The 144,179-nt window shown below is 40.5% G+C and overlaps 2 protein-coding genes across 2 annotated transcripts; one reads left to right on the top strand and one right to left on the bottom strand.

Annotated features, from left to right (window-relative positions):
* Window positions 1-94,234: 94,234 nt before the first annotated feature.
* On the top strand, window positions 94,235-101,515 carry mmadhcb (metabolism of cobalamin associated Db). Its single transcript, XM_036545399.1, has 8 exons — window positions 94,235-94,310; window positions 95,490-95,524; window positions 95,620-95,764; window positions 96,147-96,364; window positions 97,371-97,479; window positions 98,246-98,376; window positions 100,397-100,483; window positions 100,748-101,515. Exons 2-8 carry the CDS (start codon window positions 95,516-95,518, stop codon window positions 100,940-100,942), a joined length of 894 nt encoding a protein of 297 aa, XP_036401292.1. The 5' UTR covers window positions 94,235-94,310; window positions 95,490-95,515; the 3' UTR covers window positions 100,943-101,515.
* Window positions 101,516-113,299: 11,784 nt separating this feature from the next.
* Window positions 113,300-140,491, bottom strand: LOC118789371 (ly6/PLAUR domain-containing protein 6-like). The gene is made up of 5 exons (XM_036545761.1): window positions 140,336-140,491; window positions 119,660-119,849; window positions 116,540-116,638; window positions 115,895-116,025; window positions 113,300-113,584 (listed from the first exon to the last, which is right to left on the bottom strand). The coding sequence occupies exons 2-5, from the start codon at window positions 119,775-119,777 to the stop codon at window positions 113,408-113,410; spliced, it is 525 nt and encodes a 174-aa protein (XP_036401654.1). The 5' UTR covers window positions 119,778-119,849; window positions 140,336-140,491; the 3' UTR covers window positions 113,300-113,407.
* Between the last annotated feature and the right edge of the window lie 3,688 nt (window positions 140,492-144,179).

Below are 144,179 nucleotides of genomic sequence, written 5' to 3'. Positions count from 1 at the left end.
ATTTATTGTATGAAGGGAGAATTGAAAAACCTTTGAGTGAATAAAGTCAATATACAGTAGGCAAATTCTGAAAGGAAAGGAAAAATGTAAAAGGAAACATGGACGCCCTTGCAGTCTCATTTGAGTAATGTGCTCTATTTCAGCCCTGCCTGGTCCTCAAATAGGAAATGAGTTCGCAGGTCAAAGTCCTTCAAAGACAAATCTGCCTTTAATTAATTGTGCAGGGCACAGGAACACTAGAGGAATTCCGCTAAAACATGGCCCTGTTTTCAGAAAGTGCAGTTCCCAGCTTTTCAGTTCTGCCTGTGTCAACACAAATGCAGTTGACCTTTTGGAGCAATGGGTATCTTGGCTCAAGATGGCAAATTTGTGAAGGGTAGTATATCCATTTTCAGAGTTATGAACATAAAAAATATGAATGAAAAATGCTGTTTAATTTGCTGTCTTCCTAATTTACAAGTCCTACTGGCATCCTGCTATCTTAAAAAATAGCCCTCTAATATTACATGAACAGCACAGTTTTGGAGGGGCCCGAAAGTGGGCTACACAGCATCCTTTATCGACCAGATGCGTTACGTAAGATGGGGAATGAGATAGCGAGTCAGCCGCAGCTGTGGAGTGGCATTTGGGTGGCCAGGCTGCCCTGAGGCCTGTAGGGAAGGGATAATATCTCCTCATTTGCAGACAGCTGCTGAGCTGGGGAGTATTCATGCCGTAAACCTTAAATTGCAGGTGTGCTGCATGGAAAAGAGGGACTGAATATAAATGTCCTAAGGGACAAGCTAATTTACTAAAGCATTTGCACTAGTCCTATAGGATGGTAAGGTAGAATGTGGACAGGCATAAGATCCTCTGCTGTGTCCAGTTGGCTTTTTTGAACCCTTGGTTATGTGTAGGATCCACACATGGTGGATTCAGCTGCTGTGATTGTGGATCCCCATAGTTTGTGAATTGACCAGTGCTCCCAAGTGTTGACCTTTGGTGGATCTGAATGCTTTTTTGAAATTTTGCCTGATGATGGGATGCAAAAAAGGATTCCAAAAAATTACGTGTATTCTGCCAAAGCAGAGACTTGTTGATTTTTGTGGCCAAAAACGTGTGCGCTCCAACTGTGACGCAAAATGATTCCATATTTGGCAGGCCCTTGTTCCAGAGATACATGCACAGCCTACAACATCTTGGTTTGTTGACATTTTACAGATATGTCAGGCCCAATTGTGATTTAAAATTGTTGCGCTCAGCCGGTTTCCAGGCTTTAGCTTATGCCAACTGTGTTGGGAACAATCACTGCTCTCCTCAACCATAGACCCTAAGGGCAGCTTGTAACGCCAATTATATGGATGCCTCTCAGTGACAGCCAAAGCTGTAAAGAGAGCAGAAAGGTCTACGGTGGGCAGGATAATAGTAACAAGTGATTGAAGCTGAGATTTCAGCTTGAAGCAGTAGGGATGTGTAGAGGCTACCAGATGGTTGTCATGTGGGGCACTGATGTTGTACCCTTGAGCAAGGGCCTTTCTCTGATTCGCTTCAGTAAATATCCAGCTGTATAAATGTATAATATCTAAGATATGAGCCAACAACCTGCATGTTACCCTGAATAATTAAAGCATATAGTAAGCGCTGTTAAAGCCAGACATAAATTCATCAGGACTATTTTCATCGTCATTATTATCTTTTTAAACAGAATTTTGTCAAATGCAGGAAAAGTGGTAACCCAGGAAATTCCCAACATATTTCCAATAAATATATGTACAAAACATTTATTTCCTAAATCTACATACATTTCAGAGATCGAAAAAAACATCTTGCTTCATTTTTTCTCTGGAAAACTTCATGTGCTTGTTTGAATGCTGCAAAATTAACAAAATTGTTTTCACCACGGAGTAGGAGAATGTACTCTTAATTTGTTGGATAAAAAAGACACAAATCTTGAGTGAGTGAGCTTAAATTGTAATGTAATGTAAAATTGGCTGTAGTAATATGTTTTACATTTTTCATAAACGTCAGTCATTTTCAGCATATTAGTTTGATTGTCTGTTTATGGTTATTGGGCACATGTTTGAACAAGTATTTTTCTCACACCTACATCATCATCATCACTGGCTGACTGCCTCTATTTGATATGTGTGAGGTAAGTTTCACTACAGCAATATCGCACATCTTGCTCAATCAGTGCTCAGGCAGCAGAGTTGTTTGCAAAAAGAATGCATGTGAACCAAGTGAGAAAGCTGTCCTACATTTAAAGGCTTACATCTCTGCTAAAGCTGCCTTATATCATTTGCAGGAAAGAACAGACGGGCTTGTATGCTGCAGGAAACCAATGAAATGTACAGATTTAGGAAGGCCTATTACACAGTTATAAATGAGGAGAGTAAGTCCATGAAATACCTGTGCCTGTAATGAAGGAAAGCGTACCGCACACAGTCAACATGGTTTGTATTCTGGTTGCACATGATAATTCCATGGTAGATAAAGTTTAATGACAGTAGGTGTTAAGCATGCTGGTCATAGCTTGCTAAGCCATTTACATGTTTCACACTTGGGATACAAATGAGTGCTCTGTGTGTGTGTGCGCGTATGCGCGTGCGTTTGTGTAAGATGTATGCATTTTTTACTTAGTGTTGTGTTCATATGGAAATCATACACTTATCTTCCCCTGGCCAAAAATATGAAAGAATTACCCCACCAGTTACCATTTCCTGTAATACTGGCTCCTCTCTCACAGCTCAGGCATGCTCTTTCAAAGAGTCTGATATTCTTTCAGGGAGTTTATTTTATTTCCTGATGTCTGGTATGTATTTACCTTGTTGGATTCCTGTCAGCAGTGATGGCATACTGTAATTTCCCCTGTGTCTTCAGCTCTCCTTGTGCTCCTGCCTTTGAGTGGAGAGGTGTATTTTTTCTGTTTAGGATCAGTACAGTGTTCATGCTTTTGAAAGTGCTGTACCTGGGATACTAATCAGAGGGTAATGCTAATTCATAATGCATAACTTCCTGTTCTTAATGTCCCTCATGTGACGCCAGTAATATGGATCCTTCCAAGTGTTTGAGGTGGGCACTCAAATGGTGTAGATTTGACAGCGCATGTCATCAGCCTTGCCATGCCTATCATGTTAACAACAGCTGCTACATCATACAGAATCTTGAATGAGGGTTAAGGATCAAGTGGCGGATGTGCGTGAGGATGTGCTGGCATCATGTCTGAATACCTTCAGAAGAATGTTTCTCTGCATGATATCATCTGGGCTTCTGATGCTGGATTTTTCTATCAGCAATATCATCTTGGGTTCCAATGCTGAATATCTCCATAGGTGATGTGGACAGCAGTGTAGCATAGTGGTAAGGAATAGGACTCATAAATTAAAAGGTTGCTGGTTCAATTCCCTGCTGTAGCCTTTGGACTAGTTACTTAAACCCAAATTGCCTCAGTAAATATCCAGCTGTATATATAAAATATAAAACTGTAACCTATGTAAATCACTCTGTATAAGAGCGTCTGCTAAATGACAATAATGTAATGCAAAGTAATGATGTAATCTGGGGTTTCAGTGCTAAATGTCTCTGTTTCCTTCCACTGCCGCTACTTGGAGCCCCAGCATGTGGGGTGCTTTCATTACTCTCCAGAGGACAATGGATCAGCCCATTGCAGAGATGGCAGCCCATAATGCGTTGCTGATTGTCCGGGATGGGGGAGTTAATAGCCACCCTGACGTGACACTGAATCACTTTCCCACTGCCCTGTACCGTTTCCGTTGTCTCAAAGCTCCATCACGGCTAACCCCAGCAACGGACAAAGATGTCTGTGCTGGACTGCATGGATGTAAGTAATACTGTCTCTCTCTCTGTTTTGTGTCCAAAGTGGCATGCCATGCCACTGAGCACTCAGAAGATATGGGGCGTTAATAAGGAGTCAAAAGAACAATGAGAGACCGACCCTTTAAATTAACCCTAATCTCCTTAGAACAGGCCTCCATGCTGCCCCTCCCCATACAGAGCATTGTGTCATTAAATCCAGGTGATCAACAAAGAGTCAGTGATCTTTCCCATTGCCCTGGGGCCTTGAGGACATCGCCCCCACAGAGAATGAGCTGCCTCTGTAAGCATCCCTTGGGGACAATGCCCCCACAGGGAATGAACTGCCTTTATAAGCTTCCCCCGACAATCGATCATTTCAAAGGGGAGCAAGTTGGCCAGTTTTAACTCAGCGCAAAGGTAGGATTCATTCTGATAACCATTCATTCTGATAGGCAATGGAAAGTAAAAGACCCCCCCCCCACAAAATCAAGGAATCAAGGGTTCAAATCTGGCCATCTGTGACAGAGGGACCAATGATATGATGTTTTGAGTCTTTTAGGTGTTTTTTTTTATGGGGTGAGCCTCTCTTTACATACAATGAGCCACAGTGTCATCCCAAACCAAAGCATACTCTCTGAACTACAATCTAAAATTTACTTTACAACTTTAAATGTTTCCCATCTCATTGACATTTCAACTATGTCGTGTCTTTTTGGAATAAATGATCATTTTTCAATGAGTGCCAGGTTGGATGTTGACTGGGCGTTGCAAACGCATGCCTGGCGCTTGTAATTAAGATTTTATTTTTCCTCTGAATCCCATTCGGCTTCCCTCTGAGAACTGTGTCTCTGGCATGCGCATGTTTATTGCTAATCTCTCCATCACTAACATATCCTCAGTGGTAATGCTGATCCCATTTTTCTCACGTATCGACCGAGATGAAATGCAATCGGCAATCCTGGGAAGACTTATTTTATTATTACAATCAGTGTGTGCAAGAGACAAAGTTTTATATAAAACAAACCTTTGTCTCAGAAAATATATTCAGCAACAAGGGACTGGGACAAGTAAACATGGTCTGCATAATGTAATGTGGCCGACTAAATATTTATAAACCAAAGTGGATGCTTGCATGTTGTATACTTTTATTTTGGTTAATTAGTTTGGTATGAAAACTGTCATACAATAGTAGCATGGGCACTGTGAAAACAGCCAGCCTTTGTCTGAACCATATGGTAGTAATGTGTACAAAGATGGGCTTATTACTTCATTTCTTTTAAATAATGTTTCCAGATAAATGCCATTCATGTGAAACAGGGGGGAAAAGCAAACAAAAGAAATAACTGCATTTCCTCAAATTATTTAAAAATGCTCACTTCACAACTATTATATCAAAGACTCATTTAAAATGCAAACTATTTTCTTTTTGTGGTATCTCATCTATAATACATTAGGTATTAAAAATGCACAAATGGCTAAACTATATATAAACTTTAGAAGATGGCCTAGATGACAATCCCTAAGCTTACAGGAGCTCAGAGGAAATATAGGATGGGTGTTATGAAAGGAACTAAATAAAAATTGAGGATTAATCACAGCACATATAACTCATTCAACATGGCTCATTTACCCTGGATCAAAAAAATAAAGATTATTAGATGATAACCCCTGTTATATTGCATTTAGTCCACTGTTTATCATGAATCACACATAAAATGGCTGTCAATATCGTGATGCAAAATTATGCTTAGGGAGAGAGTTCAGAACATTGGTAATTACTGGTCTAACCTATATACAGTATGTTCTTTTGTAGAAATGGAAATAACACATTAACCATTCAGTGATATGAGTTTCTGCACATTGTTGCCATGGGAAACTACCTCTAATTGCATACATTTTCATGGCTCACCTACAGAACCTTGTTAATGCGCAGACCTGTCCAATGGCATTATTCACAAAAAGAGATTAGACCTGAGACTGCTGCAGTCATTTGAAGGCTGGAATAATAATCATTACAAGTTTTATCTTATAATATTATTAACCCCTTTACACCTGGATCCTCTGGTGTTTTACTTTTTTACTATGAAGATACTGATACCAGATAAATGGCCAACCACCCCTTTGAGTCTATGGCACTACAATAACACATTCCTCTATCTATTTACTTAAGACACACCCTTATTCAGGGAGTCTTATCTTACATTACATTGAACACATTACCCACTTATACAGCTGGGTGTTTGACCGAGGTAACTCTGGCTAAGCATCTCGCTCTAAAACACAACAGTAATGCAACACTTACGATTTGAATCTAAAACTCTCTTGGGTACAAGCCTAGTTCCCTGATGACCATCAGAGTGTGGAAAAACGCCACTCCACTATGCTCACTCTGCACCTACTCCAGCCTGTAAGGATGAAGAGCTCAGACGCCTCAGTGTACAAACAAAAGACAAAGTTCACTCATTGGGTGGATTACTCCACATAATGAGAGAGCGGGAGACCTTTTGTCCACCTGTCAAAGTAAGTTTGCGGAGTTGCAACAGCAAGTTGCCGCAGGCTGCGCTACCTGTCTGCCTGCCACCCCTGTTTGGAACGGTTGGCTGACAGTCTGTGAGTGGCGCCTGACATATTGAAAGTAATGCATACCGTTTCTGTGCCTGCAAAAGCAAGACTCTTTGTTCTTGTGCGTACGCTTTGTTTTAGAGTGCCTCATGTCTTAAATAATGTCAACATTCCTTGTCTACATATTACACATTGCCCATACGGTTGGATATTTGGCTGTCTTGTTCAAGTTGAACAACTGCAGTACTGTATATATACTTTGAAGCAGTCTAATTTTGACAATCGGGTCACTATCGACTGTGTTTGGGCTCCGAAACATACCTGTGATACAGTGGAAGTGTATTGTAGAGGTGGGCATGAGACACGTGGTGAATCAGGTCAACACTATATTTACCCTGACCCTGATCACAAATAAGGCTGTGTGCTAGCAAGGTGAATGGACAAATTAATCTCAGCACATCTAGTGGGAATAATGTCTAATGATATGGTATATTTTATTGATGCTCAGTACTTTTAACCTGTAAAGTTATTGGGTTAGTGAGAAGAGGATGCATGAAGACCACTCAGTCTTGAGGTATTGGGAAATGGGATATTTAATTACCTAGGGTGCCTGCTTGTTGGGGGATAGAGTATTGAATTCCAGGGAAAGGTGACTTAGGTCCCTGGGAACATGGGTACTGTTCCTAAGGCCATAGTGTAGAATTACATTTAGGATCATTACCCTCAGCCACTCTTCTAGAAAGGCTTCCCAGCAATCAAGTTGATTTACGATCAGAGAACTGTACTTTAAAGGGAAAACTTACTGGATACTAAATTCTTGCTGTCACTAGGTTCCTGGTGTTCATTATGTGCACCAGGTTCTTGCTTCTCGCAGAGTACATCTCTGGCCTTGGGCTCATTACTCCTCAGCTTTTAATGCTCTTCCAAGTCTCTGTGAGTACTGTGTGTGGGAAAAGCTCTGAAGTCCATGAGAGATGCTTAGGGACGGCGAGTGACTCAGTAAATATTAAACATTTCTGCCTCATGTCTAATTGCAGGTGACAGCTGTACATGTTGCCGGTGCAGCCAGCTTGGAGGTGGCGGCAGGCAGGGTGGGAGGCAGAGTGGAACTCGTGTTCACCAAACTGCATATTAGATCTGGCTGTTTACACAATTTACAGCTTTACAGGCCTTTGGTGAATACTGCTGTGTTCGCACATGTCGCAGCGGTGAAATTCTCTTGCTGTTTATGCAGCACAAACAAGTGATAAAACGCGGTGTGTTTTGTTGATTGAGCTCCATTACCAAGAAAATAACGAAGCTGGGAGCTCAGCGCTCTTGGCAGATGCTCTACAATCTGTTCCTTGGAGCTGAGGATATTTTGCTGAAAATGCTGTAAGATTGTAATCTTTCAGCGCATTCAGAAATGTTTGACAATGCATGTAATCATTACAAAGGTTGCACAATGTTGCATTTCCTTAAATGCAATGCAATATTATGACCTTCCATCATATCATAATGGTTTATTTATTTGTATAATATTTACTATATTTAGTATTTTCAGAAATAAGCAAGGCGTTGGGCTTAAAGCCATTATATGATTGTACAAGAAAAATCATAATTTATTGACATCCTTATGCAACATCACATTTCTCCAAAGGCATATATTTTGTTGTGCAGTAACTTTTTAAAATATTCATTGAAAATCTGAAACCAGGACAAACAAATCTTGAACTGCAGGCATTCTCTTCCAATCTTTGGGGGGATCTGAAAACAGTTATTACTTAGAGACTTTGTTGCAGTGATGTTGCTCCTGGCTGCAATTTCATGGCCTTTGAGAAGTTAATGTGTGGGGATTTTTTTTTTTTTTTTTACTAAGAGTTTGCATATTTTAGATACTGGTTTACAGAGGACACAACTATTTCCTTTGGCGAATCAGTTGACTATCATGGTAAAGACACCATCTGTTCCCATAATATAGTCATCAGTCAATTATATGAAAAAAAAAATTCCGAGTATAGGGATATTAACAAAATCTTGGTACAATATTTACCTTGATATCAATAATTAGGATTTCAAAAGAGTAAACTAAAGTCTTGCTTGATCCTCTTATGCTTTGTTTTGCTCAAGCTTTCCTCTAAATTTATGCCATCAATAATTGTTTGCAGAAGAGCCATACAGTAATTCATACCACATACTCCCTTTGATTTAAGCAGAACAGTGTATGCTCAGGGAAGTCGCTTTATTTTTATGAACAATTGCATGTGAATGCCCAACTTCACGTCTTTCGGTCACATTGGTGGCCGTATGCATATTCAGATGACAGAATAATAACTAAACATCACATTTAAATGGTTTTCCTCAATCCTGCTGAATAAACTGTTTACCTGTCAGAGTGATGACTGGCAGGCTTGTTTCCATCTAATGTCATACAGGTGCTCTCTCATGCTGTTGCTACATGACTGACTCATATGATACTTAGTCTGATACTAATACACTGATATAGATCCATTGCTTTGCATTAAGACAGATTAGTATTTGATAGAGTGAATCAAGACGGTGGTCTCAAGGTGGTCTCTAGGAGGAATCCAGCTAGCCAGCAGAGCCATTGGTTAGGACTGCAGAATATCCATAGAAGGCCTCTGGCACTCAGGTAAATCAGGGTATATATTTGGAATGACAGGTACATTAGCCCATCACATTTTGGTTTGTAATGGGTGGGACCATTTAGAAAAATGTATATAACAAATTTCCACTGTCTGGAATCCGTAGTGAGCTGACCAGTAGGGTAGTGTTTCCACATTGTAGGTAGTTAGTCCTTTAGCAGTTAAAGGTTTAAAGTTTAGGTCCAAATCTGTCATGTCACATAACTCTCGTTCTGATGAAAGAGAGATGTTCTTTTACACACTTATTTAAATGTTTTTTTAATGTTTTTTTTTTTCCAAAGCTTCCTCACAGTTGTTCTCAAGTGAGCGTACTCCTTTTTAACAGGCTGTCAGCACAGATAGTGAAGCACAGATAACGGAGGAAAGTGAGGTCCTTGTCTGAAGTCAAGTTTTTTGGCCTGTGCTCCCCATTAGGAAGGTGCTTGGTTGTAGGAAGGAAGTTGTATGGTTCTGTATGGCTTATAGATTGGAGCATAGGTCCATAGTTTTTATGTACATCTTCAATGAATAAAAAGGCTGTTTAGATGCTGTGACAACCACTGGTTTAGTTCTCCCATGCTCTGAGATTGCGTCACTTCTGTGCTTGTTTCTGGGATGGTTTCCATGGCAAACCCCTCTGTGTTTCACCCACTATCTGCTCATTACATCACACAGAACATGACCGGCTTTATTGTGAGATCTCAGCAAAACATTACTCAGCCTCGGTCCTCGGGACCTTCTGTGTATGCTGTTTTTTGTTCTGTCCATCCACTTAGAATGTTAACTGAATGCCAAGCTTGATGTGACATCACTGGGCCATTTCTATAAGCAAATTATCAATGAATGTGTTTTGTTGAAGATGTCCCATGGAAATTGTCCCATGGAAAAATGTGAAGAGCAAAGACGGGCTGAAAGAAATCTGCAGTACTGATTAGTGTTCCACCTTAGCAATTAAGGGATTAGCCGGAACAAAGACCAATCAACACAGTGGGTTACCTAGGGTAGAGAAATAATGAATGACAATATAAAATAGAGGTTACAAATCAGAAGTAGTTGAAGATGAACTGAATAACAAAGACCTCTATTATAAAAGAAAAAAATAAAAAAGCTGGTGAAAAAGAATGCATTGAATTGTTATCAGTTGACTTTTTTTTCTTGGGTTCATCCCTGCCTGCTTTTTAGTCATAGGCTGTTTTGCTTGCAAAGAATTGTTGTTGGTTCACAAGGAGTGCAAGTGTCTTTGCCAAGATTGGGTCTCGTCTTATTCTTGTTTTGAGACACAGGCATGTGCCGAATATGAATTGAAGCAGCGGCAGTTGGATAAAATGCTGCACGTCTTTCCAGAGATCTGCAAGCATGAACAGATAAGGCTAATGAAAAAAAAGCTGTATTCCTGGGTTTGGTAATTTGTTTGAATGGGTTTAAGTGCGATCTGATTGGCGAGTTAATGTTTAAATGGCACGCTTTTGTTTCACGCGTCACCAACGCTAAAGAGCTCAGAGCAGAGCCGAATTGATCTTTGACCGCAGTTAATTGCCGTTGCATACACTTTTAATTAAGAAACCGCGTTAGCTGGGTATCTTTTTGAAGGCAAGGAAATTAAACTGCAATGCTGATTATTAGCAGCGCCATTCAGTGGGGCGCCTTTAAAGACCAAGACCACGTTTTGACTGCACACAAAGCAACCCTTCTCTGCACAATTTCATTCTGCAAGTCAAGCAGCTTGATCAAATGAATGATTTCATGCAGAGGATATTCATTTGTGTGTGTGTGTGTGTGTGTGTGTGTGTGTGTGTGTGTGTATGGAGCTATAATCTATATATATGGAGCTATAATCCAGACATGGTCACAGAGTCTGTCTGTCCACCTTGCAATTTTTCTCCTGTCATTTTTGATGTATTAGTTAGCATGAGACACCCTTATCCAACTAAAGTAATGCAGGTTAAGTACATTCCTTGGAGTTACAAAAGCAATGCTCCAACTGAGAATCATACCGTCTACCTTTCTGGTAGAAATCACACCAATTAAACATGCCATGCCACAATAAATCTGCTCCGAGACCTCCTGCTACCCTCTGATTCACTTTGTCAGGGAACAGCATCCCTGCGTGACCATCTTGTATCATTCCAAATTAGTCCTCTGAGTTCAGCAGGGTTTGCTTCTAAGCTCAAGTTCCAGTAAATGGGGACAGTTGGGGGCTACTCCTGACATCACCAGTAGTCACTCTGAAACAGTCAGCGGACACTTGTCATAAAGCAGATGGAGAGTCTGAGATGTCATCCCTTAGTCCTGTGTGCACACCGCTGTGATACTGATAGAATCCCCAGTGTTTGAACCCTCATGTGTGGTGACTGTGATAAGCAAGAGACGGAGGAGACACAGGGCCTGGCTTTAAACTGATAACTATCCTGAATGTGATTTCTGTCATGAACTGGTTTGCCATTACATGTCACCTACCAACAACCCCTATTTACACAAGGTCTGTTAGACTTACAGCACTACTTCATATCGTTAGAGTTAATAGGTTTCATTGAAATTGTGTTCTACCAGAGAGGTCAGATCAGTGTATTTTGCTATAACCAAATGATTTAATGCTAAACACAAAATGGTAATTGTATCACATTAAATGCAATCCAGTCAACTGTCAAGATGATAGGTGATTTGTATATAAATTGACATACTTGTTAATCAAGCAAAACAATGGGGGTAAGGGTGGGGTCACAGGTTTTGTATGAGTTCCTTGGCTCACCGTGAACCATGCTGGCACTTTGAAAAGATTTGCTCCACTCAAGATAGACTCTAAACCTGATTCCCAGCTTCCATCCTGTTCTTCCATGTTTGATCACAGTGTTCCAGTGAAACAGAGACACAAGAGTAGCAGGACATTGATTGACTTGCTGATTGATGACAGCATTACTGTGATATTTGCTGTTAGTCAGCTTTTACCATCAGCGGCTGGCTTGATTCAATCATGTGTGTCATTATGAAGTAATACTTTGTTTTCTTGCATCTTGCAGCCTTTCAAAAACTTGACTTTTTTTGCAATGTGAACTTTTCAACTGAACAGTGTTTCAAGACAACAACAGTGTCTCTCCCAATACAGCTCTGTGTAAACCATATGAATACTATCTGTATCATCTTTAATTCATGAGGATGCTTCAAAGAGCAGGCAGTGTTATACAATCCTAGGTAAGAACAGAGTTTATCTGCCAATCTGACTGAGCACCACAGAGGCGTGACTGTGAATAACACATAATTTCTGTCTGAAACGCTGTGTGATTTCTCCAGTCTTAATGGGTGTCTGGGTGTTAAATAAACTCATCATCCGTCATTTATCAATCACTCAAGAATAAATCAGTTCATTTAAACAATGCTCTGTCCAGATAAAGCATGTTTGATTGTCCAAGTTCTCATTACAATGTAAATGTGCAGGGTGAGATCCAATCCTTCCCTCTCTGACACAATCAAAAAGCTTTGATATCTGTCTCTGTGATTCCCGGCCAATCAGAGCATGACAGTGATGACCCATCAGAAGTGATAGGATAATCTGAATTTTTTTGTATGCATGGAATTCCATTGCTAACATCTTCCCTTTCACGTGCATTAGAGAGGACTACAATGTATAACGGTGGTTATATTTGTCTAAGAAGTTCCTAATTTTGAAGGATTGCAAACTGCCCTTCCTGGTTTAATTTCAGAGCTGATGAGGCCATTATGGAGGACCGTGAAACATTAGAGTTAATCTACAGTATGATCCTGAAAGTGAAAGCAATCAAACAGATAAATTGGCCTGACTTCTCATGCCAGGCTCAAAATGTGCACAATCATGAAACTTTCCTGACAGTAGGAGGTATTTGCATATGTGAGTGGGAAATATTAAATCATATTTTCCCAACAGGCATTATTATGAGAAAAAGACAAACAGTCCAGTAAATATTCTTCATTTTAATGAATTGTGGAATTATTACACAAATAAGTAATTGGTTTTCCATTTGTTCTGACCACTTCTTTAGTGAATTATCTGCATGGGTCCAGATCAGAGTAGTTTACCAGTCAATACACGTGTTTGATAAATCGAGTAAATCAGACACTTTTGTAAATACTGGTAATTATGGTGTAATGGTCTAGTCCCCTTAGCTACTTAGTTACCAAGGAAATGTCCTACTTTTTCACTGTAAAAGATGCATAGCTATTTGGTCATGTTTTCAAAAGTAAATGGAAAAAGCTGAGGTTTTAAGAAGCCTCTAGACATGAAAAAGTTACTTTTAATTGAGTGTTGAGCTGGCTGAATGCTAAATCTGAAAATGCAATTACACATCAGAGATTGGCCACCGCTCCAAGCAATGGAAGCATTGCAGGCAGACAAAGAGACTGTCACACTGTTACAGATCAGATATCTCAGACTCTGAGGCTTACCTGTGAGACATGAAGCGTGCCAACATGTGGGACTTGAGTTACAATTATGGACAGATGTGAAACGAATGTTATTGCTAATAAAGCACAACAGACTGTTTTTTTTAAACGATATCTCTCTGCAAATGGATCTTTCCTCTATTTTGTCATCCTAGTAGAAGGGGCTGTGTCGTATCTCCAGATTGAAACTACTGTAAATTAATGATACCTGTCAGGCTGGATCATCATATTTTCTGGTCCACTCATAGGGGTGCCATTACAGAAACTGATGGCATTTATTCTCCTGGGAGGACAGGGAAAATCTGCTTTCCAGCATCTCCCAGGCCCCCAGCTGGTACTCTCCATGGAAACAGTATCTTCAACACTAGGCTCCACTCCCATCGCCTACCCCACCCCACCTCCTGCCCAAAATTCCCTCGCTGTCAACCTTGTGAATTGGAAAACTAAACGGACAACTGTGATAACACCACCTGAGCTAAGACGGCTAAATGATGTTAACCAGTCAGGTAGGAACTTAGCTATTTATATTTCATTTCCCGTATTGTAGCTGGCTGTAAACAATACGATCTAACCTTGACATTAAATTTCAGACTTGTCAGCAAAATCCCCTGAGGTATGGAGAAAAAACTGCACAAAAAAGGGCACATCATTTGGTTGCAGGATGCTTGATTCATATGATGTCTTACATCCCTCTCATTTTGGATTTTCCTGTAGTCACGTGATGTCGCCACAGGTGGCCTCGGTCTACTCCATGTGACACACTGGGTGGTGTCACCTTAATTACCGTCATTACCGCCCAAAACAAACAAGAGGCAAGGAGTGTAAATGCTGTCTCTCCTCACACCTTAAATTCCCTCTGACGGGGAAAGAGCTGTAAATTCCGCCTGTCATTCGCATGTGACTCTGACGCTGAGTGGCCTGCTAATATGCGCTGCCGTCTGAGCATATTTCACTCCTAGGCACGGGTGACAGGCAAGCTGCGTGCGATGGCTCCGTAATCATACCACATCTGATGAATGTGCAAAGAATCAGGGATGGGAGAACTGTCACTAATTGTTTCCCTGTAATGAATTCCTTTGGGAAGCTTCAGATGTCGTGCGGTGTTTTAGAGGGTACAGTTTATGTGCGTATTATTCATCTCATCATTAGATGTAATTACAAGAACATCAGGACTTTGTTTTTGTTGCTTTTGACAGCAGCAGAGAGGAAATACAAGAGTGAAGAACAGTGTTGATAGCATGGGAATGATGGCAAAACGCTGTAATATAGCGCAGTGGTAAGGAGCAGGGCTTGTAACCAAAAGGTTACTGGTTCGATTCCCTGCTGGGACACTGCCGCTGTACCCTTGGGCAAGGTACCCAGAACTGCCTCAGTATATATCCAGCTGTATAAATGGATAACATGTAAAAATGGAAACCTATGTAAGTCACTCTGGATAACAGCGTCTACTAAATGACAGTAATGTATTGTAATAATGTAATGCAAAACATACAGCTACGGAGGAGGTTTTAACAGTCCCCACTCTGAGAACTGTTTCAGTGAGTCAGCTGTAGCCCAGCAGCCCAAGTCCCTCTCCTCCAGTTCAGTGGATATCTTTCACAGCGGGCAACAGTCCCTCATGGTCTGCTTACTCTCAGTGACCCTCAGTGATTTGTGGGTGGCCTGTGGGTTACTGCTGGCCTGCCTGGACTTCTGTGCCTTCCTGCCATGTAATGTCTGAAGGCAGTGTGTTTCCATGGAGAGAGAATTTGGATTGTAAGCAACCAGCAGGTTTAAGGTTCAGTTCCTTGTTGGGTTGTTGTTTTTTTAACCCTTGAAAGAGGAATAAATTTAATAAATTTAATAAATTTTTTAAAAAATTATATATATGTATGTATGAATATGTAGGGAAGGTAATGTTTGTCCTTTGTTCAGTCTCTTGACCATGAATTCAGTAAGCCTCTAAATGATGTGAGAGGATCCAATGTGTTAATAACTTGCTTTCTTTTCAAATGGAGTTTATGCACTGAGATTTTTAGTGTTGTGCAAGATAATTAAGATTCTGTATTTCTCTACCCTAGCTTCAAAACAAACTGCATATAATACCTTGGAGTAAAAAAAAAAAAATCTTCATTGGAAGAAAATGGAAATGGAAGTGAACTACGGACTGTTGAAGTCTCTGAGTATAAAAACTGTAATGTGAACAAATACAGCTAATCCTGCTGCTTTCTCTCACTTGAGAAGAGAAAGGTTTTCTTTAGAACCTGCCTGATGAGGACAGTCTGAATAAAACCTCCCCTGAGCGGCAAAGGAAATTTCCAGACAGCGAGCGTCTGGATCAACGGCAGCTGCCGGAGGGCCATTGTCCCTCTAAATCATCTCGCTGGAGGGGAACAGTCATGCACGCCTGTACTTTGAGACGGGGGGAAACCGAAACAATGGCTATTTTGGAAGAGATCTTAAGTCCATTTGCTGAAAAATAAATCTCCAGAAATCTGTCATGAGCTCTTCTGTGGTTTAATCGTGGTATTTGAGTGCCCGGGTTTACAGGCAGCTGTGGAACATGGATATGAATGCCCTCTGACCCTTGAGTAACTCCATATCAAGAGTGGTGTAAATACGCTGCATGGCGTGTCTCGCATGTCTCTGCTATGCTAAAATTGGATTTTGTGTAAAATAGTAACACTGAGGAAAGCATATAGCGAAGCGTGGGTAAAACTTGACACAACGTAATCCATATCTGTGCCTGAAGGGATATAACAAATGCTGCTTTGTGGTAAAGTAGGCAGATAATTCTTTGCAGGGACTATGTGACATGAGGCTGGCTGTTTGCGTATTATAGTGATGTGAATAAGGGTGGAGAGGCATAACGTTGCGGATGCTGATGCATTACACCAGGTAGCCAAAACACACACACACACACACACACACACACACACAAAATTGTCCACAGCTGTAAAACAAGAAGACATCTTTCCTCTGCATCAGGAGTCATTGCATACTGGAGACACCTGCTTTGCAGCTAAAGGTGTAGCAAAATGAATGGTGACACTGTGTGTTATGCAGAGAAGTGCATGATGGGTATGAATTCCCTGAGTGCAGCTGGCAGACCCGAACATCAAAGCATGCTAGACATGTTATTCTTTCCATTGTTGAGTTTATACATGATTGAACTGGACAGCTATATGAAGACCAATTAGGTTTTTTAAGGTATGATGTATGATGTTCTGGTGTATAGACAGGAGGGTTGCATGTAACAGTACCTGAATGAGACATGTTTGAGACATGTTCTGTGACGTGTTCTGTGTGGCAAAGTTCTGTCGAACACTAATACAAGCATGATTGGAGAGCGGTATTTAGGTGACACTGGGATATGAAGTGGATCTTCCTTTTTCTTATGAACTATGTAAGGAAAAGTATTACCTATAAAGACAGGCTAAGATGTCATAGCAGGGTTGTCTGGAATGTGTAGTAAATGCTTCCATATTGAATAATAAATCTTTGGTAACTGCAGTTAGGAAAGGATAAGAGCTGAGATTGGTAATCTACATCAATGATGTAGCCCACAATTCACAGCAGGCCCGTCCGTACGACTCGCGCCAGTCTCACTCGCGGCCCACCCTGTCCCGCCATATGCTGCACGCTCACACTGGCTCACGACCTCACCTCTGGGTCTGCCCCTCTCCCTGGCCATCTGGTCCCCAGATTCGCCCCTCTGGTGACTGTCCAAATGGTAAACTGTCCCAACACCTGTTCTGGCATCCTGCAGCATCTCCAGCAGCCCCTCTGGCATTGGCTGGGCGCTGCAAATCTGAGCCAATCAAAACTCTGGAGCCCCTGTGTGCCCTTTTAATGGCCGTCTGGTTGGTTAAGTGGGTTGGTTTTGCTCATTGGGGTGGGCCTGGTTTGTCAGTTCCAGGTCCTGCCGGGGAATGCTGTAGATCTCAAAGCTCTGGTTTCCGTTTATCACAAGAGCTGATGAAAGGGCAGTAAACCATGACTGTTTTAATTGCATAAGAGCCTCTCTCCCACCCGCCTGCGGTAGTGATGTAGACTCAGCTGGTAAAATCCTGAGGATGCGTATCAGTGTTCAGTGCCAGCTGTGTCTGTAAATGGGATCCCCTATGCTCTCTCCTAATGTGGGATTAAATGTCACAGTTTTACTGATCACTTCAAAATGCTGCTTGTTACAGTCATACGTTTGGACCCACCTGATAAAGATAATGGACAACATGCATTCAAAGACATTTTGATCTAAAGACTTATGCTTAAATGCTTGAAGTTTGTTTCTTAGGCACCAGCTTCACTTTTTTCTCTATGCATGAATTTCTTTAAAAAAAATTACATTTAAAATTATTTTTTGGCTACTTTGAAGAATGTAGAATATAAGAGTTTTGATTTTTTGTTCATAGTTTTATGTATTTAATATTATTCTAGAATGTGGAAAATGGTAAAAATAAAGAATAAAAGTTGTGTCCAAACTTTTGACTGGTACTGCAGATCTTCAACTTCAGTAGGTAAACCACCTTCATGCCATTGATTTTCATTCCTTAATCTCTGCTGTACTCCAACAAGTACTGTATAGGTGTCAGTGTGGAATAATGGGTAGGGATTTGTGGCAAGAAGCTTGTGGGTTTTGATCCAGGATAGCCGCTGCTGTGGTCCATTCATGGCAGATACTTGAATTGACTGAGCTAACGTTTCTCTGCTTTGGATAAAATGTTGAATTTGAGCTATGCGAGTCACCCTGCATCATGTAAACAAACAGATAATATAATGTATCCTCTGTGTGTGTGTGTGGTTTTTGTGTGTGTGTGTTTGATGGAGCAAAAGATTGGAGAAAAGCCCATCAGTTGATAAATTCCATGCTGTTGCTGGGATGTTATTATCTGCCTGTGTTTGTTTTCACAAATGCACTCCCCAGTCTCCGCTCTTGGTTTCCATTGTTGGTAGCCTGGTAATTTATTTAGATTTATTTGGAGGACAAATGATGCCTGAACCCCTGCAGTCTCTCTGAGCTCCGGCGTGAGGGTGAAAAGCTATTATTACAGGGAGAAGCCCCAGCAGGGTGCGGGCGGGAATTATGCAGAGAGTTTGCGAGCCGCATGACTGACAGTGAAGTCTCCCCTTCTCCTGCAACCTGTCGGGGGAGCACAGAGAGAGGGAGAGTGGCCACGTGCATTTAAATCTCCAGCAATGGTGCTCCAAGTGTATTGTGCAAACAGCCATTTCTCTTATTTAATGACCAGCCCCTGCCAGTGTAATGGGGTTATTTATAAATCATTTACATTGCTGTTTGGGGGCCATTATCTGCAACCCTTTTGAAAATGATCACCTGACCGTTAGGAATTTTAATACTATTCCTTATCTGAAAAATAGAATAACATAATCTATAGATGCAAAAAGTTTGATGAGCAAAACAGTCAAAAACAGAACAAACAGATAAATAGAAAAATACTTTTATTAGGTCCCAGAACAGAAGGCATGTGATGTTAAAATGACATTTGTAGGCCTGTTGCTAAAAGCTATAATGGCATTCTCTCATTGACCCTTGTATTCAGTTAACATTTGAGTTCATTGATCTCCAAAATCAATAGAATACAGTAGATATGTATTGAAAAAATTGACGCTTGCATTTATTTTGTAAGCCAACGATAGGAACATAGTGTAATGTTAATACTACAGAATCAATGTGATCTATTCTCACTACATTTATTCTTTCTTCCTCCATTTTATTTAGATTACATTGCAACTGCCTCTGCTCTAGACAAATCAAACAGTATTCATTTTATTTATATTTATTATTTATAAAAAAAACTTAAAATTAATAAGTAACCACAAGAGACAAAATCTGTCATTTGGGTTATATTTTCCATATAAATGACTCTAATATATATGATAATGGCATATAATGGTATATAAGAGCTAGAGCCCATTCTTTCAAATAGTCATTTGCAATGAGGCTTAGTAAGAACTTTTTCATTTCATCACATACTGCCTTTTTTTCATGCCGTTCCAAACAGCTTCACAGAAATACATTTGAATATCAGTAAAAACCATTAGAATTTAATCAAAGGGTTCTCTTGACTTCACATCAGAGTTTCAATGTGTTCCAGTCTGCCATCTGCAGAGTAATATGGAGTTCTTCAGTTCTCCTACAGGGCCATGTTAGATTTGTTCTCTTGGCATTGTTGAAGTGCTGTGTTTTCCATTAATTATTAAACAAGAACATTCCCAGACAACAAAACCAGTCATTTTAACAGGTCCTGTCACCAAGACAAGTACCATGTTTTATCATAAGCTCCATGCTGAGGTGTCAGACCAGCTGGGAGTTGGGGAAGGGGTTTCAGTCGTTGGTGAAATACTGAAGATGATTCTCCTGTTGTCAGAGAGAATACTCAAGGGACAACTGAGAGAAGACTTTTGAAACACAACAGAAAAAGCTCTGGCACGTTAGACTTCTGCTGCCAATTAACCTTATTAGCATGATCCATGAGGAACTGATGCATTCTGGGATCTTCCAGATTGCAGAGATAGAGTTAATGATAATTCGCTTAGATTAAAAATGCAAAATGTGTTTGTTTACGTCAGCATGTGTTGTATGGTGCTGAGTTTTGCTTTTACATGGAAACAGGTAGACCTGTGATCACAGCCTGGAAGGTCTGGATACGGTGTGGAAATGAACATTTGTTCAGGGGACACATGATTCATGTAAAAAATTTACTCCAGACAACTCACAGTGAGTAAATCAGATTGTTTGCTGGTTGGTTTAGTTAAAGTATTAGACTTGAAAGGTTGCGGGTTTAAATCTTGGTTGGCACCACTGTTTTACTGTTATACAGACTGCTGAGGCCAACTTGCTTTAGTAAAATACCTGGCTGTATAAATGAATAATATGTAAATGCTATGCAAGTTTCCCGTGGAAAAAGGCGTCTGCAATATTCTGCTGCACAACCCTGCAATGACAAAGTGGCTTTAGCTGAGCAGACATTTCTTGAATATTTATGACTGCACGCATTTCATTTCTTAAGTGGAGGTGTCCTATTTTAAAGTACACCCTGGCCTTAATAAAGGACATTTTGCAGGTGTGTACCTTGCGTATATTCATGCTTGTAGAATTCCACAGAGCCACAGTGGCACAGTGTCTACCGTCTGTGGGTATGTGGCAGGGTCGGGAAGTGATCAAATCCATACAGTATAGGAGGATGAGCGATTGTGAACAACAAGCCTCTCCTTCTTATCCTGATAAATTGCATGAGTGTGGAGGGAAAAAATCCAAAGGCCTTCTCCTCCCTGTACCTACTGTTTCTTCCCTTCCACCACTGACCAACTTCCCACCTATTGGCTGCAAGCCAAATAAAGTGGCCAAATAGTAAAATAAGTACCTCTCTCTAATCCCCTGTTAACATTGCATATTTGCATAGAAAATAAAGGGAAACTTGCATGATACATGTCATCCATTTACTTAACCTGCATTTAAATACCAAGCTGAGTCCCTTGCTTAAGTGATGCTGTGACTGGGAATTAATCTTGCAACACTCTGGTTACATGTCCAGTTCCTTTGTCACAATGTCTTCCAAGATTCTATTCAGATTAAACCGATTCAGCGCAGTGACTCTCTTGAGAACGGGAAGAGAAAATGTATCCTGATTGGAATAGGCTCATTTAAATGACTTACAGTTACAGAGTATAATCTGTGTCACCACCACGTTGGGGGACATAAATTGTAGAGAGAGATGAAAAGCCATGTCTGTCATCTTCAGAGATTTAAAAAGTATTTATCAGCCCCTCTGCAGACCCCATGTGTCCCAGACTACAAATGATTTGATGGCAAGCGGACCGTGTGCAGCTTGCATGCCAGCTAATTACAGAGCACACATCTAAAAACCAAAATCTCCCAGCTGTGACGGATGCAAATTTGCACACATTTCTCCATTATGTGCCGGGCCATGCGAAAATATTCATGACGTAATGTCCATGTCTGATGGGTGGAGGTTTGTGCAGGGCACAGAGACAAGCCTGCTAACTAACAAAAATGCTAATAAAAAAGAATGGTTTGGATGGAAGTGGTCTGAATGCACCGACATACAGTGGCCACAATGCCCAGATGTCCTGTGCTTGATGTTCGATTCGTTCAAAAGAATAACCACATGATAATGACAGCTTGCGGTGGTTTCCACTCACGCCTTGAGGACAAGGCGTTTCTGAAAAACATCTCCTCTTAGGAATCTGCTATGGCAGCCATATTTGTCCCCTGGGGCCTCCAGAGCCAGACTTCATGAGCTGTTATGAAGGGAAGGGTCAGGGTGGGAGGAAATTGACCTCATCTCAAATTGAATTAGAACTGGGCAAGGCTGCGCTTGTTAATTGTTTTGAATGCTTTAAGTCGTAAAGGTTAGTGGTAGTCTGACCTTTTGAAAATGTTGATATCGTAAAGTCATATTCCTGTTCTATAGACAGGAGTCTGCACAGTACCGTCAGTTCTTTATTCTGTGTTTAAGCTGCTGTGGGTGCTGTGCTTCCTCTCATCTGGACTAGGCCCAACAGTTAAAGTGCACTTGTGATGAATCACTCCACACAAAGTTGAAAGCGGTTAAGATCAGAATATTAATGACTTCCCATAACAAGAGTGATCATAAGATAGTCATAATCTTATTTTTATTGTATTGGGTGGAGTATAGGAAAGTACACTGGCTTCAGTCTAAACTGAGTTTATTGGTTATTGGCACTACACAATGGTTTGTTGTTAAAGCTGTGACATGATAAATGTGTTGCTGTACCAAATTAATGCAATACAGAATTTGTACATTTAACCCTGGACATACTTCGCTTTAATATTTTTTAACCTTTATAAATATACAGTCCAACAGTATCATAGATGAGTAATGTCTCCACTCTCCTCTTCTTCCAGAATCCTTATGCTGAAAAGATATTTTTCCAGGGGTCCTATTCAATGACATTGCCTCTTCATTATGAAACCATTTACATCTCTTATCAGTCCCGGTCTTGAGTAGCATACTGGTTAATTATAAATAACCAGTGAATATAAGAGGAGTGTCTGTTACTGCAAAGGCAAATAAAGTGGAGATACATCTGTGGAAAAAGGGAAGGTGTAGATATTATTACCTCCCAGAGCATTTTGTTCTTGAGCATACCAAATGCACCTTAATTTGGTAGGCCTAACAAGGATGATTTATTATTTGTACATCCAACCCGAGGAACCTTTTAACCCGTGTGCTATTCTCTCTGTGTCAGTGATAGAAATGGTCAAATCCTGTGGGACCCACATTCATTCATAGACCACTCCCTGCCCTGTCTTTTCTAAGTGTCTGTCCTCCTTTGTTGAAAAGTGGAACATCCTGATGATGTCTGTCTTTTACCAGCCCCTTCCATTATAAGCCAGAGGTAATGAGAACAAATGCATTCCTGAGAGAAATCAAACACAAGACCTCCACCCCTCCCTAGTGCCAACCCCCACCCAGCCTCCCTTCCCAGAACACTATTGTGTGTCAGGTATTCTCCGGAAGCCATCAAGCATCTCGCATCTCTTAGGCCCAAAAAGAGGTACATTAAACTCTACCCTAAGGCGCTGAATACCATTACAGAGAAGTTGTTTATCAATTCCGTCAATGACACAATCACCGCGGACCCCCACAGGGGGCTACTCCTGACAATAGTGGCAGTGGAAGGAGCAACCCATCATCTCTTAATGGAGCGCCGCGGTGGTCCTCCTTGGCGATCGCAGTTCAGTTCTGCTGCCCCGGGGCCAGTTCAGATGGTCTTTTCACCACACTTTGACATGCTTTTTTGGCAGCCGGTTTCCCACGTGGTGGTGTTTTTTGGTGCGGTTGATCATAGGTACAATGCACTTCTGACAGAGCACGCCTCAGCACCGCTACGTCTGGGCCGGGGAACAACTGTCACTTACAATTACATCCAGCCAGTGGAGTTTGTTTTTTCCACCCTAGTTGGTTATAGAACTTTTGATATTGAGCATGAAAGTTATCTGTGCGCAAAATATCTTTCAGGATGTCATCCGCCGCAAGCTGAAAGCTGAATTTCCTACTGGAATACATTTTCAACGCTCCTGGTAACTTAAACAGTGTTTGTGTATGTTTCTTTGGGGGTACTGAGCTGCAGATTAACAATGAAGTATTGCCCTGTTCCCAGCCTGTTCCAATCAAAATAATGTCAGACAACAAGAACGTTTTAACGGGATTTCAGGATTTTCTGGCCCCCTTGACCTATGTGTTGATTCTGCCCTTCGGTGCAAAAGAAAAAAAACTTGCAAAATCCCCACCAACTGGGTCTCCAACAATTGACATAAACAATTGACATGAACAGTGGAAATGGAAGGCGGTGGAAATAGTCTCAAATATCCTTGTATTCAGACATTTACACTGACCCAGTTAGGCCGAGTCCAAAAGAGGCTTGCAATGAACATGTCACAGTATTGATATTTATGTTTCCTGTGAGATGGGTGGCTTCCATGCGGAAGAAATATTTTTCTTTCAAGTAACGTGGATGTCATCATGCATTGCGTTGTATCCACAGTAAATTTCAGTGAAGCTCCTTGCGTGAAGAGTGGTTTGTGTCAGCCGCCATAAACTCATTTGCAATAAATGGTATTCTCTGTTCCTTTGCTGTTGTTCTCACTCTTCTCTCTGACAAAAGGGCACATAAAACATGGCTAGAGAGAGAGAAAAGTCACAAAAGGGAAATGCAGCTGGTAAGGCAACCATAACCAGAGAACACCTCACCACCCAAAGAAGTCTCATGCCATGGAAAATGCAGTCATTTATTTAATGCATGGAAGTCATTTATTTAATGAGACCATAGCTTTATTTGGCCTGACCCCTTATCTCTGGGGGCGTACAAAATTAACATATCTTTTTCTGTATTATCCATTGACACAGAAATATTTACTAAAGCAATTCAGGCTGCCTCGATTGAGGGTGCCTCAGCAGTGCTCCACATGGGAATCAAACTTGCAACCATCTGGTTCCAAGTGTAATTCTGAAATGACTGTGATACACTTCAACATATGAATTTGTTTTTTTCACTTAGTCTTCCCAGTTGCATCACATTACTGTAATGAATTATAAATCTGCTTGGGACATTTTAACATACAATTTTAATCGCACAGTTGCACAACCAGATCACATGAAGCCATTATGATTGGAGGGAGTGACATAATTCTGTATATAGTTCATTGTATTGACATGAGTTTTTTATTGGTTAATATATAATATTGGTGATAAAATACATAATTCAGTGCCATTGCATTGACTGTTACAGTCACTGTTAATTAGACTTCCATTTTCAGTTAATCAAGGAAAAATAAACCCTACACGTGTTAGTGAATCTCTGAGTCATGATGCAAATAAAATGAAAATATTCTTGCAGATGTTGCGTAGCCCTTACAAAAGGTGATGTACATTAATGTCAGCTTCCATGTTGTTAAAATGTCATCATTCAGAGACAGTCACCTTTTATGTCAGTGATATCAGAAATCTGAAATGTTATTCATGTTTTATTTATATCCATGTTATCTCATTGCCAAACATGTCAAGGGCTTACCATCTCTAGCTATCCCCGATGTTTACTGTGTACATATATGCAGTTATATAATTGGTGAATAAAACATGTTGTTCACATGTTGTTCATGTTTTATTCATATTATTTATGATCTCATTGCCAAGCATGTCAAGAGATTGCCATCCGTATTTTCCCCCCATGTGTACATAACAAACCTATTCATCATAAGTGAACAAAATGGCATTGAATAGGTTTTATTTGAAAACAGCTGTGTAACTGTAGGGATCAAAACTACTGCAATGGGAAACATCAGCAACATTTTGTATTTTTTCCTTTTATCCATCCTTTGAATACGCATCTGATTTTTTTCCCCCTGTAAGCATGTAATGGAAAACCAATGCAGAGGTCTGAACCAGAGTCAGAGTCAAGTTTTCTACCTGTCTGACGAGAGAAGGAACTGCAGAGTCTGTTTCCAGGCTTGCTGTCTCTGTTCCTTTATTTTTCAGAACTCTACTCCTGACACTGGCATTTCTTTGAAAGGGATTACAGTAGGTGACACAAATGTGTTCTCGATAGATATGTGGCTTTTTTGTCAAAAATGAAAAAGACAAAACAAAAACAAGATTACAATGTTGTGGCATCATTTTCTGTTTATGCAAAATGACTTATTTGAATACCATCATGGATAAAAAAAAAAAAAAAACATAAGAGGATTTTCAAAGTTTTTGCATCTCATTGTGTTTATGAGAGAAAGGTGTGAAGGCAGATGTGAGTCAGCCTGCTTGTGCTAATATTCTCAGAGAGTGTCAAACAGGATATTGGAAATTTAAGATGATATGGGGGGGGGGGGGGGGGGGTGGCACGGCACTAAGGGAAAGGTCAGGAAGTTGGAACATAGGCCCTGGGGAAAAGAATAAGTGGTGTGGCCTGGAGACGGTTGTTTGTGTATTTTAATCAGTAATTACTGTAACCATGAATAATGCAATAATGCAAATAATGCAATGATCTGTGGGTGGGGGGGAGGCTTAGTTTTATACCCTTTAAGCCCTTTAAGCTTTAAACCAATGTCACAGAATGCAATATTGTTTTCAGGTGATTAAACAGGAGAATTTCAAAGAATGCATGTGAAACTCAAATGGTGGATTATTATTATTATTATTATTATTATTATTATTATTATTATTATTAATTGTCTCAGAAAAAACTACAGGGTGGTTCCCTCTCAAAGGTATCATAAGTGACAGCTATTGCTTGGTTTTCTGGAAAGGCACCAGCTGATGGTAATGAGATGCATACTGTTTGGAAGACAAGTGTTCACCATCACAACACTAATTCAAAGGAAACTGACCGCAGCACCAAATCAACAAAAGAAAGATCCACCATGACACACCACCACACACCATGATACACAAAAAGGAATCTTAGTTGCTCTTGTTTGCTAGCTCTAGGTCCAGTATGTTTACCATGGGCTTAGACATAACAAGTAAAGGCTGTTTTCCTCCTGCATATTTTATTCATTTATGTACAAAATACTCCTGCAGAACCACATCTAAGCTGGCAAGCAAATTAAACAATAGAATTTTGGTAGTGTGAAACCAAAGAAAAGAGACAAACAGACAAAAAAAAAACAATTTTGTTTGCAAACAAGCTTTGACCTGGATTTAAGCAAGTGAATTAAAGTTGCAGCAAAAACCTTTGGGCATGGTAATGTAACCTCCTCCAGGCTGGGAGATACAGTCCTACCCTCCTCACTGCTTATTAGTCTTGTCACCTGGAATATGCTGTGACCTCTCTGTCTGTTTCTTAAATTCTTTCTTACCTTAATACCTTCCTGGCATAACACCCTTATCTGCAAGGGTTTAAGGGAGAGGTCAAAAGGATTGTAACACCTTCCTGATCTGATATATACTGTCCACATCCAGCCAATATAATTGCCTCACTTTTCTGGGTGCAGGGTTATCAGATCAGAATATTCTTAGGTCTGTGTCAGCTAGAGACAAGTGGATTCACTGCACCTCGGGAATTGAAACCTTGAATAACACTTTTTTTTCTTAGACTTGCAAGACCTGCATTGGTCACAAGACCGTGTTAATTTATAATTAAACATTTCACAAAGAATCACAGCCTATAATCAGAACAGGACACACAGTGCATTCAGATATAATATGTTTGTGAACTCCTGCGGTTGTTTTCTCTCTTTCAGTAGCTACCTATCACGGTTGAACAGTGAGAACATAATGGTTTCCACTGAAGTGCAAATGTGCTTGCAATGGCCCAGGGGTTTGATCTAATGAGTTTGATTTTGCTGACCCTGGAATAACCCTGGGAAGACATCCAGGGCTTAATGAACGGCACTGCACTGTCCCTGTGACGTACGTCTCGTGTGAGCCGAGGGTCAGATCGTCCGTGGCCCGTGCCTTCCCTCGTTCTCCGAGGCGTCTCGCTAATCAACGGCAAATGAGAGCACTGGGGTGAACGAACCCTGGCAATGAGGATGGGCCATTTTTTCCTTTCTTTCTTCCTTTCTTTTTTTTTTTTGTTGCTGCTGCTTTTGTCCCAAATAGGCTGGAGCTGAAGTTATGCCTGTGACTAAATAAACTTCCATTACAGAGTTAGGAAGGTAAACCATGGCCTGAACAGCTGTGATTCAACAGCACTGCACCCCTCCCTTATGAAGATGTCATGCAAACAGGGTAAAAGTGAGGACATGGCTGTGTGATCAGACCTGACAGCTCAAGTAAACCCCACAACTGTCTTCTTTGTTCTGATCTGAATAAGACTTTTTTTTAAATTCCAAGGAAGCAATGCTTTTCCTGCTGAACACTTCTGATGTGCAATCTAAAGGCAGCCCCTTCAAGAAGCGTGCTGTACGCAGGAGGGTGAAATGAGAATGAGCACAGGCTGTCAGAGTGCTGGTGGAGATACATCATGGCTCCCACCTGAGGTTTGTAATACAACCTCCAGTGCATGGAAACAGTTGTGCTGTCATGGGTTTTCACATTTGATTTGCTATTTCAGAATGTAAATTTGGCATTGTTTTATGAAAATACATGGCAAAATATGAAGCAGTTGATGCCTAGTCACTAGGATATCGTCTAGCAAGAACAACTGTAATATGTTTTCAGCTCTCAATTTATATTAGACAAAAAGGCAAAGATATATTGCGCTATAACTTTTCTCATGGGTCTAGTATGAAAACGTATACATCCATTTATATAGTGTTTATTTTCTCTGTGCTGTTTCAGAATCCCTTGTTTAGTATCTCTGTTTAGAATGAGGACTTTCCTGTCATCCCTATGATATAAGATGCAATATTAGTCCTCTGCCACATGAAGCTTTCCACATAGTGAAGTATAATGCTAGCATCTCTCCTCAGTCAACCCGGTTTCTGTAACTACTCTATTTCAGGCCTTGTTTGATTTTGCATCGTTGCCAAATTGGAAGCTTCCTTTAGATTTGGGGAGTATGGGGGTAATTGGGAGTCAGGCTTGTCAAAGGTTCAAGAATACTGATCCACCCTTCTCCTGAGTTCTGCACTGGTTGTTCAATTGATGTTTTGGATTTTTGACTTTTTTTTTTGCATATACAGAGATAAAAAAAACATTCCTGGGGGCTTATTTGTTTTATTTGATAGTTTATGTAAAGACTAAACCTGTCCACTCTCTTGTGAGTATTTGAGTGCCAGTTTTTCAATTAACTGTGGACATAGGGAAAAATATATTAGTCTGAAATACTGAAAATGTCCTGAGTGCCAAAGGCACACAAAATTGTCCTGTCCATCCTGTAAAAAGGTGAATAGTGATTATGAGAAATACATTTTAAAGCAATACCTCAGCTTCATTAATAATGGATTAATGAATAACTCAGAGCTGGACAATATACTTTGTCAGCGATGTAACCAGCTGGAAATCACTTCTGCCAGCATAGCAACTGTCGCTGCAGTAAGCCATTTCTCACATTCTCATTTTTTTTCCTGAAAGCAAGTACAGGTAAATCAAACCAGGATCAGTTTGGAAACTCTGTAAACTGAAGAGGCTCACAAAGTTGATTTCAGAGCAAAACGCAGCTGCAACTGTGTATCGCGGATTTAACTAGAGGAAAAGTGAGAGAGGTGAATACAGAAGTCAGGTTACACAATGACGCTATGATGTTGATGGGTAATGGTTTTGCAGCATTCATACCCCATGATCTTGCAACTTTCAGCAGCAGATCAAGGTTCTCAGATGAGCCCATGAAAAAGGTTATCTGTTTGTGAAATATCTAATGAGACACACACGATCTACAGAATCCCACAATAGCCATCCTGCGCATGCCCATAAAATTTAGACTGGATGACAGCGAGAGCTTGAAATGAGCTGAGGACGGCTGTCGTCAGCGCAGAGTTTTGCCTCTGTTGTCTTTAGCCCAGCAGGCACACATTTGGGCCCTGCACTTCATCACAGGAGTAACAAAGCGGAACCACTTTCAGCTCGGGCAGAACCACTCTGAGTGCAGAAACGGCCTCCCGAGGTTGTAGGGTGATGAAGGCCTGCCTCGGCGGCCGGCTCGCCTCTGCACATCTTTCAGAGTTCATTCTCATTCACTGCAGAAAGGTTTAACGACCTCACATCGGGCTTCAAAAGCCCAGAGTGGAGTGCAGGAAATGGTCAAATTAAGACACATTAATGGTCGGTGCTGGCTCCCTTGGTTGCCTCATGTTCTCAGGTTTTCGCCCATTAATCATTCTCACTGTTTCCTGAAACTCTGAACCAGAGACATTTTTTGTGTGGCTTTGTTAAGAAATGAACTGTTTTACCACCTGCACCTGATTTCACCATTAAGTTTGTTTCATTCATTTGCAGATTTATAACTCACACAAACTCTTACCATTGTTTACAGTGAACACATCTGCTGCCTCGCAGCCTCATGGAATGTCTCCAGACACCACAGTAATGGACTGATGTTGCTGAGTGGATGTGGAATCACCCCCAAGGGAAATGATGTTTCTGCATTGGACTAATTCTCATTCTTGTTTCTATTACGTCCTCACACTTACCCCTCATCTTGTGCTGTTCAGTAAAATATATGTCCTATTTAGTCTTACTCAATCAGCACGGTGATAAGCTCATAATGGTTTGCCTCTCTCTGGCTCCAGAAAGTCACTTTAAGTTCTAAAAGAAGATGCCAGAGGAGAATTTTCAGACAGTGCCTTTACAATTAACCAAGCCTAGACAAACCGGTCCCATTCACAACTACAAAACACCGAACACTTCCTTTCTGCATCCGCTGTTCATGGCATCCCTCCTCCACACCCCTTTTCCCTGTTTATGATGTCCAAATGGAGGATCACTAGCCTTGGCCTGTGGCCAGGTGTAATGCTTGTCAGCCTCAAAAATAACTACCAGTATACCCAAATCAATCGCAACCTTTACACTTGATTGTGTTGAAATTCATATCTACTGAAATTATGATTAATCCGGGAAGGTTTATTTCTGTTTGACTGGAAAGTGCTTCACTTGGAGACGAGTTTGTGGTTTTGAATGAATCCAGAGGTTAGTGTTTATATCCCTTGTGTTCCAGGAAATTGCATAACAAAGGACAAGGCCTTGACTTTCTACCACACAGTGGAGGAAATGCCCCTAGTGTTGTCTTGACTCCAGGAACTAGAATATCTGAACTTGGATGTAGCATTTCCTCTGCAGCGACTCCCACAGCAGCAAGGAAGTGACCTGCCGCATTTCATTTCCTGTCTCTCCAGTCAATGACCCCAGTAGCTGGGAAATGTCTTCAGGTTTATTCATTTGAGTCTCTATCACTGTTATTGCTGCTGTTCACACCTTCCTTTGTATTCAGCCTAGATTCTCATTTTGTCCTCCTCAGACCAGCTAAAGCATTTTTGTGCAGCACGTCTCTCCTTGCTTATTTGCATTTAATCCAATTTGTTGCATAACAACGCGATATGGTTCAGAAAGAAATCAGTAATGTGTTTCAGGCAACCGTTGTGTACAATTAAAGGAATTACTTTTTTAATTGAGTTATTAAGTTTCCCAAGCTTTAATGGTTATTTGTAGGTGGCTGTTCATTTTGACATGGAACAGCATGCTCCCGGTGCTGTTTGCTGTAGACGTCTTATTTGTTTTGCATCAAATGTTCTGTTCAGCGATCTCTGGGGAACCTGAGAAATGTCCCCCAGGTTGACTCTCACGCACAAACGTGTAAAATTGGTCCACAGCATAAATCTGAGTGCAATACTAATTTTATTTTAATTTCCTCGTTCAAACACAGACAAGAGTGCGCACCAGGACAGCAGATCAGGTTGACATTGTAATCAAAAGGGAGTTAAAGTAATTGAGAGTTGATTGGCCTCTGTGGTTTAGACTGGAACCTAGAGGGCACCCTCATGAGTTTTTCCTTTATTTATGCGCCTGTTTATTTACATCGCTTGGTATTTTCTATTGTTTGAGTACCTCAGATTTAAAAGGGATTGGAAAATGTTGTTTTAGAGGGGAAAAAAATTCCATTGTGTCTGTAACCTGACCTCAGTTGTGACAGGAACTGTTAAAGAGCAGCTCCTTTCCTCGCCTTGGGATTGTTGTCAGGGAGGAAGGGACCAACTCCCAGCCAATCACCTGCTCCACAGAGCGGAAATGGTATTATCTTCAGATGCCAAGGAAAGGACACATTTCCTTTACCCCAGTGACTGTAGAGGGCCTTCATTCTGGCAGTGGCCCAGTGCTCTAGACCACATCAGTGTGACAGCATGGTAATATTTGCATAAAGCCTTTTCTGAGAGAAACTCAACATGTAAATAGAGTTGATGAGCCATGCAGAGTGTGTTTTGTGTTGAAATGTTTTCAATCTGTTTGCCTAGACTCCTTCCAGGTTCTGGTGCCATACCTATTTTGGAATTTTTTTTTTGAATCTCTAAAAACATTTATTTCACATGACATGATAAAACGGGCCATGTATCATGCACAATGTGTTATGAATGCTTAATGCAGCTGTTGTGCCATGGTCATGTCGGCTTCCTGCAGTTGCACTTAATGTGAATGTGAATCCTCTGATCTGTTGTATGCGTGTGCAAGTGAGGAAAGGGGGTGTCGTTTCCTGAAACCGGACGTATGTTAGAGGTCTCTGGAGAAGTCACTCATCCTTCTCCCATTTTTCTGGAGCCAGTATCTAAATAAATGAATAAATAAATGAAACCTACAATGGGGAGATGTTTGCCAGCTGTCTTTCTCCAGTGGCAGTTACCTATTGTGCATAAATCCAAATGTAGCATTTTGCAAGTAGCTGTGCCTTTGCAAAACTAGAAGAATTTTGAAAATTAAATTTCAGCTTTTGGCTTGCTGTGGTCCATGTTGTCATTGTTACTGTTATTATGAGTATTATTATTCATTTGTCTTTATCCAGGGTGATTCACATAGTTTATCATTTCCATATGATCCATTTTCATTTGAGGCATTGCTTATTAACTATGCATACATACAGAATTAATTGTGAATTGGGCATAAGATGATTTTTTTTTTACAGATGGTGGGCTATTCACCACAAAAAAAGATGTCCTGATAAGTTTCTTGCCATGATGCAAATTTCATAAGAGGAACATTTTCTTGTAGCTAAGTGATTGTATTACAAGGGAGAAGTACTTCTAATAATTTAGAAAGATATGGACAGGCATGTGAATGACAGAGGACTGTATTTGCAGCAACAATTTAAGAGAAGCAGAACTATCAGGGAAAAGTCCTTGAAACGACTTAAAACAAATAACATGGAATTTTGCATTAACAATTTAGATAGTTGTTAGGATTTGAAAAAGATGCCGGTTTAAATTACATAACATTGTCATTTAGCAGACACTGTTATCCGCAGTGACTTACATAGGTTACAGTTTTTACACATTGCCCATGTTTACAGCTGGATATTTACTGAGGCTGTTCTGGGTTAAGTACCCTGTCCAAAAGTACCACAGCACTCCCCCAGCAGGGACTCAAACCAGCAACCCTTTATTTACGAGCCCTGTTCCTCACCACTGCGCTACACTGCTGCTTTGTTACTGTGTCAGTCCTGCAGCTGTCCTCTCAGCTTCTCCTTTTTTGTTTTTTTCTTCTATGTGCAGGCCATTGGGATGAATGTTTATTCCTTGTTTTGGAGTGTGGTTTGGTACTGGGTGGGGCTGAAGTCATTTGATAGGATGACTGCATTTTTGTTCATCTCCCTGTTTATTTTTGCTTGGGCTTGTGGTTGCTTACTAGTTTCAATATTGCGTCCAATGGCTCAGGGTTCCAGTGGCCATGTTGTCTGTCCAGTATATGTTGCCGCTTGTTTTGAATTCCCCTTTCTCCAGGTTTGTGTGGTGTAGTGGTTCTGGTATGAGTGAAAGGGCTGAATGGCGATAATAAACACACATGAAAAACAGTTTATGAGATCAGTTATATGTTGGTAAGACCTTAGAGTGCACATGGGAAAACAAGCTAACAATGACACAGAAAATACCAGTGTTTATTCAAGGTTCAGTAGTGTGTTCATGCAGCATGTTTCTAATATGATCACCATAGTCTGACCCTCATTCATCACTGTCAGTGGACCTCTCATTCAAGTCATCCTGGTGTTTGAAAAACTTTCTAACAACCTCTGCTGCACCTGATCTGGCTGGTTTTGATCTGTTATCCATTGTTACCAAAAAAGAAGCATTAATGGGTCACCCAGATTTAAGACACTTAGAAGAACTTTGTCATGAAATGTGGATTCATTCATGTAAACTGGAAAAGGTTTCAGTGGCAGTAATTTAGCCACATGGGGAGCTCTGTGTCTGGCTCTCTTGAACTGCCGGTCTTGTCAAAGGTCACTGAGACACAGGACCTACCCCATCCTCCTACGTCCTTAAGTCTGATACCACAGGGTAGCCATAGCCTATCGCACACTGGGGGAAAAATGAGATACTGGGCGGTACCAAGAGGACATTGGGGGGTTAATGTTGCATTGTCTCCCTTTATAAACGTCCTTCCTTTAACGTTCCCTTTAACTCCTGAAGGAGATGAAATACAGGCTGCACAGTGACATTCATTTCACCTAACCCTGTGCAAGTCCCCCTAAGCTTGCTTGTCATCTTACATACAGATCCTGCATTCACAGCACTGGCAATTTGCTACCAAACAGTATTTTATTTGTTTGACACACCAAACAACATTTAATTTTTATTAGTACCTCTATCTGTAGCACTTCACTGTAAGGCAATTTCAGAGTTGTAGTGTATCAGATAATCATGCACATGCATACCAGAGAATTTCAAACATTTGGACATTATTAATCATATTACCGAAATGTGTGTGTGTGTACATGATTGGGATATATTATTATATATCAGCTGTAAGCACATTCCACTTTATGTGCACAGGCACAAATTTAGTAGTAGTTGTATGTGCAGCTGGATAAATGAGGCTGCTAGATATTGGCTAAAGCCATTTAGGTTATGTATTACTTGAAAGCACAAAGGCACTGGCCTACATGAGGATTGAATTTGCAGCCTTCTTGTTACAAACTCATATCTTCAACCATTAGGTCACCATTTCTCCTATTAATGTTGATCCTGTGTTAGTGTTGATCCTGGGTGGTGTTTGGATGTGATTGTTTATGGACATAGAGACACTGCACATTGTAAATACTAATTAACTTCAAGTGCGTGCTTAATCTTGGAGACATGTAAAAATCGACTCAGGAAAAAAGAATAACAGTCTTTGCTTTATTTGGAGACCACACCCTCCAATTTCTCAGACCCCTCTACATTCCTCCGAGTGCATGAGAAAGCTATGCATTCCGGAACATAAACCCGCCTCTATTGGAAAATAATGGAAAATAAACCAACACTCCCATTTTCTGCCTCACTGCCTCCAGATGTTTACATAAAAGAACTGCTGACCAAGGCTTCTAAAAAAACTGAGAGGAAAAGGATCATTCCTCAAGCCACTCACAGGGCGTATCAACGCCCAGAACCTTGAGACAATATTTTTATTTGCATTTTTCCCCAGATTAAAATGTTGATTTAAACATTTCATGGCCCACACTACCCTTGGACCTACCTTTGATTTCATTTTTTAAAATCCTCGTTTTAAAGCACATCAAAGATCAATGAAGCACAGATACAGAAAGTTCAGATGTTCTAATACTGAGAACGAGGTGGGGGGGGGGGGGTTATTGAAGGGAACACAAAGAAGATTCATCATAGCAATAGCAACAGAGCGATGCTCTGAATCCTACATTCCACTACAAATAATAAATGGCTTCACATTTTTCCTTGAAAAAGAATGATCTAAGGCTGCTTGATTAGTTTATTCTCAGCCACTTGATGTGGGATTTGCATAGCTCTCCTTTGATTTAAAAAAAAAAAATTCAACCACTTTCATGTAAAAACATTTCAAGTGACAAAAATCAACTACAATGATCCTGCACTACAAAGCAAGGATAGCGAGATGAAATATGTGCCCTTCAAACCATATAAATGTTTAATTAAACAAAGCGCAATATTGAATTTCTCATGAGTGATTTAGATATATATTTTTAAACTCTAAAATTTATTTTTGCGTGCAGAACACAATCTTAATGGTCAAGGATTTGTTGGAACAGGAGCTCCAATCGGGGTAAGTAAACAAGCTGAGATACAGTATGTGCCCATGTGTCATCTCTAAAAATGGTTTGGTTTGCTTCAGAGAAAGCACAGAGGCCATCTCTCATCCTGAAGACAGAAATCCTGAACGCAGACTTATGAAATTTGAAACACATCTTTGCAGAGTTTTACACATGGGATCGCTGCTTGGTTGCACATCAAAACAACCAGTCAAAAGCTGACTCTTACCCACTCCCACTTGTCTCTGTCACATTATTATTGCCTGCAAGTTACCACAGCTTCACAAATTAAAGTCTGCAAATGTAATACCAAGCTTCTCGCAAGGGGCAGTGGACCCAGAAACAACACTGTAATATTTGCTGTATTATGTAACTTCCTCACAACAGTTGCTGTGATGTTATTGCCAAACAATAGGAGAAAGGTATTTGTTTGTGCAGTTCCCCTCCCCTCAACTGCAAAAGCATTTCTGTTAAACAGTCAGCTGTCAAGTTCCACCAGTCCTGCAAGCAAAGGGCTTAATACAGAAGTGAGCTAATCCTCTTAGCTCCTTCCTAAATGTCTACCTTTGCTCTCTGGGTCAGTCCAAGGTCACAGCTTGAAGCCATGCAAATATAGGTGCAAAGTATGTACATGATCTTGAATATGATATGCTATATAAATGTTAGGTCATTAATATTGATGAATAGATAAATGACTACCAATATTAATTTAAGCTGTTGATGCATTCCCTCTGTGTGTGTAAATGAGTTGATGTTATGAGTCGCTTTTATACTGCCTTTTGGTGGGACTGGATGCAGAGAAGGTCTCTGAACACATTAGTTCATTACAGGTAATTCAGGTTAATCATGGGCGGCAGTGTAGCATAGTGGTTAAGGAGCAGGACTCGTAACTAAAAGGTTGCCGGTTCAATCCCTGCTGGGACACTGCTGCTGTACCCTTGGGCAAGGTACTTAACCCACAACTGCTTTAGTAAATATCCAGCTGTATAAGTGGATAACAACATTGTAAAGAACTGTAACCTATGTAAGTCGCTTTGGATAAAAGCGTCTGCCAAATGAATAAATGTAAATGTAAAATCACTTTCAAAATGGATAAAAACCAACAATCAAGAAAAGGAAGTCAAATTCTCCTGAATACTTTTGCTGAGCAAACCTGCAAATATGAAGAGGAACAAGGCCTAGCACAGCCTGTTATACAGGCAGTGCAAGGGGCTGTGTCAAAGCTGAGATGTCTGTGGAAGAGGAATCAATGAAGCTCAAAACTGAAGTTGAAATCAGATTAGTGTCAATGTCTTTCTCACTTATGTTGATTTACCAATGTGTAGTCCTTTTGAGAGTTAGGCCTAGTTCTTGATATAAGGATGTTTTGCACCAATGGCAAAATGATATCTGAGGCCTGTCCTGAACCATACTATCTATTTAACAAGCATTAAAATACATATTCAGTCAGTGTCACTGTAGAATTGTTTTTGTATAATTTTATTTGTATAATTTAATTCAGCATTTTGAAAGTCTTACTTGTTTTGCATGGAACAACAAGATCTTATCCCTTGAATATACTGGAGGGATCATTTTTTAGTCTTTGAGGTTGCCATCCATATGGAACATGAACATATAGAGATCCTGGGACAAGAACTGCATTTCTTGCACATAGTGATTGTGCTAAACAGGTGTTTAGTTGTTTTCTCTTACAGTAAGATAAGCTTGCTTCTCTTCTTCACATTATGATAGCCAACTAACAAGTGTGTATCATTCCTAAACCAGGAATTTAAATACATAATTCATACGCTGAGTTAAAGTAAATGACAATTTACAAACTCTGCACCGAGTAGGTTAAACTTTTGGAGAACAATTTCTGCTGTCTCAGGGGCATCGATTTTTTCCTAGGAGTGTCTGAGTCCATAGAATTTTCTGCAATTTTTTGATCCACAAATAGCTTACCTTGGCTGTGGACACAGATCAATTCACTTTTTTTTAAATCAACAAAGAAAATGAGTGCTGCCAGAACTCAAAAAGACTGCAGTGTGACTAAATAGAATGGGCCTTTACCCTGACCTTATTAACAAAGTGGGATTTGCCAAGACAACTACTTATATTGAAATAGGACATAATTCAAAGATTTTCGTCTGAATTTTGGAGGGGTAAAACAATTTATCTGCACATATTCTCATACCAGGCCAAACCAGCTGGATCCACTTTGACACTCCTGATCCTACCTAAGCATGATCTTTCTGAGGGTGCCCACATATGTTTCTAGAGCAATATCATCCCCCAGGATTCAACAACCAGGAAAATGCTGGTGCATTAGCTCAGCTAGCAAGAGGTGGAACCCTGTGAAAACAGTATAAACATAGCTTGTGGGTCCCTTTTTACATTACCTTGCTTGTATACTCTGATTTAGAGTATTCTCTTGTGTTGTGTTTCTTGTATTTGTTTTAAATGTAAACGCAAACCTCGCTGAAAAAAAGAGTAGAACGTTTTGCAGTAACACTTTAGGAGTAAGTCTCTGTTAAACGTTTGTTCTGAATTCCTGTTAAAGCCGACAGGCCCCAGCCTTTCAGTTGTAGCTGGTTCTTATTTCCTTTCCCTTGTTGGACTGTGAAACCTTTCCTTGTCAGCTCTTTTCCCTTTGATCGGTATGCAGGTCTGACACATGCATATTATCTCTTGGTGCATTTCAGAGACTTCCTCAACACTCGTAGGCTGATCGGCTCAATGGGAAATTAAAAGGAGGGGCAGGGAAAGGCCTATCTGTAGCTTATGAATCTGCAGAAAGCTAAGCACTGTCACAGACGCCGCTTAAGCTATGGCATCTGAGGAGTTGCTCAGTGATACTCTTAAGTTGCTGACAAGTGCTTCTATTTTGCAGAAACTTCTCTCTGTATTTTGTGTCAGCAAGTGGGGCTGGGCAGGGCTATCTGAAGCCGTTTTTTGTGAGCTTTTTTGGTGCTTGTCAGCATTCCAGTCCATCTGAAACCTGAGCATCTAAAAAAAAAAAAAAAAAAACCACATGTAGCATCCAGCAAACTCAAACCAACAAATAGAGGCCATTGAAAATACAGATCAAGTGATTGCATAGTTCTATGTAAAAAACAAAAATCTTTTGACTATTTGCTGAATAGGTTATATAAGCTGCTCAATGTGATTCTTCGTGTTCTGTGCAGTCAGCCATAGGCAATGGTGTCAATGCCAATGTGTTTGACTTTCACGTTGGTCCAGTCTGCTGACCACCCCCTGTCCTGCCTATGATAAAGGCTGACCTCAATATATCACAGAGGTAGGGAGGTGGCAGTGGTGACCGCATGAATACAAGGATGCAAGACATCATCATCAACAAATCACCAATGCCCCACCAGAGCGTCAACACTCTCTCATGCTACAGTGACATTTCTGGCCCTTTCCCAGAAAACTGCCATTTTCACACTGTGTTATGGGGAAAATTTACTGCGTGGCTCTCCCCTTCATGTTTACACAATGTGACAAGCAAATTTATAGAGGACTAACGTGGAAGAAATGTTTAGTCACTGGGGTGGAATTCTGCTGCCTCCGAATCGAAAAATAATCTTTTCTTCATCGTATCACCAATGCATGACATATCTAGGCCTCCACCTTGGAAAAAAGTCAAAATCCCCAGCCTTGGGGAAATTGCAAATCTACATTGTGAAAACAGCTTCAGATCATCACCACTGCTATGTACTGTGATCCTATTAAAGCATTGCTGTATTTTTTTAATTTATTTATTTATTTACCAAAGTCGCCCTGTTGGTCACATTTTTCAGATGCCTGGGTGGCATTTTGAATTTATTTGATGATCCTAGATATGACTTTAAAAATAAAGTTAAAAGAAGAGAGAGTATTCTGAAAAGAAATTGTAATAATGTTTTGTGGTTTATTTTTAACCTGAATTACACTCTGATGTTCCACTTCACTGCTTTGTCAAAGTGGTTCCTTGTTCCACCTTTGTTTTGAAGTGAACGGACTGTATGGACTGAAGCCAAGCTGTGCTTTATCTCGTTTTTCTTGAGCACTAAACACATTAAGGGAAACCTCCAAATAGTGCCTCAAATCACTTTACTCTCAGGCAGCTTCTTTCATTAAGTTAGTTTAATGGATAAATAAAAAAAACATTGAAGATGTATTTTTCCCATTAAAATAACAGATGCTATTTTTCTCAGCAACTGGAAAAAACAAAACTCACATATGTCTATTTTTGAAGTTGAAGCTCTAGCGGAATTGATTCTTCATACATGGGCTTTCGCTTCTTAGTCTCTGCTTCTTTGTTTTGTCAAATGTATCTCTGAATCTGAGCTTGTGTTTTCCATGTTCCTGCTCCTGAGCTTGCAGGGATGTAAGCAGGCTGTGTCTGGCCCATAGCTGTGCATTTTAGAAAAGGAGGTGTCTTTAGGCACACTGCCCTTGTCATATTCTCCATCTGCACGCAAAAGCGTGCATCTCCATCCATGCTGAAGGGCTCTGCTGTGGAGGCTTGCGGTCTCCATAGCGTGCGTTTTCCCAGAGGAAGGAGAGCAGAAGCATCAACCCCCCTGCCCCCGTAACAACAACCACCACCTCCCCACATAGTGGGGGGCACAGAAGCAGGCTGGCAAAGCTGCTCTTCACGCACTAATAGGTGGCAGTTGTTATATGCGTTTCCCCCCTTCTCAGCTCTGCCTTCATCTTGTCAGCGGGAGTCCTGTTTTTTTTTCCTCAATGGGCTATAAGGAAAGAAATCAGAGCTGTATTCTTCTGCGCAGCTTGGTTACGGTTTCAAAGGGAATGATTGCCTCTTGTTTCTTGAAGAACGACTCATTATTTTGATAAACATGCTGCTGCTTATGGATGTTTTTAATATGTGCATATTGGGTTGTAGAAAGATATTAGGTAACTTCAGATAGCTGTGGGAAAGATCATGAGGTCTGATTCATAAACAAATAATAGCTGTGGCATGAAATGGTGGTGTGGTTCAGTGCTGCATCTCAAAACCGTCTCCCAAACTCAGACAAGGTCACTTCCCCTGATAGAGAGAACCCCCAAACCAGACAGTGAATCTACTTCTATGCAAACATTTACATTGTACCTAGTTCCATTTCCTAACAATTTGCAGCAGAGTGGGGAGGAAGTTTATGCTGGGTGGCACTCAGTCAGGCTTCCAGTGATGTGTTTTGGCTCAAACTTTACAAGCCTATCTGCTTGTAAAATGGAGAGGGACATTTTATCATGGGTTACTTTGTCATTTGCTATGTCATAATCTTATGACTTGTCAGGAAACGGGAATTTCTAGTTGAGAAATAAATCCATACCCCTTGTTTCTACAGAGGCTAGTGCCATCGTGTTGACATTCCCTCTGGACATTCCTCTACTTCAGCGGAAAAAAAATGGTGCGGTGTGAGTCGTTGCGTTATTAAACGGTACGTGTTTGAAGGAATATGGGTACACACAAAGCAGATCAGAGTGTAAACAGGATACCCTAGTGTTGACAAGCTTCAGAGGGCTGGCACACAGCCAGCACACAGGACACACACAACCTTAAAGGATGAGTAGGAACAGGGATGCAAAGCTGTCACCTTTTGGAAGAAACTGACGTTTTGAAAACATTTTGAATAATTCAGTTGAATTGCGTGGAGCTGATGAGGTTTGCTTCGTGCATTAAATGTGCACTTTTAATGGGTGCGCTTCACCAAATTTACAAATCCATATTTATACACTGATTTATATTAATCAGTTATTATTATTACAGTCTCCCCCCTGCCCCCTTACACCCCCATTGGACAGCTGTCACCTTTTTTACCTATCATGTGTTTGCATCCCAACAGACAGGGGGAGGAGATCCAGTTCATCTAATGGATGTTACAGTATCACATTTTTACAGAATATTTTGGATTTAGATGTTACTCCTGTCTCCATGCAGATAGATGCATCTTTTCTCCAGAGGAACATTATCCAGACAACCCTCTTGTTTGACATTGTCAGACAGTACACATGGCTCTCTGGGAATTATCAACAAAGATGGCAATCTTTAGGTCATACACAGATTCTTTTGCATGCTGGGACGAGCAACAAACAAACAGTCTCCCATGGTGTGTGTATGCTTCTTACAAATGCTAATTAAGAACAACATAGCTTAGGAACATGTGCATAACAGATTTGTTTGTCGGTTCATATGTTTTATTTTGCATTAATAATGTCGGATTAAACTTTTCATTGTATTTTTCCCCAGGACAGCATTGGCAGCGAATTTTCTGTGTTCTTGACAGGATGAGAAATAGAGGAACTATATGAAATGTGCCACTAACACAAGGAAACAATTCATGGCTGGAAGCAAAACTTTTCTTTTCATTTCCCAAAATATGTTGTGTGCACCCGCTAAAAACTGAGACATTTCGGGAATTTGATTTTTTTTTTTTTTCTTTTTTTACAGTGGACGTACATGTGTGCATGTAACAGCAATGATAGCCCTCGCAACACTAAATACTGCTGAAACAAAGTCTCCTTTTCAGCTCCAACTTTTATAGGCCATTGAGACCTTATTAAGTCCCCTCTCATCACCTTGTGTGGCCAAATCGACGATGTAGAATTCTTCTATCCTCTTAAAAATACTCAGCAAGCCTAGTAAACAGAGACGTTGGATCAAAGTCAAAGGCGATTAAGACGGGGGGAAAAAAAAGAAAAAAATAGCACACACATGAGGGTAGTGTAGCTATTACTGACTTCACAGGGCATTTTCCATGTGCCTTGGAACATTCCTGTGGTAGTCAGCAAAGGCTTGTGAGGATGTACAATATGGCGGTCACCTAGCCATGGCTTTGTCGCCTTCGCGGCTGTGGATCACAGGGGTTTTGATGCTGGCCACATGTGAGCCAGGAGCAGGTAATCCCTTTATCCCTTTGTCTGTCAGTGGGGAAGAGTAGGATGCCAACAAAAGCCTTTCTTACATAAACAGGGCTCCATGGGCAGTTTGTTGTGCTAACTACAGGGCTAGAGGTTTGATTCTCAGGTAGGGCACTGCTTTTCTCTGGAACAAGGTACTTATCATGAATTGTTTGTGCGAGTTTCCAGCATGCAAATTTATCATAGCTCTGAATCTATGCAACCTTTTTATGGAATCATCAAAAGAGGAGCTTCTGTCTTTAATCAGATTCTAATCATAATCAATGGAATTTATTCAAATTGTCAGGTAAGCCCTTGTGCCTTGAGACTGCATTGTATGTTGAGTTAGTAATGGCTGTTCCCTGTTCTAGTAATATTATTCCATAACTTGCATTGTACATTCAGTATTATCTTTTATGCAGCTGGATATTTACTGAAGAAATTCATATTAAGTACCTTGTGGTAACAATGGCTGCCCTGGGAATCGAACCTGGAAACTTCAACATACAGGCCCAGTTCCTTCACTGCGATCTCTGTAGTGTCATAAAGACGTGAAGTAAAAGGCCATGTGCTGAGCTTGACAAAAAATTGTGCCGATGGAGGTGGGGTGTGCTTAATACACTTCTCCCATGAAACCATGCCAGTAGAGGGCTGGGTCGAGTCTCCCACGTCTCCAGCACCATGCGTGTGAGGAAGTGCTTAGGCAAGAAAGAACCAGCAGTCCTGATGCCCTCGTGCTCAGCAGACAACGGTGGATCAAAAGCGTCACGATAAGTGTGACTTTGAGTGCCGAGCCGGGCTGTTGCTGCACGCCTGTCTGATACACAGTTGCGGTTGTTTGCCTGCGGTGGGTGCATTGAGCGTAGGAGGCTTCTAATGCACAGCGAGATTTTGCTCAGGAGAAGCTGTACTCTTTAAAGAGAAAGAACCGCTGTCGTGCAAAAACTTAGCTGTTCGCGTGTGGCAGAAAAAGGACTCAGAATATATTGTATCCATTTGAAAAGCAAAACAGGGAAAACAGGAAAATCCTGCTCAATCTTCTTAGGAGGAAGAAGAACAGACAGAAGTAATGGAAGAGGAAGAAACAGGGCAAGACTGATACACTACTGTAGATCTCTGCCTAGCTTTTTTCACAAATTTGGTTTAAGACCTCAATTAAGTGAATCTGAGGCATGAGACAGAACACGTGATCCAATATTCAACAAAGGGATTGTCAGCTTGGATCAGTGATTAATTAACAAAAATGGCAGAACAATCCAGTTTTATTCTTTCTCATCAATATTCATAATGAAGCCCAAGGCACCTGCATAAAATAACATAAAATAATACATAGCTGCTTGGGGTGTAAGAACAGGTCTCTCCACAGCGAATCATTATTTACACAGAATTAGACCTTCATACAGTGCTTGTAGAAAAAAGTGGGGTTTGAGCATTCAATCTTGTGAGCCGTAGAATATTCAAATATCAATTTAATTAAAATGCATATCCCTTGAGGTTCTGAGGAACTCATCACCTTGTACCTCTGAAGTAGCCTACCTGACATTTAAAGATCTTTAGGACAGCGTATTCATCTAGTGTATTTTTGCTCCTTTGAAAACCCTAAATTGACTCTCCCCATTTGGAAATAACTCACAATTTTTCAAAAGCAACTATCTCACTGCGGCAGCTATGTCAGTAGAATCCCCAAAGTCTCTGACTGCAAACACCCTCAGCTTCACAGAGCAGAGAGGGAAATCCTAATCCGGATTAAGATTTTGATTTTCTTACTGCGGAAGCGAAGCATTTCTGCAACTTTGTGCCCCGCTAAAGACATCCTGTATTTCTGCTGGAATGTAAGATCACTCAGCGGTAGTGGCAACTCAGTAGGACAGAAAGAGCTGCCGAAGATGTGGCATTATAATGAAATGTAAATATAGATGTGCTATTGCCACTTATCCATATTATAACAGCTCATCAGGCATGGGTTTAAAATAGGACAACTTTATTTTTAAAAATTCAGTGATGAACTGTCATATTTAGAGTGACTGGTTTCAGCTGTATTCCTTTAGTGTCAAACACAGGGGACATGAGTGACAGTGGCAAAGACAAAAAGTTCTGGCAATTGAAAGTTGAAACAAAAAGTTATGGCATGAAAGCTTGAGCTAAACCTGTATTTCAGAAATAATGCAGTTACAGTGTAGTTTAGCACAAATTACCTATGGAATTAGTATTAAAATCATCATTATTATGAAAAAATAATAAAATAAGACAGCGCCTTTTATATTTTTGTGATCCCAAACATACTATATGTGCAAATTTGGGGTCTTTTGTACTCTGACATATTTTGTGTTCCACATATTTCAGAAATTTCACAATAACTACTACAATAAATGTGCAAATGGTACTGTATGTCCACAGCCTGCCACCTCTTGTGACAGCTGTTTGCATTTAAATGGCTTTATATCCTCTTACTGTTGACATTTACAGCTATGGCACAGCAAGACAGATAAAAGCATTGTACAAATGGACTTTACCAGAGGCCACATACAAAATAAAAATTCATGATATGTTTTTTTTTTTTTGCAGTTGGTAATGAATGTCTCGAGGCCTTCGAACGTATCTACTACCTTGGCCACCGTCCAAATAAAACACAGTCCCCCTGTTTATTTTTCAGCACTCCCTCTGCATCGAAAGGTCACAGGCATTTTCAGCAAATGCTCTGAGCATATTCCTATTCCAAGAACACTTTTTAGCAGTGTCAAAACACTGCTGTCGTCCAAAAGTGCCTGTGATTAATTAGATCCATTCCTTTATGTTCGGGGTGAGTGTTGGCTTGTGCGCGCGCAGTGCCTCTGAGCACTGAGATTTCCGTTCAGAGCATTCATTTTGCCCGAATCCTCACGGGCATTCAGTTCAGCTCAGGGCGTCCTCTTTAACCCCCGTGCTGAACAGAGACGTACAGCGTATTTGGACACTTGTGTGCTATTGGTCCTTAGAGACGGGCTCTACCGACCCTCCCCCCCCCCCCCCCCCCCGAAAGGAGAAACCGGCTGCAAGTGTTTCTCAATGTCTGGCTGGCTGTAGCAGTGTAAATTGCAGGTGACTGAGACTGGAGACAGAGCCTCTGCAGTGAAAAGCTGAGGGTCAGAGCTCACAGTGCAGGTGCGGCTTATGAGTCATAGACTGGGATGTTTTCAAAGCTTGAGAGGCCCTAGCTTGCACTGGTTATTAGCAAAGATGTAGGCTGTGTCAGAATACAGACATAAGGCAGCGTTTAGTTTTGTGCATTTTAATGCATTCCTCTTTGGAATGGCCATGCATATGAGTCATGTACATTAGAGTGCACTTGGGTATTGAGGTGGCTGTCATATAGTTGGGGTGTGGTAAAATATGGACATGCCATGACAATGAGGTAGAACAGAACACATCAGTGGTGGTTTGGTTTGCATACTGACAAACCAGGTTAGCAAGACAGAACCTAAAACCAGATACTAGATGAAAAAGAAAACTGCTATTCCACTGACCATCTCCTGCAGTGGTAATATTGCTGGTGTGCCATTGGCTCTCTCTGTCTTACATTTTCTGACCCTGCATTTTAAGTAGGAGTTGCTTGCAATGCTTGGGGGTACCAAAGCTAAGTGGTCTGACCCAAAAAATCAGTGTCTGGCTGTGGTTAGAGCAGCCCCACCATGTAAGAGGCTCAGAGATGTCTCAGACCAGAAACTTGCGATATGACCCCTTGAAGTAAACAGGCTCCCCATTCTACTGCACCTCCCATTCAGACATATTGGCATGAAGAGGCAATCAGTAAGAGGCATAAAATGTGAATAAAACCACTTATTCCCACATCCCCTCACCACCATATCTCTCTCTTTCTCTCTCTCTCTCTCTTTCTCTCTCTCTCTCTTTGGCTCCGGGCGATGGAAGAGCGCAGCATTTCATATTTAATGCATCGGAGGATTCGAGCAAAGGGATGCGACATGCTCGGATGACAGTCGGTATCTGTCATACAGAGAGGAGACACTGCACCCGAACCCGGGGGTTGGCTGTGCTATGAAAAAAGCAAAAAAAAAAAAAAAAAGCCAAATCTAAATGCAAATGTATGAATGCGGATTGATGCAGCCGTCAAGGCAAATGTCACAGCAGGCAAACAGTTCCGCAGCCAAACACAAAGATTATATCTGAGGGTGGGTGCCATTCCAGACAGATTCTCTGTCAGTTTTTTTTGGGGGGGTGGCTGCATTTAGAAACATTAATCCGCACATTAGGAGAACACTGAGCGCTGCATTCCAGTGGCCTCCACCCTGGGACCATTAAGAAAACATTACACATCCACCGTGTTCAGCTGTGTGGACACTGCTGGTCCCTGCTCTCCTCCCTACAGGCAACGTGCACGTTAGTGACCGTGGTCTCCCTTTACTGCTCCCAGCGCCCCATATGCACCGGTGGCAACCCCTACCCAGACCGCCCATTCGCCACCTGCTGTCCTCCATCTGTTCTGATCGCTTAATCAAAATATTTAATTTCCGATGCTGTGCAGGTTCATAACGTGCACTGAAGGGCATCCATGTGGAATTGATAAGTATGTAGGTTGACTCAGGGACAGTGTATTTATATATTGACCCTTTGCCTTTATTTAATGTACGTGGTGGTTGTGCTCATTAAAAATTGCAAGCAGAAATCAAGGGTACCAAGGGTCTCTGGGGAAAATGGGGTTTTAGGTTCCAGGTTTGTGAAATGACCTCCTTCTTTCAGATCAGTAAGCACTTAAGGACAACATGACACCTATGAGACAAATATCCCATCATGCACATCTGAAAATGTGAGAAGAAACATGGTGTAAACAGACACCTGACTCTACTGGCTAGATACCAAGTGTTTGGGCAATGGAGAGGAGCAGAGAGCTTTTTCCCTTGTTCCAGTACTGTTGTTATAGTTGCTCAGCAGATGCAACAGCAGCTTAAATTTGTACATATTATCCATTTGCACAGCTGGACATCTGCTGGACTGATCCAGGTTAAGCACTGTGCTCAAGGGTACCTCAGAACATAAGTGAAAAATCAGACTTTTTTTCCCAGAAAGTATTTCCTTAAAATGACAACGCCTCCTCTGCAGATGAGAGAAAATACTGTGCCTGAGATACGAAGCAGAACTGTAGTATTGGCTGCCAGTTGCTATTGCTGTACATGATTTACAGTGGGCCCCCATGGAAACTGTCCATGCTTAAACATGGCCGTGGGTCATTTGCCTGTCTTACAGTAATGGGTGAACCCCCATTATGTTGCTTATACTTATTAAAATAATAATAATAATAATAATAATAATAATAATAATGCTATCCAAATGAGGAATATATGCTAATGGGCAGCTTTATGCAAATCATCCCTAAGGGATTTCTATGAATATGTATGTATATTAATGGTTTGTAGAAGTGTTTGTGTGTGTGTTTTTGTATGGTGAGGATGCCAATAATTGTGTGTCTGTGTGTGAGTGTGTGTGTGAGTGTGTGTGTGTGTCTGTGTCTGTGTCTGTGTATGTGTGAGAGAGCAGAGCAGTTACATTCGTATCATGATCCAGCATTACCTTTGCTGTCTGTATTAGTTCACTCGAGGTTGTTGCCAGGTAGTTGTAAGAATACGCCTTGTATTTGGCGAGCCTCGCTTTCTAGAGACAAACACCGGCCAGATGCATTTAATTTGAAACAAAGCACTGTGTTGATGGTTATTCCAAACTTAATAACCATTTGCAGAGTTCAGTGTTCCTTCCAAAATGGAAAAAAATAATAAAAACTGTGTTTGTAATTACTGGTACTTCTGACAAATTTCCAGCTCGAGCAGTGAACATCAGAAAACCGTTGTACAGTGCTTTGAATGCAAATAGCCTCCACATTTTGTACATTGGTCCATTAAAGAGGCATGGCAGTACGGTGTCATGTTTTGGGCAACACGCTCTCTCTAGTACTGATTGGCAGAAAGTGGTTAGTTCAGATCCAGAATTGTAATGACCTGTTCCTTTTTCCTTGTAGTACTGTGTTTACTCATCCTAAGGAAATATGAGAATATTTATGAGTGAAACTTTTTTTTGTTCTGTTTTCCCTTGCAGGGTCACAGACTCAATGATATTCTACATAAAAGTATTGCTTAGCCTAGCTTCCTATCACCAATCATAGAAAGTGTACAGCTTGTCCTAAATGTATATTTGATGGAGCACTTTGGATGCATCATCTAAAAGTACAAAGAATGCAGTTGTAAAAGGAATGCAGGAGACCAGGCTGTCAATGTAATAATGGTGATTCATACTGCGGTATATCAGTTTTTATAGAACTGCTGCCCCCTTTGCCTGTGTTTAAAGCACTATTTTTCCACTCTCAATGGACAGTTTCTGTTCTTATATGCTTGGTCACATTTATCAAAGGAGCACTCTACAAGTTATCAAGCAATAAAGGCTCTACAAGCAATGAAGGGTCTCATGTTTCTGTTCAAGTTTTCTTTCTCTGTGCTTATCAAATGCTCTAGAGAAAATATAGACAAATGTACCACTATAGTTTGAGAGACATGGAAAAACCACAGAGTTTCTCATGACTGTGATAATGCCTTGATCTGTAAATATTGTAGTGTGTTCATATATTAACGTGTTAATTTTTGATTGATTGGGAGGTTCATTTAAGAATCAGTAATATTTACTTTCAAACATTATATCTTCATTCATGTTTATATTAATATTTATTCATGTGTTATTTTCTGTTGTAAAATTCTTTGGCAGCACAATTCCTTTTATTACCATGCCGAAGCTCATTTGATCTGAACTGAATTGATAAGAAGCAGATGTGAGCCTTTTGAACTATTACTTTTGCTTTGTTTTTACAACAGTGTCCTATGATGATATCACCCCACATAATGCACCAGCCAATTCTTTTCACCCTGCTCCCTGGAGCACATCTAAAAGTGCTTGAAGTGCCCCCCTTTCGATGTGGGCGTTTGTGTGTTTGTGAGAGGGCGTCTAGACCAGCGTTAACGGCACGGTTCAGTAAGGATGCCCGGTGAAAGTCCCAGCTCGTGACAGCCACAGGGGCTTGCTCAGCCAGAAACATGTGTGGTGGGGAGTAAGAGGTGTCACTGTAAAGGACAAAATCCCTTTCGATGGCATTGGTTTCACACCTCAATATGAGATTGTCGGCTCTGCCTGTGTATCACGAATACAGCGCGGGCCGCTGCCCTAGATTCTGTACTGCTACAGAAAAAGGAAAAGGGGGAGTGAGAAAGGGAGGGAAAGGCATGAGAGAGGTAGAGGGGGAAGAAGAGGGGCAGAGAGAGAAATATACGTGACAATATTGAGAAATGAGGGAGGGAGGACGGGGAGAAAGGCAGAGAAAGAAAGATAAAAACAGAGCGGATAGGCACTGGAAGAAGGGGAGAAATTGTAGAAGAGGTGAGAATAGAAGGAGAGGGGAAACGAGAAAAAAAGAGGGGTGATGAGAAATGCAAGATCTGGAATTTTTTTGAGTACCTTCATGAGAAATGACATTTCTTATTTGTGTTCTAAAAGTGGCCCCATTCTCTTCCAGAGCACCAGGGCCAGCAGCTCTTGTTCTGCTCAGCTGATTCACAGCGATCCAGTACTAAATGTGTAATTGCACCAAAGACACAGTTTGTGTTTAACACTCAAGCAAATCCAGCCATGTCTAATCACGGTCTTTACTGCTTAAACCCTCCATAAATAAAGTGGCAGAGGCTGGCTGGCCCGTTTCCCTGATGTTCAAGACCATTAATCCTCATCCAGCCACTCCGACTCGTACCTTCTGCAAGAAAGCCTTCTGACTTTTAATATCTTTGCTACCCACTGCCTCTCTGCAGCTGAGTGCAAACCACGATCTTCATCATTCATCACAGACACTCTCTGTAGACACAGTACAGCTCGCCATTAAATAGATATGAGTTCGGTCTGCTTTTTGATCTTCCCGATTTGTCCTAGATAGAGAGGTCTCACAAAGAGTTATTTCAGTGAAGTATTCATGATGCTTGCTCTCCCCTCCCTGACCTCATTTGCAATATATAAGTAAACATCACTGAGGTCAGCATGGAGTTGTACAGTGATGGCTAATGTTGGATATCTCAGCAGAGGGTTCTGATCAGAATCCATATTATCAACAGTTTAGACCACAAGAAGAGTAGCAGAAAGTTTAAAGAATTTGAGAGGTATACATAAATACTGATAGCTATTTTTTTAATTATTTAATTATTAGTTTTGCACATCTATGTACCATTCTGAGGGAGCTCTATCTTAGGATGTTAGACAGAAAAGGAGGAGACAAGGGGGTAACCTGTGAAAACTGGAACCAAGTAACCATTGCACTGTTGAGTTTTTATGGTGAGTGAATTCTGTGAGGTCATTTAGCCTTAACTATTATGAGTATTGATTTGTATATCATCACAAGTCCAACCAATGGAATTAACATATATTGTGCAAAGGGTATGCTTTAATTTAAGTTGAATTATACCTGTACAGTTACACTCTAACAATTACAATGTGGTTACTGTGAGATGGCATGCAATTACACTGTTGTTACATAACTCTATACACTGAATAATTAATTTGTTAAATCCTATTAATAGCAATTACAGTGTAGTTAATGTGTAATAACATGCAGTAACAAAATTCATTGCAGGGTAACTAAAACAGCTCCACTCAAAAACAGAACCACTTTTTTCTTGTTATGCACTTGATCTTCCTCTTAGCACCATTATGTAGTTTTAACAGTTTGCAGTGCTGTGCTTGAGAAGTGGGTTAAAGTTAAATAGTCATGCCGATGCTGCTAACCCTCCCTCTGTCAAAGATAACAAGTTTGTCCATCCTGTGGATGTAAGACTTGAACTCATCCCCACAAAGCTTCTCTGTCTCTCTGTGACAGGTCCATCCTATCCAATAGCAGTGACTACTGATGACTTATTATCCAACAGATCCTTTTATAGGACCATACCACGCTTAAACCTTTAAGCATCATATGATTTAGTTTAGAGTGCTATTAAGAAGTATTCTTACAAAACAAATTTATTAATCTCAGGAGACATAACTTGAGTCAGATATATCGAATTTGAACTGCTTGTAATAGTATTCCTATATCTTTAGTATGTGCAGAGGGAGCCATTAAGGTACGGATCATTTGTGAGCAAGTTTATGGACAGGACGGCAAGGAAGCCCAGTTTATGTATGCCTTCAAGATGTGGTATACATTATATTATAGCAGAGAGATAAAGAGATTCCTAGAAATGATTTGTCTTCACAGTTAATTAAGTGTGTAAATCATCAGTTTGCAAGTTGAACTGTATTCTATATACATTGTCATTTTACCATAAAGAGGGGCCCATGGGAGAAGTGGTTAATGTGGAAGTAATACTGTCAATGCCCTGGCCAATTTGTCAGTTTAATTGCCATGTTGCCTCAAAGCCATGTCCTTACCAAAGCCTAAGATTCATTCATTTCCCCTGGGTCAGATGTAGCGTGAAATCGCTGCTTCACACAGAGGTTGAATACTAGCAGAGCTGGCTAAATGAGGTAAAGACATTTGACGGCAATGCCATGTTGGACTGGTCTAAGGCCGGGAGAGATGTGACCACTGGTTCCAATCTACTGGCCCCAGACATGTCCTCTTCTCCCATCTGTTTCCCTCATTTGTAACATCCTTTCATGATTTGAAATCAGGGGAAAAACATTTTATTTTCCACACCGCAAAACATGTTAACATAGGTACAACAGGTATGTAGGTACAGTAACAATTTTTTTCACAGGATTTTTGAAGACACCACCTACTCTTTATTTTTTTATTCACAAACTCTTTCCTATTGGTTATTTTGCCGTCTAAAATCCCCTTTTTTAGAGGAATAGAATAGCATATTCTTACAAAAGGTTTCACTTGTCTTACTCTCATATTAATGTGGAATTTTTCAAAGAATACCAGCTGAATTCATCGCAAAATGCTTATTAAACCACTCATTTGACATTCTTTTGATACTGCTGTACCCATTTATGGCAGAGATATCCATACAAGCTTTGACATTGCAATTAAAAAACACATTTCCAGGGCTGCTTACAACTGTTTGTATATCTTCACACATGTGGCCATGTATAATACTGTAGCATCAGGGGTATTTTACCAGTAGAGGATGGTAATGGTATCAATGACACCCCTCTCAAAAACAGTAACCATGCTCTAGTGTCACAAATTTAGTTAGAATTGTGTCATCCCTTTAGTTCCACCCTGTATAGCCAGGTGTGTGACAGTAGAAAAAAACAGCTAATTAAGCTAGTCCTGTTCCTTGTGCTGTGATTCTGAATGATTTGACACGTTGGGAGGTTTTTCTTTTTAACTCAAAAAAGAAGAGTGAAATGAAAGCAAGACAGGATTTTTTTAATCACCACTGTTATAGATACAATACCACTGCTTTGACAACCTCAGTGTAGTATTTAGATAAAACCTTTTGCATGTTCAAAACTCCAAAAAAAAAAAAAAAAAAAAAAAAAAAACAGGTAAAAAGAGAAGCAAAACAGTTGTACCTCTGTCAGCCAATGAATGTGGTTATGTTTGTTTGTAGTTTAATATAAAGTAGTCTGCTTGGTATTGTAAATGCAACATGAGTGGTGCAAGTTTTGTGTAAAGTATGTGGAGACTATTTGGGTTTGTGTTTGCATTCTGTGGAACTCACATTCTGCACAGCATTGAATTTTATTGAATGTTTACATTGCTTCTGAAACTTCTGATTTTTTTTGTTTAGGAAGTTGGCAAACATGGTTGAATGGTGACTGGCTGCATTTTTACATTTTTTAACATTAAATATCAGTATCTTTTTTGATGATAAGTGCTATTTGTTGTCTGCCATCTGTTGTGATCATAAACACTGTTTTGATGAAGTAAACAATAAACTATATTATGACCGAAAGATGTAGAGTGCTATGCACATGGCCTTCACTTAACACAGCATGGAGGGAGTTTCGTTTACGTTTGTATACAGCTCTTCCAGATTTGGATTTACAATGTTTTGGGCTCTTTTGAAAAGAATAAGTTGTGTCAAGATTGAATAGGTGCTTCAAAATAATAATTTAAATGAATATTTAAAGTTCTGCTGTGAAGTTGCATATTGACAGCTGATTGACACCTGGAGCAATAGGTTTCTGTCCAACTGATGGCTCCAGTGAAGTGATTAAGACCTGATTTGGAAAGAATGTCAGACGCTAGTGGATCTCCAGTGGACACCACTGATGCTGCAGCTTGTGTAGCCTCCAGTAGTGCAATACTGGGGTTTTTTGCCTGCTTTATGGCTGCGGTGGCAGGGCTGGCAACAGTGATCATAAAAAAATGAAATGCTGAGGCAGCATAGTGTCAAAAGTGGAAAGTGGAAGAAAAGAAGTTTTTCTCGGTATTCACTTCTCGTTTCCATTTATGCCCCTTCATCTGTTACATTTTTCATCTGGAACAAAACGATCAGTGGAAGATTGCAATAGTTGGATATGTTATTGCACCATGAAGAGCAACACAGGACATTGAGCATGGGCGCAAAGGCACAACACATACACTGTTACTGCATGTGTAACGTGATATTTACACGGGGGGTCAACATGTTTCCAGATCATGCAACACACATTAGCACATCATGCAGGCCCAGACCTCTAGGATTTTTTAAAAGGATTTAAAGGAATGTCAGAGCGCTTAAGACTGAAATTGCTGTCAGGCAGAGTTAAACGCTTGAAGTAAAATCATAATAGTGGTGACAACACATCTGGGTTCAAGGTTGATGCACAAGAAAAAGCCTTTTCCTTGAACAGATGGAAAAGAAGCACATTCAATGAAAATTTGAATAGATATTTACATTAGACACGGAGAGACCTCGAAGCCACCAGCGCAGAAAACAGATGAAAGAGACCGAAGAAACTAATTTGTATGCCGTAATTCCTTTTTCGAGGTAATAACATGCTTTGTGTCTGAGCTTTTGAGATGTTGGAGCCAGTGTGCCTGGAATCCACAGGAGAGCACAGACTGCTTTTTTTTTTTTTTTTTTAACCATGCCACTCCAAGGACACCAACAAAATTCTTTTTCAGTAATCTGTCAACTTGTTTTTGTTTTGCTTTCTGTTTTTATTATGTTATTTTGTAGATATGGGCTCACAGATTGCATAACAGCAAGGAATACAAACACAACTTCGCCACTGCAAGACGGACATTATTGCCGCCAGGCCTTCTCTGTGCTGGTCCTAAATTACAGCACGTGCTACCTGAACACGTTAGAACTGCAGACAGTCTCCAAATTCAAGTTCCTTTTAACCTCTGCAACCTGAAAGCTGCAAATTGAAGCCATATGAGCATACCTCATTCTTTGCTGAATAACCCAGTCCTTTTTCCCTGTAGAAGCCTCCCATTTATTTTTATAAGTACAGGAGGGTTGTTGCTTTCAATGTGTCAAATACTGGTAAATGTCACTGGTAAATGTAAAACTGGCTCTACAATAGAGGCACAGTAAGGTCTGCCTATATTTTGGCATCAACACCTTTTCTATTGTTTACTTCAAAAAGAACTCCAATTAATATCTAACATCTCTCTCATTTCAGGATGTTGAAACATTTATTTATTTATTGCTATGTACCAGACACATAGGTCTTACAATGTGTTGAATCAGATGTCCGTAAAAACCAGGATCTTGTAATATGAAAATGCAATATTAGTATTCAGATGCGATCGCAGCTCAGCTGACCACATACACAACAACAGCAAATCTGATGATTATTCAAGACAATTTTTGCTTTTTATTGGTAACATAAGTGAAATGTGAAGTGGTTTATTGTTACATATATTTTATTTAAATTTTATTTATATACTTATTTATTGTTGTTCTCCATTTATTTTATATCATGATTTATCTAAATAGCTATTGTTTGTAGTGTCTTTTAATAAATAAATGATAGCTTGAATGACTGTCTAACTTCACATTTCTAAGCGTATTTTTGCAAGGCACATAACTGATACTTTTCACATTACAAAGCGGTGGAATATATATACAATCCAGACAATGTAAACTCTAATTCTCTGCATGGATGAGCTGACACATTTGCTTTTGGAGGGACATTCAAGTAAACACATTTTCAGTTTCAGTTTTACCTCATGTAAAAGGGCATATCAAATTCCTCATGTCATGGGCTGGAATTTTCCGTTAGCCATATTAGTTGTGAACAAAATGATATATGACAGGTGTGGATAGTTATTACAGATCCCAAGTAATCTCATAAAAACTGAGCAGTGTCCAAAACATCCAAAAATATGGAAGGGTGAATGGGGTTAAATAGACATAAACAAGATTTTAGTCTTTGACATTCATTAACAATATGTCTTTTAATTTTACATTTTGTCTCCTTAAATATGTATTGTTTTTAATTGTCATTGTTTTGTTATCTCGGTCATATATTACCTCTCGTCTTTTACTGTCTGCGCGTTTTATTGGTTAATCTGTTATACCATCTGTTTATCTCATCTTGTGGATCTCTATATTTGCCTCATACACTAATTCTGTCATTTCTCGTTATGTATTATTTTATTCTTACTCTGTACTGTAAAGCACTTTGAACCACTCACATGAAAAGCGCTATGCAAATAAAGTTATTGTTATTGGAATGTAACCATGTAACGGACCACCCCTCTTTGATGGCTGCTCAGGGAAGGCACAGCAGGCGTTATCGTACATTTAGTCACAAAAGAATGACAACTCACTGTAGCTACAGCGAGAGAAGGCCATGAAGGAAATCCCACTGTTTCTCTTGCCTTTTATTTGGGTCATGTAAACGAGGGAAGTGTTAGCTATGGCAGAACCTGGTGCTTATTAGGCTTGGACCTTATCAAGGGACTGCCTATCAAGGAAAAAATATGTGCAGCTGATCCACCATTAGTCCTTGCATAAAAGCGGAGCTTTTTGATGTGCAAGTCATGGGAAAAAATCAGAAGTATTACGACTCTTTGATGAGATATTTATGTGCCTGACCTTACCTCAGCTGGTTCTCGTTCTTGGAGACATTTGAATTATTAAGGGCCCTTCATCGCTGGGTAATTAATATGGGCTGGATTTCAAAAGCGGGAAGGTGACATGGCCAAGTTGACTAGCATTCAAGTGAGTATATGTAACTCTAAATCTATTCGTACAGTTTTTCTCATAAAATGGATTTTGGAATTTGGTGGTTCGTAAAAGCTGTCATAAAGCAGTTATAAAAACTCCTTATATTAAACCAATCTGGCCGGTAATTGAATGCAATGGATGAGAATCCGTTATAATATTGGTCTGATTACATGTGGGGAAATTGACCACAGTGTCATACGTAATCACGTAAGAGAAAAAGAATTTGTACAGAATTGATAAATACTTCATAAAGAGCTAGAAAGCTGTATAAATACAGATTTATTTGGGGAACTTGTATAAGACTTGGATAGGAAAGCAAGTGAACTGTAGCAGATGGTAACTTGAAATGGTGAACCATCATTCACAAAATAAATCTGAACAAAGTGGTTTACTGTTACAGCAATAACTTTAAAATAATTAAAACACCTTAATTTGCCTGTCAGTAATCTATTCACTTCCTTCTTAATTAATTTTGCTCACATTTTTGCTGATTTAACATATGCTTACATAATTGGAAGTAATGTAAATATTGTGTTTATTTGGTAATATTGATAGGACCTTAAAGTAATGACATTTTTTGCATGTGAATTGTTGCATGTATAAGCCACAACTTCATATTCCTAATACAGATGTTCCCACTGTCATAATTATACACAATGATAGTGGTAATGGAACCTGAAAACAATAAACTTACTGAACATTGTCTGGTAAAGCCCATGGTGCATGAAATATGATGCAGCTCTCTCTCAGTGCACTAACAACATATTATATAATGTGTGTATGATCCACTATAATATCTTTCAGACTGGACTGAATAATGCATTTCTTCACAGTGCAGACAGTGTTTAATAATTCACAAGAACCAAGTCCAGCCTCAGCGGTCAGGTGTTTTCAAGAAAACACAAAGCTCTGAATTTCCTTCTCCCTCTATTTGTCTTGTGGTTTAAGAGTGGAAAGCCTAGTTCTTTCTTTCTTCTGATATTTTATGGTTTTGGTTTTCTCAGTTATATTATAGTAATTATTTATTTGCCTACTGGTACCCTTATGCAAGACAGCTTACATGTCATAGCATTTTTTGCGTTATATCCATTTGCGCATCTGTATATTTAATGAGGTAATTCAGGTGACGCTCCTTATGCAAGGGTACAGCAGTAGTGCCCCACCTGGGGTTCACCACTGCGACATTCTGGCTACAATTTAATTTCCCAAATCACTCCATTACAATGCTGCCCACACGGTAGTTTCCATAGCCTCCAAACTGCATTGGATCATTGCTATTCCAAGGATTTCTGCAGTTCACTGTGTCTCTAGAATACCTCTGGGAAGTGTGCGAGGAATGCATTTCATATTTGAATTGTATAACTGTATTATTATATAGCGTACTGGAGTTATTGGTTTTCTTGTTTCAGCCTATATGTTTAAAGATGAGCCTGGTCTCCGTGCGTCTGTTTTAACAGCAAATTTGTCTGTTTGTGCAAGATATTGAAAAGGGTTGAAATAAATATTTGGTGCAAATATCATAACCTAAATGAAAAAGATATATAAGGTAACTTCACACAAACATACTTTGAAATCACTGAGCAAAAATGGAGCATACATTTGAACTTTTTGTCCATGCGTAAATTACATTTTTTGTCCATATTCAGTAGTGATCAGCATTTCTTGGAATTTGGGAAGTTGCACATTCCTGTCACAAGCGTTGCAATATTGGAGTGCAGATTTTTTCAGGTAAGATCAATGACTGATAAATATTTCATTGCATGAAAGGCAGGTTTGGGGCAGATAGTATTGAAAAGTTCTTGGGTGCATATCTCTGTGCAATTTTCCATGCCTTACCCAGGGCAGGTTTTCATATGATTTCTCTGTAAAGTCAGTCAGGTAGACTGCAGACTGAGTAAGAACACCCAGCCAGTGTTAATAAGGAAGAGGTGTGCCTTTAGGCATCCTGGCAAAATATTTTCCATGTGTTTTACAGTCTGGAATAGGCTTTTTAATGAAACTAAACCTGTGATGTTCAACTTTTAAACCCCATACAAACTGTTGGCTGTAACTCACAATAAGGGCACACATGGAAAGAGTTTGGGTTCAAATGGAAAAGGGACAGCATGATGTCTCAGCAGCTGCATTCGGCACAATGCAGCCCAACCTGCCCTTACTACAGAGACACTGGTTCACCAGCAGGCTGGTCTGATTACAGCCAGTTTCAGCTCCTTAATAATGCACAAGTGAAATCCATGTGGTGAGAGGCGGGAGCGAAAAGCCCTGCACTTCCTGTATATTCGCTGCATTTACATTTTGTCATTTAACAGACTCCCTTATCCCTCATGACCCACTAAACTCAAGTATAGAGTGTATCTAAGAAAGTGGCATAGAAGACGATATATACAGCTCAAAACTGACCACTTTCAAACATGCGTTAAGGCATAAGGGCAATGCAAGAGACCCTGTACTAAGACTAAAAGAAAAGCAGAAACTCGCACTACAGTAAAACTACAACATATCCCAGAATAAAACCTCAACATATGCATACAGTAAAAATTACACAAAAGAGGAAGGAGATTATACTGTTTTAGTCACAGAAAAAAACTGAAGAAAATATATTTGAAATCGCTGAAAACCATGCCTAGACATTTAAATGCAGATGTTAAACAGATTAAAAATATGATTTGAGAGATAAACTGGATCTTGTGTCTTTTATTAGGGTGTTCAATCTTTTGAAATGGTAATTTTCCCAGACTGTGAGCCAAATAAGATAAAATAATTGAATTTTATCTGGATTCAGTGTAGAGTGAAGCTTAAAATGAACAAAATCATGTCGTGCATGGCACCCAAACTATGGGTGATGATACTGGGTGTGTTCCATGAAATAAATTACATAAAGCTCCAGTTTAAACAAGTGACGAATATACTGGGGTGGTTACCAGAGCTGTGTGGAGAACCTCCCAGTCATCAAGGGTGAGGAGGTATTGAACTCCCTCCCCAAGTGCACTTCCAACTCATCTCCCTTCCACTGAGCAACAATGCCCAGCACTCTCATCATAAAAAAATGCATGGGAACAAGGTTACTGTGAGAATATAAAACCCAGGGTAAGTGTTTGGTTGGATGGATGTACCAATACTTTATAAATCGCCTTGTTAAGGGGCATGGGCTTGATGCGTACTTGTCATGTCTCATTTAAAAACATTCCCTGGGATTCTTTTTCACATGCTGCTTTCTGTGTTTCATATATTCTATATAATTTCAAACTCCAAATTTCTCTGAAGGCTAAACCACCACAGGAGCTTCTTTCTCACAGAACAGCCCTGGGTGCCCATTAAGTGTGACATAATGGGAGATTTGCATATGCCCGCTATTATAATATGGTAATATTATTATGTGAAATGGTTGAGGTGTTTTGTGAAGGTCAGGCCTGTCACTTAAAAATTGGATTTGTGTTGCGGAGCTCTATTGGATTTTGAAATGACACTTTATTAGACAGAGGGAATTATCATTTCATGTGCCTCCTGGTCCATGATACTAGGAATTAAATTTCTCCCTTGTTTCAGAACATTGTAACCTGTCAAGGTGTCTGAAGGGACCAATTATCCACAGGGGTCAAAACATTATCTGATACCTGCTAGTTTCTTTGATTTAAGTCAGCAATTATCTGTCCCCATCCTGCCTTGGCCTTTCAGAGGGTATGATTGGACAGGGCACAAATTGTGTTGCAGTTTATGTGTGACTTATCGTCGTCCAGGCAGTCAGGATCTGATCAGAGCACAACAGCTATTGTGTGGTTTCCCTGGCGCATGATTTTTACCCTCCTTTTGTTGAAGGATACTCACTGCAGTAGTCTGTCTATCATCTTAACAACAGACCTAATTTGAGATTGCAACATCTATGAAATTGTCTACCCATACGTGTGCCACTAGTAAAGATTAATATTATGCAATTTACTTGCAAAGCAGGTGCCTTTATCCAGAGCTACCAGTGTTGCTCATGATGACTCAATGCATCTTACCCTGTTTATTCTTTTCACTTGTTGGAGCTCAATGTCAGTATACCAGATGAAATTCCAGCCCCCCACACATTTCCCTTTAGAATTTCCTCACCAGCAACAGAAGACACAGGATGAAATGATAATTCAATCTGCATAATAGCTGTCTTCATCACTGCGACACGTTGAAACAGTGGTGACCAAATGGAGCATGTTCCTAATGCAGAAAATTGTAGCAGCTCTGCTGGTTGAAATGTCGTCCTCAAAAATTGCTTTTCCTCAAAGGAAAAAGGCCAGCTTGGATTAACTAGGTAGCTGAATTATTCATATATTATGTCTCCTTTTTAATTGTGACTATGTAAACAAAACGTTTGAACTGAATTGTTGCCTTCAGCTGTGATTAAATGTGATGACTTAATTATTATTTAGGCCTGTGGCTTTAGACTGATTTAGCCTAATCACTCTACAGCCACAGACATTTTTGTGCTGTTTTTCATATTTTTTGCCGTATGTCTTGTCCTCAGGCATGAGCTAAATGTCACAACAATGTCCATAAAAAGAGTGTACCACAACAAGCAGAGGACTCCATATTACTTTGTGACTGGTGCATAGCGGCAGCTCCTACATTCCCAGCCCTGATGGTCCACCACGTCACCTCTGTACTGAACACTCATATGCATTCAGCTGAGAAAGATAAGCCATTTCCTCCTTTAGGTCCTGCTACCATACCAATTTAACCTGTTGTTCTTTTCCAACACAGAGGTGTGTCTGCTTTAACATCTTGAATCAATCATTCCTGTTGTGGATCATTTCTTTAAAAACATGTTGCCTATGGATGCCAGTCCTACCTCTGCCTAAGGTTAATATTATAAATTGATGTACAGACCTCACTGTTGATGCCCGATGGACACACCTGCATAGACAGCTTGTAAATTGCTTTTATGCACATTATTCATGTACTCATTTCTGTGAATTGTTTTCTGAAATCAATAGATTTATCAAGAAATGTAGTATTATGAGATCTTTTGAGGGGGTTCCATACAGAAAACGGTGTTACAGACAGCAAACCTTCAAACAAAATAAAAGAAATACAGTCAAAAATAAAACATTCAATTGCACAAACACCCTGTTTCTGAAATGTTTCCAAAGCTTCTTAATCAGATGAAAATTCATAATGCCTTTCAAGTAGGCTGGAAGGTCATTCCAGTCACTTAATGCCTTAAAACTAAAAGCCTTTATTACAAATTCAGAAATCCTTGTGACTTTAAAGCCAGTGCTGCTGGCTAGCCTAAGAAACTAAACTCTATCACACCAGATTAACTCTTTAAAGTATTTGGTGGCATTTCCTATATATGCGTATATAGAAACAGGGGCCAGCGCAGCAGTGGCTTGTTTTATAGGATAAACCATTTTATATATTTATATGTTGCTAAAGTGATGGGTTCAAATATAGCAACTAAGGACAAACATGCACATGTTATCATAGATCAGTACAATTACAGCTGGGAGCTGCCTACATTTCAGTCAGTGACATCCCCATAATCCAGAATAAGCATCAGCAGCTATGTTGCTGTATAAATAGTATGATATATGAACATGGTACCCCCATGTGTGGAATAAAGAATGCAGGAGAAAGAAGAGGTGATGATGTTGGAAAGTTGCAGAAAGGGTCTGGTCCCTCTTGTCTCATTACCCAGAGTGAACACATGCCCCCCTCGGGAAACTTTTCTCCACAGGCAGCCAAGAGATCTTTTTAGATGTTTCTGTCTCACTCCGTGCACCTGCAAGAACTTGTAGACAGCCCAGTGGGAATGCATTATTTTTTTTTCCTCCCTATGGTCTGGAGCTTTATTTAGCAGCAAAGAGTCCGAAGACCAGACAAGGGAACACATTGTTTGATCTGAAACGAGCCCTGATTGCAGACTGCTGTTGTGACCCTAGCACTTACTGTCAGCTGGGTGCTCCAGCTAGGAACTGTACCCCCTTAGAGATGTGCAGATACGTAACATATGTCACCCTGACTCGCACATGCACACATGCATACATACAATCATGCAGTCACACACACACACACACACACACACACACACACGTGTACACACAGACTGCCCACTCACACCGGAGTCTGGCCGCTCTGCAGCTGTGGCCATCAGAAAGATCCGGGCCCGTCAGGTTTGGGTGGGTCTCTGGGTGACACTCCCGTGCAGTGCTTGCCATGTTTGCTTTAGTGTTCCCGCAGCAGGTGCCGAGCGTTAAACGGCTGACCTGCCCCCGCGAGGCCGCTCCTCGCTAACGGGAGGCGACGGGAGGTTGCTGCAGAGCACAGACGGCAAGCTCGGCCCCGAGTGTAGCCATCACCCACCATCAAATCCAGCGCCGCGACGTGGCAGCTCGAGACGCAGGACGTCAGGCTGGTGTTGTTGTTCTTAGATGTGAGATTAGAAGTGAAATCCCCCCCCCCCCCCCCCCCAAAAAAAAAACCTTTTGTGTTCAATTTTGTTTGGGTGGTTGGATAGGGAGGCAAGAGAGTGTCCTGCCAATCTCTTCTTTCTGCATTTCCTGACATTAACACCTTGGACTTAGCACTGACAGAGACTACACACATCGAATGTATGAATTTGCTCAAAAAATTCAATCTGTGTCTAAGGCTTTTAAAGCAAAGGCCTAGGGGAAATGTCTGACCTCACAACAGATCAAAAGAAGGCAAAGATTTTTTAGCAAAAAAAAATCACACGTACACACACACCATTCTGTACTGCTGCGTTACTGAGACAGAAAGGTCACAGATGTAATCGCATTGTGTTAGCCCTGTATAGCTCTATGCAGTCAACCTCCAGCACCTGTGATGCTCAGCTCACAATATGACCCAGTTCTATATGCTATTACCTTGCACTTAATATCTTTGCAGGCTGCCCTGTTAACTTCTATATTTAAATAAAAGTTTAATATTATGGCAAAAAAACAGGTTTACAAAGAAGATTATTTTATTACATAAATATATAAATAGAGTGAAATTGTGCATTTGTACATCTTAATGATGAGCACTCGCGTGAAGGCCTTGCTGACTTTTCAACCAGCCCAGAATAATCAAATTGCCATGATACATCAGTGTGAAACTTTGATGCTGTTTGTCAATGCCTGCAACATTGATGCACATGGTTGGCCTACAGAGCTAGGCTCTCCCTTGGAAGACTCACATGAAAGGTTCTAGTAAGCATTCCCATTGAGGCTGCATTCATCCCGCTGGCCTTACCAAACGGTCATCCACAGTTAGTCTGAAGACTGTACACAGGGTAAATTTTGTTGAAAAAAAAATTATGTTAATAGTGCTTGGACTTGCTTTTGTGCAGTGATAGGAAAATCAGAGAAAAGCATTTTGAAATGCTGAAATACTTTAATTTTTCCCACCAGGACTTGTTATTCAGAAGTTTGCATAACCATCCACAGAGGCACAAATCCTGATCTCCAGTAGTGTGATCGTCACCGAGAAAACATCTGGAAAGAAATATTGTCCTCAGATTGGCAGGACAGCATGTGAGAGTTTAAAAATGAAAAACATTTCTGAACATAAATACAGTGATCAGTTTTCCTAGGTCTGCTGCCAAATGCACAGACTATTACAGACCATTACAAATTTAGGCAAGGTTAGTAGGTTTGTCACAGGCTTGTGTGCATTACACACAAAGACACACACACACACACACACACACATATATATACATATATATATGTATATGTATATATGTATATATATATATGTGTGTTTATATATATACACACACATATATATATATATATATATATATATATATATATATATATATATATATATATATATATATATATATATATACACACATATATAAAATAAAAACACACCTTGGTTAACAGTGATTAATGGGTCTCTCTCTATGTTTGTCTTGTGGGAGGCATCCTTGAAAGAAGTGTGGGAGCTATCCAGTACAAAGTCTACAAAGCCCCAGTCAGCATACAGTGCAGTGTCCCTATTTCAAAACTACATCCCAGATGGCAGATGTAAACCTCGAACAAGAATCAGTCTTACCATCCATTAAAAATCTGCTGAGTTGTCCCTGTAGGTGGGGGAGGGGTGATGCGATTTAGCTGTTCTCAGAGCAGTTGTGAAACCTGCTTGCAGGTTGCAGGGGAAATTCCGGGGGTAAAGGCCTTGTGTGGTCTGTGGAAGGGCAAAGGGCTGTCCTAAATGATAGGTCTGCTCCAGGGTGAGCTACTGGGCACTCAGTACTGAATGCCCTCCTGTCTGCATTGACTCTATTACGGGATCCAACACCAATCCACTCCGGTGATTTATCCCTTCAATTCCTGTTTGAAAATCTAGAACACAGTTCAAAGGAGCTCAGTTTTTTTTGGCTGCAACTGGGTTAGGCAGAGTTCTGATTAATTATTCAGTTTTATTCGGCTTTTTGGGGCAATTCACATTTTAAATCTTACCTAATTCCCGGGTCCCATAAGCTTCATTTGGCACTGGTTCATTTCAAGTGTTGTATGGCTGAAGCATCCAACGTGGGATTTGAATCCGCCGACATTGTCTTCAAGAGTCAAAAGCCGTGCCTACTCTTCATTATGTTTGTTTGTATGGAGATATAGTACTAAAGAATCATAAAATTGGCAGACATTAAGTATTTAATGGCATTTCAATTTAAGTATTCCAAGACACAGAGACTGCACAGACATGCTGTCTACAAGATCTGCTTTGATTCTACACCAGCTGTACACTGACAGAAGATACGTTCTTATGGATTGTTAATGAGCAATTTGCTAATTGTGCATTCATCTTTTAACATGAGACCACAGCTGCTATTCTCAAACGGCTCTCAAATCTGTGTTAAAATTCTAAATTAAAAATCTCATATTAACATTTTTTAATAAGGGGAGCAGGGTGGGAACCATGGCTCAGTACATTTTCTTTAAAAAGTGCCAAGATAGAAAGTTTGAGTTTTGCCAGATTGAAATACACAGATATAATTTATCTACAGTACGAAACATGTACCAATAAACTGCCATAGGAAGGTGGATCTTAAAACAAAATGTAGATGTAAGGTATAGCATTGAACCAAGAAAGGATAACCACTGTAGTTGCCATGCAACACAGTGACCTACCGCTCCCAGACAGGAGGGAGTATTCATTCCCTTCTGATATCAGGGACAAGCTAGTTGACATTTATAATGCATTGCAACTCTTTAACTTGGATATCAGCTCTTTTCTTTGATATCAATTTCCTTAATTAAAATTTTATATATAACCAAATTAATTCACCAGATCAAGCCTTTTTGCAAGCCCTGGGCACAGACATGTGGCAGGGTGTTGATTTCTGTTTGGCTGCCAGCATCATTTATCTCCTCCATGATGCTGTCACACTGAACCTTCATCCACATGTCTCAGTTCCTAGTCTCTCCTGACAACCCGCATCTCAGAGACTGTGTCTGCTGATCCACCGACATTAACATAATGTTGACGTCAGCTCTGCGCCCGGGGGGGTTGGGGATCGAGAAGATAAACTGGTCTACATGATGAGACTCGGCTTTGTGATCCCCGATCTGAGAGTCGGGTTCATCAACAGCCTTGGGAATTACATCAGTCAGAAATAACAGGAGTTGATCGGAGGGGAGGGGAGTGCAAGGTAAATGCTGGAGGCTGTTACCCAATGATGCTCTTCTGCCTCATAGTTAATTACAGGCATCCCAGTCAGCAGTACAAGGCAGCATCACCCTGGGCCTAGCACACATGGCAGGTATGCACCAGTTCCAGGATGTGTTCCAGTGTGACTGCAAGTCAACTTTAAGCTGCAGATATGCCATACCATGAGAGAGATACTTTTTCCAACTTAAGGATTGAAGGGAGCTCCCAATTTCCCCAGCTCTTTCCTGATTTAGCTGATTGCCAATAATTTTCATACATCTTTATTTAGAATACAGTAGGGCACTGTTTTCTATTGAATAATACATGAAATGGACATTTTTATTCAGCTTACTGACTTACAAGACAAAAATGCATGAACATATATCACTGTCCCATCAACACTAACAATATGCACAGGTAGCTTAATGAAGATTGATAACAAAACACTACACAGCCTCTAAGCAGCACCTTGTGTCAACTAGCAACATTCCCTCTGCTCATTCAGCAGCTGTAATCCTAACATACCTCAGCCAAATTAATTTCCCTTTGTTTATGTCTTTTCAATATCTCCAAAGTACCCAAGCTGTTGTTTAGTGCAATATTTTTTGAGAAGATGAGTTATGAACAGTTGTATAGAAATTACTGTGAACTTGTCTGGCATCATTGCATTGGAAAGGTTATCACCCTTGAAAAGTTATTGTGACCCAGAATGTGCCTGGATAGATAAAAAGAAAAATTCTTCAGTTAGTCTTTTTTTGTGTGCCATGCTGTGTGTTTTTCAGAAAAACACAAATTCTCTAAAACATCTCTGACACGGGTAAACAATTTTGAAATGATTTCCCAGAATACAGAAGTGCCACATTGGTTTTTACAAGATTTCCACTATCCAATGAAACATACATTTGAAAATGTGTGTATACATATGAGAAGATCTGTCTCTTCTGAATAAACAACACTATTTATGTTGCACCATTCTCAAGTGTTGTCTTTACGCTCCTGTAACCATGTTTGTGCTGCTCTGTTTTCGGTGGTGAAGTCATCTTGAATTCCTGCCATATTTCGCGAGCAGCGTCTCCAGCAGAGGAAATTCTTATCTTCTGGGCATTCCAGGGACCAGAGACGTTGCACACGTGAAAGGAATGCAGCAGTTCCAGGAACTCCCCCAGCGTGAGCAGCCGGTTCCAAGAGGTGCTGAACATGTGTCATCTTTATCTTTTCTTTCCATCGCACAGCTGAGCATACATGAGCCAGAGCCTCCTTGACTCCAGGGTCAGCGCTAAAGAGAATTCAGCTCCGCTTTCCTCCTTTTTTCCAGGAGCGGAGCACGGCCTGACATATTTCAGGCAAAGGCATCACGTGGGGGGGGATGAAGTTGTTCGTAGGCAATTTTTCACTTGACACTCCATTGCTTATTTTAGGTTTGCCGTCAGAAGGATCTCCCCCTACAGCACTGGTCCAGGATCAACATCGTGTCTCAGAAAATGCTGTGATGAAGGATTAGAGGCAGATAAGCTGATTCTGGATCAGTTTTTGGGACACAGAGTATTTGGAGCTGTTACATTACATTACATTACTGGCATTTAGTGGACACTCTTATCGAGAGTGACTTACACGTTACCATCATTGTAATTCTTTTCTGGTTTTGAATAAACCAATCAACATTAGCTTACAGTGTGATGACCATGGGTTAAGATTCCAAAAACATACACTTTACATGTTTAAAAATGTTCAATCATGTTGAAGTATTTTGCAAAATAATGAAACTGTTAGATCTTCAGAAATGTGTCTATTTTGCAGGCGAAATAAGGATATTCTTACTTTGCCTACTTCAGGTATTTAGGGGCATCACAGTAGTATTATTATGTATTATTATTTTTATTATTATTGTATGTCAACTATCTTGTGTTATGCACTTCATTAAAACTTCCCCCTATGGGTGCACTTTGAAGTCTCTAATTAGACCTGTTGCTTATTTGCTCACAACTTCAATACATGGTTCGTATAACTCAATTTGGTTTCAGGCAGCGCCTGTTCATATCAGGTTCAGTCTGTCCTCACGATTTTAATCAACTTTTGCCTATCTTGCTGATGTGCTCCCAGAAAAGAAGCCGAGATCTCTAACCGGCTAAATATAACCTTCTCTCAGAGCAGGATCAGACCTACCTGATGAAAAAGTGTATTTTCTTTTCAACCAAAAAACTGCAAACCCTGGAGGGGAAGGAAGTACTGATATGATCTTCTATCTGAATAGTTATCTACCCTCCTGGATCACAGAAGCAGACCCACCGTCTGGCAAGCTAAGTATTTGTTACAATATGAATTCAGTAGATCATCTCCTTGTGGCTAGTGTAATAAGCTATTACACCAAGGGGCGCAGATAAGCTTCACTGCAATCCAGAGCTGGAAGGGAGATTTAGATGGGGGGGGGGGGGGGGGGGGGGGGGGGGGGGGGGGGGGGGGGGGGGGGGGGCGGCACTACTCAAAGTTACAGCAGCAGACAGCACTGGTGGGCATGCCTTTGGGAGGTTTTACACAAAGGCAGAAAATGAGAGGAGCTGTGGAGGGGCAAAATGTCCCTGGATGCACAAATTGGGCTCAGCAGAACAAAGTGAAGATCCATCTTGGGGTAAAGTCTCCAAAAATCCCCCTCCCTCCACTGGCCCTTGGGGGTAATGAAATGACTTCAGCTTCACAGTTTATTTTCGCCGTTGTTCAGCACAGGAAAACATCCCATCAAACATGCCCGGCTACTTCTGTGCCCTCGGTCATATGCAACACGGGCTGTCAGAATACGGTAAAACTAAAGTCTTGGCCAGCATGTTTGCGAGGAGGAAGATAGCCATGTGTTTATGAGAAATTCAGCAAAACTAATAACCGGCCACACTTGTGTTGATTTATTTGGTTTATCAATTCCTTTCAGCTGGAAGCAATTTGTTTCATCTTCTATCGCGGTTCCACATAAAGCCCTCTGCTGAAACGAAATACATTTTCTCCAGCTGTGTTTGCATGATAAACCATCTATTCACCGTGAGACAGCAAGCTCAGAGTAGGAACTGATTTGTAAACAAGTGGAACCTTGTCTCACATTGGAAGCGCCCACCCCGTGTGCATAAGAAAGGAGAGAAGAGATCAGATTACAAAGAAAAAAAAATGGACATCATAACAGTTGCACAATTTAATTCTGTCCGTGTTGAAGCACTCAGTTTGATTGATACCTAGCAACTGAATTTGTACCCATGGAAGGCCTAATAAAAAAATTGTAGCTGTAGTAAACTCTAACTGTGGTTTGTCAGCGGTTCTCCAAAAATCCTGCTGCATGAGAATTTGAGATATCTTGAGCTGCCTTAGGAGATGTAAATAGGAAACAACCTCAAACAGGCGTTACAAAATAGCTGTGAAAGATTGTTTCTTGCCCGATCCAAATAGCATTTCAAATGTATAAGCAAAAGGGATAGCTTGTGTTTTGTTGATGATGGCATGACAGAGAACAACACAAGCGCTGAACTGCAAAACAATATACCTTATAACTATCCACAGCTGGGCTGGTTCCTCCCAAGAAGCGCTACATTACTTCCATTATTTTACTAGAAACATGTATTCTCAGAATGCCTCTGGAGTCTAGAATGACACATCTGTTGCCATTTAGGGTCCCGCCACCCAAGGTTTATGTTTCCACTTTTATATGGTGCCTTTGAAGTCATGGGTACCAGTAGGGATGAAGAAGTTATGCCAGGGCATAAATGCTTATTGCTTTTTGCTAAAATGTTTCAGCCCTAATCAAAGGTGCCTCTATGTGGAGAGAAAATAATAAAGCTGGTGCCTTGTGACATTCAGTAATTTTAAAGTGTGTCACTCCTTTTTAATATTACCATTATTACCTTTAAACATTTAGGACCTTTGGGAGAACTTCACAGTCCACATATTTATAAGGTAATGGTGGCAGAAACCATATTTCAAGCAAATGCCTTTTTTTTGGGGGGGGGGGGGGGGGGGGCACAGGGAGGTGTCTGAACTTCTCACTGGTGCCTGTCTGGTGCTGAAAGGTATTCCACCCTGGCGGCAGTGACCTCAGTCATGAGCATGATATGACTGCAGGTTTCCTTGCTTCACGCTTTACGTTATGAGTTCATTTAGTGTCTGAAGGCATCCATATGCCAACTTGTAAACGCAAAAATGAATAGAAAATCAGCATGACAGGTCTTTCAATGCCACCAAAACACAGGAAGACGTGTGTGTGTGTGTGTGTGTGTGTGTGCAAGTTTGCAGAGAGCAGTAAGAAGTACTGTAGTAACACAATTAAAGCAGCACTCAGAAGTGCTCGCCTGCCCGCCCATCAGCTTGGAGATGACACGTTCAAATCTGTAAGTACAGGGATAAGTGCGCTGTGGTGGCAGGGGTATGCTAGTTTCTGCTCAGATGTGCAGTATATCTGACTGCTGGATTTCCTTTGTGATTGCCTTTTACCTCTCTACCACAGTCAATCACTTTCTTCTCTCACAGCTTCTTCCCTGCACTTATGTAAAGTCTGCCATTTCCTGATGACTACTTCATGGTCATCAGCTTTCAATGCTCACCCTTCTCTTCTGTCACCAGTGCTTTTGACCCCTAATCCATCCTCTGTTCTCCACCAGGGTTGTACACAACACTGTATGAATGAGAATGTACATTGCAGTGTCAAACTTTGCCACTACTGTGTATTTCACCAGGGTGTTGTTTGGTTCAGGAAATTTCTAAAGGAGATGTGACAGCAGTTAATTTTGCTCTTCATAGGAGCTTACGATCTGTGTCAAGTACAGAGAGAAATCGGATTCACATTTTATATTCACAGCTCGCAGTTTGACATGATATTCTTAAACAATTGTGGAAGGAAGCAGCCATTTGAAGTTAATTTTATAAATCATGCCTTGCAGTAAATCTTTTCCCTTTTGTGTGAAAGTTTAGAACAAAAAAGGTACAGTATTAACAGTGAGCCCTAATTAGGCGGAAGTGCTTCTATGCAGTCTAGACTCTTAGAGACTCTGAAGAATCCATTTTTTATCCCCTAAGACCATCAGTCTTCACTTAAGTAAGGGAGCATTCTAATAAAAGTTTTCATCAGGGCTGAAAATTATGAGCCTCTGTCATCAGTGAAATCTATCCAGTCATATATTCAAAATGTTAAACAAGGCTATTGAGATTTGAATGTGAAATATGAACCACATATTTCTGACACTTTAATCCACAAGAAATGACTCGGCCACAGTTTCTTAAACCACAATGCCATAATTCTCGGTGGAATGGAATGCATTTACTCTCTGGATAATTACCTGAGTGTGACCCAGGGAACAACTGCATACCAGACTTACGGGGTGTAGCAGGGTAACCATGTGCCCAGAGAAACATTCACAGAGGGTCCCAGTGTACCTGTGATTCAGGCAGTTCTCTTCCTGCAGAGTTTTAAGCAGGACCTCTTGGTATCCTCACGATTAAAAGAATGTAATCCAGGCGTTCCTGGCAAAAAGGGTGTGGATTCTATAATGTTTTGGAATCAATGCCTCAACCACTCCCTCTAGTCCCCAGACACATGAATTTCTTTGGCAGTTTTTGGTTTCACCAGGAAATGCTGCAATGGTAAAACCAATGTCTTCATGTCCTTGCCCAAAGTAGAGCTCTATTACGCCTGCAGTGGTTTTTTAACCCTTTCTGGAGGTGCAAGTGAAGTCACATGGAGGGCAAAGACATTAACATTAGCAATAGAAGAGCTCCCCTCCTGGATACTTTGTATATCACATATCATATCAGAATCAGAATCAGAATAGACATGTAATTTACTTTAACGCTCAGGTTAAAAAAAGTGTACATGAATGTGTAATGTACCTTAAGGTGTTGATCTGTCTTGCTGATTTATGGTTCATAACTGTATCCAATATAACATTTATCATATCTTGATTGAACAGAAAGTCTTTGATGTCTCCTCTGAGGCATGATGATAGAAGCATCCAGATTTTAAATATAAAGAATTTTAAGTGGAAGGAGGCTATGTTTACACCGAGATTAACATTCACTGTCAAGGGTCTAAATAGGGATACTCACAAACCGAATCTTGCATGCTAATTGGCCACAATAGCTGGACGAATGTTCAGTAATTTGTTGGAATCCAAAGAGGTATTTTAAGACTTTGCACTTTGTGTCTGGAATTTAAAGGAATGCAGAAGAATGGAAATTTCAGACATTTTTTTCTCAGCTGTTTTATTACATTGCTGTGCTATTTTTTCTTTTTTCCTTCCAAGGATGATGTGTGTTTTCTCTTTTTTTTTGACTGCTCTAATTGCTCACACCACTCACTGAAATTGGCTGTTAGTCACAGCTGAGTGCCTCCATTTAGTACATATGGCCTGTTTAAAGCAGCTGGGTCCCAAGGATGGAGACTGCAACCTCTTAAACAAAAACAGACACACACTTGGCACCTTGACTGGACTGACCTTTACAGTCTAATGGACCAATTAAAAACCAGATCCTTTGAATTAATGCTGTGGGTATCAGTCATGGATAAGCTTGAAGGTGCAAATTAATGGTGTTTCTTTTTCTGTACTCACACAATGCACTCTTCTGTTTAGTGTAGGCATCCCATGTTAAATGCCTGAACCAGATGTCACTGGAGAACATCAGGTGAGTGGGTTGAGCTCAAAGAGAAAGAAACATAAACCTAGTTGCCATGCCCCACTATCTGCAACCCCCCCCCCCCCCCCAACAACAAACAAAAGATTTCAAGTGAATACGCAGAGATGGCAGTGATCATATTGATGTTTCAGAATCTGTAATGTTTTATATAGATTTAGCCAAGTTTTTAAAGTTTTTTTGAGCTACACAACTTTGCTTATCATAAGTAGGATTTGTTTTGTGGCTTTTGCACTTTTGCAAAAAGTAAATAAATAAGATCAAACCATGAAATTACTATTGCTCAGCAGTGTTGACAGGGCGTATACTTTCTGTGTCCAAAACGATCATTCAATAACCAAGCTGCATTGCTATATGTTGTGTGGGAGTGGTGTATGCTCTAATTATCTGAGGAAGTGTCTTTGCCTAGCTGCAATTACACCACAGCAGTACCAGCAGGGAGTCAAATCAAGAAGTCAAATTGGGCTTGTACAGTATGTAAGATCTCCTCTTATAATCATGATGTTTACTGTGCCGGAAAACAAAAGCTATTCACATGCAGATCAGATGGACATATTCACATAATGTGAGAGGTTATATATATTGAAATGTATTTCCATATCGTGTTCTTTATTTTCAAAGATGGTTGATAATAAATTTATTGATAAATTGTTATGACTTGTAGTGGACAAATGAAAGTATTACTGCTGTAATGGATGTTATTTTGAGTACAAATGTGTTGTGGTTGTTTTTCTTGGAGATAACTGAAAAGCTGCACTGTACAATTATTATAATTTCTGGAACCACAACGGCTGTATATACAGTTCTATTCCTGATCTTGATGCAGGTCTATGTAAATGTAATCCTTTCAGAAGGCAGGAGGTGATACATTCATTCCAAGATTACATTCATTATTCACATATTATTCATGCATTCCTTCAGTCCCCGAATAGCATTCCCCTGATAACTGCTCCCATTGGAGACTGTGGAGTGCCTTACTATGTTAGCCTAGATATTCAGCACATTTTAGAGGGGATGTGTGGACGTGTGCATGCATGTGTTCATCCACACGTGAGTGAACAGATCAGAGGGAGTTGGAGTGTAAGGAAACAGAGGAGATTCCAGACAATCGAAGCACACCTTGGTAAGTAACAATGGTATTCATGAATCAAATTCTCTCCTATTGCTTCCTCTGTAGGCTGAAACTGGAGAAAGCAGCCCAAGAAATGGCCCTGTCCATCTCTCACTCACGCATGTGTGCATGCTCCCTTTCTTACTCAACGAACATGCAACTTTCTCTTAGCTAACAGGAGAGGTGAACTTGTACCACTCAAAAAAAAGATAAAACAAAAGACAGAGTAGTTCCGGGCATTGAACAGTGCCAATTCAGCTTTTGATTTCAAAACTCAAGTCAAATGACAGAGCACACCATTAGAATATGCTGGGCACATCCAGTACGTACAAGATCGTCTGTTCCTGTTTCTCCAAAAAGACTCTGTTTTCTCAGGATGTGTCAAATATCATTGGACTCCCAGCAGTAAAAAAAATTATAATCTTAAAATCTGGGCTAGCTGGCATAAAGCTCAAACCATCACTTCTGATTTAATGACCATTGTCACTGTAAAGTAGGCATTGGGTCATAGTAAACTCATTCTGCCAGACACTATACCTCAGTAAGAGTTTAGCTCTGGACCCTTCAACTCCAATGATCACAATGATCCATGCAGTGCAGCAATGCTTCTGCTACTAATAATAATAATACAGAATTTCTTACTTGAGACAGTTTCAGCCAAAATGATAATATACTTCCTTAATGTCCACATTTATGGTTTAGCCAGTGCTGTTAAGTTTGCACTTAATTTCTTGGAAGCTTTTCATTTCACATACAGTATAATCAATTCAAATGGATTGTAGTTTTCTGTGGGTTCAAGGCTGTAGAGGGGATGACTCGAGCAAAACCTCAATTCGTCTTCTGAAAAAACCTCAAGAAAAATATTTTCACCGTTCTGGTTTTAGGACTGTTGGCCTGCATTGCCATGTCTTACATTAAAGTCTTAAAGTACAAGCTGTAGAAAAAAATACCCTTGTGTGAGGACAGTAAGATAAATAATAAAATTGAGCAAACAATAATATTAATGAATAGAGAAAGTATGTTAATGATTTCACAATTAAGAAATCATCTGTAAATGAAGATAAATAAAAGATAAGTAAAAAGAGCTGAACATTTTACGAATTTATGTGAGCCATTGTAACTGCATATGATGATGTCATACTGATGAGTCAGATATACACTGGAGGCGGAATTACCTGCCGAGTTACCCGGGGAGGCCTTGAGCACACGCCAGCTTTGATTGGCTTGGTAGACTCTCTCTCTCTCTCTCTGTTCTCTGTTCTCTTGTCACCATGGCACCAAATTAAAAAGTGTTGGTGAGCAATGGACAAGAAAGGGATCCATGGAGCTTCTGAATGCTGTATAGTTCTTTGTCCTTTCGACTCCCAAGTTGCATTCAGCCTTCAGTGAGCTGTACCATATTGAGTAGCATATGACACTTTTCTGCCTTGTACTGTCTTTTTTTTCCAGCATCTTGGTTCCATTGCACCAAAGGTGGCAGTCTCAGCTGGCAGTGATTTAAATTTAGTTATTTAATTGCTTAGTAGATTCCTTATTCATGGTTACTTACATAACTTACTTGTCTGAAATACTATCCTTTCTTAATTATAGTTACTAAAGCGGTTCAGGTTATGTACCTTACTCAAAAGCAGCCTTGCATATTGGTTAGCTGTCTTGACAGCTTGATGTCTGCTCACAGCCACGCATTAAATTGAGAAAACATATGCACAAAGTCCACGCAGTCAAAAGCATCAGGATTTTCACCAGATCCAATGCACAGTCTTTATTTTCTGTGTTCGATTAGGGAGAGCAACAAGCAAGGTTCCTCCTGTAGTCAGTGCGTGTTCTTCTCAGACACGGTTGTCAGTTGCTATGTATAAGGTCGGATGAACACAGCATGCAAGGTTAACTCGATAGCAAACCATACCAAACAGAACCTGTGACCTGCTCATGGTCAGGCTCAATCCCTGACCGTTAAACCACCCTGCCGCTTCCATGTCGCTAGGCGTAGGGAGAGGGCCAGCCAAAATGGAAAATGAAGGAGCCAGCGATGACCTCAGCCCCTGCACAGTCAGAGGAGGGAGGCAAGCAGAGTGGGTGGACCTGGGAGTAGGGGACACACACCTGTCACACAGTCAGCTACCAGGGTCGGCAATGCCCATTCTGGCCCTGCTAGCCCTGAGCTAGCAGGGTATGGTGACGAGGGGTTTGGGAGGTTGGGAGAATTACCAGCTGCCCCGTGCTTCCTCGTGTCACTCCCGGACCCAGCAGGAGGGAACTGAGGACTTCTGCATGAAATGCCCATCCAAGACATGTTGGTACCCCGCATTATGAGCTCCTGCCAACGGCAGTGAGTGAGTCTGCTGTCCACCCGTGGCATGTTTTCAGTGGGAACATGCTGTACATAGAGCCTGAAATATTTCTCAAATCTTATGAAACTACTCTTAAACCTAAGGGAAAAAGTCTAAAATGTAAATATGAAATGTAAGTTCTATTTATATTAAAATTATTACTAGATGGCTAGTTTGTTAAATATTTTAAACAAATGTTTATATATATATATATATATATATATATATATATATATATATATATATAAACTATATATATATATAGTCTATTCTGTTTATTGAGTTATCATATTGAGTTTATTGAATCATTTTTTCACTGGGAAAAGCATGCTGTTTTAAATGCAAGTGGTTATCATATTAAGTAATATTTCCATGGGTATTTCATTCTGACATCAAGCATAACCTTTCATTGTTCTAACACCAGAACATCAGCGAATATTCAGAGATGAATACCCATGCTGTATTTTGCATGTTGTTGGTGTTGATTGAATTGCAGCTGTTTCAGCATTTCCCCTTTCAGGTCCAACTTTTACTTGCTCTGTGCAGTGGAAGATACCAAACCTAGACTGGGAAAATACGGGAAGGAGCGGAGGCAAGGTTGGTAAAATGAATGAAATAGATCATTTTGCCCAAACGTGACCTTGGGGGAATGATTTGTCATTCGCCCTTTTCTGCAACTGTACATTCACCAGTGATGCGAGATTGTTTTCTTGCTATCCCTCTTATGCATCTATTGAGGAAGCATGGCTGTCAGCAGCCGGGCTATACCCAAACCGTTATCAACAAGATGCTTTATACCTTCATTTTTGACCGTGCTGAGACGGCACTTCCACTATGTTTTCCCCTTTGAGTTCTCTACACACTCACACATTACTGTACTGGCACAGTGCAAACATTCTGACTTTCACTGCTCTGCTACGGAATGAATTATCACTGTACTTTGGCAATCATTGTTTTTTGCAGTGCATTTGAATGGCAGGAGGGATGCTCTGGTGATCTGAAATGCACTGATGGAAGGAAATATCCCCCTCTCCCACCGGGTCTTACACTTGCTCTTGGGTTGATCTGCTTAGTCCACCCCACATTCAACGCGTGATCGATCAGGGCTTTGAGGAATTTGAAGGTTTGTCCGGCCGTTTCGCCCCGCTGAGAAAACCATCTGTGGCTGTCACCCGTTTTATTACAGGGCTCTTCCCCTGTTGGTCCTTTTTTTCTCTCATTCCCTTGCAGAGAGATTTGCGGTTGGGCTGCCCTGATGGGTTTGATATACACCAGGCCCTTATCAATAACCAACAGCAGGCTGCATGTTCCTTGGTAGCTGGAGGAAGATAAACCACGCATCGATCGCTGAACACCAGGTAGGTGGATGGGACTGATTGGGCAAGCAGCCAATCCCTGACCCCCTACGGGTCCTCCAGTCTAATCAATACATTGCCCTTCCTCAGCGGCAGGAATCCTCCAAGCAGCCAAGCGAGCTGCCTTTTTCAGATGCAGCCATGCCAGTGAAAATCATATGGAGACCCGTCATCTTTTTTCTGTGGTCAGCTGGGAAAGAGACGCCACTGTTAACTGCTAATATGTTAAAGGTAAAAATGTCACCATGCTGTTGGGGTCTTTGTGTGTGCATGCGTGTGTCTGTGTGTGTATGTGTATGTGTGTGTGTGTGTGTGTGTGTGTGTGTGTGTGTGTGTGTGTGTGTGTGCGCATTTATGCATGTGAGTGTCCAGTGTCGCTGAGCTAGAGGGGTGGCACAGACCTGGATTTAAATTCACAAGCAATTCAAGCCTTAGTGAATGATAATAGTGTGGATGTTATTCCAAGCTCTATCTGAGCGAAGTGCAGACTGGAAGCCAGGAAACGTGGCCAGTGATGATTATGAGAATTAGAAATGCCCTGTGTCTGTTGAGTCCGAGCTGCCAGTGATGTACAATGCGATAATACTTTCATTGGTGTGCCTCGTCCTTGGTACTGAGTTCCAAATTAAAGTGATGAAAAATGTGACTTTGTGCTGCTGAGCGACCAAGTGGGGTCACCGTGGCCATGTCTTTTAATAGCGATCTGGATTCTAAGAACTGATTGCTTGCCTTCACATCCATGAACTCTCAGGCCACATTAACTATGGTGATTAGCTGCAGTTCATGAGACAGCATACCAAAGAACTCCTCAAATGATCAATTTGTTTATTGTTGTTTAAATGCTGTTTATGTATATGATATTCAGTCAGTGTCAGTAATTAGGAAGTGACATTCAATTTGAACATACACCATCAAATCATGTTTTAGGAACACCAATGTTCCAACTGTTGCGAAAGATGTGAGTGGGATTAAATGGATCCAAACAATGAATAATATTGGCTCGAAAAACCAGAATATAGTAAATTTTACTGGAAGGAAGCTAGAAATATTCAGATGTTACAGGCCCAGCCCCCATAGTCCTAAAGATCCTAAAATGTCACTCATCACTGAAAAGAAATGTTCACCCTAAAACGTACTACTCACTGCAATGTAAGTGTAATGTAATGTCACACGTATTTATTCTGTTGTTGATTAGGCCACATTATAAAACATTGATAAAACGTAGCATTGCTGCTGTGTGTCATTGTTGGGCATCATATGAGCGTTACGATATTCAGTAGATATGAATTCCCACACAATAAAAGCATAAAGGTTGCATTTGATGTGGTCATGGCAGTATTTTTTGTGGCTTGGAGTCCAATGAAGGATCACATCTTGCCATAAACAGGGAAAAGAAAGGGCAGATGGGGTGAAAGACGGGTGCTGTGAACAGCTGACATGGAAAGGAAGGGATATGTGCAACTTAGTTGTGGACAGGACCAGTTTACCTAGGTTTGATTAATTGCAGATGGTTTGTCTCTAAATTCTCCTCCCAAACCTTTTTTGGAACTTCGGTAAGGTATTGCTTTCACAGATATAATATAGTCAGGCTTTAGGTGCATGGTAACATGCTGTAAGTCTATTATGGGCAAGTGTTGTGCTGTGCAATTGCATGTGATGTACTGGTTAGTGGATGATACTATGAGGATTACAGTTGATTACAGTACAGCACTGTGGATTAGCTGTTACATATTGCATGCTGATGTACAAGAGGAAAAATGAAAGTTACAGGTAGAATGGCTAAAGCACAAATATGTTCCTCTGATATTCAGCATTGTCATTGAAAGAACCCCACAATACACACAACATTAAGCCATTAAGCATAGTGCTTCCACTACAACATTTACTGCTGTATGCTTATGTTTTCGATCTGATTTGCAGTTTCTTGCTCATTTATTGTTACTGGTTCTTCTGTATTGACATATGTTTGTTGTTCTAGAAGCTCATGTCATATGCATAATTCATTATTAGTCCTCTTCCAATATATGCACACACACACATATACACATATACACACACACACACGCACACACACATACACATACACATACATGCACACGCATACATCACTCCAATGCAGAGTCAATTATTATTCATCCGTGTGTACTTGAAATTCCTCTGTGAATTGCCTGGGCCGCAGTAGGTTGGCCTAACCTTTGGAAGACTCAGCCAATCAATAGCGAGCCTCCCTCAGCAGACCAGTCTCACCTATTGACTCCCCTCGGCCCCCGAGAGGCGGAGGAACTGGGGCTGTCCTGCCCTCAGAGGAGCTGAGCAGCATGGCAATTGTGTCCCGAGCACCTTTTCCTCACACCCTTTGGCTATCACTCCGCCGCTCTACTTTGAAGCTGAATGGAGGCTGATTTTTTTTTTTCCTTAACACCATAACAGCCATCCATAATTGGTGGCCTCTCTTCGGTCTGCATAAGGCGTGGATAATCTTGGAATCAATGTGTTCCAAGATGCTGGGAGAGGCTTAAAATCAGCTCTGAAAATGCACGCTGGGGGCTCATCAGAGATTCTCTTTAATGCCTGGCCTCCAGCGCGCAGGATCACGGCCAGGACAGCAGTATGAGCAGCGGTTAGCCCTCTTTTGATCTCCACGTGTCGTGTTTAACCTGATGATGCACAATTACACAGCCTTAGCGCAGCTGGGCAGACGGGAGCAGGGATGGACATTAGCGCATTTAACAAACTGGGGAAAACAGAATTCAGTTAGTATGGATTGCTGATTGCGACGCTCCACGTCTGTCATTGTTGGAAGATGTACTGAATGCGCAGTGCGTTGAGTGCATTTTCATTTGACAGTCTCTTTGCCTGGCCTACCGTCTTGTCAAAGAAAACGAACTGCATTACCCCCCCATTCACAGATGAGAAACGCGGCTTTGAAGTATTTTATTTTAAAATTACCTCGGTAGTTATCAGAATTCTACTGTTTTGAAGGTGCAGCTCCGTAGTTTCCCTAGGGGGGCAGAGAGGAGACAGGTAGGCGTGCTTTCTTGTCACCGTCGGCCCAGGATTTATGAGACTGGCTGCGCTGAAGTCTCTCTGTCTGACGAAGAGTGGCAGGCTCATTTAGACATGCTGTCTCGCAGAGAGAAATGCCATCTTTTCCTGTAAAGAGCTGCCCGCCGACCCTCTGACTCATTGTCACCGCATCCTCTAAAACGGTCTGAGATGAATTGAGCCGTGGGGGCAGACAGATCGCTTATTCGTTTCTTTTGCTTTCCTGGAAAAATCCACGGCCATTCAATCGGTAATTACCCCTTTGGGAATTTGCTCAAAACTCATTAATACAAAGTCCTGCCTGTAAAAACAGACCACCAGGCTGCAGAAGGTGAGCGATTTGCATTTTAAAACATATCGGTTACTCTGTAAAGAAAGCTAATGCTTTTAGTTTAACTTAATTGCCATTTCTGTTTCACCCTGGAAGAGGTGGGTGTTGATAATGGTGATGTGGGTGAAATAAACTGCAATGATGCTGGTCTGAGTTACCGTAATGGTGACTCTCTGCTGCCTACTTCTGATATGAATTAACAAAATGATGAGAGGACACTGAGAGTCAGTTAATGACAGTCTGAAATGCTGTCAGCCCAACATATGCCCAACATATACCATACACTGGTCTAGGATTCATTGAAACTGATGTGTTGGATGTATATTATATGCTTTATCCACTTGTGTTTTGTATTTCCACCTTTCTTGCATTAATTGATGGGAAAAATGAAAATTAATGTAGGAACAAGCACTATTAATATTTCAGTAGTCTCTTGGTGCTCCATAAGACATCTGAATTATGGAACTTCAAAACTGTAAGCGTTATCCTCTTAATAGTGTTATTCCTCATTTAATCTGTGAATTGTCACTGGGAAACATTACAGATGTTACCGATATGAAAGTAGATGAAGCTTTCATTAACATTTTTTTCATGACATCATGGCAGTAAAATGGCCAATATCAGGCAGTCAAGCATGCACCACCAAGGCCAAGAATCACACTGTGGTCTTCTCACATCTGCTGATAGAGGTCAAATAATGTTGTGTGTGCGGTGACCTCACTTTCACGCAGGTGTGTGTTTGGTGTGCATCGCCATCATGCCCCTGACAGAGGGCCACGCACTTTGATGTTAGCTTTTATAAGCCACGGTCAGGGACCTTTCCAGATTTCCTCAGCTTCACCCCCCCACCCAATTCCTTTGTTTCATTTCCCCTGCAATAATGGGGTCAGCCATTACAGGCAAACATGGGTACCCTCCAATTCAGCAGCGCACCCGTCAGAGGCGGCGTGCGTGTTCTCTGTGACACAGTGTCAACGGAGTGAGAGAGGATCCATCGTGGCTGTTAGCTCGGTGCAGCCTGTTTAATCCAGAGCCTGAGATCAGCCTGTAAACAAAGAGAATTGATCTCGCTGTGGGCTGGAAAAGCACTTTAGATAAGCAAACAGCGATGGCAGAGTTAGATAGCTCAGCCACACGGACAGCGATACAACTGATTAAAGATGTATGATAAGGAGCCTCACAGCAATTTCATCTACAGGGAAAAGGATTACTCATTCTATAGGCGATCCTTTGTTGTTCAACTTGTCTATTATTAGACTGTAATTTGAAAAAGCTTGCATTAGTGCGAGTAGTCTGTACATATGTTTGCATTGGCTGTGGTAGCACAATGATGTAACCAGCATCTTATAGTTCCTCAGTCACAACACTAAAGGTCTGTGCTTTTTTGCAGTAATTAGTCACACTATACAATTACTTGTCCAAGCAAGAGATCAGTAGGGTCTGCTTGATACAAAGCTCTCCCCACTGGGGCACAGTTCATTATTAAGATACGGTCCCAAAAGTGATCAGATTTAAGCTCATTATTCTGTGATCCAGCACTAAGGCCATGCTCACTTACCCTTAAGATTGATCCCAGTCACCCTGGGGTCACACTTTGTTCAGCAGGCCTTCCTCTGCTGAAGTGAGAGTAATTAATAAGACAAGGGAGACAGCATACTTAATCTATATTGTGTGTGTGTGTGTGTGTAAGCATGTGCGCACATGTGTGTATGTGTGTTTCTGTCTGTCTGCCTGTCTGTCTGTGTCTATGTGAGTTCAGAAACAGGACCAGGGCTGGATAGGCATCCTGACACTGGAACCCTCTAGGGCTCCACAGTGAGCTCACAGTGTCTCCTGATGTCTGGATGGCCATAGCTACACTAGTGACACTCACTAATGTCTCCATAAACAACACTGTGTTTGTGTTTTCTTTCCTAACACAGCCAGCTAACAGGCTGTCAGACACAATGCAGAGCTCTGCATGATTCAGGGTGGAACCAGAAAAGATGTTGTGAGGCCCTATCATCACTGTTGAATGCATCGCTGGCTATTTTCACATAGGTGGTTGAATGTGCCGTCTGTGTGCACTCAGTACTGGTGGTTATCTCCCTGTCTCCATTCCACATATACGGTTTTCGAAGGGAAATAGCAATGTTAGGAGTATTAAGCTCTCAGCATACAGTGAATACTGTGGTTATCTTTGGTTACTGCTCTGACTTTGTGTGAATTTATTTGTATTTTGTGTGTGTGTGTGTGTGTGTGTGTGTGTGTGTGTGTGTGTGTGCGTGAGTGTGTGTGTATACACACCCTTACGTTATATTAGAAGATACAGGACCAGCACAAAGAATAGTCTAAAATATACCTATAACTGTGTGCAAGCAGGAACAGTGTAAGCACAGCTATAGAACAAGCTCACAACTGAAGCTGCAACTAAAGTGGCATCAGTGCATTTGTGTTGCTGATATTGTTCTGATATTCTTCTCTGAATAGAATTTCCCAGTAATCAGCCTCTTTCACTCCAGAACAACAGTTCAGTGCATGACACAGATTTTGGTGTGACCAGCCCGAAGCCACTTCTGAGCACTCTTGCCACTGTTAAAATCCCTGAAGCCAAGGAGCATAATGTTTCTAGTAATTAGTTTATTTCAGAGGATTTTATTCCTCATAGAATAGAAGGTGGATCCTTATTAGAACTAAGGTGAAATCATATTTTGGTTCTTAAGTGTTGCATTAATGTTAATTTCATGGATATTACACTAGCAGAGCCACAGACGGCACCATATTAAGTCTTATCACGGTGCCCCACATCAGGGTGACCGTCTGTCTCTCATTCTCATTACAAAGCTCACGCAAATTATTTGGAATTCAGCATATGACCCACAACGCTAATCCCTGTCCATCATTCGTCACAATTTTTTTCCCTTGGTATTTGTTGTGTCTGTTAAATAAAGGATAATTTTTTATTTCATTTAAAAGGGCATTATGTGAATTTTTTTTGTCCCTCTGACAAATTACATTATTGATATATTGTTATATAATTATTTTATCATGTATTGATAGGCAAATTAAAATATAAAAAAACTGAATAATAGCTTTAACCTTATTCAAATCAATAAAAACTGACCGATTGCCTTCATTTACCATTTTTTTTTAGTTTCACAGAGATATTGAAGACATGATGACCTAAACATTGCCATTTTACTGTATCAATTTTATTTCCCAGTTACAACAGACCATATGTATTACTGACCTATTATATACATGGTATAGTATATATATGGTCATACTGACCTAGTCTATATACTGTAGGAGGTGATGTCTAAAAACATACTGTAAATCAGCCTTGACATTGTCATTGACATGTTTTTGTGTTTGATACAGTCCAAATTCACCAGTTTTCCCTGAGGGTCATTTTCAAATGCATATTGACTTTTGTTAAAAAAAAAAAAAAAGTCAAATTCATTTCATGCTCCAATGAGGTATGTATATGAAATGGAAATTCTAAGTTAAGCTACTTATAACATTTTCAGAGCAGAACCCCAGGTGTCCTTTGATGGGAACAGGGATGATCCTGAGGTACCGATACTGTGTTATAAACCAGCATCCCACTGCTCTGAGTGTAGCTGCTGAGGAAAAATGTTTGTACACAAACCCAGCTGTGAATACACTGGCCTGGCACTGGTATTGCCCCATCCCCCCACCCACTCCCTTGAGGAGCATCATAGTGAGCTTTTGGGGGGGGGGGGGGGAGGTGTCCTGTTCCATGATGCTGATTGGAAGAGACCAGAGGCACCAGTTAAAATAGGTCACTGCTCATCAGATCTGCTCACCCCCTTCCGACAGTGAAAGGTCAGTGCGCTCACCTTGTCTCGCAGGTATGAGTGCGTCTTTCTTTCTGTTCTCATTACAGTTCCGTAACGTTACCACTACATGACAACCACTGAGGCTTCAGTGAGCATGATCGTTGGTCAAGCTTGGTTAATGTGCTGGGGAGGATGTCCTGCTCGTTTGGCATTGATACAAGTTAAAACAAAGGGGTTTAACTTAAACATGCAATTAACTTAAACATATGGTTTTGCAGAGGGATTTCTTTTTAACTTTCTTTAATCTTTGTCACAGTTTGTAGATAAAGACACATTTGTTGATGTAATGTTTTCCCATCTACTGAAAGTCGTGAGATGAAGGGCCAGAGCTGGAAAGACAGTTGATGTGAGCACATCAACTGTGTCAGGGCTCCCTAACACTTGTAGGTTCCCCTCAAATGGCTAAGCCCCGCCTACCAACCACCACCCATAACCTTTGATTGAATGCCCAATATCCAGCGCCCTTTTGCAATCTGTCAACACATTCCGCAAAAATGGAAGGAGATGTCAGGAGTGCTCTTCATGGCCCCCACGGCTGCTTGATCTCCCAATAGGATGAGGCACTTGAAAATATCTCTGCCATAGTGCATTTTTGTCAGCTCAGCACTTCAAAGTCACATGAAACATGCTGGTCCCTCTGGTAATACCGGACTCCTATGTCCAGCCCCGCTTCTCCAATGAAATGCCACTACCACAAGTTAAACACGTGAAACAGGGTTTCACGAAAATTAAACATTTATATTTTTATGCAAAAGGTAGAAAGACATGTCTTGGCTCATTTTAACGGCACAGTGTGCAGTAGATGCTCTGGTTTTTGATGTACATGTAATTTTCCCGCCTTGTAAAACCTACCTTGAGCTCATTGTCATGGAAACTAAGTGTATGATGCTAATTAAGCGAAAAGCTATTTTGGGCAGTATTCACCAACCTGTATTTTTTGACGTCTTTTCATCTGTGGTCATGTGCTGTGATCCTGTAGGAAGACCCTTTCACATTAGATGTAACACTTCTGTTCACTGTTGAAAATACCGGTGGGCGTTCGGTAGAGAGAATAACGATCCCATCTGAAATCATTACATCGAAGTGACCACTGGCAGCCCTCCGCAGCAGCCCTCTCTTTCTTATGACAAATAGATAACTCCAAAAAGATGTGTTTTGCTTAACATGTAGTGAAAATGCAGGTCAGAGGGGCTTTGTGGACTGTGAAACAGCAAAAAACTAGGCTACCTGAGGTTATTACCTTAAAATGGGCAGTACCATCCTTACTCATTGTCATTCTTATTATTGTCATTGTCACATAGCTAACAAGCTCAGCTTCACATTTTCCTAGTATATAGCTTTGTTGATTTTGTTAATACTTTGTATACTAGTCTGTTGTACACAGATCTCAAACATTTGTGGACACGTAGATCATAGTCATACACACACCTGGATACACATGGAAAAAGGAACTGAATGAACTCAGTGTTAAATAAATGCACTAAGTTGCAGATCGATGAAATTGCAATGATAGCCTGATCTTACAGAAGGAAAGATGGTGTTATGGGAGGTTATCCCAAAGCCTAAAAAGTGATAATACTGTCTGACAGCCCAAGGCATTTTGTCTGTGAATACAATGTAGTCAATGAGTTGGTGGTGTTATGTGATGAGGCTGAATATTACTGTACTTTTTGTGGCAGTTTATCACCTTTTGGTCTCTTGATTTTTCATCATCACTTACAAATGCTGCAGTATTTGTGCACCAAGAGAGAATCCACAGACACATACATGAAGCTGGAAACCTTCTTACATCTTCCATAATCCTCATAGGCACTGTAACCCAATTAACTCCTAATTATGTCCATCTCAGGTACTGAAGACAGCAGCAGCACACTGCTGACACACCCCCGAGCTCACTGCTGCTGTGATCAGGAACATTTAGGGTGACAGAAGATGGGTGTCTCAGTGCTTTCCTTTCATGTGAATTCACAAGCCAAAAGTATTCTCTGTGACGCAGATCTGAACTGACAGGATGGTTAGGGCCTTCAAAGGTATGAGTGCCTTCAGAAATGTCATTTTGTCTTTTATTTTACTCTTTCATTTTTTTCACAGTACCCCAGTGATTTCTGGAATGGGTGTGTCAGCAGTGGTCATTGGGCAATGCATGGTGTTGAAAGGGCCAGCAGCGGAGCAGGTAGTGTCTATGTCCTTCTTCTTCTGCTGTCTTCAAGCAGGGCTAGTGGGCTTTAGTTGCACATGGTTTCACATATCTGGTGCTGGCCTGATTAGAGTCATGCCATGGTAAGGATTAGTGTCCTGCCTTGTGATGTGTCAGTGCCAGAAATCGGGAGGAAGAAAATTATTGGAGACTTCGGTCAATATTCGGCGAAATTTATCTTGAAACCTGGCAGTCAGAAGATTACACATCCCAATTGGCCAAATTTGGTTGTTTTTATTAAACATTCATTTTTTTGTCCTCCCAGGCGTTATAGGTAGGTGTGTGACTGCAGAAAACTGGTAGCTCTGCTAACTGTAAATACATTCACATTTAGCCCAGAAACCATTGGTAATTTTGAGTACAACTACTTATAACCATGATTGTAGATTTCACCATTCTAAACAGCATTCATGACACAGTCAGACATTGACATAGTGAGGCATTGATATCCTCCAGTATTACAGTATTGATATGGTGAGACATATCCATTTTTTTTCTGGTGGAAAACTTACACTTTTTTGGGGGGGGGGGTGTAATATTGTAGAGATTTCAATATTAATAAGAACCAAGGTCAACCAGTACACACAAATTTTATTTATTTAATTGATGTTCTTAAAATTAAATTAAAATTAAAATTATTAAAGTAGAAGAGGTTTTCAAATATATTTTCAGTCATTTCTTCATCCTTTACCTGGCACACTGTCATTATGTATTCACAAATCTTTTATAGTATAAATAGTTCGAACACTTTATGAAAGGAGGAAAAAGGAGCATAATGCAGAATATTTTGAATGCCCTGTCATTTTTACCTTTATTCATTTTTATTCAAACTGGCAATTCATTGATTAAAATAATAAGCGCTTCCGAAGGGATTCATTTAGCTTATGAATGGTTTATTATGGAAACACATTCTGTAAAGTCACTGATGTTTTAAGGCTTCTTAAAGAATGTGAGTTATTCAATGTGCATGGAGGTTGTGATGCTTCAGACAAAATTACAGCACCAAGAGCCTCATTATAAAGTCTGTGTTTACTCTTGTTGTCATATACAAGCCAAGGAAATAAATAGTGAAAAACCCGAGCTGATATTAGCAAAAAATAACCCTTTACTCTGCAACAAACCTATAGGGCCGTATATCACACAGATTTTGAGGAAAGTCTAACTCAGAGCACCCCTCTGTCTGTGTACAGGACACACTTGATCTCTGTGTGAGCACAGGAGAGCGCTCAGACACAGAGCTTGAAAATCAAAAATGAAGAATGAGGAGCCCGGAGGCTGTCAAGTTCAGCACCCTTTTGGGAAGGATAGGCTTCAGGGAAATCTGCTGAGCTCACAGTCTCTTGAGCTTCCAGCTCCAAGCTCTTTACACAATGACAATGTACACAAAAATGCAGAATGCAGATGCCAAAATGACATGCTTACTTTTCATTCTTGTGCAAATGTGGTATCTAAACCATATATTTCTCCTTCTACATACATGGTCTCTTTGCCATGTGTACTGAAGTGCAGGACAGGTACTAAGATAAGATAAGATAACACTTTATTGATCCCCAGGCGGGGAAATTTGGGATACTCTATGGGAAAGAGCACAATCCTGGTTCCTCCTCTTGCACTGCTCAGCTTTCAAATGTTACCAAAAATATTTATTTAAAAATGAATTCATCTTGGCATAACATGTATGTCAAATAAAAAGGGAATGTGAGCTACACTTTGAAGACATGCCTTTGTTCCATAAAACCTGGTGTATTTTGTTCATTTTCAGGCTATGGTTCTATTTTAATGTCTTAACCTGGTGTACTTTTTTGCTGGTTAAACCCACAAAGGAATTAAGACATGAAGAGAGTAGACACACTCTGGCCCTGCTCCAGACATCTGACAGTCCGATGTTTGAGCCTGTTTGGCTTCAGCTTGTGGGAGAACCCCTGCCTCAAGCAAGTGGGGTGACAAGGCATGAGAACCATCCTCACATGGGAATGACGAGCAGTGCATGGAGGATTAACACCAAATTTACACGGAAATCTCGCGTCCACACACCATTTTCAGAACTCCCACATCTGGACTGGGAAATCTCTCCACAGTCTCTGGACAGTCTGGTCTTTGCTGTTCTTTTCATACCCTCACAGAACGTTTGAAAAAAGGCCTAGTTACTAAAACCCAAACAGATTGTGATGGAGCCTCCACTTCCAGAAAAATTGAAGAACATTCTGGGCCTGCCCTTGAATTGAATTAGTTTAGTTAATGGCCCACAAGCAGAAATAGGTCTGTCTGCAGTAGGATCCCTCTTGTGTCTGCTATTAAGTGCACTGGCCCTAACAACAGAGGGTCTGTTAAGAAGAATGAAATGGTGAATATAAAAATGCTGATTCCTGGCAAGGCCCTGCAGTGGAGCCTGACAGAAAAGCTATAAAAGCAAGCAGCCTTGAGTCATAGCTTTCCTCAGTAATTCTCCAGCCCTGAAAACCTGGAGTTTAACTCGTTCCTCTCTCACCCAAACTTCAGTATTGATCAGGTCTGTGATACGAGCTGTAATATTGTTTCTAGTGGGTCTGGCAGGATGTGGAAGTCTGACAACAAAAGGTGGTAGTGTGTGAGGTGCGTGGAGGAGGTGTTACTAGTCAGTTCTGCTGGATCTCATATTCATGTCAGGTTGCTTTTGTTTCCTTCTTAAATCCGGGATGCTTGTCCTACACATAACTCTGACAAAATGTATTCTTTTTTTACTCCTTTACCCTTCAATTTTTTTCTTTTACATAAAACACCACAGTCATTCTTTAGACTTAGATGTTGCACGACCACTCACAGCAACTACTGTCCTGAAACAAGACTGGCAGTAAGGTTAACAGGAGAGGCGAAGAGATAGAGTGAGAGAATGACAAGTGTAACATAAAGTATGACCTCAGAAATGTAAATACCCACAGAGCATTTCCCTCCCGATCTTTTTCAGTACGAAATGGGAGTCCTGACTGGATGTACCCCTGTTTGCTGCACACTGGTGGCGACTGGTGAAGTTTTTTTTATTATTATTTGGTGACCCTGTTGGTGTCTTTGCGTGGCCTTTGCTGATCCTCATTAGCGAAGGATCCACATTGCCTGTCACCCTGCCAGCTGCGGGGACTGGGAGGGGATCGTCTGGCGAAACGCTGCCACCCTCGAGCCACCCCGGAGGCACGTGCAACTGTTCCATTTTCAGAAGGGGAAAATGCTCACCTTTAACACCTGCCTCAGATGCCGCGGGGGTTGTTAATATTCTGCTCACACAGGACCAGGATGAATCCGCTCATCTCCCATTGTGTTGCTCCAAGACAATATGGCTACAAAAAAAGGGAGATTTCACATCCTAGTGTGGACGCAAATGGTACCACCTCTGTTTGTGCTATTATAAACCTTTTTCAAGGTTATAATACACTACATGAAGAGTTTTCTAATTTGCTCAAGCAGCTGGTGGATTTAAACTTTGCTGTGGTTTAGTAAGCACAATATCTCTTGTTTAGCTTTACAACTGACTCCCTTAAGATTGTAAAGTTGTCTGTCATGTGAAGAGGGTAGACTGTTGCATGTTCATGCATCCTGTAAAATGTTCATTTAAACGAAATCACACATCAATTGCAAAAGCTAATTCAATTGTGTTTTACATTTGTGTTGGATTGAACATTATGCACATGTGTGGGATGAAATATTATTCTGATACTGTAATGTTACAGAGGGGTTCAAGGAAATGGCATAATTGTGGATGATAGTGTGTGTCTGCATGTGGGTGTAATAGTGGTAAACTGTCCACCCTACCAGTCAGATGACATATTAAAAGCAACTATTATGAGTGTTGCAAGGTGCTTACAGTCGATTGGATAACTGACAGTGGCTGTGGTTCAAGCTGTTCCCATGGCAACAATATGATTGACAGATGGAGGGCATAATTGTGTCTGATAAAGTGTTCATACATAGTATTTGTTGTCTGGCTGAAACAATACATCCCTAGGTTGTTATGAGAGTGATTTGAGGTGAAAGGGCATCCATGTATGGATTTTGAATGACACACAGCACAGGTGTAACCTAAGTTAAATTCTTTTTACAGGCACTTTATCCTTTCAGGTCCATTTTATTCATCCTTTTCTCCATCAGTCCTGGATATCCTCTTTGCAGCTATTATGCGAATACAACTTTTATTAATGATTGTCAAATCTTTTTTAAGAATATGATCTATCAGTTCATCAGTATTGTATGTGTTGTTTTACATACTTCATTATTTTTTTTCTTAATTTTAGTTGTTACAATATTTTTAATGAACAGATCAAGTAGTCAGAAGAAACATGTCAAAAACCTTTACTTAACATTATTTAGTGAATTGATATTAGTATCACGTTATTAACCAGCTCTTCAAAACAATGCCATCCTACCATGTTGTGTCCAGTAGTGTATATCCCTGCTGTGATGTTGTGCATGTGCAGCTCCGTCTTCCCACATGCAGCTCCTGGATGCATGTCTATTCAGTGCCAGAGTGGTGCTCGGGCTGGGACCAGCGTCTGCGTCTCCCAGCAACCGCACTTTAATGGTCGCGCGCAGCCAGATGGCTCCTCATTCCACTGTAGCTGTACACATAAAAGCGGAAAGAAAAAAAAACACCAGCCTCCAGTCTTCTGGGGGTAAGTCCCACTCCTTTGTGAGTGTCTCTCTTCAGGTGCGGTGGGCCCAAATGGCCTCGCTGTTTTCACATCAGTGTTTGTCCTTGTCCCCTCTGCCCTTGATACTCACATGTCTATGGACAGCCACAGCTGATGTTAGACCTCTCTTCTTACATACATACACACACACACACACACACATACACACTCCAACAAACATCCATTGCTGGTTTTAGACACACACTTTTCAAACACATACACACAGACATTTGATGTTAGTGTCTTACCCATCCCTTTAAATACACACATACACACACAAACACAGACACACACATACACACTCAGACTGGCATTACTATTTTTCCTTTAAAACACAAACAAACATTGATAGAATGCAGGTCACTGCAGGTCCCCCATACCTCTCTGGTACTGAATGGAAGTTTGCAGCTGGTGTGAGAGCAGTGCTTGGTGGTGGACATGGCTCTCCTCAAACAGGAGGGCACTGAGGCTTCACTCCTTCTTTTGAGCAGCTGGGACTGAACTCGTGGGACCTGTTTCTCATTCCGGCAAGCTGGAAGAGGGCAGCTGTGGCTCCTGCACTGAAATAGAAATGAGAGCAGCAGAATGATTCCGTGCTCAATAATGAATGTGTACTTTTTAAACAGTCTTTTATCCCTCTCTCCTCATTGAGCCACACAGAGTCAATCAGTGGTGTGCAGTGCCATCTGCTGGAGTTTGAAGTAAAAATAAACATGAATAATAAACATTGAAGTGGTTTCCCTTACACAACCTTATTGTGTTGAATGCATCATAATATGTCTGGAGTAATTAGTATTAACTGGGTGTTACATGCATTAATGGTCAATAGTGAGCTTCCAAGAGGATAGGCTGGAAACCTCTCAGAATAGGATTATCAGGATCCTGTTTTTTTTTCTTTCCTTTCAATTCAATTCAGGATTTTCAATTCAAATAAGAACTCATTAGCAATGTAATGTTTTTTTGCACCGTATATTCAAGGAACTATGAAAAAAATGCTTAAATTCCTAATCTCTATTCTTTTTATGTGATTAGCATGATGTAACTCAATTTCAGATGAATGAATGTGAAAGGAAGACAATGCTACCACACTGGACACAAAGGAAATCAGTTGCTGATAGAAAACACTTACTAAAGCTTCATCAGAAAAAAAAAACCTTATTTTTGGCCCACTGGGCGCTACTGATCTGAATTCATGATGATGATTATGAATCCAGTTGCATTTTCATATGCCCTTTGCTGTGTTTCCCCACTGGAAAATATGAGTTACAAATGAGAACTGAAAATATAACAGCCTCACCCAATCACTGGGTGTATGAAATCATTTTCAAAAACCATCATCCCACAGACAGAAGTTCCACCTAATTGCATTCATATTCAGGACATCCACTGAAGAAATCAACAGCGTGAGACCTAACCTGGAAAATGGGGGGTGGGGGGGGGGGCTGAGAAGTGAGTGCTGATTAACTACTGTGCCTACCAAAAAACATGTTCCCCAATTCCGTTTATTCTCATGATGTAGTATCACCAGGCTTTTATCTCTTCCCTGGAGTCTCACTTACATGGTACAGTTTTGCTTGGGCTACTGAGAACAGTCGTGTAGCAGAGGCTTATTGAGGGTACAAAGATGAAACGTGTTGTGGTGAATTGGGTATCAAAGCCAGATCACAGCTGGGAACATGCATTGAAGTCTGGGAAGACTATTTTGAAAAAATAGCGCATGAATAGTTATGTTTTTGGAGGACCATTTGGGTGGATCTCTGAATGTTTGATCCTATGTATATAAAATGCTTGATCTGATTATCCTGTCACTGAATTTCGTTCACTTTTCCTCCTTGACCTATTCAACATTAGTCTGCTGATTAAATTAACGTTGTGCCTGACCATCTATGTAAATAAGCTTGGTGCTTTTTCTATGAGAGAGAAATCACGTCATTGATTACGTGCTGTTTATAGGATAAATAAGTTGGCTTTGTGTTATTTTAGGCATTCTGTGGTGGTTGTAATGTTTAGGTGTTTATGCCACTGATGTATCGATGTTTGTGAAGAAACAGGACAGTACGTGAGGTCGTGATTGATAATCAGTGGGACTGTGACGATAGGGTTCACACACTGCGTGGCATACATACTGTAAGGTTAAAGAGCACAGTTTCAGTCGTCTGCTTCGTTAGGAGTCATGACTTCGTTAGCAGCAAAGATTTTTACCACAGGAGACCAGATGAACGCAGGTTGTTATGATTTTGTAAAGTTGTTCTCTATTGTTGAATGCATTTCAAAATAATATTTGTGTATATATGGCAGTGTGAGGACAACGTGACTGCTTTACACACACACAGACGCCAGCACATACAAACTAAACGTGAACGAACCATGCTTAAACTTGATTGTTTTTTTTATTCATTTTCTATTATTATTTTCAGGTCATTGAAATGACCATATTCTGTTTTGTCTATTGGATATTTTTAGCTCGGTTTATTTCGTTTTGTATCTCATTCCACGTTTTCTTGTGCAATACGCCTCGCATGGTTTGTCCCTCCTCTCATGCCATTATTGCGTAACAGTTTAGCTCTCATGGCGGACGTGCCGAAGGTGAAGTGTTGATAACAGTTAGCCGGCTAGCTAGGTCAAAATAAGGGACACAGGTAAGAGTAAACCGTGAAATGGGTACAAAGAAAATGTAAAGAACTTTTTGCTTAGCAACACATCAGCTGGGTGTGCTTACTGCAAATTACTAGCAAAAGGAATGTGAAATGATCCAGACTAAAATAAGTCAGATAGCTAACGTTAGCCAACTTTAGCTTGCTATCATACCGTTCGTCTTTCATAACAAATCGTCAGTAAACTGCCACCTCAATCCGGTTGTTAGTGGCTAATTAAGCTTATATTACATAACTTTCTAGTGAAATCCTTTTAGCTACCCATGCTTGTAGCTGACGTTACATAGTCAATTCCAGATAGCTGATAAGCTAACGTCAGGTGTCAAGAATATTTTGCATCAGATGGCTAGGTGACGTCGGGTAGCAGGCAAAACTTGTTCAGTTGTATGTGGTTTAGCTGATTAGCTAGCTAACGATATTTACGGTAGCTGCCAAGCAGGTAATTATAATTGTACTAGCTAACATTAGTTAGCTGGTCAGAATAAATTTCACGATGTGGTCTAGCTAACTAGCTATGTCGTTTGGAATAGCTAACGCTACCTCGCACATATTTGATTTGGAGTTAAACTAGCTAGAATGTGTTTCAGACGAAACTTTCACGTATCAGTCAACTAACTGTTTGAGTGTCTACGGTCAGTTCGTTAAATTAGTTAACTCGTTTCGATGCTGTTATTGCCAGCTGTTGTGATGTTATTTAGATTTACCATTGATGTTTTCATGTAACTAATCAGATAACATCAGCATAAACTCACTTGATATTTAAATATGATTTAAAGAACAATGGTTAGGATGTCCGTCAAAGACATTTGAGTATCGTACATGTAAGATGGCAGCTCCAGTCAAACATGGGTTGACTTGGTTCGACGTTGACATAGTGGTATGCAGATCTGTAGTCTGATTTGTCTTTGACTTTGTTTACTGATAAGAAACCTTAGACTACTCTTCCTCCCAGTCTTAGAGTTATGTAATTGTCGTTTCGGCAGTGATCATTGAAACCACAGCTGAATCGTTGAATCGTCGCGTTGTATCCAGCCCTGTATAATAAAATGGTTTCTTCTTCATCACATTTTGATTTGAATCTTCCCAGAGGCCCTGGCCAATGGCATGACCATTATCATGGCGAAAACAAATTAAAAACTGTTTTGTTTCATTTCTTTCATGTAGCTGGAAAGAAGGAGAAGCCCACCAGGATGGCCAGTGTAAGTACTACGAAGATGCCTTGCTTGAGGTTGTCTATCTTCCATTAGAGTGTGCGGCTGTTCCCTGCCTGCATTAACATGGCTCTTTTCTGCAGGTGCTCTGTAGCAGAGCCAGGCTGGTGTCGTACCTGCCCGGGCTTCACGTTCTAGTGCGGAGGATTGCGGGGACCAGAGACTTTTCCACTGCGGGGTCCTCAGGCTCTGATGAACCGCACCTGGCTGCCACACCCCTCGACGTTGGTAAGGGCCTTATTTATGGAATAAGTCATGTGTTAGGGGCTGCATAAACCTGTGCAATTTCCAGGTTCGGTCATGTTTCCTTGCTCCTGAGTGGCCCTTGTCTGCAGGCTCTTGACCTACTGGTGTGGGCATGGTACTAAAACTTACTCTGTTTAGTGTTTTGCTTTGAGTCACATGTTAGCTACCTAGTTACCTATCTTTCTGACTTGTTTTGTTGCTGTCCACATTAAATTGGTGTTCAAAATGTTAAGGTACATTACAGGTGTAAATTTTTTATTGGACGATTTTAAATGCATCAGGGATGCATTTATTGGGATGGAATTGTGGTCAGTAGTGAACAGACTGTAAATCTGACAGTGACACACCCTATTCTGACTCTCAGGACCCAGAACCGTGTGGCCAGACGAGAACATGGGTCCTTTCGGCCCTCAGGACCAGCGTTTCCAGTTGCCAGGCAACGTGGGATTTGACTGCCACCTGCAAGGCACCGCTGAACAGAAGAAAGCCCCGGTCCACAGGACGGTTCCGGACGTGCTCTCGGCCCCCTCCAGCAGCGAGAGGCACGAGTTTGTCATGGCACAGTTCCTCAATGAGTTTCAGGTAACAGAACAGTAACAGACAGAAAATGTTTTGTTTTTGAAAAGGGGAAGCAAATCCTTGTTTTTAGGTCCTGAGTTACTCAGGCTTTTCACTGTGTTTTAACCTCTGATGTTATAATTCTGATATGATAGCTGGAGAGAGTGATTATGCTGATTCACTTGGTCTCCCATTTACTGAAAAGATCGTCTGAACAAAGTCTCTTGATTTGAGTGACAGAGCTGGCCTTTGTTAAAAGAAATTACTATTCCTGTAAGATTTTTATATATGTGTTAAATCCCGGTTATTTATTATTCAGGTGCTTTGACAGTTTTATTTCTGGTAGAGCACACAACACCTGTTCCAGAAATGACAGGACACCTCCAGGGTTTCAGCATACGTTACATGATACCTGACATAAGTCCCTTTGATGTCAGGGAAACCTGTTCTGAGATCACTAACCTGAAGTTAATCCTGTCCTGAATCTCAGTATTTGTGTGCGTAGCTACTAACTGCCCTTTCACATTTCATCACCCAAAATGATGCTACAGCTCTCCTCCAGAGTATATAACTTCTCTGTGAGCTCTGTATGTTATACCTGTTTACTAGTAGCGGAATATTTTTTTACAAATATATTCTACTAGTCAACAGTTCTTTCTCCTGTACCCACTCAAATCTATTGCTTGTTGCTAACAGCAACAGGCCCACAGAACTTTATGTGTCCAATTATGAGGAGGCAATGCGTCCCACCCAATTATAACTCAAATTGCTCTATAACCAACTCAGCCAAGAGTACAGACCACCTCAGGCCAGCACTCCATAATTTGTTGGTCAAAGATAATTTGTTAATGTGTCACATATGCCAGTTAATGAAAGTTAAGCTGTCAGTGTGGATTAAAAATAAAACGTAAACGTTATGTTTTGTCCTTTTTTGACATGAGAATCATTGCTTGAATTATTCCCTTTTTGTGTTTTGCACCGATAGGCCTAATGTGAATGCTGATCATATTTTACTTTCGTTTTTTCCCAGGGAAAAGAGGCGCCTCCCACATCTCAGAAAGTCAGCACGGCGGAGCAGTACTTTGATACTTCAAATGTAGAGTGCGCCATACAGTCGTGTCCAGAGCTGCTAAAGAAAGGTACACATTCACTTCTGGGGAAACCAGGTTGCCTTTGAGGGTGATGTTGGTGAGTCAGTAAGTGAGGAGCCGTTCCCTCTTCACTCATTTCAAGCCCATTGCCCCAGTGCACCAGTGGGGGCACCAGCTCATCGCACCATGGCTTTGTTAGCATGGGCTTGTAATCATACGCCCTTACAGTTTTTTTTGGCTGGACAGTCCTTTACATTCTGTGCTCACCTTGTTGTTTCTCCAAAATGTTGTTGTTGCAGTCATTTAAAACTGGCTTCCTGCCAAGTTGTGTAACAGGAAAACAGAAGGTGACAGGGTGGTTTGGTTTGGAGTGTGTTTGGGCTGTTTTTATTTTTCTACAGATATTTCTGTAAGAGAGCAAACATCAAGAATATATCTTCTATCAGCATTTTTATCGTCTTAATTAAATGAGTAAACATAATGTAGAGGCATGTTTTAGCAAAGCACTGTTCTTTTTCTAGTTGTGGTTGACAAGTAAAGGCAGGTTTTTTTGGGGAAAAAACATTATACTATTAAGGGGTAGTAAATAATTTGAAACTTTTAAAAAATGTATTATTCAGTTATTACACAGCGGAGAATAGTTTTGATGAGTTCGTTAGATTGCCAATATTGGCAGTGTCTTAGATGGCCACAAGAGGGCACCATTGTGCTGGTAAAAAAACGTTTTTTTTTTGAGGATCGTATGTGTCAGAAGTCAAGGCTCTGTTATGTTACGTCTGCCCCTACATGACACGAGCATTGTCTGTTTCATCAGATTTTGAGTCAATGTTTCCAGAGGCCCCAACCAATTTGATGACGGTCGTCACAGTTACTCAGAAAACTCAAAATGACATGACAGCGTGGTGTGAAGAGGTGGAGAAGGAGAGGGAGCAGCTGCTGGATAAAGTGAGTATAAAGGCCAGTCTTCTGTGCTGGTCATGTCGTGTCAGTATGCAGGGTCTCCACTGGCAACTGCCAAACTCCATAAATGGGAACATTTCAATGACCCAAAGAGGATGATTTTCCTAGGGCTGTCACAAAAACTATGACATGTCAGTATATACTAAGGATGTTATAGTGTAATGCTGAAAGTTATTAATATGGCAATAGTTTAGATTTTCTGATTTTCAGCTAGCAGAAGGTCATAGAACAGAATGGTTGCGTGGCAAAAGGATTTTTGTCCACTGAATATAAAGAAATACCAACTGAGAGGCATTCTAAATTATGCATACTATGAAGCTGTAAGTTCATAAAACGTAAATATATGTTTGAGAGCAGAATTTAACAGTATAAAATGTTACATTAGTCTGCAGAGATACTGTTCTGAACATTAGCTGAAAACATGTATATGAGCTATTCATGATGCTGTTAGTCATTAAAATGCTTTTACCATTTTATGTAATTTGTGGAAGAGGGGTGCAGTGTTATATAGTATAGTGTTAAGAAGCAGGGCTTGTAACCAAAAGGTTGCTGGTTCAATTTCCAGCAGGGGCACTTCTGCTGTACCCTTGGACAAGGTACTTAACCCAGAATTGCCTCAGTTAAAAAAAAAAAAAACATCCAGCTATATAAGTGGATAATGTAAAAATTGTAATCTGTGTAAGCTTCCCTGTATAAGAGCATCTGCCAAATTACTATAATGTAATGTAATTGAAGAAGAAATGTGTGTGTGTTTACATGTTTTTACATGCTGATTCCTTATGCATAGAAAGATGTGGCATTTTAAAAAAAGCACACACCTGCACAGTCAGAGCAAAGCCCTGGTTTCAACTCATTGAATGACAGGGGGGAGGTTAAAGAATTGTTTTGTAGCTGCAGGGTAGGAAACCAGATATAACTTACATCTATCTTATATAGAATTCTGTAGAGGAACAGGCCAGCGAAGTCTCTGCAGCTTTTTATTCAGTGAAAATGTTAGAATCAGTACGCCTTTGTTCTAATAGCTGCACGATTCGTGCCAAGCAGGTTTTATTTGGGTGGCCTCTAGAGTCTTAGCATTTTGTTTTAAAAGCAGCATAAGTTAATTTCCCACCAAGACAATGGAGGAGCACCACTCAAAGGGCCTGGCCTTGCTAACAGTCTGAGACCGTGGGGTGGAACAGCCCTGAAAGTGAATGGCGTGCCACTGGCCGCCTGGATTATTCACTGTCTGGTTAACACCGCGGCTGTAATGTGGGATGGTTGCACGTTAAGCTTGTTAACGTGCTTCATCACAGGACGCACACAACCCTGCCACCAGCAATCCTGTCTGTAATTTTAAATGTTGTTGGGGGGGGGGGGGGGGGGGGGTCTCTCTTTGTGAGACTATGGCTGATGTAGATGCTCCATTGGAAAGATGGGAAAATTACTACACTCCATTATACTCCATTATAGTAAGGAGTTGGCACTGTTTCAGGAACATTTACATGCTGCATGGTAATAATAAAATTAAACGGTGCGTAGTTGATTCCACAACATTGTGATTGGCAGAATGTTTTAAACTGTGATACTTGGTTTGATGGTGACAACTCAAAGAATGTCAAAGAGAAAAGTTTTTTTTACTATCCTTAGGAAATGTTATGAAATGTAGAAATGTTACTTCTGAAGAATAGTCAGTATCCTAGTTTAAAATATCTCAATGTCCCCATAAATGGGTGAGGGTGAGGTGAAGGTAAACAGAGAAACACCTCCTTTGCACCTCGGCCTTCAGCATCTGTTACCTTTTTCACAGCTCAGGGGTTTGTTTCCCATTTTAAACAAAATTAGTCAATGGCACTCGAGAAAGAGGCCAGTGATAGTTCAGTGGCAGGTAAGTTAGGCCACACTGAAGAATGCCTCTTTGGGTTTAACATAGCCTCTGTCGGAGACTTGAATTATTATTATATATTGTGAATATTCAGTAGGTGTTGATTAAAGTTGTTAATAGTGCATTTCCATCTCTGTCTAGTTTGTCAGTGGTGCCAAAGAGATCTGCTTCGCGCTCCGATCGGCAGGATTCTGGGCCGATTTCATAGACCCCTGCTCCGGACTGGCGGTAGGCACCTCTCTCTGTATACACAGTAATAAATATATAATACAAACAACATGAAATTTTACACATGTGGGAAGTCTAGAACATTCCCTGTATTAGTTTTAGACAGGCATTTGGAATACGTCTGTTTGTTGTGGGGATTCAGGTGTAACGTGTTGTTGCAGATGAGTCGAATATGATTATGTGATAGCATCAAAAGAGTGATCACCCCAGTTTATTTATATATATATATATATATATGATATTTATTTCTGTTTGTTTCCCCAGTTCTTTGGGTCCTACACAAACAACACACTCTTTGAAACAGACGAGCGGTATCGCCACCTTGGCTTCTACATAGAGGACCTCGGCTGCTGTAAAGTGATCCGTCACGCACTATGGGGGACACATGTGTTTGTGGGGACACTTTTCACCAACGCACCTCCCAGTAGCCTTATTATGAAAAAGCTACAAGGAAATTGAGGGTGGGGCAGGGATGGGGGGGGGACTAACCTTTTAAAAAGCGTCACAGTATCCAAACACACAGGCAACGTGTTGTTTTTGTAACCTCCTCACTCGACTTTGGTAGGACTTGAGTAGAAAAAAAAAATATCACGTTCATTATTATATCTGTATATGGGCCCTTTCTATGAAATGTCCACATGTCTGTCTGTTTCTTTAAGGTTATTTAATTTCACCTACTATTCACGTATTTATTATAAACTGTCTTTATGTTCACACTTACATTTTGCCCTTTTTAATGCAGTGGTAGAAATGGAGTCTTCTGAAAGTGAGGATTTAAAAACTACCAGTGAGAAACGTTGCCTTACCCCTAATCTACCCGTGACCTTGTAGACCATATCGTGTTCCAGGTGGACAGATTGCAATCCAGATATCGGAGGTTGAATCTAGGATATGTGTGACGCTTAGCAATGCTTGAAGTAGCCAGAGAAATAGAATGTTACTCTTATTCCGTGAGGTCGAGTGATTTCTGAAGAGATGTTTCGAGTTGATTCTGTGGCAGCTCGCCTTGAAACACAATAAACCAAACCAACTTGATCAGATGTCTTTGTTGCAGTATTTTGGGGAGCTTGTGGCAAAGGGCGGGGGGGTAGGGGTCACAGCAAACTGACCACAGAGGCACTGCCGAGTCCGCAGATGGCAAAATCACGCATCGGAGGACAAAGAGAGCCCGAGAGCTCCAGGTTCTGCAAGAGGGAAAGAAAAGATCAGTGCAAGGACCTGTACGTTGCAGGTTTGATCCGTAAAGACGGTGAAGCCTTCATTATAAGGGTTACCTCTATGGGGAGTGGATTTGAAAGGTCCAGGACAGGTTTACAAGGAAGTGTGTTTCCAGTGTGTAAATCAGCTGGGACATAACTGTATTGTGCACTTTACAATTCTGCACACAGCTTGTATTCATTTGAAGCAGACTCTTGAGTACAGCTATCGGCTGAGTGTGAACCACAGTTTTGAGCCTTGTCCTCTGTAATGGAGATCTGGTGCGTTTGGGTTTTGTCAGAAGGTCCCAGCTGTATCAGTGGTTGTCCCTGGGGCATCATTAATGCTCTCCCTGTTCTAACACCCAGACCAGATGGGCCCCAATCAATCACTCCAGACTGACAGCGTGATTATAATGCTGGTAATTTAGACAAGTGTCCTGTCACACTTTATGAATGAACAGTTCTCATTATTGAACGGCTTCTCCTTATTGCAGCAGAAAAGCCTGGAAGCTCTTCCCTGCCATCAACTGTCTTTAACTGTTAAATGGCATAACTCAGCTTTCTCCTTTTTTTTGTAAAAATGTGTGGTAAATGGGTTAATATTGTTTAAAATGTGGTGCAGGACTAAGACCAAAAGGCCATATTTTTGTTGCATTAAAATAACTTGCAGAGGCATGGGCTACATTGTATTAAGGTCATGCATGCTTTTGTAACCTACACAAGACTTCAGTGCCACTAAGATCAACCAGCTGAACATGGTGCCACTATGTCAGCTCACAGGTTGTACTGAAGTGAGCTGAGGGGTTAATCTGCCTCATTCTTCCTGTCGCTCTCTAGCGAGTCCACCCATCCACTCCGCCGCCTCTGTGAGAACTCCAGCAAGCTCATCACTTGAGGCTAATGGGACTTGACCCCACTAATACCCGTACATGCGATGCCTGACTAAAGAGGCGAAAGCTATTGTTATAAGGCAGGCTCACGGCTCTTAACAATTGGCCGCTTGTCAGATCGTGAGTATCCCTTACTGTGTGTTTGCCTGGGGCAGGACAGCCCAGATGGAGAGCATGCTCTGTTGGTCAGCACGGAACCTGTCCTGCCTTAACCTACACCCCCGCCCCACCCAGCTCTGACCCAAATCAGCCAGGGCCGGATGGAATACCGCAGTTTGAGTGAGCAGTTTTGTTCCATTAATCATAGTATAGTTTTTTTTCTGGGTAATATGATAAGACATGAAATTAAAAAGAATTAAGTCCCATTCATTTTTAAATTACATCATATAGATTACCCTTAAAGTTTCCCCCTAGATGCAAAGCCTTTTGGGTAACTGATAAATATTTGACAGTGGATTTGGTTTTACTTATTAACTTTAAGGAGTGGAGAATTTCCTGTTCAGCATGGTACTAAATAACCCCATATGTCCACATGGCAGAGTCCGGGCTGAGGACTGTATCTTCATTACCCTGCAGATTAGGCCTTCAACTCTGGGCCCTATCAGGCAGGAGAACAATTGATCGCACAGTTTGTATGCCTTTCATGTTAGAGACAGGAGAAGTCGTAATGTGCCACGCTAGCAAACCACGCCGTGTAATTGGAAAGGTTGTCTGGCCTGCATTCTGTTTGCGTGTGCAGGGTCGCGCCAACCCTGACACGTTTCAGCGTAGGTCGGACTGAAGTGGCGGGTGACTGACGGGGGTTTTGATTGGTTGTAATTGCTTCAGGATGCATTTGATTTTTCAGTTGCACGTTAAGTCACAATAATTATTCAACATTCATTAAAAGCATTGAAAACATAATCAAACAACACAGTATGCCCAAGTATCTTTTTTCCATAAAAAGGTTTTGTATAGACCAAGTATAAACCTTTAATTTTGTAAAGACTAATGATTGCACCCAATATATAGCTTTAAACCTTGAGTTCAGACAACTTTGTTATTGAACTTTTATACCAGCAAGGCTATTCCTACCCTGTTAACAGCAATTCCAGGTTTAAGATTAATTATAATTATTGCAGTCATCAAGGATCATTGTAATTAAACAGACTGGTGTAAACGAATGGACACATACCCTTGAAGTACAGATTGCTTTTGTTTTATAGGAAATATGAAATGTTGATGAAATATTTCCTAGCTCCTAAGACCAAATCCAAGTAGAATCCATTCAAGTAATTTCAAATGGTTTCTGTACAGTATACGCCAGTGCAGAGTGTGCTTATTTTGCTGTTATGAAAATGCACAGTACTGCACTGAGCCCTGACACTGCTTAGAATTTAATGGTAAACCACTCATCAAGCCACTATACCATTTTATATCCAGTAAGCAAATTTTTGTGGTAGGCAGAGGGGCTCTGTTGTGTCAGTAGATTTAGACAGAAATACATAGAAAGAAGATTTTTAACTTTGTGAGGTAATAAAGATGTGTAACAGGTCTCAAGTAGATGTGGGTGTCAGACTTCTAGTCGCTCAACTTGAGCTGTTTTGTCAGAGTCGGACATCTCCAATCGTCGCCTGGAAGGTTTCCTCAAATCTGTGTTTAAGTGGCCTGTCAGAGTCAGGAGCGGTCTGGGCGTGAAAACGTGGAAGGATGAAAAGTCAGCTGGGGCTTTTTGCTCGTCTGCCACATCCGCTAGTGTGACAGTCAGCCATCTGAGGTGTCACCTGAAAGTGAACTGCATAATGTCAAAAGTCTGAGGTACCAGAGGTGGCTGAAGCTTCTTAGCCTCTTTGGAGTTTGTGGGTTACACAAGTGACATTCTGTGCACTGAATGGGCCCTCGAACAAAACAGCATGTTGTTCATTACTGTGATTCACGGCATAATAGCTTCTATCCCTCAAAAATGTGAGTGAATGTATAACCACATAAGGAGGTAAATGGGAACCATCCAAGAGCTTAGACAGGGTGAGGTATTTTAGTCCAGCCCTGGTTCCCGTCTGAAGAATAGAGGTTAAAGGCTATGATTTGGGTGGAGTGAGAGGATTGTTAAGTTTTCCTCAAGTCTGACTCCTTTTTGAGTTTTCTTTCTTCAGGAAATGGGAATGGGAGCCAAGAGAAACAGTGCTCATCACTTTTGTGTAAGTCAGCACATTGGCTCTCCTCTGACGCCATAATTGCCATAAACATGTCTGGAGAATGTACTGTGGGACAGATACCAGACTCATGATGTTGATAACACATGTACGTTAGTCTCTTACTGAGTGTAGTAACCAAAAGGTAACATAAATTAAGTATCTTGTATCGCATTTGTAATGAGCTCATATCTGGGTCAGACTATGCAGCACATTTGTTTTCATGAAATATTCATTTAACACGCTTTTTCCTGGACATGATACTTTAATGCAATTTAATATTTAAATACTAAGAGCACCAAGCATCCTATGAAAACATAATTCATAAAAGAAATGATGGAACAAATATAAATCAGCAGATTAATTGGATGTTATAGTTTTCGCATTGCTATTTATGACTCATTTCTTCAAAAAGTTACATTATTCTTACACAATCTGATGAAATATATCCTTTAGGATATGTAGAACTCAAGAGTCTTGTCCTAGAATAACTTTATACACATATTCCAGAATTACAGCAATGTGTAACACTGCGGCTCTTAAACCTGACCAAGCTTATCATTTAGGTCAAATCAAGGAGCTACCAGTGTTGTTCTGCATACTCTGTTACTGCATCCTACAGGTTATTATTTGTACTCTGTGATTCTGACACTACATATTTGATGGTCAGTTAGTCAACAGCTCGCTGGTTTGAGATAGATCGAGTATTTGATCAATTGCTAAGATGCCTTGGACCAAAAAATTGTTTTATTTGTGTTGAGATTTGCCAAGCCCATTTAAAAGAAACAGCTTAGTTCCTTGTAGTTACTGCATTCAAAATTTCATCTTATGCATGCTTGTCAGGGGTGTTTAATGCATTTTGAAGTTATATTGAGTTGTTAGGCCTTTAATCATGTTGTTTTGATAGTTACTGAAGGGCACAAACTTTTCCAGTAGATGGTGCCATTGAAGTTATTGTTTTACCATCCTAAACTCAGATACTAAGATAAATCATAGCATTTCATTAAAATGAAACTGAAATTAATCTGTGAATGTTCTCTTTTATGAGATGCACATTTCATAGCACTTTTGAACATGTTTTTCTATGCAAACTTAATATATTTGTCTGACCAGCTCGTAAAGAATCTTCCTAACCAAAACACATTGAGATGACTTCGCAGCTCTGACATGGTGTAAGGGTGCTCTGTGGTTTAAGATAAGACTGTTATCATCCATTTACTGTTGACTCAGAGCTGTTACAATGAGACGTGTGCTGTGGGATCAGAGCTCTTACAAACACGGTCCTGTGGGCTCAGAGCCATTAAGAATAGTCATGTCCTGCGGACTCAGAGCTGTTACTGTTCAGTACTGTGGGCACAGAGTTGTTACCAACAGTGGTCTACTGTAGGCTCAGAGCAGGTTGTGAGCAGCAAACTTTGTGTTTTGTGATTAAAACAGCCATCCTATAACCAGTCATATTTACTGCACAGGTCACTTGTCTCTAGCAAGAGTTTTTCTCTCAATTTACCTCTGTGGAAGCATACTGCCTGTGGCCAGACAGAGCAAGTAATTTGGCATAATTCGGTATAAAAAAGAGGTCTGGTCACCCACTGATATATTTAGAAGATTGATTTGTGTGATTTAGTATCATTACGCTAACCATAAACACAGATGGCAGTATTTAAAGGAAATTCAGTCCCATCCATGCAAAAATATTTTGGTGTGTTAAATTTTGGGACACTATGACATTCTCGGCAACAGTTTGGTAGCGGGTGATAAGATCACACCCCAAAATACGGCTGAGTTCCAGAATTTCATCGCTGGCGCCAGCTTGTATGATTAATTGTTTCAAAATAAAAATAAACAGTTGTAGGTGTTAGGACTCATAGGGGCAGAGCTTATCCTAACTTCCGTGGCACAGTGATGTGCATATTCTCGGTCCGGGCAGAACGCTGGCCTGTCACAGGATCATTGTTTCCTGTCTGTCTCATTAACTGCCAGCATCTACCATATTTCAAAACTGGGGATTGAACCCCCAACCTTCTAGGGTCAGGGCACGCACTCTGCCCGTACAGCTACGGAGATATGTGTCACAGCACGATTTTGAACAATAGACGGTCCTGCTCTACCATCAGTCAGCCTCATTCTCTTTCCTGTTGTTTGTGTAAGTAGGGCTTAGATCAACATTTTCTAAGTGAAGCATTATGATTTTATGTGTTATGTTTGGAAGGTGTTTTCACGGGTGGTGCCAGTCCACGTTTTTGATTGGCCAACAGCTGTGCACATGTAAGGGGACCATCAAACTGGAACTTGTTTGCCTATTATATTTAGATGAATGAGGTGAAGATGACAAAGACAAGACAAAGAAATTGCTTGTTAACATTAGTGCATCTAGGCCAGGGTCTTTGTTGAGAAAAAAAATCATGCGTATGGGTTTTAGATGTCCTGAACTAGTTCAATGTAGTAGGACTTCAGTGGTGCGACACCACATTCGTGACTACTAAAATTCGATTTTTATGAGTTTCCTGAATGAAGTGCCACACAGTTGAGTTCATAGTCAGGGTCTCTATCACATAACATCATCTTTACATAGTCATACTGTAAGCATTTTAAAAGAAAATGAAGAATAGAACACTTGTCATTTATATAAATAACAATTAGTATCAGTGTCCTGATGACAGGCATTAGAAAAGCCATTGGAAAAATGCAATTAGCCAAAATAATTAAGTCTTAAGTATTCTAATCTTATTTACTGTTTTAAAATGTGATAATTATTTATATAAGATAAATTTACTATCAGGTTCTGTGTCATGTTACTGAAGTACTGTTTTCTTACTGAACTGAGAGGTGTTTATTGTGAGGCATTTTTACTTTCATTCATATAATTTTTGTCTTATTTTTTAAAGTGGATTTTTTTTTTTGCAGTATCATGGTTCTCATGTACTTTGAGGGACCTGTTGAAAAGCACGCAGTTGTGACTCTTGCCGTTTCAGTCTTGCTCTGGAGCTTGTAACATGCTCTTGAATACACGTTTTGCTGTCCACCCATCCACCCATACAGTGTTTCAGATTCACCGTAGACTACACCCAAATCTGAGGCCTTACTTAGTCTGTACTGTTATCGTGTTCTTCCCACTAAAACTCCTATAGTCTTCATCACTTGTAATGAATCATTGCGCTTGCCTGCTAGGACCTTAGTAGGTGCCCACAGAACTGCCTGCTGTTACATAACTTTGACACATTTCTCTAGTTGTAAGCAAAGCCTTTTTTATGGATTTATGGCAATGCAGAACGTTGCATGCTATCTTGTGAGTTTAGCTTTACCCTTCTTCTGTCTCTCTTCTTCACTTAGAACTCTGAACTGCCTTATCATTCAAAGAAAAAACACCCACACCCATCTTATTTTCCAAGCATTCCTCCAATCCATGGCTTTTTTCCACGGAGTAGAGGTACCACACTTACGTCAGTAAATGTTGCTCTTTTGTTGCTGCCATCCAACAGCACTGTTGTTGCTGTTTCTTTCAGTTTGTTCCCACAACGCACTGCTCCTGCGCTAGAGGTAGTGGTCCCCCCCATTTATTCTGCACACAGCGTGTGAAACTCCACTCCTCAATGATGGTGGTAAACACTGCTCTTCCTTCCAGCCAATTCCTCACCAGCTTAATTGGCCTAATTACTCCATTAACTGGATTACATCTGATGTGTATGCAGACCAAAATATTTTAAAAGTGGCTCATTCCGTGACTTAGGGTCCCCATTCTTAATTAAAAGACATGTTATTTTCTGCAAGACATTATTAAGATGTCAAATTGAGTGTGTAATTTTATCAATTAGTTCATAGTGGGAAGCGGAAGGAAATGAGCAGAGACAGGTAGTTCTCCAGGAGAGGAGTGTGACAGTCAGGGTAAATCATGCATTCCTCGTGGACCATCACAACCATATTAATAAGAAAGAGACCCTACGTGTCTGCTTGTATGAAAGTGTGGCAGCAGGCAGAGTGGTATTTTACACTGCTCAGATCCATAGAGAACTCTCTCTCCACTCTGCCAGTCCCCACCTCCCAGTGTGGTCTCAGTTCCCTCAGGCCCCAAGCAGCCTTGCAGTTCTGCCCCTCTCTCCATATGGGTCCTGTAATCCTGTAATCTCACCTGGCTCCTGTTCCCAGTCATCTCCAAATCCCTGCCCTTCCCAGCACACACACACACACACACACACACAAATACATTCCTGGGAATCATGAGTCACAGCTGACTAACCTCCTCTTCTGTATTCAGTTCCGGGTTTTCCTGACCCAACATTCAGACTCAATGGTGACCCAGAGAATCTCCTTAATTTTAACAATCAAAACTAGGCCCTAACTGGTATTTCTGTGGACAGTGCATGGAGAACTGGATCTGCAGGAGGTTAATAATCTTCTCCCAGACTTTTGCTTCCACCTCTCTCTACAAGAATTTGAGTAATTTCAAGTCAAGTAATCTTATCTGAGACCAGTGTATAACCTGTTGTGGTAAACATTATTTTTATTTGTATTTTTGACATCACATATACTCATATAGATCCAGGTTTCATAATTCATCTTGGGCAAAAAGACAGAGGAACAGTTATTTCTACATGAACTGATCTCTAATAACGTGATTTCCCCAGTTATCGTTCCTTAATGTGTTTTAACTGTTTGAAATTGCTGTCTTATTCATTTTGACTAATTTTTACTGTTAATTTTTTACAATTTTGACAGGTTAATTCTATATTTTGCTTGATATTGTATTAATTAATGTCCTATGTAATGTCTTGTGGCGTTAATAACAGTAAATGCGTTTGCGTAGTGTCTGAAAGCGCAGGGAGCGGATCCCAGCGTTTCCGCCTCTGTGAAAAAGGATTCCACTAGTTTCCACTGCAGCTCTCTCTGTCCTGTGGGTGTTCTGACAGGGTAATTAAAAACTCAGCACGTCTGCGTCGAGCTGTACGTGCGGCAATGCACTGCAACAATAGGGGTTATTCTTCAGGCTCTGAGCTAGGCATTTGTAACAGTGCTCAGAACTGCCCATAATCATTAAAAACATGTTATCATTCATCTGGAAATCAGGCTTTAGGGGGCTTTAGGTGACATGTGGGGTTTGGGAACTGAAGGCTGAGAAATGGCTAAGGAGCTTAGGTAAAACTGAGGGCCGGCATCAAACTTACCTTTTGACTGCAGCTGACAACTTCTGTGTGACATATACAGTGGAAACATGCCACGGAAATGCTTTCTTTCCAAACAATCTCTCAGTTGTTTTTTTTTTTTTTTTTTTTATGTCAAACGATATAACAAAATGTTTCTTTTAAAGGTTGTAACTGACCCACAGACTGAGAGTTTTTGTCTTTCATGGAGACTGTGGTTAGTGAGTGAGTAGGTCACCTTTAAAATTAACACCCAGCAGCTGAGAAAAGCTAATCCCCTTCAGAATGGATTCTAAATTACACTTCTAGGATTTAAGCCTGAGAAAGACATTGCTTTATTTAATGCCCTGAAAGGAGAGAGGGGAGATGAGACTAGATGCGCCCCCTGCCCTAGATTAGTCTGTTTTTGGCTTAGGGGCTGTGTAATTTCATCCAAGTCCCCAAGCCACAGTGTTTTACATAGACTGTAAAACCAAATGCCTTTGAGATCACAACAAAGTCAATTTAAGTTTTGCCACAGGTTCCTGTACACTGGAGGTGTGACAGTTTATTGTTCAAGTAGACAGGCCTGTTACCCATGCAGATCTTCATCACCTGATGTTGTCCGTTGGCATTAGAAAGTACCACAAAAATGCAAGTGCTAGATCTCTTTATTATTGCATGGATTTTTGGCATGTACCCTGTGACTATCAGCCGTGTGCACATGTTGCACGATCCCTGCTCTGTTGCTCGGGGTTGATTTTTGTCCATGTGCTGCCTGGTGAAGCTTACCCTGCTTCCTCCATATTTCACTTCTCCATGTGTGATTATTTCTGGGAGACAGGGAAACTTTCTTGGGATGTGACCACTCCCTCTTGGCCGCACCTTCAAGACCAGTGATCCAGAGCTGGTCGTCTGAGATCCACTGAGCACTCTGGCATTAGTGTCTGAATTTAACAGTGCAAACCTATTCGATGGTGAATGGCCCATGGAGCAATGAATAGAAACTGAACCAAGCTCAAGCTCCACTTGTACTTTGCTGATATATTCCTTTTTTGCACTATTGTTAGCTATATTCTGGCATATTCAAACAGATGTACAGGGACAAATGAAATTGGCAACACAATAAAAATATGTACCAGACAAACAGTTTATGGTACACATATTCATAGAAACATATACTAATGGGCACAATATTTTAAAAGACAATTTTTTCCCTACGGTGTATCAATAGGAAAGTATATGTTAGCAGGTTACAGTGGTATATCTCAAGTGAAGTCCATGACATGACATGTTTGGGATGTGCATCTCTATTACAAAAGATGATTATGAATAAAAACAGTAAAAGCAAATAATACCAATAAAACAGATGACCCACTAAAGACCTTTGCACAGGACCTAAAGGCCCTTGTCAGTCTAAGCTGATCCATATCATATAGAAAATGGGTCTCTCTGCACGTAGACAAGTTCCCGGCCCCAGGCGGATACACAGTCAGAGGCCATAGGGTTGTGACAGGGTGCCCTTTTCTCATACCTTCCTCAGTGATATGTTTTCGGGTTTCCAAATGCTGGTAGCCAACCCAGGGCCAGGTCTGCAGCGAGCGCCATGTGCTGATGACTGATGCCTTTTAAAGAGTGATATCTGCTGTCTGGATGGAAGCTTTGTTTGTTTGTGTTTCCACCCCTCATAGTGTGGAAACCGTGAAACGTCTCTACAATTTCGGTCTAAGAGGATGTATCTGCTGGCAGAAACAGCAGGTACATCCTCTGACAGTTTTGGACAGAAAGAATTCACATCAGAGAAAAATCCACATAACATATAACTCATAATGTATGTCATTAAAAATCCTCTTTACATCATTTGTTGTGTTTGGGTGAGGGCCAAGATGACAGTATCAAAATATGATTTATTGTCATAGCACTTTTAAAAAGGACATTTCCCATATTATTAGTTGAATGGTCATTTCTTCAATTTTAATACGAAGTTTCAAAGAATATTCACAGCTTATACAATTATGTACATCAATTTTGCATATAAAACAATATTTACACAATTTCAAGCATGTAAAGATTAACACCTTGACAGTCTTCACTTCATTTACTGTACAAGCGGTGGGCAGATTTCCTCCTTCGGGTGCCAGATTTAACCATTTATGTACACCATTCCTGAAAATGTTCTCTGAGAAAAGCACAAGGAAAGTGTTTTGTTGGACATGGCAAGTGTTTATAAATCACCAGTAAGACACTGACTTACTGTGTTTTGTATGGTTGCCTCTGGACATTTTTCCTGGATTTTATTTTTTTAAAAAACGTCTTGCCTTTTTTCCAAAAAAAACATGAAATGCATTTCAAGATGAAATTATTTGTACAATATAAATTGCAGTTTAGTAATTTTTCAGAAAAGAGCCTTGTAATATACTGCATGGGTTAAAATTCACATCAACAAATTCCATCCAGCAGGGTTAATCAGAATCAATATTTCCTTCCTCACTGTTTGCAAAGGAGAAAGAAAGCTGAAACAAATCAGTCACGTTTTTTTTTCCTCCTTTTTTCTCAGATAAGGCTTAAAGCCTTAAACTGCTACCAGTAGCTGAGACAGAGAGATTAACAACACAGTGGTTGACAAAGGAAGCACTGCTACTCTCCCACTCATGGGCAGAGGGCCCAAATAAACCATAAAGCTACATGAACAATAACACTGTATCTGCAAACTCGGCATTTTCCCTGACTGCCAAACTGACTACACAGATGCATCTGACCACCACATGTCAAAGGAAAGGAAATTGGAAGGAACGTCTTAAGCATTCTGTGAAACATGGAGTGTAGCCCTATCAGTCTGTTAATAAATGGATTGTCATAACAAGAATTTACATTAGAATGAGCTGATTCAGTCCACACAAAAAAATCTGGCTGCAGTATTATTTTTTGTCATAAATGTCATAATGATCTTAAATAAAACAAGTGTTCAAAAATACTTGTTCTTCAAAAACAGCCAATAGAAACTATAATTTTCTAGGTTATGCCAAATCAGGCAAAGAGTTAAGTGAATATGGTGTGCCCTCTGGGCTTGTTTCCATGCTGTTGAAAATACTTTTTTTCTTTCTGATGTTATAGGATGAAAGCTAGTTATCTGTTCCACAGTTTCCAGTCTTACATGCAATGACCTAAATGTGAAAACACAACTGTTACGCATCAATGTATGTACAAAAATAAATACTATATAGGTATGCATATTATATATACAACACATATGAATCAATACACAACATTATAATTAAGGTTATTTAATTACAAGAAACATCCTTTCAATTTAGCCAAAAAATTCCTTATTCTGGCTCACAGAGTCTGTTTTTTTTAAGAAGAAATATCTCCTTAATGCAAATAAACCTCAAAAACCTCAAGTTTGAACATGACTGCTATGACTAGTCTATGGTTTCGGCTGCTTTCCAATGAAAAAAAAAACAGGGAAAAACACGAGATAAAAAAGATCACTGATAACTTAAAACACCACAACAGTCTCTAGGCTGACCAGCCTGTCATTGGTTGTGCATTATATATGGCTAAAAATGACGAGGATGGCAAAGATGAAGGAGGCCGTGGCCCCCACGTGGCTCTGAGTGACCCAAGTGGCACTGTTGATAGGTGAGGTGGTGGCAAAGATGGCATCTGTTTCATTCCTCGGTAGTGGTATGTTGCAGATGTTTCCCTCACAGCAAGAGGTACAGACCTGAAAGGAGACCAATTACCAGGGGTAAAGGGTTAAACCAGTTCTATGAACTGGTCCATATCTCTTTTTTATTTATTTGTTTTTACCTTTCCGAAAGCATCCCTAACATTCTCATTTTCTCTTTCCTTCATTCTGTCTTTCAATGATGACTTCTCTTCAGTACTCCAGAAAATACTTCATTCTTCATTCTCCTTGACTGTTCTAAAATGACTGAAAAGGTGACTAGTACTTAACCTTTAATTTATGATTAATCATGTATATTTAATTGGAGACTGAAATTGATTTTAAACAGAAATCAGTCAGTATTTCAAAATTAAACTTGGGAAAAGCATTTATTTGGTTGAACTAAGCACTAAGCACAGACTTTTTAAATGTTTGGTACATCAAACCAAACACATTCCCTGAGGTTTGTTTTCTAATAGAAACATCCTAGGTGTCTTATTTGGTTTTCTGCATCCAAGATGCTGATAGTTTGTCTTCTTATTGTAAAAAAAAAAAAAAAATCCAACTAGTCTTTCTGATTTCATTCTGGCCATGCAGGTACTGTACAATGGAACATCTTGCAGTCAGTGCTACCTCTGAGGAGACTCGGAGACTCATATTTCAGCAGGGATTACTTTTACAGCCTTGTCAGAGAGAGCAGTTTAATTCCAGTCTTTATCTTATCTGTAGTAAGATCACGTTGGAGGCTCTAGGGATTAACTCAAAAGTACAGCAGAGTGACGTTGGATAAGGCAGATCATATACGCAGGGTCAAATATACATAGTTACTGGTTTTAGATTATGTTCCTTTCTGGTCATTTCAAGTAGAGCTTTTCATGCATGTTATCTATATGATTAAGAAGCAATTCATTAAAAATGGCTTTTCTGAAAGCCATGACCTTAATCTTAGCTCTCTAGTATTCTTCGGTGATGATGTCTTCAATCAATAAATCCATAATGAGGCATGCACAGAACATTATATGCTGTATATGTTTACATCAAGCAAAAACAGGCTCTTCTTCAGCAGAAGATTCCATGAGGACTTCTGAAATACTTTTTTTGCTTTTCCAGGTTAGAAAAGACCGAAAATCTCATACTTTAGTGCTTCATGCCTGTTGTTGACTAGATGAAAATACAGTGAATTCAGTCTACGCACAGATTCATAGAAGTGAGAACACTTCTATGAGATATGTTATTGGAGTATTTTGCACTATAAAATTATTACACTGTAACATTATTAAACACTAATTAGTCCTCAAATAAATTACAACTGGAGATGAAGATTCCAACCTGTTATTAAGTGTGAATGTGTGATTTAACCCTGGATGCAACTGACATTTGTCTTTAACCATTAAATTTAAGTCTCCCTTAGTGTATCACCAGTATAGATCGGTAAGCTTTGAAATCAGTAGAATTAAAAAAAAAAAAAAACAGTACAGGGTAATATAAATATAATCTGAATGTGTGATATGGTTCACGTCCATGATTAATCTGAATGTAATTCAATCCACATGTGCGATATAATGCTAGAGTCTGTTAAATACCCACAGGTTTGCTGTTGATGAAAACTAAAACTGCACATAAATTCAACCTAGTGATCAAAAAATCACTAGGTCACTCTATTCTTTCACATCTTTATATAAGTGAAATACATTCTGGAACACTTACAAAAGTTTTTTAAAAAGTAAAAGGTTCAGTTCAAGGTTCTAAGGTGACAGAAATCTTCCCTTTAAACTGGTGATTTCTCTCAACCTGTTTGATGGTTTTGTTTCATAAAGAAATCTATCAATTATATGAATAATACATACTAATCACCAGATAATTCTCTATAGCTATTATCTTGTGGGAGTATTCCACTGATGCCAGTAGTACCATTCTGGCACAGTGCCACTGCCCCTTAAGTCTTTGATACAACTCTTTGAATGTCTTTGCTTTCACTCCCAATCTTCTCTGGTGAAAGAAGCCTTATGTGTCAACCCCAAAAACACATCTTGTGACATCTGTGCTCTGAACTAATAATCTAGACACAGTGGAAATCAAAAGTAGTGGCTATTTTACCCACTCCATCTGTGCGCAGTAGCCGTTTCTCATTATAAATGGGTAGCAAGCAATGCTCCTCCCTGCGTAGTTATCTCAGCTGAGGGCAAGGTTGTCACCAGATCAAAGTAAATTACAGATGACTGCTAAAACAGGTTAAATTAAAGACTGACCTTGACATCAAGGCCACTGAACCGGCACAGCATTTAATGAACCTGTATAAAACTAGAAACCAATGTCCAACTGAGTCATTATCGCCTTAACACCAGGCTGATCACACTCTGTCCTCACCTTGTATCCTTCATGGTCAACTTCAGTACACCCTGTGGAGAGACAGTCCTGCAGGGCCACACATCGCTTTGTCACTGACACACTGTCCCCTTGAAGGCCCATCTTGTGACTGGTGTAGCAGTATCTGGTCTCTGTAACAACGCATTTGTTAATAAATAACTGAAAATACCCAGTAGGTAATCCTTCATATCACCTGACCGCAACTCGATTGGGAGGTTGACAGTGAAAAAGGGGATCAGGAGATGCTGCTAAACAAGTATTGGGGGGGGGGGGGGCGTTATATGGCTATTACCAGACAGGAAGACACCTCAAAACCACAGCCTCATTTCACATTTTCATTCCTTCAAAAATGTGGTGCTTGGCTTGAGGCTAAAAATAACCAATACTCTACCTAAGCAATTTAACAGAAGGATATCAAATAGTCTGAAAGAGTAAGGTGACTCGCCTCTACAAAAAAGGGCAGTAATTTATGAGCTAAACATGTCAGCCACAAGTAAAACATGTTAAAGGTCATGCAGATACCACAGCCCCACAGAATGAAACCACAGAGATGTATGATCCTTGCTGAAGTATTCTTAACAGCAGAATGAAGGAGAAGAAATAAGAAAACACAGAGAAGAATAAGAGTTCTGTAAAGGAGCTCACCTCTTGGGCAGTACACGTCTGGAGCCCAGCGGTTGCATTCGTAGTTGTCTGTTGCATTCTCACAAGTGAAGCACTTGAAACCACCTGGATAGGGTGTTGCTGTCAGCACAAAAATAACACAAACCCATTAAAATCATAAATCCCCCCCCAACACACACACCAGTAATTTTAATCATTATATTATTGTGATTTAGCAGATGCTCTTATCCAGAGCGACTAACATATGTTACAGTTTTTACATTTATATCCATTTATAAAGCTGAATATTTTATTCACCTTGTCTAAGCGTAAAACAGCAGTACACTAATGGGGAATCAAACCAGCAACCTATTGGTTAGGAGCCCCACTCCTGACCACTATGTTATACTGCCACGCCAGTGGCATCAATCACCCAATCCCCTGAGGAGCCAACTGGGCTAGGCCAAAACTGACAGATTTCACTGGAAGTACAGCTACGACATCCCTGAACGCTGGGATCCCAACCGCTTGAGTTCTCAGATGTCCAGAGCAGATTGGGGCACAGAAGCAGGAGAAAAAAAGATCTTAGGAACTCCGTTCATGGCTGTGGGGGGTGGTAATAAGTACAAGGAGTGACCTTTAACATGCCTGCTTCCCTGAAAGTGTTGGGTTATTTTAGCCTTTAATCTGTGGATTCAAATACCTCTCATGCGTCTTTGTGCACGGTTATTCATGCTCCGGCTCAGTTTCAGCACTGGGAGAGGGTTAGAGGGCAACACCAAGGTTTTTTCTAAGGGGAGCAGGGCAGTGCGGTTCACATGCGGTCATGTGGAAGCGGTCATCTCCACATGCTGACATAAAACTGATCCCAGCAGCACAGCTGAAGCAAACAGATCTGACAGGAGAATGCAGCCTGGGCTTAGGGGCTAAGCCATATCATTTCATGGGAAAAAACACACATTTTTATGATTGTAGCTGGTGCTTTGTAATGTATGCCGGCTTGTGCAAAGATCCCCCAACACAAAAATGTGGAATGGAAAGAACAAAATTCCTACAGTAAATTGGCAAATGTTCTTTCATGTCAGCTGACCAAATACTACATTACATTTTGTACAGCACACAAGTGTGAAAATCCATTACCAGTATATGTTACCCTGGTCCTAATAAGTGACTGCAATAACCGTTTAGAGATTATTACTGATGTTAGCAGTTGGCAAGCAGCACAACAGTTGCTACTATGATAAACATGTTCATGTGCATGTGTAAAAATACTGGTAGTGAAGCAAGCCTCAAGGTTATAAAACTCATTCTAAAACTTAAATTGGGGTGGTCACAGATCCGCAAGCCTGTTAGCAGTGACAGCACAGGACAAACACTACGATGGGGTTGAATGCCACCTCATTTGGGACAAGCACTCTGGGAACATGATCTGATTGGCTCCACTTTCCAATTAGGGGTGGCTGCATTCTGCCCATTTAAACACAGAACATTCTGTCCGAGTCACATTAAGTACCGTTGTTTGTGTTCTTCATCGTTTCATGGCTGGCACGCTAATCCCCTAATGGACCAAGAGCTGAGAACATTAATCAAATCAGTGTCTGTATTAATGAACGTCGGAGAGGGGGGCCAAAGGCTCGTTAGGACAGCCAATGCCAGCCGGATTTCGTCCGTGGCCAGTGACCCGTGGTTGGAGGGCCTTTTACCCTGACTAACATATTTGGTACTGCACAGGACAAGCCCATACACAAGGACATATACTGACGTAAACACAAGGAGAAAGTCCACAGCCAGATTTAAGGACTACAGTAGGCAGTAGCTAACATGCAGGGAGAAAGAACAAAGAGCTGCAAGAATGGAGGGGGAGGAGAAAAGAAAGAGGGATGATAGGAGAAAGAAAGATGGAAATAGAAAGAAGTAGGAGTATACAAAAGTGGAGTGAGATAGGATACGAAGAATCAAAATGTACACAACATTATGTATTTGCTTGACTTAATTACATTATATTGAAAATGCCCATGTAATTAAGATGGACATTAACTGAGCCACTCCAAGTTAAGTACCTTGATCAAGGGTACAACAGCCATGCTCCACATGGAATTTATCTCAGTTTGTTACAAGCAGAGTTCCCTACCCACGGCTCTGCACTGCTGCCCACTGAAGTAACAGTCACCTTTGTTGGGGGCCCCATCAAAGCCCTATTTCTCTCCCACCTCCGGACAGGATGTGGCAGTTAAGGGCAGGAACCAGTGGACTGAGGGGAAACGATAGCAGCCAGACCATGTGACATTACTGGGGCCCGGTGGTGAATTTTATGTGGGCTGTGACCAGTGGAGCAGAAGGGGGCAGGCGCGCCTCTCTCCCGCACTGCATCAGGGGGGCACTGAGCTGTACACCTCCATGCAGAATCATGTGACCCCCCTCACTTCAAAGGGCTGATGCGGGGTGGAGCGGGGGCCGCGCACAGTTGCTGGACCAGCTGTGCCCCCGTCTGGATTTGGCTTAGGATCAGAGGACCCCTGAAAGCCCCTTCCCCCGCTGCTTGCTCCCGACCACCCCCCCCCCCCCCCCCCCCCCCACAGCCTCTGTGTCTAGGCCTCACTCCCTCCCTCCATCCCTCCCCTCACCGGTTCACAGTCCCATTAGCGGCTGTAATAACACCCCTGCCTAATCACTGGTTTCACAGGAGACGGAGGGTCTGGGGAGTCATGCCAACTGGACTTACATGATGGGAGTCTCCAGATGTCACCGCATTCACACAAAGGGAGAAAACTGACTACCAAGGCTAATGGCACTGGTGTGATGTCTCAGCCAACAGTGAAACTTTTTTGCTTTTTTCACACCCCATCATGAAAATAATGGAGACCATATCATTGATGGTGGCAGAAGTGTGATCTCTTTAACAGGTGGCATCAGATAATGCGCACTGTATTTGAACCAGCTGTGAGACCTCACAAAAGAAAAACAACTACATATGGTAGATGAATCCATGAAAATCCCAAGCAGGTTGACGGTAAAGGATAAATTGTAACTAGGAGTATTTCAAAGTATTTCTGTATTTCAAAAGATAGACACTATTGATAGACAAGTCTCTGGGAGAGCTTTGAAAATTTATACTAGGATTTCCTTTGGTTTATGAAACAAAAATGTAAACCATGTTCTTACTTGAAGGATGGAGATAAATGATGTCTTTTGCTGTGAAGTCCCGGGAGTGGGCAGTTTTTAGCCAGTCAGCAATAAGAGTCAGCAGTAGGACCCAGGCCACAATAGGCCAGGGTTCCATTGCTGGGTGAAACCTCACACATGCAGCTATCCAATGGGCCAACACGTCCTTCGATGAAAAGTGGCAAGGCACCTGTTGAGAAAAAGGTAAACACATATATTCTAACATTCAATTACAGAAACATGCAATTATATATTCTAACATGCATGAGTAACTTTAAATATTTCAACCATGATCAACACCATTGTTCTTTGCAAACAATATTTTTTTTGCTTATCTGCTCATGTAACTGATGTATGAATTTGAATTTTGATTATTACATTTCCTTTTCAAAAAAAATCTAATCTGAGCTCCAGCTCTTCAAGGGTGATGTTAATAGAATGATGCAGCTATAAGGAGCAATACAAGTTTCAAATATTTTGTAACTGAGTAACATTCAAACTTTTTGTAAATGGCACTACCTGGATAGCCATTTTGATCAAGGTATTTAGATAGTATACATACATGTAGGTAGCTAGGTATATCTTGCTGTTGTCACTGTATCCATACAATACTAAAAACACACTAGAAAGCATGTCTTTTGTCATGTGCCTTTAAACTACCCAATGCCTATTACAAGAAAGTGTTAATTAATATGTGATTAATTAATAATGGTTCAACCTCTATTCAATTGTAAAGATTATTTGAATTGCTATGGTATGTATTTGTCAGAGTACATCTTTACACCTTTCATTTTTTAAGTGACATTGTCCAGTGCATTTAAATTGACAAAAACCAATCTTTTTGTTCTTTATCAACGTAACTATGTACATGCTTAACTTTACACTACTTTGGTGCTTCTTTTAAACTAGACACTACATGACATTGTAGACTCCTTCGTCCCTCTTGCTGCCAGACAGCTGAAAAGGGAGGAAGAGTTGTAAGTATTTCTTTGTGGCAGCCTTCATCCCCATCATTTTATAAGACTGCTTATAACACCTACCCTAGGTGCTTTCAACCCCATGATAAAAGACTGCACCACACCCAAAACCTTGGAAATCTTCCAACTACCCACCAGACAAAAAGACAATTGCTCTTCATGCTAACAACTATTTCTCAGTTAAAGCCTGTCTTGCTCTCACAGTGATGACGTTAGTCTGTCATCAGCCTGGCTTTGCGCCAAATTTAGTTAGGAAAACAGTCCCATATGAAAATCAAATATATTGTAATATATTGAGAAATATGTTTTTCAGCCCAACAAAACATTGCAAATACATTTAAAATATACTGATGCAGAGTAGAAATATATTGAAATATACCAAAGCGGAAATAATTTACATATTTTCATTATACTGAGTTAAAAAATAAATTCTCTAAAAAATTATCAATATAGGTTTTTTTTTGGTATGGGTTTTTCTGCACAGGAACAGTTTTTTGCATGGAGGGTAGCATTATGGTGAAAGAGGAAGGAGTCATCCATAAAAAATCCCCAAAAATGTTTTTGGCACCTCAGCCTTCCTTGAATTCTCTGATTTGGTACAATTGAAATATTTTCCTTTTTCCTCTCCAAGCCTTGGAGCGGGAGGAGATAACGGAAGAAGAACTCGACACCTTCTCCCAGAGAGATCGGCCACACCTCTCCTGGCCCACATTGCCAGTTCCTTTCTACTGAACCAGCAGCACCACTTCCTCCTACTCAGGGGATATCTGTGGGCCTTAGGGCCTGGTAAATCATACACAGACACCTGTTTTGTGGGCATTTGATAGGGGGTGAAGGATTACCTCTTGGATTGGAAGGTTCCTTGCATAAACTGATTAACATGTTTATTTACTGTGATTATCTTCAAGGATAAGTGATAACTGGGTCTTGTTAATTGAGGGCAAATTCACCACCCAGACCATTATGACCAATTTGATGGCTAGATTTCAAACCTTTTTTTTTGGGGGGGGGGGGACAGGTGGAATACTTTGGAGCAAATGCTGTGAAAGTGAGAGGAGAATCTTTTTTAGCTCTAGCATCCTGCATTACATTGGCATACATGCAAGGTTGTGTAGTATAGTGGTTATGGAGCAGGACTTATAACCGAAAGCTTGCTGATTCGATTCCCCACTGGGGCATTGCTGCTGTACCCCTGGGCAAGGTACTTAACTCGCAATTGCCTCAGTAAATATGTAAAGTCACCCTGGATAAGAGTGTCTGCTAAATGCCAATAATGTAATGTAATATGCAAAGTCACATGTATAAGAGAACATGAGGTCTTACCTCATTCTTTAGTTTACACTGATGTTGCTGTATAAAACATCTATTCATTTTGGTTATCGAGCACAATCTGAAGTGAAGCATTTCATCTGGCAAGGGAAATATGAGTTAATTAAACGGTAGGACCTCTGTGAACAATGAGGCCTGACTAAATCATTGACTATTTCCAGCCCTGGAGGGAGTGTAGCTGCCACCGATATAATGACCAGCTCACTGAACAAAGAGGGGAAATTTCCCCTGCCGTCTTAGACTAAGCAAAGGGATGAAACCCTGAATACAAACTAACAGATTGTTATTCCTGCCTTGCTAGAGCACCCTGACATTGGAGAAAAGATTCTATGTTGTTATCACATACAGCTCTATCCTAAAGCAATGGACAACGTCTCAGCTCCCTACCTTTCTCCCATTTACTTAGTAAATGTTAGCATTTCTGTTTCTGTTACCCTGGACCACAACTGGCAGTTGCTAGGGAGAAGGGTCCCATCTTGTTTCTCTGTTTAAGAACACGCTCTTGTTCTGTCTGCAAAATCTCTGTAGCAGACATAGACCTATTTAAATTGAAGGTTTGAAAATTTTCTCCCAAGAGGTATTCAAATCCAGGTCAGTGTTTCCATAAAGGCTCTTCTCAGTTAAAAGAATAAGGGAAAATTGCTGGGATGGATGATTTTGTAAATAGGTTAATTGAATGTATTTGCATACTGTGTTACAGTACAGGTTCCTTTCTACAGCATCTCATTTTTTGCTACTCTTTCAAAGCCCAAATTTAAAGATTAAAGACAGCTATTTATTTATGATTCAACACCCTGTGCAGGGTAATATTGCTGTACCCCACAGCAAGTGATCATCAGCGGATTGAGCCTTGCATTGCTCTGGAATAATGGCCACCAGGAGTGAGCTCATGGGGCAACAGCTAAGCAATGTACTGCAATGTTGCAGACAGGACATTCACACTTAAAGATGGAGGAGACCTTTTAAACAAACTCTGGACTTCAACTCCCATCAGCACTTCTGTGAAATATGGTAGAAGGATTTGCCTGTTGAACACTAAAATTTTCTCACAATGGCAAAAATAGATTACAGGATGTGCACTTTATCCCTACTTTCAGCAAAGCAGGGGACAATGGCAAGGTTGTGTGTCCCATTTTAATCGTCGTTTACTTTCATGCTAGTGGCCACAGTAAAGGGGATCAGAGCTCTACAAGTAAAGCATACTATGCTGGGCCCCTAGTCTATTCAGCCCAAAAATACTGAGGTATTAGCTAGGGCTTACTGGTGCTTTGCCTGTCTGTTTGAAAGTGACCTTAGCACATGAGATTCATAAGGCCTGACGGGACATTTTGCACCAGTGTATACACTTGTCCCTTAAGTCACTGCACAAGGCCTGCGTGCAATTTATCAAGCAGAACAAGGCATGAACATGGGACAAAAGCCAGGATAGGGATCACCGAAAAAATTTAAATGATTTATCTTAGGATAAACTCACACAAAGCTGACCCACACCCCTTTTAGTGTTCACATTCACCTTAATCTCTGGCAACAAAATTTGACATCCACAGCCAAAAATCCTAATTGATACTTAAAGGCCTTGAAGGATTTACTGTATAGCTCAATAGTAATTTTGAGATTACCTTACAAAGATGTTTGGTGACCCAGAAAGAGGAGTGTGAATTCGCCACCTTTGAAAAGCATTGTGATCAAAATCAAACACCGCTAACTAATAATTGCCCCTTGAAGGTCTTTGATAGAGCAGCCCTTTGTATGCCCCACTGCATCTTCAGTCTGCTCAGGAGGTCATAAAGAGTAACTGCACAAGTCCCGTCAGTGCCCCTGTCACCCCGGGCAACAGCTGTGATCTCCGAGTACAACAACAACATTAATACGCATAATAACCAGCACCGGCTCAAAGCAGAGGAAAATCTTTGATGTTTTTTTCCACAAAACGTTGGCAGAAACCCTCCTTCAGGTAGCCCTCACGCTCTCCATTCATTCCCAGGCACTCACACAGGCTCTGCATTTTCACCAAGCACTGGTGTCAGCTTAGACCCCTGAGGCAGGCCATGCCTCGCACCGCCTGCCAAAAATTTGGAAAACTTGTCTCTTATCGTGGAGCTGATCAAGATTGTGACACATGATTTAATTTTCTCCCTACCGAAACAAAACAATCCTCATTTCACAGGCTTTAAATTCACGCTTGTTCTTTTCTTCTTCCTCAATATAAGCAGCAGTTGGCGAGATAAGATAAATGTGTTTATCCAGCTGTACTTGACTATTTCTGAAGGCTAAGGAACCATAATCAAATATCTGAAATTGAACAATAGCATGTTTTTATGACATAAAATTATATTGGTCACAGACTTTTCAGTGGGCATGTCACGATTGTCACAATTCACATCAATGGAATAAAAACTACAAATACATGGCTCTTGTCTATCAAAAATTATTACAAAGAAAACTTTTGACTTTTGAAATGGGCAAAAAAAACATTGACCACTTGGCTCTCACATGTGAGTAAATGCTTTGTGCACATTGGTTACAATATTTTAGCATGGATTTGTAACACCTTACCAAAGGGCCAATGAAGGAACCCCTCTCTCCACCTGCATTCCTTAAACACCAAGGTTAAAATTATGGACAGCAGCTTCTCAGAAATGAAACATCGGGGGGAAAAACTGGTATTCCAAAGACCATCAGACATACTGGAAATGTCAAAAAATGAGCAGAATTAAGGTGGTCATGTTCCTATTCAGAACCTGCCCTTTGCTCCATTTTTTCCCACCTAATCTCATTGTTGTGACGAAGACAAGACTCTGGTGAACTTTCGGGAAGGTCAGCTGCACTGTGGGGCTGGCAGCTGTGTGGGCCTGTTACCCTGCAGGCTTTTCCACAAGGGCCCTGATCGTTCCACAATTAATTGCCAAACACAATTAGCACTCTGCACCAGCCCCCGAATGGAGGCCGTTTAATAGCCTTGGTATTGAGGATGAACTCTTGGCAAAGGCTGGGAGTGGGTGGGTGGCTGGATGGCAGTCTGCTTCTCCGAGCAGAATTCAATACCAAATTCAACTCACAAGCCACTGTAAGACAGAGAAACAACTGGCAGTTTTGTTGTTAGCATGTTGTTTTAACAAGTTTTAAATCCCAAAAAATAGTTATGTATTTTTGTACAAGCTATATAAAATTATATGCATATATTGCAAAATGTCTGCACAGGACAATACAGGTTCTCAGTTTTCAATGTTTTTTTGTTAGAAAAACCTATACCACACCCATGTTTATTATGTTATGCATACTGGGAAGCAGAAACAGAAGGCTACCAAGACATAAGGACTCCACCCTGTCATGGCCTTTTGACCTCTCAGACAATGTACTATCATACACTGAAATCCTGTTGAACCGAAATGAATTTCCTCTGAGTGATTATTATCGCTCCAAGAGTTAAGAACATAGCAAAGAACCTACCTGAGTAATCTTCAGGGCATGTCGACCTGTTTCCTACTTCCTGTTTATTACCATAGTAACTGTTCCCAGTATGTAATATAAATAAATGCTTCAATATCACTATGCACAGTAAAACATGAATGCTTTTAAAAGTAAAAACAAAAAAACAAATTAATTGTTTTCAAACAAAAAGAGGTATTGAATAAGACTGACTGCCAGTTCTTCCTCCCCATGTAAAGATACCTAATGTGAAACAGGTGAACTACACAGTGCTTTTAAAAATATTTTAAAATGGGACACATAATCTTTTTACAGGTACAAACATTCACCGTTTATGAACAGAAGACTTGGAAATATTGAAGTCTGACTAATTTTAACCTATTCAATTCTTTCTATTGTACAACCTTTGACAATTCATACGTTATGACCTTCTTTTGTATCTATTACATGGTCAACCAGTAAACTGCTGGGGCCAGTTCAAGCCTAACATTAGCACTGTTTAAGGCTGAAGCTACAGGCTAAACAGAAAGCACTTATGGACATAAAACTAATCCCCCAATATACACTGTCCTGGTGAATTCCTTTAGAATGCATCACTGGACCACTGCTAATACCAACAGCTGAGGTAGCCCCTAAATAACCCTGTCCTCTGTTTCTGAGAGACACATGGACTTATATGGAGCCCAGAGCAACAGTTCTTTTCAAATGGCGAAGTGCCTTTCTGATGTTACAGAATTTGAGTACACTGTCAAGTACCACCAAACACTGTATTTAAGATATATTTTGAGTGTGCATGATTTGTAAATGACTAGTAAAAGTTAACAAAATACAAGGAAGGTTACCAGATAGATAGGTTAAAGAAACTATTGCATGTAGTATAATCAATTATCAGGTTACAATAATGTGACTGCATATAAACAACCTCAAAGAAAGATGGGGTTACTTTTGTTGGAATGCTAAACATGCAGCATATAATTCTTTCCAGTTCCTCTGCATTATATTCAGGAAAAAAAAATTGTATCTACACTGACATTCATCCGTTAGATTCAGATCAGTTGGCTAATGCTCTCGGTCTACATGGAAATTCAGAGATGCTGCCATGATCCAGTCACAAAGCCAGTGACATTATAGTAGAAACCTCTGCAGATTGGAGTTTTACAGGGACAGGGAGGAAAGGGAGGAGATGGAGATAAAAAAAAAATTCCATTTACATTAGATTGAGGTTTTTGTAGGGGCCTCTACAGAGACCCAAAGGCCAAGTTTTATTGTTGTTTTTTCTGTCAAGAGTCTAATTTCACAGTAGATTTGGCGCCCCGGCTATCATTTCCTGTGGGGTGGTGGAAGGGACAAACTTGATCAGTCAAGCCTAGAAAAACACTTTCTCAGCATGGCCGGAAAGACAGTGTTGTAGCTACACATGGAGAAGGATAAGACAACACAATTCCAAAACATGGTTGAAAAAATGCAGGAACAAATGTACATATCGTAAATTGTACATAATAACAATTACCATTAGGCATACAATAGGAGAAGTTTAAGGTATAAATATTTGCAAATATTCAAACATGCAACATGAATTCCTATAACTTTTTGTAACCTGCGGCATTACAGATCAAAGAGTTTGAACAAACATAAAATTAAAAAGAGAGATTAGAGAGATTATGTCTCACCAGACAGGCTTGTATTTTGCTTCAGATTAAAAGATAGTAAAAACGAGATAAGATTTAGGTGATAAATCTCAGTAACAATCCCTCAGATCTTGGCTAACATTTATTCCATCCCAATTATTTGGTTTTACTTCTCCATGTCTGCACAATTTATGACCTCCGTGATGTCATAAGTGCTCTCATGCTGTCTTTGTGAAGCATGCCTGCAGTTTTAGTACTCAGGAGAAAGCGGTATTAAAAATTTATCTTTGTTTAAAAAAATACAAAAAAATGCTAAAAAGAGGTGTAGCTGTTCATAATTGTTTGAGGATATCCCTTACATTTTCACACTTACTCTCACTCACTACATCTTTCTATGAACAATTTTTTACCATCATTATCGTCATCATTTAAAGCATGCTACACTGTAAAAGGCTCTTCTCAAATCATACACAAAAATGGATCACAGTTTCATTTTATTGTGAAAGGAAGACATACACTTTTCAGCATTCTTGTGACACCTTACAGTGACCAAGAAAGATGCATTATTCTTCCTTTACATGGACTTCGCTTAGATCCATAATTGGATTTTTATGCATATTATAACTTCATATTAAGAACTTCTAACTTCTAACACAGGCAATGTGACTTCCTGCGGAATTACATGGTCATACTCGGGTATGACCATGACTGCTGTTTAAATTATGTGGCTCTTTAATACATCACATTCCAGGACCACAAATGCCTGTTATTATCTCTGTGTGATATGGCATTTAACTGGTCTTGCATTGTAATACATGTCCATTACAATAAGCCACCTGAAATTCCAGGAGTTACATCACGGTTGTCAAAAAGAGCAATTATAATACACAGAAGTAAAATACAGCTGTAGATCTTATACCTCCCAGGTTTGGGCACAACAGCCTTAGCCGTAACCACAAGTGAGCGTCGCAATTTCTGTTCAACATTTTAGTTACACACACAATTTGCAGCATATTTGGTTCATAGTCACGTATCAAGATATCTTGTTTTTAGATTGTCTTGTCTGTATGCCAAGCAAGGCTGTAGCAAATTGAAATGCACCGAGAGAAGATGCTGAGCTGAGCTAGTTGGGGAGCCTGAAATTTTGCCAGTGTTTAAGTGAGAACCTTTCCACATTATCCAGTAGGGACTGCAGGTTGCTCAGCCCTGTCTTTAGTTTCTTTTGTTGGTAGTTTTGAATTGCATTAACAAGACTCTAAGTCTTGTTGCGGCTAATTACTGTGCCCAGCAACCTCAACACTATTGCATGCCCTTTCCACAAATCTGAGCACTGAATCTATTAAGAACACACATATTTTCCATTCAGGACTTAAATAACTGCCTGACGTGTTTATGCAAACACCGTACATCACTTGTGCCATGTGAAGGCTCTGTTCAATTTGGGCCGTGATTACTGGCTGTGAGGCATACTTATTGTCTATTAAAAGCCTGTGCTTGCAGGGGCTGGCAACATTTTAAAGCTACATACAATCAATCCTTGATGTTTGATTCAAAAGATTACAAGTAAAAAAGAACAGAAGATACATTCTGACTGCTAGTGAACTCTGGCATACTGCATGCTGTGCACCAAAAAAAGATTCCCTTACCACTGATACATTTCAGGTGGTTTTCTGAAATAGCCCCCACTACGGGTAATATGCATTACATGCAACCCAGTTCCAATAACCAATGTTCTCAGGCAAAAACAAGTACAAAAATATGGCACGTGTGTCACCTTTCCACAGAGGAAATACCTGAAGGGGAACTTCAATCATGTACCCTCTTTCTTCCACCGCCAGCACTTTCGCAATAGACAACACCTGTCACTGGCATTCCTTTAAAATTGATACCAGCAGGTAGCAGGATTGCCAAGAGAAATCTGAAATTGCTTCTTTGGCTCTGTAGATTTCAGGCACTGATTGATAGGGGTCTGATGGCTGGTATAACAAAGGTAATTGCTGATTTTCTGGAACATAACTTCCTCTGGAGATGAACTTGAGCAGAGAAAACACGCGGCTTAACTCTCATTCTCTCTACATTCCCCAGCTCTGGGCTTCCTGCCAGACATCCATTTTTAAAGGCGGCAGGTATGGGAAAGCATCCCATTTTTGCAACCATTCTCATGCAGGTACTCAGGACAAGCCCAGAGAAAGTTTATGAATATGCCCTGTGCAAACATTTTGTGGTAGTTCACAGGATTAAAAAAGCATTAATATGTGACTTTACCAGCCTATTGTTTTTTGGTAGTTCTTTTGATTTACTTGACTGCAACAAATATGGTGTAGCAGCATTAAAGTGTTACTAAACTGTTTCAATCTGTGCCAAAGAAAGAAAGATTGAAACACTCTCTCCGCATCCTTGCTCTGGGCTCGACTCCGTGTACCTAATTAAGGAGAACGCAGAGGTTCCGAATGGTTTAGCACCCACAACGCCTGCCACCAGCTTCCTGGGGAGAGAGAATCAGTGGAGTGTGAGGAGGTGAGAAGCTGATTGCTGGAGTCTCGTCACATGAGTGTGCTGCTATTCGCATGCCTGGTCTCTTCCAGTTTTACAAAGTGTGTTGCCAACTGCAAGTGACACCAACACAATGACCCACAGTCTAAACTCGTTACCAATGACCTCTCCAGCACACACAGTAATGTGGAAACAAACATCACTGAATATGCCTTCATCAAAAATAATCGTAGTCCTTTTACTTTGGCCTCCAAAGTGTTCTTCCACAATATTTAAACTGTCCTGTTTCAATATTCAAACCAACTGAAAACAACACATTTAGTGTTTCTGCACTATAATTTCAAAGGGAAATCACAATCTTAGCTAGCATTTTCCAAATTCATTGAATTTTAGAGTTAGAGCATGGTACATTCTGGGACACCCATTTGCTGCTCTGGAAAGCCGAGAGTGACAGTTCAGTGATGGATATATGTTTTTGCCATGCGAGACTGTCTCCACTGAGAAACTATGCAGTGGATTCTGGAGAGTAGTGAGTCTCATTCATCATGCCACAGCACAGCAGAACCGGTCGGGTCTGACCTGACTTAGTCTTTCTCTCACACCAAAGAGTGTGTTTCCACGAAATCTACAGGACTGCTAACGAGACCATTTTCTCTGTGTGCTTCCAAACAACAATCACAAAATGCCTCTGACCTCCTCGGCTCCCTCTGTACAACTGGTGCTCTCAAAAAAAAAAAAAAAAAAACTAAGGACATAAAGAGCATTAAAAGGGCCAAATGACGGGTATCATCTCAGCCTGGCATTAGCCCCACACTCGTTTTGTGATGTGTCAGCACTGCCTAGTTTGCCTCAGCCAAGGTCACACCGGCTTCCCCCGGTTACAGCCAATGACTGACAAGGGGGAGGGAAAAGAGGAGGGAATGGATTAAAAGTTTCCCTCAAACAGAGCCATTCCTCTGAAACGCTGCCAGGTGGGAAAGGTGATCCGCTGAGGCAACGCGATACTCCAGGTCAGGTGACGTGCTGTGAATCGGGGGTTCCTCCTGTCAGACGGAAGAGACGCAAATTCCTCCACTTGTGTCTGCACAGACTCTCCAAACCCGTCTGACCAGATATGGGAGGGTGGGAGGCGGTGACAGAAAGGCAGATTAGTGAGCGAGCAGTTGGCCCTCCACAGCTGGTTACAAATGGCTAACTGTTAGCCCTTTCCAGTGAGTGCTTTCGTATTACAGGCACTAAAAATACAAACTGTCTATTTGAACAAGTGCAATTCTTTTCAGTCATGCCGGAATTACAAAAACCATATAGAAATAAATTTTACACTTTATTACACTTACATCCAATAGGGACACTGTAAGATGGTGAAGTATGAAGTGAGGGTATTTTTTTATGCGGCAATGTTACAATATTGCTGCTGTAATGTTATGTGTGGGCCACAACCCAAAATATGGAACATTGTAATTAATAAGAGCATATCCTAAACACACACATAACAGCATTTATGACCGTTTGCTTCTGTGTGTGGACATCACCTCTCTCTTTTCCATTTGCATAGGAATGCATGTTTGAGCAGTCTTAGTGGTGTCAGAGCACCAATATGAGCCAATACTCAGCCACACTTGCTTGTGAAGAGAGATTTCTTTATACAAGACCTTACAATTATATTGCTTGTGGTATTTAATGTGGTATTGCATTTGCTCGTATAAATTCATCTGTAGCATAACATAGCTATTAATTAAGAGAATGTGGAAATATAGGGAGTGAGTTAATAATAATAATAATAATAATTTAATTCATTAATTAATGTGTGTCACAATATTGACATTCATTTCACAATTTCCCTCTGAATTGATGTGACATACAATATAAACTGCACTTTTGTTATTTTTTACTATTATTACAATTTTTTTTACATCACAAAATTGACTTGGGAGCAATGTTTTCTGTTCTTTGCCTACACAAATCAGAGATAAAAAAGTCAAGATAGCCCACATGTCAAAACAGGGGGTTGTAAATATCAGTACCAAGCACAATGCTCTACACAAATGTTAGTTTAGCAAATAAGTAGGACAATTATAGTAGCTTGTGCTAGAAGATGTTCAGTATGTGCACGCTGGAACAGATGACATCACAAAGGGGTTCTCTTATCAGACAGTTGGGCTTTATGTATAGGGAACGGCCACATTACAACCACGTTCCATGGTGACAATGTAAAGTAGGACAACACTGAGCCCTTTCTCTTTCTCTCACCCCCTTTCTTCTTCTCCTTCTCTCTCCCTGTGCCTTTCTGTCCCTTCTAGCTGCATTTCTCTATCTTTCCCTCCGTGGATCTTACTCTATTCCCCTTCTTTCTCACCCTACCCCCCCCCCCCCCCCCAATCTCCTCTATAACAACGGTGCCAAGTACAGGAGGACTCATCTTACTTTTAAGTACTTGAGCCTCAGTTTGATGTACAAGCAGCCCTGTTATGCCCAAAATGTTTAGCCGAGGCTTAGGGGCAATCGCTGACCCCCTCCACTGAAGGGGACACTCTCCGCCTTTGTTCGGGCGCGAAAAGTTAAGCCTATCCTTGAGAATGGGGAACACTAAATCCTTTTGAAGGCCATGCGAGACACGTGAATTTCCTGCAGATGCTGGAAGGGAATAATGGGATTCTGGGTAGGAATAATACAACCCTGTTGCAGCCCGCAGAAAAAGACAGGGATCTTTATCCCCTTGAACTGGGGCACAAGGCAAAAGGAGCTAATTGGGATTTTGGAGGTGACGGCTTTTCTTCTCCTTTATCTTACGGCAGGACCGAGCAGCACCCGTCAAAGCCTTTTCACAGTCCGCTGTCGGACGTGTGTTTTAAGCTGTTTAATTAGTACCACAGATTTGGAGTACTTGCTTTAGAATGTTCAGTTTCAGTTTCATACACAGTAGCATCTATAAGAATAGCGTTTGCTTTCTATAGATGTCTATTGCATGAGTAAATAATTAAGAAATCAAGAAATTATTTATGAATTTACAAATCACACTCTCTTATGTATTAGAACATCTGCTAGGACACTATTCAATGAAAAGACATTTGTATGTGCATTTATTAAGAGTGAGTCGGTGGGGGGGGGGGGGGGGGGGTGTTGAAATTCCACATGGACACACTGATCTTCTTTTGGAGAAACGTGGGCGAGAAGACTTTAGTTTGGGTCTCATTAGCAGGCGGCTGAGACTGGTGAGGGATGGCGAAGGATATGAGAGAGCTCAAACAACCCTCAAGACTACACACATATTGTGTGTAACTAAGGAATCTTTCTGATTTGGTTAGCTCTCATCCACAGTTTCAGCTTAAAGGGTATCCAGGCCCATTCCCTACAAATTAATTTAAATTAAAATTGTGTAACTAGTAAATTGCATTACATTTCAGATGCACATTTAACAGGAACTTCAAGCTCATTTTATTGTTTCTGGGAAAAGTCGAGAATTTACCAACAGACCCCAGGAAAGGAGTTTAATGAGACATATGCCAAGCATAAAATAAGTAAAAGGCCCTCAAAACATACGATTTACAAATATCACCCAAACCATCTTATAAGCATTTATCAAACTGCCTTAAGCTACATTTTTTAGCTTAATGAATTCTCACTCAGATTTAATGATTCAAAAATAATTATATGAAATATTCTTGGAAAATATAATAATAAGATTAAATAATCAAAGAAATAAATGTACAGGCCCTCATTTGTGATTAATATATATATATATATATATTATACATATATATATGCCACTAAGAGAAACAGGCTATGCAGCCATATTTGACATAAATATATACACAATTATGATGTGTTATCAGCTCAAAAATATTATCCTCATTAACAGAAATCAATCACATAGGGGGACTAAAATGTTTAACTTCAAGGAATGCAGCCATCAAACAGCAAATCTCTCCTGAGAGATCCACTTGCCTCAAATCTTCTGTGGCAAAAGCAGCCAACTTCTCAGCTCACAGTCATCATCTAGTGCAGTTCGGAGGCCCTTTAGAAGGGATATCTTTGATACCACGATCAGAGCAAAAGACACGTCTGAAACAAAGAACCCCAATGGCCTCAGAGACACGTTTTTTAAACGTGAAGGGATTACTGGCCTCTCGCACCCTGACGAGGGGCTTAGGAGAAGCTGGTCAGAACGCTCTTTCATGTCTTCGTTTAAAAGCAGGTTTTCCCTTCACATTGGCGGCCCTGCCGGCGTTTTATTTACCGCACCGAGTTGCAGATTTCCTTAGGAGAAGGAGGCAGTTCAAAGCACTTGCTGAATTAAACATTTGGGCTTGTTACACTGTTTAAAATATATACATCTTTTGCTTTGATCTGCATTTCCAAAGACAGCAGAATATCAGAACCTAGCACTCCAAACTTTCCTGCTACAATGAATAATAAATATTAATTTTTCCCCTAAAGATTATTTTCTTTACAAATTGTATACGTAGGGAAAATAGCTAAGATGCCATGGAATCACAGTACATCCCTTTAAAAATAATGTGTTCAGCAGTACATTTGGATCAGCTTTAAAATGGTACAGACTGTTTATGAAAAGTGTTTAATATCTCTATCTACAGACTTACAGTACCAGTCAAAGGTTTGGACACACTTTTATTTATTTATTTATTTTTACTATTTTCCACATTTTAGAATAATAGTCAAAGACATCAAAACTATGAAATAACACAAACAGAATTATGCAGTGACCAAGAAAGTGTTATAAACAAATCAAAACAGTCTTATATTTTAGATTCTTCAAAATAACCAAAAAATGTTTTAAATTAAAACTTTTTTTGAAAGAAATTCATGCATAGACATCAACTATTTATATTTGTCTAAGAAACAAATTTCATTTAAGCATAAGCCTTTAGATAAAAATGTCTTTTAATGCATGTTTCCCAATATATTAATCGGGTGTGTCCAAACATTTGACTGGTACTGTATACAGGTACATTCAGCTGACTTCACTGACAGCATTTTCACAACAGAATGAAACATTCACCATCACCTTACCTTACAAGCAGGCTGCATACTGACGAAATTCATCTGCTCTCTAAACACGTAGATAAGTAATTGAGAGTAATGCTGATTAGCATCCAAATTAAAAGGGATTCGCCACTGTTCTTGCTAGAGTCTTTTGGAACTCTGCACCGTGCCAATTCTTTTTAATCAAACTGATTGAACCTTAACTGAGAGTGAGCAATTGTGAAATGACACCAGAGGTTACAGTTATTACATTAGAAGTGAGAAATATGATACCCCAAGATGCTGACTGTGAACAGACAGTGAACAAGACCTGAAAAGGTCATGCAGTTACAAGGTCTTGAAGGTGATAGTCTTGCAGACATTTGGTATGCTATGTTTATGTTATGCTATTTCTATTATTATAGAGATATACAACATACAGAAATTTGAATTGCTGTTTGTAAGGAATAACATTATTAACTATTTTAAAGGAGAATCATTTACAATTGATATTTTAGGTGGAGCTCCTCTTTAAAGAGGGGTGTCACAGGGAGACATTTCCCTGGCTTTCTTACCCATGCTACCATGGTAGGTATGAAGTCATGGATTGAAAGAACCATCTGGCCCTTCTTGAGCTGTGAATTTATTCCACAGGCCAGTCCTGCTGCTCCCCTTCCAATATCATATTATCAACCCAAGCCCTGGCCAATCCGAGTTTAGGTAAGTGCTGCATTTCCTTTTCAAATCTTTTTTCACAGATGTGCCAATATGCCATTGTAGGTACAGAACTGGACTCCTAACCAGAAGCGTGCATGTTCAAATCCTGGGCAGGGCACTGCTGCTGTATACTTGAGCAAGTTATTTTAATCTGAATTACTTTACCTAAAGATCCAGCTCAGGCAACATCTAAAAAATCAGCGCAATCTCATTCACTCTTGAAAGGCGTTGGCACATTAATTTTTGAAAGGGAGAGGAAGAAAGAGAATGAGAAAGAGAAAGAGAAATCCCTCCCAGAGATTTCTGCCTGCCTGGAGATCTGTGACAGCACTGTTTTTCCAGGCTTCCTGCATATTCCTTCTTTAAGTGTGAAGCCTATTACAAATGCAGGGAGGGTGAATGGTCCTCTCTGTCTGACACACACTGTGGCTGTAGTGACACTCTGCACTGTCTGTGACAGGGTGAAGTCTGATGGGACTCACATGACCAGTCCGACGGAGAGGAATCCGGGGCCTGGGCACACTCAGAGCCCCCATTTACCCCTCCCTGCCCTGAATCTGCCTGCGGTGTCTTTCAGAGAGTCACTACTCACTGTTGAAAGCAGATACTGAGCCCTTTCTATGCCTGTGAGAGTAACTGACATCAGACCGTGATACTGACTCACAAATGCATTTTCCATTTCCATGAGTTTTTATCTCCTACATGCCCAAATACTGTACCCAATGTTTATTTTATATCTTAGCTGGAAACAAACTTGACATACTAGCCGCACACACACACACACACACACACACACACACAGTCATATGCACAATCACATACATACAAACACACATGCACTTGCACATCCACACATACATATCCCACGCACACACACACACATATCCCAGAAATAAGATTTACCATGCAACTGGGTGGGAACCGTATTTGATTTGAAGCCTAAGTGGACACTTAACCTGCACTGCAATTACTGCAGTGTAAGACTGAGTGAAGCTGCAACAGAAAGGGGCAAACGCAGCAGTTCTCCAGCTCCAGGAGCGGGAAACCCGCTCAGATCAAACGGGCCTCATTTGCCACCTTCTGTATGCGATGAAGACAGAGAGCAAAAGGGGGCAGGCACACGGTGCATCCTGCGGTAATCGCTGCATCAATCAGCGCCCAGCGAGGTCACTGCAAAAGACCACCCTCGCACCTGGGTGAACGTGCCCGCTGATAACAGCCCCCGAGGCTGTGAGCGTGTGCCGAACTCTCTCTCTCTCTGAGGTATTTAATGACACCCCCGTACACCCCCGTCATGTGGGCGCGCTCCATGTGGGCGCGCTCCGTGCGGGCGATGCATCTGTCTCCATGACACATTCTTTATGCTCCATGCCGCAGTCCCCCTGAGGAAGGCGTGCCGGCTTATGGTGGTCCACATATCTGCTGTGGGCTCCTCTCAGTGTTAACAACCAGGACGCATAAATGGGAATAGCATCTCCGCACATTCAGATGGGCACTGAACTCCCAAATATCCAAGGTCAGGAATGAAGAATGAAACCATAAGGCCAATTCAATTAATACGAGAATAAACTGATGAGTGCATTAAGTACAAAATAAAGTATGCAGTTACACAATTTATCCCAATTACCCCCTGGAGATATCCCAAGTGCCCTTAGGGGTACACCTACCATCTGTCCCAACTCTATATTGGACGTATCCCACAGGAATGAGTATATACTAATGGCAATTATGTTGACCTGTTTCATATGCATCCCTTCAAACAACTCTTTACAGTCAGCAGGACCAAATGACAGTTTACTACTGAAAATACAGTCATTTACATTGTTCTAACCTTATGCTTGAATATACTTCCATCAGAGAATTATGTAACTAAATGGGCTTATTTATTGTTAGATGTGACTGCATTAAATGCACATTAATTCAACACAACAAAGAAATCAATGAATCTCATTTTTTTGTCACATCTCTAATCTTCACGCCACAAGAATCCCAGAATATATGGAAAAACCCTCCAGAAAATCACAGCTCCATGGCTATTGCAGCCCCTCTCAAAGCCTTTGATGTGAACTGAAACTGGGCAGCCCTGTCTTCAATATCCCCCTGACGGTCAGGTCTCTGGGGGATCGTTGCCTATTAGAGCCTCTTCATGAACATCGCTGTACTGTACTCTGAAACCAGACGGGCCCATATCATTAGCGGGGAGAAAAGCTCCTTTCATCTCCCTAAAATTCATTTCACCTCATCTATTGTTATGCTGATGACCCTCGCAAGAGGGCAACGGGTTGGCCCATATTTTCACCAAAGTGTCAGATACAGCAGACGGGTTTGGAGAGCCTTGCATTGGCAGGTTTTTTGTGATCTGTGAGTTTAAAGTAGCAAAGCAAGATTTAACGACTGACCTTTCAACCACACGCCACAACAGGATGGGGGTGCTCAACTACACATAATAGATCTATGCTCAGCATTGTGGAAACTTGTACTGCTTTGCCTATAGATCTGTGGATGGTGGTGAGAGGGGTTTACCTCGGGTCTGAGGGATAGTTTTGATACAGAGGATCCTCTCTGTTACAGTATAAACATGGGTTATCACTTCCCTTTCAAAAGACTGTCAGAAAAAATGTCACAGCCTATAACTAAGTTCACATTGCTATTGCGCTATATTCACTCTATAACAGGGGTTCTCAACCTGTGGTCCATGTATCCCTAAGCAGTCCCTGGATAGGCTTCAGAAGATCTGTGAATTGGGTGCAAAAAATATTATTTTCTCATTTCTTTCCTATTACTTTGAAAATGTACTTTGTGAAAAAAAAAAATCTTTTTATGTCAGATGTTCTTAAGGCATTTTTCCACTCCAAACAAGTGTACAGTGGTATGGGACACTACCGCACACAGTCAGGTGAATTTTAAGGAAACAATTTAGTCTTTTCAAGTGGTTATTGTCATATTTATACCAGTTTAGTTATTATAATATTGTTTAGTAATTGTTGATGTCCAACATCAGGCAGGCATGAGGAAATGTATTTACAGTAAAATATAAAGATCATTAAAAAAAAGTTGGTGACTAGTATCTGATTTGGTATATCCACAGACTTAATGAAAACCATGCCTCAGATATGTTTCATACACACAGTAGCTGGCCTAAATTTATTCATTTCAATTTTGAGCATTAGTTACATTATGGCGTTTGTGCGTATGTGTTTATGTGTATTCTTCTGGGACAAGGGTCCATTGCTTTCATCAGACTCTCAAAGGGGTCTGTGGTTAAGGTTAAGAACCACGGCTCTACAGTATGGTGTATGTACGTTGCTCATACAATAATTCAGAGACACAGTGTTTTCACTATTGTGTGCATTTGGAATAACACTGTCTTTCAGCTTGATACCTGTTTACTGAGGCTTTGGCTCTGGATCTGTCTCTTCAGAATATCATTTTTTCTACTCCTGTGACATGGTGGCATCTCAGATTTTAAAGTTACTCTGACTAAACACATTATCCAGATAAATAAATACACAGTAACAATAACCAGTGATTCGAAATTTTACAACTAATATCGCTGTAGCCTTCTTCTACACCTTGCCGATGCCGCAAATTCAGCTCACTGTACATGGCCACTTGTCATACATGCATTGTGGTGTGTCTACAATCTACAGACTCCTCTTTAAAAAATTATTTATGTTAGTTGCACATCTGTCAAATATGTTCGAAATGTCTTGGTGGTATCTATTAGAATAGGCCTTAGAAACTCCAAGCAGGATCCCAAACAAAATTCCGACAGCCTTGCCACTTCTTAATGTAGGTCAGGTATGTACACCATGAAATACCACATTTATAAAAAACTAACAAATCACATTTCAGATTAATGTTTGTAACTATATTATACTAAATTTAATAACTAAACAGTGACTCTACAAAACAAAAAGAAAAAATGTTTTAGTTTGATCAGATCCATCCTGTGTTTAGTGTTGTGCAAAAATCAGAACTATGATAACATTTCAACATATTTTAAAAGTTGCAAAATATTTCAACATATGCTGAAGTATTGGATATGTTAGGCATTGCCGATGCATACCACTCTCATTGAAGAGAACAGTGCGTCTTGTGAAATGAGCTAGCCTGCAGTGGTCTCCGCTCCACACAGGGGAGTCTAATGAATGAGTCTGCCCCCAGCCACCTTCTCTGCTCTGAGGGAACAGACAGCTCATAGACCACACTGATGAAATATGGCAGTAACTGCAGTGCCTGCACTTAACCGCATGCCACAATAGCCTAAAATCCTATCTTCTAATGTGTGTGGCACGGAATGAGCAACAGAACGTATTGGTATGTGGACCTGGTACATATGTACCTACTGGTCAATGCATCCTCACAGTAAAGCCCCATATTATTTCTTGTGACAGGTGATTAGTTATAGAAGAGTGAACAAATGGTAGATATGGATATGGTATATACTGCAAATGCTGTTGTTACAATGGGGTGACCCAGATGCTCGATCTGTTGGTATTCCCTCTTTCAATCACATTAACTAATTTTTCAAAAAAAAAAAAAACAGTATATATGCACAGATTCACTTATGATTTGTTAAAAGTGTAATGGAATTATTACTCTCACAGACAAGAAAATATCTTTCTTCTGTTTCCAGACAGACAGATCTCCTTTGTCTTGCTTTTGTCTTTTCAGGCATTATCATTAATTCATGTCAAATGCATAAACTAAGCTCCTTTTTTCCTAATGTGATATCAGACTGCTGTACATTAATCTGAGAAAAATGAAATATAAACTTGCAATTGAGATATTATCAACTAAACCCATTCATGTATTGTACACTTGATATAATTAGTACTGAAATACGATGCATAATATTCAAGCAAACATTAATTTGGGGGGAGAGCAAGTGGGCCAAAACAGTAGCAGGAAATAAAACAAAATGCGAAAATACAAAATTACTGAGCATTCTTAGTAATTTAGTTTCAATCCCCATCTCTTATTGCACTCCTCAGGTAAATAATTCTATGTCTTTTGTTTAGAGATGCATTTCAACAACATGCGACTAATGAGCGCTGTATTTTCTCGCTGGATGATTCCGACCGATGGATCAGTCAAAAGCGTCGCCCGGAACTTACCGAGAACGTTCCAGCTGTCAAACTTCACGCGTGGTCCTCCGAGTATTCCGCGGGTCAAAAACAAACATCCACTTCGCCGTTCGCTGGCTTTAAAGGCAATACTGTTTGTTCGTGGACTCCGGCTCTCCACAACGTCTTTGAAATGAAATACACTCGTCCAGGGGTTCCTTCGCTGCGCCTGTCGCCCCGGTCCTATCAGAGGTCTCGGTAGGCGTGCTCATTAACTGCTAGGACTGTCTCAATAGGCTACACCCTGGCAAAATTAGGAAAGGAAAAAAAAAACAGGGAAGAAAGCCCGTGTCTCTTGACCCACCCACCCCTGTCTTAGTAACGAAGAGAGGTCCGCTCTTTTGCCGAGGTAACTGTTGATCTGAGACAAGTGGGAGTTTTGGTAACATCTACAAAATCAAATGGTTAACTCCTCTACCTCTTTTCCTTTAGATGTGAAGTTCATAACAACTTTGCATATGCTATAAGGATTTTGTGCTGTCGGTTACATGTTTTTATGTTGGCTATATTTACTGATAAACCGGGGTTTAGTCATGTGTATACTGGTGCAAATCTTTATTTCGGGGGAAAATGGATTACTTGCTCAATTAAGTTGTTTGACAGACAAGTTTAGCAACGTTACTGTACGCGTGTACATGATGAGATGTAAATATGATGGTGAAATTCAGATAAAACCAACGCCCTCTACTGGAAACCGTAGTCTGTCTAGCGCAGAAGCTTTTACTCAAATATGGAAATAAAGTGTGTTGTGCCTGCTTTTGCAAAACGTTCTATTGTGGTGGCGTATATACCACGTTGTCTGTGATTTTACTATCGATTATTTGTGAGGAGTACACATAAGTGTACATAATTTTGAGATAACCAAGTTCACCTGAAATAATTAGTCAGCAAACTGGAACAGAAGGGGTTCCTTCAAAGAATAGCACAACCATTCTATCAGAATCTTAACCCACTCAATCGGAGAGATTACTAATCGGAGAGATTAGCGGCGAATGTTGAGAGAATTCCGGAAGAAGGCGTGACCGGTTCAGGGCAAGCGCTGGACTTTAGCTTTCTCACATGGTGCCCCTGTCGCAGGTCTGCATCGGTGTAAATGCAGCCGCACCACCACCGGCAATGCCAGTGCTTTCTGCTTCATTTAACACAGCGTTCTCGCCAAAGTACTCAGGTGCAATTAGTTGTTGCGCAGTACGTTCTCGCTTCAAGCTTTTTACCGTTCAGTTGTATTGCCAAGGCGGTGAGCATGCTAGACGTGAGGAGTTCCTACGACTCCTAATATTTTAAATTATGGATTTCAAGTTAAGTAATGTGGGGACATCGGTATAGTGTAAATGATTGATTGTCCGGGGCAAAAAGTTTGCAACTTTTCCGATGAATCGTGAAAAAACGGGGAACCCTGTTTTTACGTTTTGCAATGCTCAAAATGTAATAAAACAGTAAGTGTCCATCAGAAGCAGCTGTCATCAAGGTTCATTAACTTAGCCTATGAAGGGCTTAGCTCTATCTGATAGGTGCCATAGAGATAAGCCTAATCCATATGACAACCATTGTTTCTCTCTGAACATGAAATTGATATTGGGGATTTGTAGTTATATTTCACACATAACCGGATTCCCATAAAAGCCATGACAACTAATGGCTGAACTTCATTTCACCTCTCGACACATGTTATTTCAAACCTGTCTTGCAGAATTGAACCACCTAATCTCTTCTTTCACCTATTGATAAACTCATCACAGCATACATTCACTCTAAAACCTGTGGGCTTCAAGGTGATTCATGTACTGCTTCCCTCGGGCCTGTTTAGACCACACATCTATTGAGTAAAACTGAGTGTTTTCTCTCATTTGTTCCTCTAAGATAACAGCATAGCACCCGCATCTCATGGAAATAATTAATGAGTACAGTGTGTGTGCTTGCATTTCAAACAATTAGCTTCCATCAGAATTACAAGAGTGACATGCAAATTTAGCAGATACCTTCTTCAAAAGCATCTAAAAGGTTTGCATATAGATAAAAAATGAATTGAAGTATCTGGGCTCTAGTTTAGATGGGATAATCTTGCTTTATTGTATATGATTTTATTACTGAATAATTATTAAAGGTGCACAGATGATACCAAACAAAAGCACCAAGGAGAAATAACAGAGGTCTCAGAAGAGTCTCACACTGCTGACAAGCTGTCAGAGTTGTAGAATCACATTTAATAATTTCTGAGCACTTAGCGCCCTCATAATCAGACAGCTAGTCCCAACTAGTGCATAGAAATTATGTCATTCACATTCCTTTGATTTAACTGAGCAACATATTACACAGTGAATACATTAACTGAAGAAAATAAATTCCCCCAGAGGAGACTGATAAATAGCTTGTAAGGCCAGGACATTACCAGAGGAAATCCTCTTAAGTACTTTGCTGTATGGTTTCCAGTTTACATGCCAGGAAATGGGTTCTGAGAGATTCAAAAGCAGAAGTAGTTACCATCCTGGGTGTTTTACCACACCATTAGAGAAGATCTTCACACTTACTGTTGTGTACATGAGTTCCGGAATATTCCTTTAATGAGTTATATCACCCGACATTCCTCCAACATTGTGAACATAACCTCTTTATCACACAGCTCCATTGATATTGTGTTTCAGAAACACATATGGTTACAGCAACACTTACGTTAAAATGAATGAACAAATTGTTAAAACACTGTAATATTTGCTGCAGTGCCTATCAAAAATAAGATACCGCTCAACTCTTGCAAAATATTTTAGGGGAGTTATAACAAAATGAATCAATTCATTCTTATTGCATTTACAAATGGTCAATGAGCATGCAGAAGTCATTTATAAAGTAGGGTACACCTGAGAACAGGCACCATTATTCAATGGTAGGAAAACTAGTAAATGTGAATCATGTTTTAGTAATGTTTTAATCACTGGTTAATAAATGAGGACTTTGAATAAAGTTTGACCAGTGTTGTTCTGTGCATCAAAAAGAGTATTAGTTCCCCTTTGCCCTGGAATTATGATGAGATAAAGATTGTGTTTCACAGTGAAAAGTGAATGTATTTCCATAAGAGAATTTGTCTCACCTGCAAGCTGTTCATGCACAATGAGTCAAGCCTGACAAAAAAATCCTCAGTCATGGTGAATTCATTTACAAACATTTCTCCTTGCCCCGAGTAAGACTATATGTGTAACAAATTCATTGAGTGTGGCATGTGTGCCTTATTTTATGAAACCGTGTAAGCCCCCCACCCCCCCATACACATGGAAAGCTTTATGTTTGTACATTCAGACTATTTTTGCAAACACTCCATTCATACACTCTTCTAGTGAAATGTACTGTTGGACTTATCGGAAAGTCAATTTGTTCTGTGTTGACTTCAAATGAATGCACAAAAGTCCTAGTCAGAACATTGGAGGATCATTAGAGTAACTTACATGGGTTTGTGAATGGCTGGAATCTCAGGCGTCCCTGATTCCTCTGCAGACACAGGGGGAACCAAAAAAGAAATACAGTTAATTTTCTCATTTTCTTCCAAGAGATAATATCAAATTCAATTTCTGCTAACAACAACCATATTGGATGCTATTCATTTTTTCTTTTTTTTCTTGTCAGTATAAGATTAAGGGGTCATGTTTACTATTATTGTTTAAGTGAATCTGGCACAGGGAATTCACCAAAAATAGGAGAGACAGCGGCACTGTATGCACGTTTTTCCCCAGACCTAAACATTCATGCTGTTCCTGTGAAATCTGTTACTCCTCCACAGATTCAGATCCAACCCATGATCATTTTGAGTTCTGAGACCGTCTCATTCATGTTGTGCCAGTCTGTA

This window comes from Megalops cyprinoides, chromosome 14, assembly GCF_013368585.1.
Source record: "Megalops cyprinoides isolate fMegCyp1 chromosome 14, fMegCyp1.pri, whole genome shotgun sequence".
Taxonomy (NCBI): domain Eukaryota; kingdom Metazoa; phylum Chordata; class Actinopteri; order Elopiformes; family Megalopidae; genus Megalops; species Megalops cyprinoides.
This window is presented reverse-complemented; position numbering and strand designations above follow the sequence as displayed.

What these genes read in the sequence shown, in the direction of transcription:
- mmadhcb (XM_036545399.1), top strand. An exon ending in TGCCACACCCCTCGACGTTG is followed by an intron (nt 95,765 to 96,146) that starts GTAAGGGCCTTA and finishes TCTGACTCTCAG; the next exon opens with GACCCAGAACCGTGTGGCCA. An exon ending in GGGAGCAGCTGCTGGATAAA is followed by an intron (nt 98,377 to 100,396) that starts GTGAGTATAAAG and finishes ATCTCTGTCTAG; the next exon opens with TTTGTCAGTGGTGCCAAAGA.
- LOC118789371 (XM_036545761.1), bottom strand. Translation starts at nt 119,777, where the DNA reads ATGGAACCCTGGCCTATTGTGGCCTGGGTCCTACTGCTGACTCTTATT. An exon ending in CATTTATCTCCATCCTTCAA is followed by an intron (nt 116,639 to 119,659) that starts GTAAGAACATGG and finishes TTGTGCTGACAG; the next exon opens with CAACACCCTATCCAGGTGGT. An exon ending in AGACGTGTACTGCCCAAGAG is followed by an intron (nt 116,026 to 116,539) that starts GTGAGCTCCTTT and finishes GCGTTGTTACAG; the next exon opens with AGACCAGATACTGCTACACC.